This window comes from Sylvia atricapilla, chromosome 2 (assembly GCF_009819655.1).
Source record: "Sylvia atricapilla isolate bSylAtr1 chromosome 2, bSylAtr1.pri, whole genome shotgun sequence".
In the NCBI taxonomy this organism is placed as follows: Eukaryota; Metazoa; Chordata; class Aves; order Passeriformes; family Sylviidae; genus Sylvia; species Sylvia atricapilla.
This window is the reverse complement of record NC_089141.1, coordinates 23,997,970-24,101,098: the sequence shown is the minus strand read 5'-3', so window position 1 is coordinate 24,101,098 and position 103,129 is coordinate 23,997,970. Positions and strand designations below refer to the sequence as shown.

Sequence of the window (103,129 nt, the reverse complement as noted above, 5' to 3'; positions counted from 1 at the left end):
CCCCCGGCGTGCTGCTGCTCCCCGCGGTATTCGCAGCCGCCTTCCGCAGAGCCCTGAGGCCTCGGCCTGCCGCCTCCATCTTGTGCCGCCTGCGGGAGCGCGGTGCTGGCGCCGGGATGTGGCTGCGCTTTGAGCACGACAGGGCAGCAGCGAGGCCAGGAAAGGAAGGACGTGTATTTTTGCTTTCCAGCAGCTGCTGCTGGACTTTTTTCATGTGATGCTCCCCGGGATCCTCTCGCTTAGCGCTTAGGAAATCTGGTGTAGCAGTTACAGCTGGGGACAGGATTCAAGCCTGGATACTCTTATTCTTGGCGTTGCTTGTTGTCACTTCGGACTTCCACAGCTATAACGTGGTGCAAGCGAGTCCAGAGCAGGGCAAGGAAGCTGATGAAGGGTTTGGAGCCCAAGTCCTACGAAGAGTGGCTGAGGGTGCTGGGATTGTTTAGCCTGGGGAAAAGGAGGCTCAGTGACCTTATCTCTCTCTAGAATTCCCTGAAAGGAAGATATAGCCAGGTGGAGGTTGACCTCTTCTCCCAGGGAAGCAGTGACAAGACAAGAGGACACAGTCTTAAGATGTACCAGGGGAGGTTTCGATTGGACATTAGGAGGAACTGGACACTGGGATGGAGTGCCTGGGGAGATGGTGGCATCACCGTCTTTGGAGGTGTTTAAGGAAAGACTGGATGTGGCACTCAGGGCCATGGTCTGTTTGACACGGTGGTGTTTGGTCATAGGTTGAACTCAGTGATCTCAGAGGTCTTTTCCAACCTGATTGCTTCTCTGGTTTTGTGAAAATAGGCTTGGTATGTACTGCCCAGAGAGGCCCCAGGTTTGTTTTTTTTTTCATCTGTAGTGCATCTCAAGTGGCCTGTAGAAAGCATTACAAATAAACATCATGCTTTGCAAAACATTGCTGTTTCCTCAAGGAAGAGGCTGTCCTTTTCTCTAAGAAACAAAGTTTAGCTTCTTCATGCTAAATGTTAAAACCAGAAAGGGCTAATGCTTTTGTGAACATAAGGAGATTTGCAGGCAATGCTGCCTTGGAACAGGACATAAAAAAGCAGAGCAAATGGGCTCGCTCCTCTGTCTATAATCTTGAAGCAAGTCCCTTATGTTAGTTATTTTGTGTATAAAACTGTATATCAAAGGGTTATTCACATCTTGTCAAGTCTGACATAAAATACCGGCCCCTCAGTACCTCATTATAGGAGAGCAACTTTAGGACTGTAGTTCCAAATTGCTTGCCTCTGTGAATTTACTTGTAGACAATTCAACTTTGAATGCTGGTTTTACTTTCTTAAAGGCCCATCACTTGCCTGCAGCAACAACTTCTTTGGGTTAGTGGGTCAACTGAAGATGTGTCTGAACTAGGAAATGCTGTCACAGCTTTGTTTCTGACAGACATCATCGACATCTGTACATCTGTAGGATATGACTTCCCACAGTGGATTGATCCATGCCCTAAAGATACCCAGCAGGCTGTAAAGACCCTCATTTTACTGAAGAGCTTTACAATGTGATACCTTATAATTATTGATGTGGCAACAAAAGCCACTTTTTAAGAGACTTTTGTGGCATTTCTCATGATCAAATTCAGTTTTCCTTTCTTGTATCTTATTCCATTAAAGCTCCATGATTTCCATGCTGAAATTTTTCCATGCTGAATATCTGCCTTGGGGTAATGAGGTGTGTAAACTGTACTTTGGCCAAAAAATTATTCTTTGTTGACTCCACCCTCTGATATTTTTCCACTTTAAGGTTTTCAGAGATGACTAAATACATGTGGCCTGGACTTCTTTTTTTCTTATGTGGAATGGATCCAGATGGAAAACAAGTTGAGAAGGAACAATGGAATAACTAAACGAGTTCTTGAGAGTACTACAAGAGGCCCAGGCATAGCCTGACAGATAAGTATCCTCTGGAGTCATGTATGACCAAAAATGTGCAGTCCCACTATTAACTTTAACTGCATTAAATTGGACTAAATGTGAGATGTTGCCACATTTTTCTTTGTTCACCATGACCTGCCTGGCCCTGATCTGTCGAGTGCTGGCACCTGAAAGACTATGCAGGGAACCAATTCTGGAGACTGATGTGGCTGAAAACTAACTTGTCAAAAAATAAAAGATAAAAGTTTCAGATCACTGCGTAGCTGCCTGAAGACTGGTATTCACTCATGGGAGGTGACAAGTATATGTGGCTGAGTGAAAAAGCTCAAGGTTCAGGTTTATGGAAGTTGCTTTGATTAGAGTGTGTGTGTGGGTAAAATATTGGCTAATTTTTAACTATATTTCTAAGAAATCTCTGTGAACGACAGGTATAAACAGTGGAAAAGTGGACAACCTTACAAGTGCTAAAAGTTGTGTTGATTAGTACTATATCGAGTGTTCTTTGCGTGAAATCTCCATATTCTTGTAGACCTGAAGCTGTGTGAGGCCTGGCTAGGGCCCCTAGCACACTGTCGTGTGCTGTGGAATGCACTGTGAAGGCAAAGTGGTGAGGTTTGTTCTGAATGGATCTTGTTTGTTTGTTTGTTTTTAAATATACACAACACATTTCCAAATAAAAATATCCCAAAATACACAATACTCTAGGGAAATATTTGATCTCAGGCATTAAACTTCGGCAATCTATGATCAGTACTTTGGAAAAGGGACTCAAACCTTATCTGGTAGGTTGATCTGTATGTCAAGGACAAATCTTGTTGCTCTGGTGAAAGTGAGCTGCAGTCAACTAAACTGTAAGCAATCTAAAAAGATTCTGATTTCCTACCAAGAAACCTTGACTGATGAACTTTCTGCTTAGATCTGCGGGCCATAGTGTTGAGTTTTGGTTTTTGGTGTTTCTTTATTTTTCATTACTATCTTTTCCAGAACAAGACTCTGTTGGTGAGCTGGGGTGTTGTCTGTCTGGATTTTTTTTTAATAGCCACTTGGCTGTAGGGCATACCAGGTGCTCGGATGTATGAGTCCACACCCTTGAGAGTTACTGCACAGTGTCTAAGTGGATTAACTTTGCATGTTGCAAAATGGCAGAAAAGTGTGGTAGTTTAGCTGCCTGTGATAAAGGCTGAGCCAAATTAATTTTACCTCACATTAACCTTGAGATAAGATGGTGTAATTTGCTGCAAGATGAATTACTGCTATTCTGTTGATGGACTTGTTAAGCTGTGATGACTTGCTGATGTGTTTGAACTGTAAAATCAGATGGAGGAAGTAGAAAATCTAGCAGGGTAGGATTAGGCACTGCTTGAGAGCAGAGCAGTACCTGAACAAAGATGGATTGGACATGAATGTGTGATTTTAAAGGAGAAACTTGGCTGGCTGAGCAAAGAAAAAATAGCAGAAGAGTGGAGTGGTAGAGAACCAATGTGGCACGGGGAGAGACAGGGTAAGCAGCCAGTAGAGCAGAACTGAAGAGGTTTGGACAAGTGTTGGAGTCCAGGGCATTCGTTTGGGTGCCCTGAAAGGCCACAGACCTCAGCAGAGAGGTTTGGGATCCGTACAGGGAGGGGTCTTGGATCTGTACAGGGGGGTCTTGGAGCTGTACAGGAGGGTAATAAACCCTGGCACAGAGCCCAGGAGGATACTGCCTTTGACTTCAGTCCATGGGAATGGCTTCCAACATTGAGAGAAGAATTACAAACCACAAAGAGATGAAAACAGTAGTTTAGTTTAGTGTAGGATGAAAACTTTTGTAGTTTTGAGTTTTTAGAATGTATGTACATGGGGGACAAGATGGAGGATTTGGGATGGTGCCTTTGGTTCTTCCTTCTTCTCCCCTGGCCTCCATCTTCTGGTGACGATGGCACAAAGTAGTTTAAGGGGATTGGGTCAGAGTAGAGTTGACCCTTTAGTATAGGTGATCGGTATTGGAACATTACTGTAAACAAGCCATACGTGGTTTTCTGTATAAAGAGGCGGCGATGTCCCACTGCTGGAGGAGTCACCTCATGTCCTCGCTGCTGTTCAGATCTCGGCTGAGAACATTGTAAGATATGAAATAATAAACAACACGAGAAATTGAGAAAACAAGACCTTGAAGACTCCGCTTCTTTCGTGCGACCTGGCTCAAGGTTTTCAGAGGCAAAAACTTAGCCTCTTAATCTCTTAACTTCTTAGCCACCCTAATCTCGGGCACAGAGAAAATGGGAGACCTTGGTGAGGAGCTAAAAAAGTGAGGAAGGGTGTGGAATGGTAGGATTAGGGAGGATAAAGCAAAGAAGTTGATCTAAACAGATGATGGGTCTAGTCTGTTTTCCTTCTGTCCTTCAAAGCCTGAGAGGAAACTGGGTTTCTTGAATGTGACTTTAAGCCTGCAATCCATGACAATCTGTGAAAGCCCTGGAAAGATGTCATCCATCTGGCTTTAAGTTTCATTTGATAGATGGTCATCTTCTGCTCTTAGCAGTGGTCAAATGACGCCACTGTTATGGTGCTGGATGCCTCTGATACTTTGTGACAACTTTTTCTAGTTATTAACAACAACAAAAAAATCTAAGCTACAGGCAACAAAGTTCTAGCCTTAAAAGCACTGTTGAGGCTTTGATACCCGGAAGTTCGAAAGGTAACCTATTTAAAATAGGTAACCATTAGTGTGCCGTTTCCCATTTTTGCCACAGGATGTCACAATTCCTCCATGTATGGTCCTGCCCATCACAGACTAACCTGGCTACCACCAGTTCAGCTCTTGCCGCCAAGTGTGAACTGATGTAAAACGGATTTGGACCGATCCAAGGTAATGCGTTGGATGGATTCCTGTTTGTTCCCTGTCCGTCCCAAACAATTTACACTCTGTGTATAATAAACATCTTTTCCAGGTGTGTGATTCAAAAGGAAAGCAGCAGCACAAGGCTGCAGTCAATGTCATTGCTAGGTTTTTAATCCAGAAGAAGGGAGACTTCCTTCCAGCCAGCAAAAAGGAGGAGGAAGCAGAGGTAAGTTTCAAAAAGATGTGAGGAGACAGATGCTGTGAAATCAACTGCTTTGTGGATTGAGATCTTGTCCCTGTGTTGACCTTTGGCTATAGTAAGGCATGGTAACCACTGTGGAATACCTCCCTTGTAACTTGTGACATCTTTTGTAAAAATGGCCTTGGAGTTTCACTAAGGTGAAGTCTGTGGTTAATTCATGCTGTTTTTACTAAGAGCTGTGCTAAGAGAGGCATCTTCTCATATGACAGCTGAAATGGAAAAAAATAGATGAAAGTGTTTTTAGGAGACCTGTTCTCTCTTGCCTTCTTTTTCTTAGTATGACTGTGGGCACATTTCCTGTAATAAAAGCAGTATATAGATGAGGATAGCCTAAAAAGTCAAAGGAAGTAAAGTGGTAGTACTTTGTGATCACAGTTAAAGAATTCACTTCAAAGCCTGCTAAAAGACTTCTGTAATGATTTTGATTAGCACTTAAAAACATTTTAAAAAGAAGGAGGAATTAAGGACGTTTTCAGCCTATGGTTCAAACTGTGACAAACCCCAAAATTTACCAATAATTCAGGCATCATCTGCCTCATATATTTCACTTGGATTGGGTCATCTTCTTAAATGATGATTCCTAAAGAACAGAGCTAACATTTGGATGATTTGTAGGGCTGTAGTCAGGCATGTTATCTTGCCTCAAGAGGAAAAGGATCTTAGATTGAACTCCTTAGGGAACTAACAAATTCCTAATGTTCTCACTCCTCTCATGTAATATTCAGAGGAATAAATGCCAATACCATTGTGTTAGCTTGCAGGTTTCCAGTTTCAGTGTGTTAAGACACTTTTCTGGGGACTGAATTTTCATGCTTTCCTGATCTGAAGCGAGCATTAGAAACTCCTGATTTTCTGTGACTATTTTAGCCACTTCCTTCACAGAAATTAATTATCTGGACAGAATGCTGCAGAGATTAATTTTAGCTTATTATGACACAATATAATTCTTCCATATATCACACTCTTATTTACTGTTAAACAATTAGTGTAACATAATCTTAATACAATCTATTAAAGTTTTCAGCATTTTCTTATCATCTTTCAATTGCAATCCACCAGATGAAGATCAGGTGAGGGCTAGCACACATCAAGGGGTCCAAGGGTTCAGGACTACCAGGGATAAAAAGATGAGGAAGCATTGACAGGACACTGGAGCCATTGGAAGAAAAAAGCAAGAATTGGATGGGGTCTCAACAGAGCCCTTTCAAGCACTGGTGAAGGATGTAGAAGTATCACTTCCCTCATGTCAGAGAAGACAGCCTGCATTCTCTTCAGTCATAAAAATTCCGCAATCTTTCCCCTCTGTCTTTGCCTGCACCCACACAGTCCTTCTCACATCACTTCCCAGTCTCACATGGTACATGAGACTGAACCAAACAGAATCTAGAGCACATCATCATTGTCTTGACACACCAACTGTGAGAACATGATAAGAACTCAGCCTCTAGCTTGTTGATCTGGAAACATCCTCACTTAGATGCTAAGTCTTTGTATACATGCACCCCTAGGAGAGAACCAGACCTTGAAGAATCCATTCTCATTTTAAATAAGGGGCTAGAGCAGGTAATGCCAGACCATACAGGAAGCAGGGAGTAAAATGTAGAGTTATACACAGTAAGCACCAACCTAAGACAGTGCTTAGATAAAATACTGCGCAGCATATTGAAATTCAGGGCAAAATAGTCAGGATGTGGGCTTGAGCTGAGCGTTTAGATGAAATTTTCTGCCATGTAGATGACATATGTTCCCATGGCACTTTTAAAAATATCATTGTACTGAAATGAAGGAAGATGTCAATGTAAGTAGGCTCTCTTGAGAATCCCTCTACCTGCATATGGAGATGTCCTAATGCTTCTTAAAATCTGATCATTAAGCACTTGATAATCAAGTCCCATTGATTTTAGTGGGAACCAGGATTCTAAAGATCCCCGGGAAGAAGATCGGCACAAACAAAAGCAGAAGAAAAAAAGTGCAAATTAATTAGGTGTTAAAAGCTGAAATCTAGAATGTCCACTGATGTGAAAGAAATGGCTTCAGAGTGACTGAGCTCTGTACATTATCTAGTAACTTGGTGAACAACAGCTGTGGGGATTCTGAATGGATTCAGAAGGTGTGTGATGTTGTAGGCTCTTTTATAAGCAGCTTGCAGCACTGCACAGAATATATCTTGATGCAATATTTAAAAGAAGTGAGGTGCTGGAATGTGAGTACACAGAGGTATGCAGATGCAGTCAGTGACATCTCAAATATGGAATGACTCATGTATTTGTAAATACTAATAATTCCTTCCAGGCTTCCAGTTAGGTCCTGCATTTCACTGAGAATGTTAAACCATTTTCTGTAGTGGAGCTTCACATTTCATAAAATATGATCATGAGAGACTTGAATAGACTCAAAGAAGTTTGCCACTGACACAGGCATCAAAATGGCATGCCATCAAAATTGTTAAATAAAATTGCTAATAGCAGCAACACTTACAGGAAGGAAGAGGACTAATGGAATGTGTGCAGTGGAAAAGAAGTGGGCCTACACTTCTGCTGCTTCTCAATTGACTGACAGCTTAACACCATTCATGAGAGTTGCAGAAACACTGCCTGGTTTGCAGCAGAACTGATCAAGGTTGGAAGTTTGTATTATGGAGGATTTTACGGCACTATAGTGAGATTTTTTTTCTTCAGTACACAGGCTCCTGGACTTGGGTTCTTGAGCTCTGAATGAGGTTTCCTGTGATGTACAAGCACAGACCTTAGGCAGGATTTGTTTTTTGTGGGGTGACTAATTGGAGACACGTGCATGTAGTGCTTTCTATTAACAGTGGCTCAGCTGTCCGATTCTGGTCAGTTCTGACAATTCATACAGGTCTTTTTGCAGAAGTTTAAATATCTTGCTCTTTCAAGTCATGAGAACTGGGAATGGAAGAGGTTTCCTCTTTGGAAAAATCTTTATAGGCCAGTGTCTCAGGTAACTCTGCAATACTGGGGAAGAAATTCCCCATGGGTGACTAACGTGTATCTGCTTCATTAAAACCTGTGCTGTTTTTTTTTTTTTCTGATTTTTACCTGAAAACAGTGAGTCTGACTGCAGTGTAGGGATAGTCTTTCTCAGATTCATGTATTTTGGAGAATTAATGAGACTACTTCCCAAATGCAGGTTAAAAATTTTTAAGTTACTAAGTGTAGAGACTATCAGAAAACAGACAGTTGTCGTCTTCTGTCATGCTCTTTTGTTGTGTTCGTAACACATGCAGCCACTGGAGTGCAAACACCCGTCCTTCCCAAGAGTCTGTGCGATGGGGTTTATTCCAAAGTGTTCAGATTTTCATGGGTGTTCCCTCCACAAAGGGAACAGCTGCTCAGTCACCCCAGCAAGCACTGAAAAAAGCCTGACCAGCCTTTAAATGCACATTGAACATCAGCTGCTGCATATCTGCATTGTGGAAAAGCTGCCATATGTCTTGTGCCTAAAGGCTCATAGTTCCTGCTTCTAACATATGTGAGGCAGGCAGGTTATTTTGTGGCACAGTACAAAACACCAGCTTCCTTCTTTTGCCTCATTACCAGAGAGACTGCACACAACTCACTTATTTGGTTTTTGCAGTGTTACATGCATGGTGAATTCCTGATCTTTACTAATGTGTTTGGATATGCTTTCAATGGACAGTGACAATGAGGGACATAGTATGAAAGTGATGATAGTCCTAATCCTAGCACAAACTGGTGGGAGATGTGCAGAAACCAATTTGAGAAAGGCATTAATCAGTACCTTTTAAGTATTGAATGTCTGAGATGCTGTGGGCCGAGTCTTGCTGTTAGAGACAGCAGTTCTGGTTTTAAACTGGAAAGTGACTTCATTCTTTCCAACTATCTTCCACCTCCAGGCTGATGCTCTGAAGATTGGTCTGTATTTCTGGCAAGATATGATCTGTTGCAGTGCTGGCTTTGTAGAGCATTCAAGAGACACAAAAGCCTTTAAAGTAATCTTGATTCTGCTCTTTCATAAGGGCTCTTGTGATTCTGCCCCTTTTAAGGGCTTGCTTGCCAGTATGCAAGGACACTTTCTCCATACTAACTTCCAAGGTGGTCTCCCAGGAAGGGGATGGTTCAGTCCTGTGGCACAGAATCCTTGTGTACAGAATTCATGCTGTAGTTCTGAAACATGAGGATTTGCCTCTTCAGTCTGGGAAGGGACTGGGTGCACTACTTCTTGAGGTGATATCTGCCCAGTGTTCGAACCCCTTGCCTTCACCTAAAGGTGGAATTTGAAGCTTAGAGGGAGTGTAAATAATCACCTTAGAGTCTCTTCCATTGTACTAGACTGGAGCACAAGTCCTATCCCAGCATTCATTCTCTCTCTGGTCCCACTGCTGAGTGATAGGATTTGGTAGTTGCAGGTCTGCAATGCTTATCAGAAAGAGAAACTCTGTCCTGTTCTTGGGCAGTTGATGTAAGAGGCAACAGGGTCCTGACAAGACCTCTTGCTCAGAGCTTTGAAATCCTTTCTTTTCACATTATCTAAGCATTGACACAAAACATGAACAACTTCTTTGACAATTAAAGAAGGGCTGGGCTGCTGGAGTATTGACTGTCTTGGGTTTATACTCAGTCAAAACCAAAAATACTTCTTTAGACTATACTGAACAAGTTTCTTTTTTCAAGATGATAAAGTGGTTCCCAGAATAGGCACTGCAGGGAAAATATCAAAATACCTTCAGCTTAGTTTCATTACACAAAATTTCCATAGCTTAATTTACCTTTTATTATGTATATCACAAATGTAAAAAATCTGGAAAACCCCAGAGTACCCCACACTGTTACTTTCAACTGACATTGATAAGGGCTTACCCAACCTAAGAGTAACAATCAATGTAAAAACATTTCTGAGGGTCCTTGAAAAATCTGTCCATTGGAGGCAAGTACATATTTTTTTGGACAACCATTCTTTTAGTGGGTGAAACTGAAGACACAAGAAGCCAACAGCAATGACTGCAGTGCTGCCGTGATGTCTGCACATTATGAGCCACTGCTATATGTTCTTCAATTCTGATAAAGGGCTGTACAGGGGAAATAATTTGGAAACCCATGACAACTGGGCAGTCTCCTTATTTCACCCATTAGTCCTCTAAATAAAGAGCTGTAAATGTCCAGTGCCACCTGCAGTTCTTGTAATCTCACTTGTGGCACCAGGCTGCCAAATGATATGGCAGCTTGAAGGAGGGTCTTTTCTCAATATATCTTTCAGAGACTGAGATTTTCAGTGGATCTTTTTTCCTGGGTACTTGTTCTGACAATTTTCTCACAGTCTCATCTCAGTAGCCTGCCCTTAGCTATTCCTCCTTGACTGGTAGATAAATCTGTTCATCTGACACATAGCTCTCTAACATAATTCTTCTGCCACTGTCAGCAGCCAGAGGACAAATAGAAAACAGAAATCACTGAGTTAACAATCAATTCTTATGCACAATGCAATGTCAGAAGAGAAATGGCTGTGGTCCCCCCTCTGCATTGTACTCCAAATTGGTGCAATCTGTATCAAAGTGTGTTAACCATGCTTTAATGCCTATTCTCTTCTTTCTCCTCCCTTCCAGCCTCTGCCCTTTCATCCCACCAACAAATGATTCCTTCTTCTGGGACAATTCTGTTACAAACTCTTATCATGCAGGGAGCATGGCCAAAATAGCTGTGCTCCTCCTTAATCTATCTGGAAGGCTGCTAGAGTGGAATGCTGCTTCCAGAGATGTTTACTCTTCAGAGGCCATACCTTTGTGCAGACCCATCTGAAGTCATCTCTCAAGATGACTAAACTTTAACCTCCCTCTGCCCTTGGTATTCCATAACTTGGGCGAGAGTATAAAAGGTACTTTGTTTTGTGTCTTCCTGGTCTCTACAGACCAAATCAATGTCTTTCAAACTTTCTTTTTAATATAAAAAAAAAAAAAAAAAAAAAAAGCTAAATAAAAGATACAATTCAACTGCAAACTTGAGAAACCCTCCTGGAGGTTTTATTGCAATCTTTCCCTCAGAGTTTGTGTTGCTATCAACAGCTCTATTTAGGTCTTTGGAAAGTGGCCAGCAGATAAAGCTTTAGGAAGAAAAGACAAAGCTATTAATTTTAAAGGAAAACATGCTTAGTATGTTTAACAAACAAGGCACTGCTTTGGAGAACTGATTTGTGCCTTTGAGAAATGTTTCGATCTCGGTTTTTATCTTGCAGCATGTTTGTGTGAATTTGGGAAAGTCATATTTTGGTCAACAAGTGCAATCTGTACATGTCCCATATCATCACACCTGGCTGCATGGCCTCACAAAGCACGTGTGCTGAACCAGGAGGCTGCATGAGTGCAGGTCACCTGAACAACCTTGCCAGAGAAATGGCACAGTGGGGAACAGGCTGCTGAGCAGAGAGCCATGGATAGTTCAATAGGTGGCTGATTAGATGAGTGAATGAGTGTTACATGACACTTTCTGCTCCTCCTTGTTCTTGTCAGTGTTCCTATGATTTCAGATCCCCTCAGTACACGATATAAACTACCAGTTCTTTTTTGACTCTTGCAACACCCCACTAAAAGGCACAGCAGCTGCATCCCAGTGGGCATATTTATCTTTTCCCTTGGCAAGGTTTCAGCAGTGTCACATCCACTGCTGTCCTGCCCTTCCCTCATTACCTGTGTGGGGTATCCCTTTGGTCTGCAGAGTGCCTGCCAGTCTAGTATGCGTAAGTATCATGCTGGAGTCCTCAGGGCTGGTGGCAAACACAAAAGTAGCACTGGGAGGTGACAGACTATGGCCTAAGAGTCAAACTGTGGCTTGTATGTGGCAGAGGTCTAAAAGACAGAAGTGGCTACGGATGCCTTAGTTTGGGACAGACTACAAAGGAAAAGCAAGCTCTGTGTCTTCTCCCTTATTGCTCATGCTGTTGTCCACAAAAGTCAGATTCATTACCTGGTGTGCAACAACCCACACATTAATTACACACTCAAGAGACCACTGATTATTTATTTTAGAGTTGTGCAAGCCTGGGTGTTCTGTGGTATTCCACAGACCAAGCACACCAACTACCACAGCTTTTTACTATTTACACATTTTAGCAAACAAAGGAATTTGTGTTCATTGGCTACAAGTGACATAGTTCCCTTATAAATTAGTACTCTATGTTCCATTGGTTAACGATCTTCTCACTTTTCGTACTAAATAGTCTGCATGCTCAGTCTTCTACTCGAGTCAGTGCATTTCTGGGGCCAGTGGCACATGAGTTAGTCACCATCTCCCCCTACCAGACTTAACTTTTACCCAGCTGGAGCTATTCTAACACAATTGCCGAGTTGGCTTTATTACTTTCTTCCTTATCTTGGAGTTTTGCCAGATGTCTTTGTGGCCTGTAAATTCTGCATTTTCTGCAGTGTCAGTGCACATCCTTCTTTCCAAGATTTGTTACTCTCCCCCCAGGTCTGAGATCACTGAAGCATATAAAGCATGGACAGCACTTGGAGCTTGTTAGTTGCTCTCTCTTTCACAGACTAAATATCCCTTCTTGTTGCTTAGGCTTGAAAGGATAAAAGATCAAGCATCAAGCATAAAAGATCAAGCATCCTTTTGCAGCAATGCCAAGGGCTGGGCCGCTGCCATGAAACCGCGACGTTAAATGTTCCAGTGATGGTGACTGTATCCCTGTAGCCACCCCACAAAGAACTGAATCCTCTGTTTTCCCCACCGGCGGAGTAGGAAGAAAGAGGTTCAGGTGGCTGGCAACAGCTCGCAGCGCTGTGAGGGCCGAGGCGTCCCTTGCTGCTCTCGCTGAGTGCGGCGGGTGCCAGCGGCCTGAGGGCGCCATGTCTCCCGCCCGCTCCCTCCCTCCCCGTGCGGCCCGGTCAGTATCGCCGGGAAATGTCCCTTTCTGCCCGCCGCCGAGGGGCTCCGGGCAGGAAGGGGCGGGAGAGGGAAGGAGGAGGGAGGCTCGGCACCTTCCCCTCCCAGCAGGCCGCGGGCCGGGAAGGGGCGGGAGAGCCTTCCCGAGCCTTCCCGGAACCGGCCGCGCTCACTCGGCCGCCGCCGGCCCGTCCTCCCCGCGGGCCGAGGGCACCGGCAGCTGCCCGCCATGTCCTCGGTGGCCGCCGCCAGCTGCGACGGCAAGGAGGCAGGGCAGGCGGGGGAGGCGAAGAAGCCGCTGAAGCCCTGCTGCGCCTGCCCCGAGACCAAGAAGGCGCGGGACGCCTGGTAGGGACCGGCCCCGAGCTCCCGCCGCGCCCGGGCGCTGCCCTTTCCCCGGATTCCCTCCCGCTCCTCCCTGCCGGGAGCCGCCAGCGTGCGCCGCGGGTTTGGGAGCTCTCCGCATCCCAGGCGGACGGTGCTGGAGCGCCCGGGGGAGGAGGGAGAGGAAACTGTCTTAAAAGGATAATGGATGAGGTTAAAACCTCATAGCCCGTGTTTAAAACAGGTTTCAAAGATCAGCTTTTAATGCTGCTTGTAAATCCTCACTGTTGTTGATTGAAGTGACACCTACCAGCCGGTGATAGCTTCTTTATTGTTCGCCGGAGTATAAATTATGTTCCCTTTTAAATAAAACAAAATGCTCTGGTTTTTTGAGTCTCAGAGGATGATATTTCCCAGAGAAGTTCAAAATTTGACAGTGACCTGTATAGCTGCATTGGTAATTATAGGCTTAGTCATGATCATTGGACCTGTATAACAGTATTGAAGTGCACCCTCAAAACAGAACTCCTTTGTCTTTAAAAAACTTTAATCTGATGACCAAATTTTTTTTTTTTTTTTTTTTTTTAATCTTGCTGGTGGTATAGATGGTGTTTGGTAAGTGACATAATACTGAACGCTGTTTTTGCTAAATTTAGGGGAGCACGTCTGATTACATGGTCGAGTGAGGGTGAATCCAGGACCCCCTAAGAAAGGGTGGTAGGATGGAAGTTACTGATCAGATGGAGTTGCCCTGGGCAGCCAGGGGACATATCCATGCTCATAGTAATAAAACCTAAGAAGAAAACTAAATAGCTCCATCATTCAGTGAAAAAGCAAGCCTGAACTGCTTTTGCGGTATATATGACATACCAACAATGAGAGGCTCTTATTTGAATTGATGATTAACAGTAAAAGTTACCATATATGGTGAATAATTTTTTTCAACAATAGCTGGGTAGGTGTTGTGTTGTGTTTTGATTTTTGCTTCAGGGTCCTTAAATTGCAACTGAGGTTGGACTCAAATATCATTTACTGATTAATCTATTCCGTATTGGTCTCTTACTGGAGAAATTTTGTTGCTTCCCTACTGAATAATTTGAAACTGGCAAGCTCAGCATAACTTGATGATGTGACAGCCTTGTGTTGTATAACAAATCCCCTTCCGGACTTGCCTAGAATAGACTCTGGCCTGTTAATAGGAAGTTCTGTTATGCCTGTTGTCAGAGTTTTAGGTGCACAGTTGCAGACTTGTGTAACTTTTGGGGATAGTTTTATACTCTCCAAAACAGCACTACCCTGGACAATACAGGAAAAAAAAAATAAATCACTGGATCCTACTAGGGATTTTTAATTGTCCCCAAGTTTGCCAGTTCTGTTTCTTTGACTGAAAATAAGTGAACATTTTATTGCTGAAGCCTGGAAATCTTTTTTTTTTTTTTTTCAGCATTATTGAGAAGGGAGAAGAAAATTGTGGGCACCTAATTGAAGCTCACAAAGAGTGTATGAGAGCTCTGGGCTTCAAGATATGAGTGAGATGAGCAGGACTGAGTGGGGTGAGTACAGCCTTCAGGACCTCTGCCTCTGAAGTGCCCTGGCACCTCAGCTGGTGCCCCTGGAAGGCCCAGAGTACTGTTCATGATGGTGTTGCCCTTATGAGAGAGTAGGGAGAGCAATCCTCCTTGACATTACAGCCATCGTTGCTGTCCTTTGAGGATGGTGAAGCCCTTGGCCTCTGTGAGTCACTCTTCAGCAATAGAGAATGGTGCTGCCTCTGTTGTCTTCTAAAAGATCCAAACCTCAGTTTAGATTCCTGGTGCTAGGGCACATGGGAGTTAGTTTTTGTGGGTTTGTGCTGGGATTTTTTTGTTGCTTGTTGAACTGTTGCTCAGTATCCAGTAGAAATCTGTGTTTTGTGAAGCTATGTTTCCTTTCTCTTCTAGATGATGTCTTTGGCGTGACTGTATTCTGGAAAGCTGCAAAATAAATTAATTCTGCAAGATCTTCAAAGAAAAAATATAAACAAAGAATCTATTTATAAAGAATCTTTAAGAGTATGCATCACATCTTAGCTTTTCCACTGTTTGCTCTTGACCACTGCTATAGAAAATATATTTTTTCCTCTTAATAAAAGCCTGAAAATGAACCATGCTCCTGGCTTCTGTTTCTTTTTAAGTAGAGAAATGACAGTGCCCTCCTTACTGAAAACAGTCTGCTGCAAGAATGAGAGAATGAGAAAAGCCTGCCTAATCATTAACATAGGAGCACTGATTACTGTGGTGGTGTGGTTGAAGGGAGTATACTTTGGTGGGTTTTCCCACTGATGCAAATTGTGAAATCCTTGCTAGTATCATTGACTCTTGCAGCTTTCAGCAGTCATGCTGGAGCTTGTAGTGCTGTTCATGGCAGTAGCTGTAACTATGTTTGTACGAAGATGACCTCAGTCTTAGGAAATGAGCTTCCTTAGAGTCAAAACTGTATTTGGTTTTCCTATGTTCTAGTTCTTCTGACGGTTTTTGAATGCCGTTACCCGAGCTTCATTCTTTATAATGAAATTTAGGGACTTCCCATCTCAAACTTGCTTGAACCAGTAGTTCTTCAAGGGAAAGGGAGCAGAGCAAGTCACTTCCTCTGTCACTGTCAGTGCAAGAGACTTGTATGTACAGGCTACTTGCCTGAAAGTAAAGCTTTTCTAATGCTGAGTTTTTGTTGTGTTGGTCTTGTGCTATGCATGCATGGGCTTTTGTTTTCTGGCTTTTTGCACTCATATGAGATGATAGTGGGAGGGTGGTTGTTGCTTTTGATTCCTTCTTACGGTCTAGAGAAACATTAGGTGCAGTTTCTGGTTTGTTACAGGTGGGGCTTTTCTGGCTTCATACTATGTAATTGTGACTCTAATGTTACTCTTCCTGTGGTGAGATGACTTTCCTGAAGATGGTATTGCTAATTACTTTTTTTATGGTGAGTTTTCTCTTCTGAAACTAAAGATAAAAAAATCTGTGCTTTGCAAAATCTGTGCTTTGTCTTGATTTTTCTCCTGGCATTGATCCTGTGGGAGGGGTAGGTGCAGTCATGATTGTTTCTCTGCCTGCTGGGCCCTGCATATCCTGATCTAGCAATGGCTTTTGTCTGTGAACATTAAGCATGTGACACTTGGTGCTGCCTCTGCTGAGACCCACAAGTTGCGTGAGGGTTTAGACTCTTCCTCTGGGAATGTTTTCTCAAGGTCCTGTCTTGAGAGTTGTGTCTATGCTCAGAGTAGGGATGCAGGTGTGGCTCTGGCAGAAAGCAGTCAAAGCTGTCTGTGGCACTTGTACCTTTTGAGGAGCAGGACCTGGTGCTCTTCTTGGTGTTTATGACTGTCTTGAGGTAGAAACTTCATTAAGGTAATTTCTTGTTGAACCATTGTGTGTCAGAGCATGAACTGAAGAGAATGCTAAAAGGTAGATGAGCACCAGCTTTGCGGTAGCGTGGTCTGGGCAATGTGGAAATGGTGCCACAGAGCAGGGCAGGGGGTGCCCAAGTGAGTGGAGTGCTGTTTATAACAGGCCAAGAAAAGAAAACATACTTCTTCACAGTTTTACACAAATTCTATTCACTTTAAAATTGGGATGTTTAGACCTCCATGAGGATAAAAGCATGGCAAGTACTTTAGAAAGTTTTTGGAAATGAGTGGGATGCTCATGTACCTGTGTGCAACAGCTACAGAAAGGATACTGGACAACCCTATACTTTAAGCAACAATGGAAGAACCTTGTAGTCAAATCAAATTCCTTGCTGAGTGGCTTAATTTCTTACTCTGGTATTCATGTGGAGTGGATTCAGGGCTTTATTCCGGGAGTGGAAGTTTCTGTGTTAACGCTTACTGACAGCGTTGGTGACAAGACACTACCCTGCACAGGATGGTATGTACCTTGAGGGTGTGAAACATGGCAGTAGCAGGAAACTTGACTAACTACAGAACAGCACAGCTAGATACAGTACCTGCCATCTTTGAACCTTTGTAATTCACTGTGAGCTTGTCTGGAGTGGGCTTGAGACCTTCCCCAAAAGTTGTAAACCAAATGTGTGTATTTTGTAGCTGCAGGGTTTATTCCTGTATAAGTAACGGTTTTGCAGACTAATGCCAGCAATTCACTATATAATAAATCAAAAAAGAGGTGGTTGATTATGCCCTCTCTAACTTCAAGCCACCAAGGTCTTAGTGTCCTCAACACAGGTGATTGAACTAGTTTTCATCTAGCTTATGGCATCAGTAGTGAACCTGTTGAGTTCCTAAGGGCTGGGCAAAATAACCAGTCATTCAGCTGCTGTGAGATTTGGGACTGATAATCTCTGTGTTATGTGGCTTTCAAGGACAGAGGATTTATTTGCCAAACATAGTGCAGGCAGTACCTGCATTACATCATCACATGCAGCTAAATATTAAATGCTACCGGTTGAGTTCATTTTAAGTGGGGAAATCAGTGAAGTACCTGTTCCCATGCTGCCTGTTTCAGTGCTGAAAAGCTTGACATGTCTGTTTTTCTTCTACACAAACACATTTGGTAGTAAAACTTTACTTTCAGGGAAGGGTTTTAATGCTGCTCAGCTGCTTTCTATGAACTTGCCATCATCCTTCCAAATCGTTTTCCGCTTTAGTATGTCCCTTTCCCATTGAATCAGTATTGGCATTTCATCTTGGATGAACCAGCAACCCTGTATGAAGGGCACTTAATCTAATCCAAAGCAAGGCATGAAAAATAAAATGTCTCTTTGGTAATATGAGGAGTTTTTTATTTTTGCTGGGTGGAAAACTGAAAGTGCTGTGAAAATTATCTGTATGGCCATGGTACTGTCAAGGGAGAAAGGAAGATTTAATCTTGGTGGTTCAGTCACTTTATAAATCTTCCTTTTAGAAATTTGAATCTGAAAACACTGAGTTAATCTCTAGTGTGTGCTTTGAGATCTACCTTTGAAAGTGCTCTGTCATTCTCTCTACAATGTCACATTGGGGCCCAGCCGAAAAGTTGTGTAGTTTCCAATGAGAGCTTTGTGCTGTTATTGCTGTGGGTTGAAAGTTTCTTGTCTGCCTTTCACAGAGAAATCACCACAGGTCATCCTCACCCATGGTGCTGGTTTCAGCATCACTGCAACAACCACTTGTTATGTTCTGAAAGATGTCAGCTGAAGGACTTTCTTTGTCCTGATGAGTCATTAACAGTGTGTTTATTTTTCACTCAGGAATTTACCTAACTGAAGAATGAAATTATTAACTTCCTTTTTTTTCCACTTTCTTTGATATTCCTGCAAAAGGGTTTTGGTAGTATGAAAAGGTAGGAGAAATTGCAGTGGTGCTTCTCAGGATGCTTCCTCTAATGCAGTTCTATGTTTCTATACATAGCAGTTTAGTTTTGTCTCATAGGTCTTATGTAAAGTATCGTTCTCTTAAGTGTTCACAATCTCCCCAAACTCCCCATTTTATCAGATGTCAGCCTATTTTGGAGAGAAGGCTTGTTACGGATTTTTTGCAGAGCCCTAAATGTAGACAAGTTGTCGGGACCATACAGTGAGTGGTATGAAAAACAGAACCTGGATCCCAAGATTTTTATTGTGGTGCTTTAGCTATAAGATCATCTGTCCTGCTTTGCAGAGAGGGCCAAGAGAAAGTTCTTAATTTCCCCATAGCTCTTGCAGATGAGTGTTGTTCTGCTTCATTAGCTAGGATTTATTTCTTCACTTAGTTATGAGGCCTCTGAAGAACAGGTTCCCTTTTTCACATTACTGTGAACAGAAAGCATCTTTCTGAATGGACTGTACTCACTCTGTGCAAAGCTTAATTTGTCATCTTTCCTTCCTGAAGTGAATAAAATTAAGAGACTCCTAGTTGTTCAAGTGTTGAAAGTTTGGTTACTGTTACTTATTACTGTTGAGTGCACTAGTATCCATAGCAACTTGCATGCCCCTTACCTTCCCTCGAAAGTTTGTATCCCAGACCCCAGTTTCTTACCCCTTGTATTGTACACCCCTTGCCCTCTGCTGCTCCTCCCACCTGCCCTCTGCCTGCTCCAGTTCCTGTTCCCTGCCAGTGCCCGGCCTGCCCATCAAACTGCTGTTGCCACCCTTATGGAAAACCCAAGGACTCCCATGAAGCTCCGCTCCAAGAGGAAGTGGAGTTGCTGGCAAAATGGTCCAAAAGCTGCAACCCAACACAAAATCCAAATAAAAGAAAGACACTACAATACTGAGAGGACCCTCAGCTACCGGAGGACTGATTCTGCCTTCTCGCCATGACCACAGGAGAACTGAGCAAGGGTGATGACCCTAGACCAGAGGTGCCAAATTGAGTTCCAGAGAACACCAGTGAGGGCAAACTCCCGGCTCTGCAGCGGCTCTGCAGCAACGAGGGCAGTGGCAGGACCGACTTGGACCTCCTCCTCGGTGGAGCAGCAGTGGTGTAGGCCATCTCTTGAGCTTCCCCTTCTTAAATAAAGGCATTTAAGGAGTTAATATCATCTCCTGCCCTGGTCATTTCTAACACTTCCCACGTGTCAACCTGTCAGGATGGCTCTTAGAAGCCATGCAGCACTGTATTGCCCGTGGCCTCATCATTGCAGAGACAAGATTGTACTGGCCAAGACCACTGTGAATTCTTTAAGGTTGCCATAAAGCATTGGTGCAGCCTTGCCCGGGAGACTGTCTTATTCCAGAGCACTGTTAGTTAGGGGAGACGATTAGTGTGTCCTTAACTGAATGGTGCCAATGGGAATGGTATGTTAGGCAGGGCAGCTGCAAGCTCGGCCTGAAACACAACCGACCATCCTTGAAACCCTATCCCTACCCCACTGACCCATGCAGGCTGACTTCATACTGTGTTGGGAGACCACGTGGGCTGCGTCAATGCCTGAAATGTAACTGCATCCTGGCAGTGGGGCAGATCCGGCCTGTGTGACTGATAATGTGTTACTTGAAGCAGGGGAGGAATTGCATTTATGCATGTTTTGTGTAGCTGACCATGGAGGACTGACCTCAAAGGCTCCCTCTTGTGCCTGTGTCCTGGGTTACCTGAGTGGGAAGTGTTGGCTGTCCTCTCTGGGCTAAATGAAGGTCTGGGGCAGGTTCTAAGTGGCTATTAAAAGAAATGAGAATGTGAGATGCTGTTTCTCAAGGGTGCTTCCCAACAGAGCCTGTAATCCCTCAACTAGGATTTCCCCACAAAATGTGCTTCCAAGCGTTACACACTGACAAAGGTTTTGGCAGGATAGTCTCATCTTCATGACAGATGAAACTGCATGCCAGAGGCTTGTTTGCTCTAGTTTTATCCCTTGCATTCACAGTTCTCTGGCTGTGCAAAACTTTTCCTAGTGCCCCTTGATCTAAAACACCCCAGAAGAGGGAGCTCCCCGGACTAAGGGGAGGCTGTAATGGACCTGGAAAGTATTAATGAAGAGCCAGCCTCTCTTCTTTTGCTAAGTCCCTGCCACAGTTAGGAGCCGCAGTGGGAAAAGGGGGTGACCTTTTTCCTTTTTTTCTGCTGGGTGAAAGTCACTCTCTCTCAGGAGCACAGAGCAGTGGAGAGCCTGATGTGTGGCTGGAGCTGGCGGCGATAAGCTGGTTGTTTTCCCTTCTCCTTTCCCCTCCTCGAGCTGCGCTGGGCTTATCTGGCAGCCTGAGTTATGTTAAGTAGCGGGTGCATGCTTGCTCTCTGTTCTCCTCGCTGCTTTTGCTCCTTGGATTTCAATTCCAAACATGGTTATCCATTTGGGGTCTCTCTCCGTTCCGCTGCCAAGAGATACACATTCCACACTCAACACCAGCTCCCTCTGCTGCTCTCTCACGGTCGCTATTCCATTTGCCGCAGCGCAGGCGAGACAGGCAGTGCAAGGAGAGCTCTGTCCTGTCTGTGAGTTTTCCAGCTAATGGCCTCGACTCTTTTTTTGACTGAGCTCTTTTGGCCTCACGTTTGCCAGCTTCTTTTCTCACTGTTGTGGCTAAGAAGGGGGCCAGCGGACGCTTTGTGAGCCACAAAGAGGAGAAGCGAACACTTTTGGAATTTGGCATTCGGCAGCACTTTCTTAGCATGTTGCTCTGAAGCACTGCTGTGGGACCAGACAGTGCTCAAGAGGAAGAGGAGGAGGAACAGCCATCCAGCAGCTCTGGTTTCCAACCTCTGCAGCGCCCTTTGTGTATGACAATTCATTTTGAGCGCAGGACGGCTGGGGAGGGTGGGGAGTGGGGCAGGATGAGCGCTAACAGCCCCTCTTGGGACCAGGCTCTTCTCCGGCCTCCGGTGTGTGATGCCTGGAAGGAGATTATGGAGGAAGCAGCCTACCAGCTGGCCAGCTGCATTGTCCTCCTGGGTTACATGGGGGGAAGTGGCATCTTTGGGTCCCTCTATATCTTTGGCCTCCTGGCCCCAGGCTACTTCTGCTATGCTCTGTGGGGCTGGCTGAGCGCTTGTGGGCTGGATATCTTCATCTGGAACATGCTGCTGGTCCTCGCCTGCTTGCTTCAGCTGGCTCACCTGGCTTACCGGCTCCGCAGAAACACCATCCCAGAAGAGTTTGACCTCCTCTACAAGACCATGTACCTGCCCTTGCAGGTGCCCCTGGAAGTCTACAAAGAAATCGTGAAGTGCTGTGAAGAGCAGGTCCAGTCACTAGGCAGAGACCAGAATTATGCCGTGCAGGGCAAGACGCCCATTGACCGCCTCTCGTTGCTGCTGTCTGGCAGGTAAAGGCTCCCCCATTTCTTAACAAAGTCTGACAGCAAACCACTGTGCCTTATTTTTGTATTATCAGTCTGTGTAGAAACTGGGGTGAGGATTGTTTCCTTCCCCTGAAAAGGATCTGAGATATGCATTGGTTTGTTGGGAAAGGGGGAAATTTGCTTTTTGGGGCGTTAGTTTTGTTTTGTTTTTCTAACTTAAGAGCATTTCAGGAAAGGGTTTGCAGACTCAATCTCTGAGCAATGAAGTGGCCAGCTCAGCCTTACCTGTGATACTTTTGATGACTCCTTACCCCTTTGTCTGTCATTTTGAAGTGATCTTATTTCTGATGGGGGCAGATCAGCTGTGAGAATGTGTTTCTCAAGACAGGAAAGCAGTGTGTCTGGACCTGTGGTCTCGGGGAATACCAGGCACATCTCTGTGATGTGAACTGCTGTATGCTGAGTGTGCTGAGGCCTCAGTTCACTTGCTCTCCCTGACCAGCAGTGTTCAGGGAGAAGTTCCAGTTCTCAATACCCCAACCCTCAGAGCTTTGACATTTTTCACTTTGAGCATCATTTCATCAAAAGAGAGAGTATTCTCCTGTGGTGGATCCTGCCTAATCAGGTGTCTTTCTTTCCCTGTGCTGTCAAGCATTTGTGATATTCCTTCTTCTGGACCACCAAGGAGAACCTCAGGAACCTCTAGACAGTTGCACTGGAGATTTGATTGAATGAACTGTGCTGATCAAATGCTGGCATTTGTTCACCTGAGATCCTGTGGCATGCCTTTAGCAGCATATCCACTTAACGATTTGCAAAATCCAGATGCATACAAATAGCAATAGTGTTGGCTTCCAGTCTGCTGCCAGGAACTTGGCACTAATGTTATGTAAGAATGGGAAAGGAAGAAGATCTCTAAGTAAGAGCAGTGCTGAGCTGTAGGAGGTGTGTCTCACAAGGATTTTCCTTTGGGAATACAAAGCGTCACCTGGGTCCTCCTGTTTTACTGCAGTGGCCAATCCTCTCTGGTGAGGGAGTGTGCAAAGAAGAATGGCTGACCTTCCTGGTTTTTGGTGTTGGTCCCTCTCCTAAGATGTGATAAGAGCATCCTGGGTCCACCAGTATGTTGAATGGCAAAGCACTGGAGGGAAATTTGGGATGTGTGTTTGCAGCAGTGCTTCTGCTTACCAAGCACCTCTGGTGAGCAGCTGGCTCTGAAGTTTACTGTATCAGCAAATAATATTGATGGGGAAGCCTTTGCTGTCTTGACCTGCACGGGATGATGTGATGCTACTCTGTGGGCATGAAAGTGCTGCAACAGACAGTAAGATGGTGATGGTGGGTAGTTGCTAGGCTCTCTTTTGCAGTGGGAAGTATGCTTCTTAGCTGGTAAAGGATGCTCCATGGAGATGGGAATGGATTTGCATTTCTTAGAACTCACTCTGTTGCTTTGTGAGGTCCTTGCTGACCCAGCAGAGCATTGCTGTTATGGTGCTCTCTCTTAAACTGAGTAAGTGGGGTCTTGGAAATGCAGCATATGCCTGGCTCAGGAAATGTGCCTCACAATCCCTGACCCTTCCAGGCAGCACTGCCAGCTGATTAGAAGCCAAAGGTGAACAGAGTCTTGTAATTCTTGAAGGCAAGAACTGCCTTTGTGCATCATACAGCAGGGATGCATGGTGACAGGAAAGCAAGAGGCCCCAAGCTGGGTGATGCAGAGCTATGAATAGAACTCCAGAGTGCCCTGACATTGTACTTGCTTCAAGCCTGTGCAGGTCCTTCTCTATTCCCAAAGCAGAGCTGAGTGCACACAGAGTGATTTGACCTTGACCCTGGCAGGCAGTTGTAGCAAAAGGAGATGAAAGAGATACTTAGAAGGCCAAGAGAAAATGAGCAGTAATGTGCAGGTTCCTCACAGATCCTCACAGATGATCTGTGACGAACCATGGGCAGTGGGATTTTGGGGGATCCTGAGCATAATGACTTCTCAGTACCAAGACTGGGTATTGCCCTCGTGCAATCCTGGAGACCGGAGCAAGATACAAGTACAAAGAGACACAGGCTGGCTTAGAAGTACCTAGAAAGCCGCAGCAGTCCTGTGGGCTGAGAAGTCCTGGGTTACGACCAAGCACTGCACTTATGAGGGCTGTCTTTGTAGCAAGAAACAGACAACAGATGGAATATGGGGAAGTGGCAGCAAATAGTTTACCACAGAGAAAGGAGAGAGAGCCTCATCACTAAAGCACCTGCAGCTGTCCCAAGAGGGTACCAGACAAGTGTGAGACAAGTATTTCTTTCCTCCCTGATGGGACACAGTGTTTGAGCTATCAGGTTTGTGTGTGTTTTGTGGCCTAAGCCTGTCTGCCTCACCTGTCCTCTGCAGGATCCGAGTGTGCCAGGACGGACAATTCCTTCATTATGTCTTTCCATACCAGTTCCTGGACTCTCCGGAATGGGAGTCGCTGCGACCCTCTGAGGAAGGAACCTTCCAGGTAATCCCAGCTCAGCTTCGCTCCTTGGTGCTTTGTTGCATGTCTGAGAAGGGGGTAGAGAGGCCTCATTGTGCCATTCAAAGCTGACCAGGAATATTTTCCTCCCCTTCTTGGTGGTTTAGCCAGCACAAGATTGTGTGATCAACTTTAACCTGTTTTTCTACCTTGTTCTGAAGATCTCAGGGCATGCTCCTACTGCCTGCCAATAGCAAGGAGGGTGGAGCATGGTGCTCCTTCCAGTTTCAGGGAATTGGGGTGTCAGATTGCCAGCTCTCTTCCCTTATGGTGCTCTCTAGTACCTGTACTGATGTATTTGCCCTGCATGCTGCTAGCAGAGTGCATTGTTCTAGCATCAGGATGGCAGACGTGGCAATATGCAGCAGTGATGTAAATCCATAAACATCCTGTTCCTCACAGAAGTTTCTGAGGGTCATGTGTTTTGGGTGGAGAAGCAGAAAGGATGATTCACACCCGAATATGGTTCTTTCTGAGCAGAAGGATCCCCTGCTGAGAGGCCAGACCAATTCCCATTTGCAGTAACTGAAGGGATTTTGGCCTTGCTGTCAACACTCCACAGTGTCTCTTTGGCTTTCCTTCTGGAGAAAATTATTTAAGCCTACATCCCCCTGTATTTAACTCACATCCCAGGATGGCCTGATACCTGTCAGGATGTCAATCCTGATTATGTCAGGGCATATTAGGAGGGATACAAGCTAATCCCTTGGGAGCATGGGAGGGTCAGAGGGAACGATGCTTTCTCATGAGGGTAGCCCCGAACAGACTTGGTTAAAGCAGGGTAGCTCTCCAAATCTTCTTTCCAAGGGTCTGAATTTGGCTCATGTAAGAAAGAGTCATGGTGACTGCTCCTGAAAACAGTGCCATCACCTGTGATTATGGTTGCAGGAGATAGCTGTCTATGTGACTGTGGCACAGGGCTACAGAGTGTGAGCAGAAATAGGGATGTCGGACAAAGGTACTGAAGTAGAAAAGGCAACAACAGCATGGCTGTGCTGAGGCTGGTGGTATCTCATGTTTTGCACAGTCTTCAATCTGGCAGCAGACTGCTCCTAGCTCCTGGGCTGTATTTGCCCAAGAATCCAGCAGGGAGAGTGATGGCTGTCCAGGGCTACAGGCAGGGAAATGGCTGACTGCAATGGCTGACTGCAGGCATGCAACCTGCAAAGACATCCACAGCATTTTCTGAGCTGATTTCCATGGAACTGAATGTTCATAGGCCTCCTGAGGTCTTTATCTGTGGTGCTTGAGACATCTTGGGAGCAGGCTGGTGCCAGCTGCACCAGCCCTGCCAGAACCACACTCTGGCACCTCTCCTGCTCTGCAAGACAGGGCTGGTCAGTAAGGTCAACTGTGCCTGGCATCAGGAAGGGGAGGTAGAGCCCTAGGTAGGGAAGGCCATATGGTGGAAATGCCTAAATCCCATATGTGCTTATGGAGGAGCATGAAGAAATAGCAGCTGTGTGAGACCAGCAGTCATCAGGTGCCACTTGACCCATCCATGTACCTGGAAGGACCTTACTCTTGGTGGCCATGCTTAGTCATGGTGATGTGCTGCTTTTGGCAACTGTTTAACCCACTAGTCCCTCTCACCTGAGCAGTTAATAAATCTCTGTAGCTTATCTCAACCTTATTCCTAGCAACACAATAATTTGGTTTAAAAACTGCATGTTGAACTCTGGGTCTTTGCTGGAGGAGGGCATGGAAGGTTTTTCTTGCCTGAGGTTTTTCTTGCCCCATGGCTCTCTGGATTGAACAATTGCAATTCTGAGTCCACTGAAAAATGGCAGAAGCATGACTTAGTCTACGAGAATAGTTGGTTTCCTTGAGCTTTCTGCTTTGGCTGTCTGCTTTCCACAGGACTTTTGGGTTCCAATGCCTGAAGGAGTTTGGTTTCAGGGCTGGCACTTTCCCCCAGAAGGCTGAATTACAGGCTCTTGCTGATGCCGGAGCACTCGTGTCAGGGGAGATTCAAGAGTGAAATCTGTGTTGCTGTCCTGGTTTGGTGGCAGGTTTGCTTATTGTATCTCAATCCCTCACAAGAAGGAATCACTTCTGATGACTGTGCCAGAAGTTGATGAGGAAAATGAGATTCCAGTTATTTCAATTTCCGTGTGACCCTTCTTTTTGCTTGCCTGGCCTGGGAAAGTTCTCAGGTTTTATCTCCTATATTTCTTTCATCAGACAGCTGTTTGCAGGGCAATGGCATTAAATATCAAACCCAAGGACACACACATGCAGCCAAGCCATGTTCAGCTTCCCAGTGGCCCTCTGCCATGGCGGCTGACCAAGGAGACCCCTGGGCAAAGAGTGAAAGGGAGCCCCCAGGATATTTTGGCTCCGGCACTTGTTCGCATGCCAGTGTCTCCATTACACTCGGATGTTCTTCTGTGGCCCAGGGCACTTTGACCATTCCTGCATTTCTTGTCTTTATTATTATTTATTATTTATTATAATATACACTTACATACCATATAATGTTGTTGACTGAAATTGTTTTTGTCGTACACCTAGGGGGAAAACGTCTCTCTTTGCATTGGCAAAACCAGAAGGAAAATGAAACATTCTCTAAATTCAATCCAATAAACCCTCATGAGTTTTCTACATATACACAAACACAATCAAACTTTCTTTTTTTCCTCTCTCACTGAGCTGTGCTGCAATGTCATTCAAGGCTATTCAGCCCTCTAGAATCCAGCAGAACAGCTAAGACAGGATATCCCTCAGGTGCAGGATGACCAGGCAAGCCTTTCAGGTGGCCCTTCCAACCCTCAGGGACTTCTTGGAGCAGGGCCTGTGGGGCTGTGCAATGCAGCAGCAGAATGGGTCAGCAGCCTCCCCCAGGACTACTCACTGGCAACTTGGACTGACTGGGTATGCAAAATATCCCCGTCTGTTGCATTTCTATGGAGGGATAGGGGTGCTGTGCTGCCCTGTTCCTTTCAGCTACATCCCTCAGATGTCAATAGGGAGCATCATCTGAAAGCAATGATGTGAATTGTAGTCATCCATGTGGCTGGGTCAAATGAGGACATGCTACTATTTGCATAGGAAAATGGCATCTTTGCCTCCTTAGGGAGAGGAAACAGCAGCAGGTAAGGATTTATCCAGTCATTCACCCAGGACAATCTGGTTCTCCAGCCCCACCATCTCCAGGGAGAATAGGATTCAAAGGGACTGAGGGCATTCCCTGGAGTGAAGCTCGTGGCTCCAAGGTGGGTGGCCCCGCCCAGGGAACGGGACTTACTCCACTCACTCCCTGCTCCACAGGTCACGCTGACAGCCGAGACCGATTGCAGCTACATCACCTGGCCGAGGAAGAAGCTGTATCTCCTCCTGAGGAAGGACCGCTACATCGCCCGGCTCTTCTCCTCCCACCTGGGCTACGACATCTCGGAGAAGCTCTACTCCCTCAACGAGAAGCTCTTCGCCAAGTTTGGCCTTCGCTTCGACATCCGCTTGCCCAGCCTGTACCACGTCCTTGGGCCAGCCTCCTCCGAGGGGGAGTCGGAGGACTGTGAGGAGCTGTCCCCTGGCTCTGGCCGGGCCAGCGCCTCTGAGCCACCGCCGCAGCCACCGCCACCGGCTCCGCGCCCCCGGGCATCCCGGCCCGACAGTGACCTGCTGGGTGAGGACTCCACCAGTCTTGTCTTGGAAGATTTTGCTGAGTTGCCGGGGTCTTTTATGGACTATGTGAGCGAAGGGGAGTATATGAAGTGAGGGCACTCCTGGCACGGGCACACCTCACCCTGTGTGGGACCCTCGCGTAAGTACCCACTTGCAGAGCAAGTCGTTCCTGTGATGCATCTGCCTGGACAGAGCGCTGGCCCCATTTGCCGTGGGTTTGCACCTCTGCAGTGGGTTTTGGCCTGCTGCCCAAGGAACCCCCAGAAGGTGGGCTCAAGCTCTGTGGTTTTCCTAAGGAAATGCAGCAGGGCAGAGGCTTGACTCCAGACACCAGCTGTGCTGTGGGGTAGAAGGGCCAGTAACCTAGCCATAGAAAGCTCTTCCCTGCCCAGTTCTCTCCCCATCCCTGAAGAGGGGGAGAAACACTGAAATGCTCTCCAGGCTGGCAGGTGGTACACGAGTGGTGAAAGAGAGCTGTGCCAGGAGATACTCCAGTATTGAGCTGAGCAAGAGCTTTGCAGGTGAGGGAGCCCACATCCTAGGAGATGCCAACAGGACTAGAAAGAGCTCCAGGATTTATAGCAGACTGGTGGCAAGGAGTTGCTATAAACCCTGCAAGTGCTCAGTCTGGGCAGGCAGACAAAGCTCAGAGTCCTTCCTCTCCCTGCCCACCACAGCTCATCCCAGCATTTGATCTGTCCTCCATGTTTCTGCTGAGTTTCATCTCTTCCAGATCAGTAAGGTGTTGAAAAGTCTGCCCTGGGTGGTATAGGTCTCACCTCCAGTCACCCTGGGTGGACTGACAGGTTAAATATTGTTTTAAGATACCCCAAACTCTGCTTTCCAGTGAGTGGGAATGAGATGCTCTTTTCCAAAATGCCAGCTTCTTACCCTATAAGGGAAAACATTCTTGTGCCTAGTGGCTGTTGTGGCAGAGGAACAATGCAGGCAAAAAGAAATAGATGGGAGAGTGGCTTGTGCTTGAAATCCAGATCCAAGTGGCCAAGAGAGAAATTTCATCCTGAGCTACTTTTAGCTAGCCACTGCATGTCAGCTGCTACACACCAGCTGCAGACCCCAAAATGTGCATTCCTGCTGCCGCCCACAATAATCCAGCTGCCAGGCACCAAGCTTGGGACTGGGATTTCTGTCCTAGAAGTGACCCCTGCATGTGTCTCAGTTGGGTCTGCACAGCAGGGAGGAAGTTGCAAGGCTGGGTGCAGCTGGGTGGCTGTCTTCCATCAGGCAGCCTTGAACACAGAGCAACACTGCACCCTGCTCTTCTCTGTGCCTGCTTGGGTCTACTTCTAGCTGTGCTGTGGACTCAGTGGCAGGGAGCATTGGCTCCTGGCATGAGCCCTAACAAGTCTGCAGTATTCTTCCTATTATCTGGGATATGACAAATACGGCCAGGGAAAGAACAAGTGTATTTGGTTTTGGCTGAATCAGATCAAGTTAGCAAGAGCTTTGATTAGGGTTTTGTTGTTGGGGTTGTTTGTTTGGTTTTGTGTAGTTGGTTGTTTTCTTTTTTTAAGGAGGCACAGAGAGAAAAAAAGTAAATCCACATTTGTCTTAGGAATGTGAAGCCCCTGGTTTTGCTCATAGGCTGCTGGAGATATGAATTTGCAGCTTTTTCAGTCCTTACTTGGAGAGGCAGGAACATTGAATCACTTCTGAAACATCCATCCTTCTAGCTGTTGGAGTGTCTGTGAAAACATGCAATCACAAGTGAATGCAAGTAGTGTTGTGAACATGGCAAAGTCACTTTGCCTGTGCTTTGATTCTATTTTGCCTTCTCAGAAGGAGGATATCCATTCTCAGATAACTGGTAGAATTCTCCTGGCTGTTCAAGCTCAATAAAACCAGCATTTCAAATGCAATTTAAAACAGAAGGAGGAAAGTAAAATTGTAGCTTTTTTTGAAAAATTTCCACCCATTTTTGGCAGCGAGGCAATACTGTGAACATACACACAAGAAGGGTGTGTGTGTTGGGCAAAACTTTGCTACACAGCAAAAGGCTATTCTTTCTTTCACACAGTCCTGTTGTGAGCTGGAAGCTTTTGTCTTTCTAGATCTTGTGACTGAGACAGTATCAAGGAGTGCTGCAACTGGCAGTGGAGACGTGCAATAAAAGCAGAGATGTTTAGAGGCTTGTATTTGAGGTGGGAGAGGAAGATGATCTTTCTGGTCTGTCAGTCTGGAGACAATTGACAGCGTGGTATTTGTTTTTTAAGGTAATTAGACAAGGAATCAAAAGCTCTGTTTAGTGTGTTCATAACGGTGGAAGGAGAGCTTCCCCATTACCCTACTTGGCACTTGTGTGTCCCAACCACATCACATCACACATCACATCCCAGCAACACAACAGCAGTTCTCACACCTGGACAACGTGACAACATTCCACGGCGACTTGAGTGCCTCACCACAAAAACTAATGATACAGAGGGGCTCAGGTTTTCCCTCTGTCCAAACATTTGTCACAGCTCAGCAAATAATCCACGCAGGTCTACCATGGCTCAGGTAAAGCACTTTCATAACTTTTTCGTACATCTGTAGTAAACAGGGAAATCCCCTGCAGTGTCGTTGTTCAAAGTAAGTCCCTGAAGTCAGAGGTCCCCTGGGGCTTTCCCCTGGTCTGCACTCTCATCTCCTTCCCCGGGTAATTCCCAATGTGGGTAATCACTTTGCAGCTCTCTGAACTCCCCCTGCTGAAATGCTTCAGAGGGTCACTTTCCTTTTCCTTTTCTGTCACTACAACAGGCACCTTGCAACACTACAGTTCAGGAGGGCAATTCCTGAATGCCCAAAGTGCTACAAAGGTCATACACAAGAAAATATTCATGGAAGATATGTTGGCCTACTATTCATGTCATCTAGTTCCTTGAAAGCATTTCTAGTCTGCTTATGAGTGAAATGGACTGTGATATCCCACTGATGAGCACATTCTTTCTCTAAGGAGGATGCTGCCTGTTTGATGGAGGCAGGTTCAAGGGTTCTGTTCAGTACTTACTTTAGCAGTGTACTGCTGTATAGCTCAGTGCTCCAGAGGAAATTAAGCTTTATTCCTTGCATGGAAATTTAAGCAACCAAGAACAACCATCTTTTTCTCCTATTCATATAGCATTTCTTCTAGTTTTTTGCTATCAAGTGCTTACAGGAAGTGTAGCTGTTGCTACCTGTTTTTTTAGTTACATCTTGGGCTGCCTTTCTATATGGTGGGGGAAATGAATGGATGGGTGCTTGATGGTCTGCAGCTTGGTCTCTAAGTTAGTAGTTAACGTTTTGTACCTGCTTTGAGAGCAAAAGGAAAGGAGCTGTGGGCTTTGTGTAACCAATATCACAGAAGGCACTTTGGGAGGGTTTGTTTTTGCCATCTCAGAATGGGTGCATAACCCTGTTTCCTGATTTATCAGTTTTTGAAGAATTACACAGTTTTGCATGCTCATTTAGGAGGGGAGGGGAGAAGAGCAGGTAATGGTCGGCTCCATGAGGTTTGTGTCTTGGAAAAGTTTGAAAGTATGATAGTAATGGTGTGCTCTCTTTCTCTCTCTCTCCCCTCCCCCTGCCCCTTCCCTCACCCCCTTTTCCTCCCTTTTCCACTGTGTTCCTTCTGCAGCCTCTGAAAACCATCTCCAGAGTTCTCACCCTCTCTGCAAAGGACGAGCCCCTCTGGCTCCCACTCAGACCCCCGAACTCTAGGGAACAACAGGCTGTTTTGATCCCAAAGCTCCTCCAAGGGAGCAGATGCTCACACAGGTTTTTGACCAGAGACACTCTTTAGCATGCAGAGACGTCTGCCTACACTCAGGAGCACATGAAGCACATGCTTAAGACTGCAGTGTGACACTCCAGCCCCTCCCACCCCATGGCTGTTCACCAGAGCTGCCTTCCCCAGCGTGCTTCCATGGTTTGTTTTCTAGTCCTGCCTCTCTGAGGTTGTCAGCAGCTCTGTCACCAAAGTGCACCAATCTCATGCAAGCAATACCAGCCTGCTTGCAGAATCTGTGTTCCCTTTGGTTCAATGATTCCCATTAAAGTCAGAGATGAAACTGCTTGTGTTTCAGAATTTGAAGAGGGAGAAAGCAGCTGGAGGGAGGGAGGATTTGAAGAAGGGAGACCACTTGAGGTGATCTCAAGGCACAGAGTGGATAGGGTGAGGGGAAATGGGCCACCTGACAGCTTTGGTAAAGGGCTTGCAAAGGAGAGTCTGATGATATGCATCTCACTGGGCATGCACTCTAGTGAGACCACAACTTACTTTGCCAGGAGTTAGGATTTCTCATTTATGATGAGCACAACTTCTCAAAGAAGCTGATGAAAAAAGACTTCTGGTTGGTTGTTTGCACTGATTCTTGAACTAAGAAAGAGAAGGAATTGAGATTGGGAACGGGTGTAGGCAAGAACCCTTTCTTCTCTGTAGTTAAGGGGGTGTGACCTCAGAGTGCACAAACATCAAATGAAAAAAGGAATGGATATAAAACATCTGTGAAGAGAGTAGCCATTGATAGGAAGGACAATGCCTTAATGAAAATAGTGTAGAGATGGAAAGCCTCTTCCAAGTTCAGCTGCAACTGGATTTGTCTCATGAGCTTCCCCAGCCATTTCCTCAGTCAAGGAATTGGAAGTACCTGTGGAGGAATCCTCTGTCTGGCAGAGCCTGGTGCAGTCAAGTTGAGCAATGCCTCTCCAGGGCAGGTATTCAGGGAAAGTGCAAAGAATGTTGGTTCTTCTGTTAGCACAGGGAAGGGTGTGCCCTTCAGTGCCTCTGGGGCATGTTGGGGCACAGCCATTCTGCCTGTGGGTCTGGCTTTGTGACAGACCTGGGCTGCTGGAGGCAGCCCCACCTGCCCTGCCCTGCTCACACAGGGGCTGTGGCCCAGTGTTTGGCCTGTCTTACAAGTCTCAGCTTGGCAAAACCTGTGCTCTTGGGATCTGGCACTCTCGCTGAGGGTCTCTGGAATGCTGGGTATGTGGGATCTGTCATGTACAGCTCCTTGCACTGCTCACCTTTGCTCCCACACCAGAGCTCCACACCAGGAGAATGGGGCTGCCCCAGGCCTGGGAATCATCCTGCTCATGGTCATTTCCATGTCAGTACATTGGTGCTTCAGCCTGACCCCACTGCCTTTCACAGCTCAGAAATGTCTGCAGCAGATTGACACGAGAGCTGTGGGTGTCCCTTCTGCAAAGGGACTGAAATGCACAGTGAAACTGTGCTGAGGTACTTTATACACCTGCCTGGAGCAGTGGACAGGCTGGGCAGAATTACACACTGCCCTTCACAGGTGCCTGCTGAGTTTATAATCCAGTCTCCAAAAAGAAGCTCCCAAGAAACTCTTCAATCATAGTGCCAGCTAACATGGATCTCTCTCAGGTTGTCAGAGTCCAGCTGTGTCCCCCTCCCAAGGGTGTGTTGGAGATGGTGTTTGTCAGCTGTCCTTCCAAACAGCCATAAAGCAGGGCCCAAAATCTCAGATGTGAACTGAAAGCAGGAGCTAATCCTGCTGTGGAGACACTAGACAGGGTCCACACTAGACAGGAGCAGGAGTGACAGCTCATGGCAAATGACTTGAGACAACTCTTCATGGCAAGAATGCTTTTAGCATGTCCCTCACTCCTGATCATGGAATTCCTGGTGCACTTTTCTGTCACTCATCGAAGCCAGTACAGGGAAGCAGAGAAAATGGTCAACAGAAGATGTGATTTGTGAGTAGAAATTATGAAACGCTTGTCATCTCTTTAATTTGCATGGTGTGGAAAAGGTGTGGGTGTGTTGTTTTTGTGGTCATGCATCCCACTGTAATCTTTCACCAATTATTTCCAGACTTGGCTGTGCTGAGTTCCTGGGACTAATTTGTTTTAGGTGGCCCTGTGGCTGCAATGCTCCATTCTCCTACTATCTTCTATTCTGGGCAGATGGTGAAAGCAGTGCAAAATTGGATGTGAGAGCTCTGTGCTGCTCCTGGTATCTGCTTCACTTCATCTGAGCTTCAGAGAGAATTATGTGCTTGAAATTAATATTTCAGCTGCTCTGAAAGCAGCTTGTAGATGGATCTAGTGGGTTTCCCATTGGAGTTCTGGCTAAGAATGACTCCTTCCTGTGCCAAACTTGGACCACACCTTTCCCCTTTCTGAGTAAAAATAATACCTCTCACCTTTAATATGAAGATTTCAGGACAGTTTAACATAAAACACTAATGAATTATACTAATACTTGCATCATGAAAATAGTGATATGATCTACTCCTTCTTTCATACAGATTCAAACCATGAGATTGAATGACTTTCCTGTCTCACTTTGAGACCTGGGTACAGAACCTGTGAGACAAAAGTGTCAATCCAGTCTTTTAACTGGAAGATTTTGCTGTAACCAGTTAGCCTTGTATTTGTCAATCTGCCACACACTTCTTTTCCTTGATATCTTGCCCCTAATGCAGGCAGTAAAAAACCCACCCAGTTTTATGGTGAAAGTGTCATCTGGGAGCAGAGAGCAGCAATAGGTTTAAGACTCCATTCTGGTTCTGTGTATCCTGAAGGCAGAGCTAGGCACAAGCCGTAGACAGGTCATAGGAGATGTCTGTTTTGCTGGGGAGGGTGAGGTTCTTGGGCAGACATGACGTTGTCCTGCTGTGGGAAGAGCACAGAGAAGTCAGGCTGGGCATTGGCAGGTGGAGGTTGCTATCCTAACACAGAAGCAAGCAAAGTGCTGGACCTCGCACTGCTTTGCAAGGGACAGTAAATGAGGTGCTGTGCCCTGGCTGGGATGAACTGGCTGGAAGGGCACGTATGGGCTTGTGTCCTTCACCTTTCCCTTGACCTCACCAGCACAGTGACAGGAGCTCAGTTGTGAGCCTGTGCAACTCTACAGCCTTCTATCTGTATCAAAGCCAAGTCCAGTGCTTCCAGGGGTGCAGGCCAGCACCTCTTTCAGCCAATGTGCCTTGCTGTCCCATTCATAAGTGATAAAAACACATCGCATCCATCCCAGCTCTGGAGTGCAAAACATGCTAGTAAGGAATAGCCCTTGTATTCAAGGGAGTACCTGGTATTTATACAGGAATGCCTTTTTTTTCTTCCCCTCTCTGGGACTACTGGATATATTTTTACTTCAGCCAGAACTTCAGCCTCCTTACTGTCCATCAAAACAGAATTTGAACCTGCTTTGATGTATCCACTGGCTTGCTTCAGCCTTGACCTAGCATTTAAGAAGCAATGAAGATGGAGAGTTTAATGTGCCAGTGTAGAACCAGCTCTTTTGTCCTGCCTGCAAGAACTTTGGATCTACAAAACTCCAGTCAAGAATATTGTATTATGGAGAAGACAATTATCTCTCTCAGGATGAGAAGGACTTGGCTGCTTTTACTCCAGGAAAGGTAACTTTGGCTGAAGGTATATACTCTACCATGTCTCACCTAGAAAATGCCAAAATGGTTGTCTGTAACCTTAGTGTTTTATAAACCTTGCTGTATAAGACACAGAAATATATTATTGGTCTTCTGTTGTCTCATCCTGAAAAACATTCACATGTCATGTTTTAGATGGGGGCCCATAGTAGACAGGGGAAGATGGAGAGGGCAAGCAAGGACAAAGGAATAAATTCTAGTTAGTACAAGCTTTTGCCATGGTTTGGGACTTAACTATCTTCCAGGTGATGTGAGTCACAGCCCTATTTCTTCCATGGCACAACACTTTTATCCTGGGGGAAGAATTTTAGAAAACTCCTAGAAAACTACCTTTGTAGCTTTTCTCTTTCACAAATACAAAATGAGTTACATAGGGACACAGAGGTGATGGCAAAAAGACCTCTTTATGTGTTTCCCTAAATAGGAAGTAAAATGCATTGCTTCAAACCACAGGCTTCATCGATAGGCTCAGTGCATCCCTGCAGGACATTCCTGAGGCTTACCTGCTAGTGAGAGGCAGTGGTGCTACACAGAACTTGCCAACAACAAATGGCTCATCCTTGCTCCAAAAATGATTCTTGGGGATATACTTCAGGGTCACACTGTTTATCTGGCAGAGGGGAACTCGGTGGGCCAGCAGATGTTTGCCTGTCTCCTCGTCCTTAGGTCTGCAAGGCAGGATGAGAGATGGGAGGGATGTGTTCAGTCAACCTGCAGATACAGTCCATGTGCAATCCATGGAAACACTGGAGGAATCTGCAGTATGATTGTGAAGCCCTCGTGTAATAAAATTGAATTAGAAGACTCATCTGTCAGAACAAGGCATTGCATGAACGTCCTACAGGCTGTCTTTCCACGTTTTATCTCTGTATTCAGGAATATTTCTGAATAAATATCCTTCCTTCCATCACCAGCTCTTCTTACTGTTGCATATTGATTGAAACACTGCTCAGCTTGCCACAGAGAGGTAAGTAGTAGATAAGTCAACATCTATGAAATGGTGAATGGCATGGATGAGGATCCGTTGTTCATAATTTCTTCCAGTACACAAACTGGGGTCCTCAAAGAAAGCTAAGAGGTGGCAGGCTCAAAAAGAATGCACACTGCACAGAGTACCACTGCTTTCAAGCTGTGAAAATCCTTGCTTTGGGATGTTGTGAATACCAGGAAGTTTACATAACTATGAGTCAAGGGAGGGGGACTGGGCAGGTTTGTGGAATACAAAAGCTAGTAAGGATAAAGATCTCATCTTTGGCTCTGAAATGTAACTTGACACAGGGAAACTCTTTGGGGAAGTACTGCTACATGCTTACACAGATATTTTTTTCTACTCTTCTCTAGCTACTTGCTTTTGATCATGTTGAAGGTGGGATGCTTGGACAGAGGGACCTTTGTCCATCTCTATGCCCTTAGCCAGGCAATGTGAACTGAGAAATGACAGAGGTTTGATAATGAGCCAATGACCAGAGCCCAGTGAGTTGTGTGCCACAGATCTGTGCTGCCCAGGTATTTTAAGTCCCTTCTATGGAGTCCATCCAGTGGGCCTTACAGTTAATCTAGTTGGCACCTCCTAAAGCTTGGGGATCATGGATTTCCTTGTGCTCATGAAGAATGATATATGTTCAGCTCACTTGGCATGGTCCCAGAACCACCTGTGTCTGTTTGGTCAGAAACATGATGGCAGGGAAAGGGGAGAGGTGACAAAAGGGTCAGGAAGACCCTACAATTCTGCTAATCAAAGTAACTCTCGGGCATGTGGTGGCCAGCAGCACTCACAGCAGCCAACACACACCAGCACACCCAGTCCCTCCCTTAGACTGCAGCTGTAGGTGCTGGGTTTTGTGTGTCTGTGTCTGGCTTGAAGCTGCTAAAAATAAGAAGCATGGCAAAATTGTGGTTATAAAAGTGAATAATGGATAGCAAATGGAGGCCATCTCTCTATGGCATATTGTCCATGGACAGAGGAATGCAGTACAGCTAACCATATCAAAAGAGCCACTCCTGGCACTGACACTTGGTCCAATCCTGCACAACCTTTGGATGGATTTAAAAGACTTGGCTGGCTTCAGAGGTAGGTTTTCTTGGATATGGGGGATGATGTCAAGGGATGTGTAAGCAGACAGCAGTGCAGCTGGGAAGAGTCCTGTGTAACAAACTCTTCTCTAGTCAGGCCCATGTCAGCTACTGAAGCTTGGGGACGTGTCTCTTGGGGCATTCTGAGCAACGTGTGGGGAGGAGTGAGAGTGGAATGGGTATTTGGGAGAGGAGATGAGAAGGGCAGTGTGAGGCAAGACACAACCATGTCAGTCCTTTGCTGAAGGTCTGAGACTAGCTGAACACTCCCAAGTAAGTGCCTCTGCACTTCTGGGAAACTGCAGGATGATATACATGACAGATCATCTGAGATAAGTCACTGATCGATCAGTGTCTGAACTGTGATGTGAGGATCTATGTTTAGATGCCCATTTGATACTCTGAGCTTGACTGCACTGAGGGGCTGAGCTTTGCCTAGAACAAATTTGCCCTTTGCTACTAGTGGGAAATAAAAGGGATATTTTCAATTTGATACTTTCAAATCTGTAGGTTTATTGCTCTAAGCAAATTTTTCAGTTTAGCCTTGTGCTTCTAAGAAAGGCATTTAAAAGAAAGCCAGCTGCTGTTCTCCCCTGCCGGGCATCTCTGGATAGGTTACCCTGCTCTAACTGCACTGTCTCATTAAAACCGGAGGGTACAGCAAAGCCTCGGGATTGCCTGCCTGGCTCACTTCCCCGGGCAGCCTTTCCCTCTAGCGCTCACATGCCTCCTGCTGGACTCCCACCAAACCTAGTGTCCAACAACTGCCGATGGAAGGGCTGCACGAGTCCTGCTCTGACCTGGCTGTTACTGTTTCTTCCCTCCTGCATATGTGGAAAAGGCAGATTCCAAACCAGGAGGAGTTGAACAGACCGAGCTCCACCAGGCTGGAGTACAAACCCAAATTGTGGTGCCTGGCTGGAAATCCGTGACCAACCCATCTGTGTCACCCTGGAGAGTACCCTAGGGTGTGGCTTCCCCTTCCCCATTTCTCCCCCCTGCCTCCTGGTGCCCATGACTGAATCATCAACACGATTAGCTGAGGTCACAGTATTTTTGCCTAGCAGTAAGGACTGTGTAGGAGCCAGCACTGGAATCCCTGTGATCCCAGGAGAGCTGGCTAGGACTCTTTAGCAGGCTGCTTTCCTGCTCTCTGAGGAAGCCAGCAGCATGTACTAGCCTCGTGGTTCCCAGTCCAGAGCAATGGATGAGGAGTAGGAAGAAGTGAGGAAGGCTCTGGGGAACTTGTGGTGGGGAAATCCCCAGGTGGCAAGAACTGTGAAAGCTGTGGAGTCTGATCTTTTAATTCAGACATGGTCTGGCAGAGGGTAGTGCTTTCAAGAGGAATCTTTCTGTCTACACAGTGGGTCTTGGTCCCCTGCCCCTTGCTTTTGCCCGCAATGGGAGTGAGAGCATTACTGCAACAAGCTACTAACACGTTTCTAATTATGCTGAGGTGCACTTGTCTCCTCTTTGGCACTGCTGTCCTCTTGGGCATCAAGAGAAATATCTAAGCCACCAAGTGCATCTGCCTGGAGCCTCTAGTGGATTGGGGTCTTGCTGTAAGCCACTCCTGCCTGCCAGAGCAGGGCTAATAACTGTCTGACAGTGATTGCAGTTTGAAGTGGCGCCAGGTCAGGGTATGGTGTGGAAAAGGAGCCAGCGTAGCCACACAAAAGGATGTAAATCTGGGGCTCCCAGGGTGTTCCTACTCTTTTGTGCACTTGGGAAAGACATGGACCCAGTCAGGGTTACTGAGTAATGGTAACACATGCTTGATTCTTGAGGGCATTTAAGGAAAATGTGGAGGGACTCAAGAAACAGGTGGTTAATCACTCAGGGAAATACACCGTTTTTATGCTTTTCCTGGACTAGGATAAACATCTTTACTCATGGAGACTGGAAGAAACAGGTCAGAAGCATGCACTGTCACTCACATGGTGATCTTTGCTGTGTCCTTGGTGCCGTTGCTGCTGAAACTGATCTCAATGCTGGTGACTCTGTTTCTTCTCTTCAGCAAGTGGAACTCAACCAGGCTGTGGTAGACTGAGCAGGAAGCAAAGAATGTGGGAGTGAGGACATGTGCAAGCTGCAGGACCTACCCATGACAAAAGAGGGGTTCTAGCACTCATTCCCTGGCCCTACCAGCAGAAAAGATTAAACAGACATGAGAAACAATCAAGTCTCTGTGCTATGTGAGGCACAGGGGGCATGTCTGTATAGCCCCAGTGTAAACAGACAGGCATTTTCAATCCCTTTTACTTCAGCCCTGAAACCATATGGCTATGTTAGTTCAGGGCTGTGCCCACAGTAACAAATCTGTTGGAAATGGCTTTATGGAGGAGATGATCAGGGTTATTGCTCTTCAGTGGTGTGTCTCAGACCCCATGGCCCACAGCAGCTGACTCTGCTGGGGTAGTGTGCTGTAACTACCTGGGCTCCTCAAAGGATCTACTTCCTTGGTCAACACTCTTCTGGCTCCTTTTTCTCTCATGCTACTTACCACAGAATGGGGGTGAAGGACTGGTCATTAAAAAAACTTTCACTTCCTGAGGCAGCCTGCTCATGTTGACCCCTGCCTGCTCCAGCAGACCTGTGGGAGGAAAGGAAGTCAGTGCAGGGAAAGCCATGATGACAGAACAGAAATATAATAAGTCACCTCCTTTCACCCTGCCTGACTCCCCTATCTTGGCGAACAGGTCCCTTTCTGACACCAGTGCAAATCAGAGCGAGTACAAGTTTGTGGTGTCTATTTGACAGGTTAACATTCCCTCAGGAAACCTCCTCTGGCTACCCCAGGTAATTATCACCAGAGACCCTCTTGGTGGCTTTCTTTTCATTGCTCTGCTAACAAACTGTGCTTTCAGTTGCATCTGTGCAAAATGAGCAGAACTAAAGACTACCAAGTCAGGAAACTTGGTGCAGATGTAAATGACAGTGCAAACACAGGGGAAATTGAATTCCTTGGTCAAATGAGGAAACCACCATAACTCGTGGGCTGCATCATTGAATAGCTGGCAAAATGGTTTGGTGTGATGGGGAACAGGTGGCTGATCTGAGAGAACCTATACCAAAAAAGGCCTCACTTTGTGTTCCTCTGGTACCATACTGCAAATAGCAGCAGAGGGCACTTCCTCTCCTCATGCTACAGCCCAGTTTCAGAAGCCTAAAAGAGGCACCTATTACCTTCTCCCAGTCATCATCTGGACCCATGCATCTCTGGGGTGACCATGGCAGAAAAATGTGAAAAGGAGGTGACTCAGCAACAGTGAGTGGTGTAGAAGAATAGGACTTCAGGGTTGAGCTAAAATTTTGAGCTGCTACTCTCAACAAGACATTTTTTTGAGCTGATTGCCTATTGATTCTTGCAGGTGATTCTTGAAATTCTCTTTCAACACATATCTGGGCCCTAGGAAATGTTCAAAGATCAGAAATGTTCAAGATTTTGCTGTTCTACCTTGGGCAATATATGAACTTTTATAATGTGTCTATAGAAGCCTGGAAATGAAACAGCTTGCCACTCTTCCCAGAAACAGATCCAAAGCAAATCCTGCTCAGAGAATTCTGGACTGCATCCTGTGCTCTGCACTGATACCATCAGGAGTGTACTGTCATCTGCTCCAGGCAGGTCTCGTGCTGGTACTGTACCTATCCTGGGACAGGAGGACAGGAAGGGTTCTGCACAGTCCAGGCAACGACCATTTAGAAAATCTTGATGACTTGCACAGGGGAACCCCACGATGGGACAGGGATGGTTCAAGGCACTGATGTAGAGATGTACTGCCCGCACGTGATCACAGATCAGGAAGTTATAGCCTGCAAGGAAAAAATCAACCAGAGAAAAGCAACCATGAGCCTTCCTATCAGCTTCAGGCTTTTTGCTCATTCCCAAGGAACTGGGAGTGAAGGATCACTCTTACTGCAGTGATCACTGTCCCATTAATAACATTTTGCAGGGCATTTCTGTGTCTACAAGCCCAGATCCCACTGCAAGAAAACTTCTGCAGGAAGTTAGAAGTGTATCGATTTCTCAGGCTGAGTCCCTTAGAAGAGAGGCACCACAGGGCTGTCATGTTCCTGTCAGTGTCCCATCAGTCAGGCCATCAATCAAGCTCTCTGTAAGGGGGTGCAGCAGCTTTGACTTTCACCTGCACTGAAACCCCAGCTATGGGAAATGAGGTACCATAGGTATCCCAGGTAAGCTGACCCTCAACGCAACTGAGTCATACAGACCATATTTGAATGTTAATGAGTTCACACTGTTTACTGTGGGAAGTCCTCTTCTCTAGAAGAGAAGGACAGTAATTGTCTGAACTGTCTCTCTAAGTAGACACAACTTCCAGCATGAAAACAAAGAGCAGCCTTTGTTAGTGCTACCTAAGAGCCTTTCTAGCATTTTATCTCTGCTGAAGCTAGAGTTTTGTGTCACAGAGAAGCATCACCAAAATCGCATCTCTTGACAGTGGTGCTGCCAAGACACTTGATCTGTATGTGATTTTAATTTCACTTGCTTCTCGTACTGCTGACAAAAGAGGTGGGCTGTGAATGTGTTTGTCTTGCTTTGCTGACTGCCCTGGCTGTAGCAAGAGCTGCTTGCCAAGCAGCATTTTCACAGTCTGCTCAATGGCCATGAAAGCTCTTTGCTTGGCCAGAGAGTGTCCTTACCTGCAGAGATGAATCTGGGGCATCCTGGCTGATCTTTGCCTCCATTGACAAAATAATCGATGTGGCCTACAGGAATCCGGATGCCAAAATCTGAAAGGAGGGGAAATGCCACTTCATTCTCAGGCTTGGCTCTTCTGTAGGCTTTTTCCTACATGTTCATGACAGGTCCCAGTAACTGGTTGAGTATTAGTAGTACTGGAACCATCCCTAATGCTGGAGACATCAAGGTCAGATTTCCTGCTTCTACATGTGCAGGTTTGATGCATGGAGCAGAAAATGCTCTGGGCCCTGCCATCAAAATGTCTGGAAACTGTGTCTTAACCACCACCTGAGTGACTCTAGTTCTTGATTCTACGGAAAGGAGAACTAAACTGACTAATGTGGGATTATGAAGGATAATTGAGAATTGTGTTGGCAGAGGTTTCCCTGAGGCAAAAGGTGTGACTCAAAGGCACCACATTATTCTTTAGCAATGTGCTTTTGTAGATCCTTGGTGCTTTTAGAGAAGTCACTCTGTTGTTGCACCAGCTGTTGGTTTGACTCTCTTACCTTCCGACAGCACTCTCAGTGGCACCTTTCTTACATGAGGTGGGAAAAAAACCAAAAGTGAAACTAGACCTATAAATTCCCTTCACGCAGTAAATGTCCTGCCAAGCTGGTTCTGCATAAACTCACTCTGCTGCAGCAATCTCTGCCTGTCTGTTGTTTGAAGTACTCTGGGGTATGAATTCATCATCAAAGCCTTTCTTAACAAGAAACCTACTCAGAGTGAACTCAAACTCATGGTAGTCTGGCAAAAAGGGACAATGGCCTATAGACCCCTTAGCTGTAAGGATGTCAGGAGGAACAGAAGTCCAGGCTGAGGAAGAGGGAAGCCAGCTTACTGTCAGCATCAGTATGAATGGCTTCCACGAAGAGGGCATCCCCAGGATCCAGGCGTTCCTCGGGGCTGGCTCTGGTGTACTTAGGGCCTGCAGGATCCAGGGCTGTAACGAAATCAGACACCCTTAATAAGTACTCTTTAGACCCTCTCTTTCTTATTTCTGGACCAGTTATTTTATCTAAAACCTTAGTGCTAGGCAGAAATAATGAATTAGTCCCAGGTTTCAGCAATTAAGCTCCACAATAGTTTCTGCCAGCGCCAACTTCCACCACAGCTTCCATGCATTGTCCTCGCTGTCCCACAACCTTTTAGCAGTGTTTTAACTCAAGGTTCCAGGCTGTAAGGCCATGACTGGACTTTAAATAGCTCTGACAGAGTGGGTGCACAGCGTCTCTTAGAGTTTTGGTGAAAGACAATCCAACTTTTCAATGCCTTCCCAAATTGTACTGTCGTGTGTATTAGCACTATAGTCTGAGAAATATCACTGGAGATCAGCAGTTAGGTGGTGAATTCAGCACCCCAGGCATTAACCAACTCAGGAGTTACAGAAGTTTCATACTACCTAACAGTTTTAAAACAGAGGCTTCTGAGCGTTTTCCCCACAGCCCTTTCCCCCTTTTCCCTTTCTTTTGGGAGTGGGGGGGAATTGATGTTGGAAAGGTGCTGTCAGAATCGAGGAAGAAGCGCATAAGCTTGGATCCAGTGAGCCCTTATGATATTCAAAGAGCACTCCGAATGACTCCCCTTTCTTGCTCTTTCATTCTCTCTCTTGCAGGGCAGGTGAGGCCCCCAGGCTCGGTGTGATGATACCTGTTATCCGTCCCAGGCGGCCGCCGTGGAAGTGCCCCACCAGGCCCCCGACGTGTGCTCCGAGGCTTATCCCAATGATGTGGATAGATGTCCCTGAGACTCCCAGGGCCTGCAAGGTGACAATTACACAAATCATTGTTTCTACTGGAGCAGAAAGGTGAAATGCCCTGTCCCAGCCCACACAGAAGCTCTATAACTCTCCTAATGTAGGATTGCTTTTGAGGTGTACATTGGAAAACTAAATACTTAAGGAAATGATGGGTATTGATTGCCCTTTCTGTTTTTCAGTCTTTCTTCAGGTCCACAGATGCAAACCCAGCCCTAAGCAGGTTGGTCAGCACTGCAAACATTTCATGGAGAGTTTACATGTAGCTGGTGAACACAAGGATTCATCACCCTGGTTGCAGAAGTCTTGTTCAACTGTGCTTTGCATGAACAGAATGGGACACATCTAGGGATTTCCACATACTGGGAAGTATATCTGAAGCCAAGAGCAAATATAATATAGCCTCAAATCTCACTCCCTCCAGTTTCCTGGACAAAATTTGTCATCAGAAGAAGAAGACTGTCCAGTGAATATGGATCTGAGAAAACCCAAGGCAGGCTTTCAGTTTGATCTGAACTGGAGAGGCAGCTGACAACTGTGTTTTTTTTCCAGAAAATGTCAAAACTCAAAAGGATGAAGAAAAATGGTAGCATGCTCAAGCCTGGATTGAAGGAGGGGAAAAGAAATAATCTGAAATAAAAATCCACTTGTCCAACTCGTGGATACAGCAGGTTGGGAGCAGCTCCCTGTCCATGCTCCCTGCACTGGAAATGCACAGTAGCTTACCAGGAGCTTGCTGATGAACTGTGAGACGGCAAGGGCCAGCTGTGTGACATTTTCCACTGCAGAGGTATAGGCTCCTGTAGACCCATAAACCCAGTCCACTGCGATCACATTCACCCGGCTGCTGTGCAGTATGGCTTGGACAAGCCCTTCGATCCAGGAAGGTTTGGTACCCAAAGCCCTGTAGACTCACCAGAGACAAGGATGTTAGGTGTTCCCCAAGCAGGGCATGTGCCACCGTGTTGTTCACTGCTGCTGGAGCTTCACATGGCTCAGAGGAGGCTGCCAGACAGTGGCTGAAAATTATTTTTGTGCCAGACACCCACACCTGGAAACTTTTCTGTGGTGGTGTAATAAAACTTTCAAGAATGCTCTGATTCAGGAGAGAACCAGATGTTTTGATGACTGATATAACATTTGCAAGGCTCAAGCTGAGATCTTTCTCTGTGGTGATTCATTTCGCCACCACAGAGCCCGTCTGGAGTAAGTGAAGTGACTGAGAACACCTGGATCCTTCTCTGCAGGAAGTCCTTGGCCAGATCACCTGGCTTTTCACTGCTACATTTTCTCATCTCTCATTTCACCATCTCTAGACAATTTAAAATAGACACTATACCAAAGAATTCCAGGAAAACAAAGGAGGCTCTGTTCTACCCAGTTTCTCTAATGCCACCTGGTGAAGAGTGTGATATCTCACTTGAAGACAACAGATGGTTTTCTGAGAAGACCCTGCAACATCTGCTGTGGTCTCATCCTGGTTTTCTATGCACTTTCTATTCAGGCTTTTGCACTTCAAAATAAATAATATTATAGGGTCACGCCTGGCTGAAAAATGGCACAGAAGCTTGCAGAATGATGGCAATTAAAAAATAAACAAACCCGGCTCCAATCCCAACACTTTCAAGAATAGAAGGACAATCTGTCTGCCATTCTAAATGGCTCATTTATCCAGGCTATTTGGCATGAAATCCAAGAACACAATTTAAAGGGACAAGAATCTTAAATGACTTCTTAACTAAAAATGTTGGAAAAAGGAAAGAAATAGAAAGATGTGAAGGAAGAGAGAGAGATAAAGAGAGAAGAAAGGGAGGGAGGGAAAGGAAAGGAAAGGAAAGGAAAGGAAAGGAAAGGAAAGGAAAGGAAAGGAAAGGAAAGGAAAGGAAAGGAAAGGAAAGGAAAGGAAAGGAAAGGAAAGGAAAGGAAAGGAAAGGAAAGGAAAGGAAAGGAAAGGAAAGGAAAGGAAAGGAAAGGAAAGGAAAGGAAAGGAAAGGAAAGGAAAGGAAAGGAAAGGAAAGGAAAGGAAAGGAAAGGAAAGGAAAGGAAAGGAAAGGAAAGGAAAGGAAAGGAAAGGAAAGGAAAGGAAAAGGAAAGGAAAGGAAAGGAAGGGAAGAGAAGAAAGAAAGAAAGAAAGAAAGAAAGAAAGAAAGAAAGAAAGAAAGAAAGAAAGGTAGAGAGAAGGAAGAAAAAGAAAGAAAGAAAGAAAGAAAGAAAGAAAGAAAGAAAGAAAGAAAGAAAGAAAAAGAAAGAAAGAAAGAAAGAGAAAGAAAGAAAAAGAAAGAAAGAAAGAAAAAGAAATTCATTTTAATTTCTAGGTTTTTTTAGGCTCTAAAGGGTGTGAAGCACACACAAGAAAAGGCAACTGGTCACAAACTGGAGGACTTCAAGTTGTCCTGTAATGGGGGATATCAGCAACATTTTCCATCATTGGCCTCCCAGAAAATTCCTGGGTCCAGTTTGGGGATGAGAACCCCAGTCTGTTCTTAGCAGTTGTTTTGCATGCAGTCACTCTGCTGGGGAGATAAGATAAGAAGGTCACACAAGCAGGAGCATGCCAGCCCACCGACTGCTTGGGAATTCCCCAGCAGTGTTTAATTTACCAGTGAAAACTTGGTCACAGTGCTCTTCTTTCTCTCACCTGAAGCCATGGATGATGATTTTGGTTTCCAGGCTGTTGTTGAAGCTGTAGTTCTTGATGTCATCATCAGCTGAAATCAGCTCTCCACAGCTGGGGCTCGAGGAGGTGAACAGAAGAAATTGGACCTTAAGCTTGCTGCCCCGTAGGATATTGGCTCTCTGGAAGTCATTGCAGTGATGTCCTGAGAGTCTGTCTGTATTCCCTGCACAAGAGGGTGGGAGTGGCACACTTAGTCTGTGCCCATGCAACGGGAAAAAAAATCCCTCATTCTAATTTATTAGGAAAATGAAGGTAGCAATTTCACTTCTATTGATAAAGATTAAAAGTATAGAGCATAAATTAAAATGGGACAATGCTGGAAACTTTACCCAACTGATAAAGCTGTTTCTGTCCTTTGCTGGATTTCTAGCTCTGGGAAAGTAACCATGAATGTCATACCAGCTTTGACTTCTGAGTGTTGTTTTACCATGAGGTGAGTGATATTTTGCTGGGTTTTTTGGCAAACTGGCCACCTACATCAGCTACTAAGTACATTTATGAGGTGGCTGTTAGATCTTTAAAAAAATGGTTGCTGACAGGTAGTCACCACTGAATGATGGGTATATTTCTGTTCAAATTCTGGTAGGCTTAGTAGAAGGTAAAAATCTAACTGACAATTGCATCAAAACTCCAGAAATAAGTATAAGAATGCTGATGATAAAATATGAGAATGCTGATGAAAAAGCATGTTAATGATAGTTTCACAATTGATTCATTTACTGGATGAAAATGCTTTATGAGAAGGGAATGGTTGCTGACTTTGACCTAGGAAGGCACTTTGACCTAGACAGAAAAAAATAAACATCCAACCCGTAGCTAGTAAAACATCTAGGCAAATTTAGGCTAGAAAGCAAGCACAAAAGTTCAGCAGTGTGTGTCACTAGCAGTGTTACTTTAAGAGCTGGCGTGGTGACATCCTGCTGTAATGAAAATACACGCACCTTCCCTTTCTGGGCTGGAGGAAGTGAAACCACCTTGAATCTGACATATGATAAAATAATTATTCATTTATGTATTTTTCAATCAAACAACCAGCTTCCCAATTTCCCTCAGAAGATACTTTGCGCCAGCTATACAAAACATGGCCTATGGGTCAGCACAAAGGGGTGAGATTCAAAATTCAGATTCCCCTAGAAGGATGGGACTATCCATTACTGTTGTTTATTTCGGTCTTCCTGTGCACTGACAAGGAAGAAAGAGATAGTTTTAGAGATCAGCTTGGAAAAAATGTAGGTCATGAGCCAGTCCAGGTAGCAAAAGTGGGTCCAGTGCCAGCACAGTGAGTGTCAGAAATGGCATAAGATGAAGGAATCATCAGTAAAGGCAAGGCAGGAGATGCACTGCAGTGAAGCTGCAGACGATGTGGGACTTAGATATGATCACTATGGCAGTCTCGTTGGCTGTACAATTAAAGAAAGAAATCGAATTTTGGCAGTTGTTTATTTTCTCTCAGCTACTGCAGATCACACTTGCTGAGCTTTTGAAGCAGGAGATGCCACTGCCAGAGCCAAGCGATCTCTTTTCTGCGTCCTTACACAGAAGGGTAAACCTGAATCATTCTTGTAAGTCAGGTTAATAGAATTAAATCACTGAGAGTGATTGAATCAAAGCACAAGAAAAGAAAGGACCATTCTTGCACTACATTTTTTGCCCCCACACCTACCAAGATTATTGCAAGGACCTCTTGACATACAGCTTGTTTAGGGAGAATTGAATTCAGATCCTCCTCTGTAAAACCTTAAAACCCTTGCCAGGCACTCATGTTTTTCTTACCTGTTTGTGCTGAGCTGGGCAGCAAGAGGACAGCAAGAACAACGAGCAGCTTTCTCGTCGGATTTTCAACCATCTTCCTGTTCATCCAGTTCAAGTATAAGGATTATACAGGGGAAAACCAGCTGTAGTTAATGATCAGCTTGACTCTGTAATGATCAATCAGCCTGTGCACTTTTGGGAAAATGACCAAATTTGGATTTTGAGCAACTATGTCTGCTCTTATTTAACCATTAGTCAAAATTTGAAGCAGAGGTTTCACTGACTTTTTGGTTAAAGGAGATGGTGATCTTCCTTTCCTCCCTTCCTCCCTTTCCTCAAGGGAAACTTCTCACTTCAGAAGTCAGCCACTGAAACCTATCCCAGCAAGCGATAGAGTTACAGTGCTTTATCCTTGTTACCCAGACCTTTCTGCCAAATTCTGACTAGGGATGCTGGTTTATCACAAGGCTTCACAGTAAGTCCCTGCCAGGAAGATTCATATCAGCCTTGCATCTTATTTTCCTACTGCATTGCTCTCTTTCCTGTATTTCTACTTTTGGTCAGATACCTGTAACAGCCTAAATAAGGAAAACAGTGGATTACATCTGAAAAGTGAGGGGAAAGGCAGGCTAAAATGTGACTGGTGGTCATATCACCATAACATGCCCAAACTACATTTTTTAGGATGGGGGCACCCTTCAGTAATGCACCAGCATCATAAGCATGAAAATGCTTCAAAAAGACCTTTGAATAAAAAACTTTACTGCTTTGATGTATGCAGATGGAGAAGAGTAAGTGCACAACCAAACATGTAACATGACATTCATGATGTGGAGGTACCATATCCCTGGCTGAGATGGGCTTTCAGGTAAGGACACACCTGTATCCTCTGGGTTGGTCCATCGTGATAGACAAGGCAGCTTTACCCTTGGCTATGCTAAATAGCAGGAAGGGTAACAACCAAAGTAAAGTTCCCTGTCCAGGTACTAATCTACAGTGGCTTAGTTGAACAACAAAATGAAGAAATTTCTTTAGTTTGATCAGGAAGATGACCAAAGATGTTTCTAAAAGCATCAGACATTACTTTTCTTTAGAACTATTGGTGATAACAGCAATTTCCTTACCTCAGTTTGTTCCAGCTGAAGGCTTTGGGGCTGTTTTAGGCAGAAGATGGTTTTATTTCCAAGTCTTCTGAGGTAATTTTCTCCAGTTTTCAGTGAAAAGTTAGGCAGCCTCAGCTGCCTGGCCTGGAGGACTATTGAAGCTCCACCCCAGCTGCATCCTCCCAGAGATACGTACAGAGATACCTTCTGGCCCTGAAGCTCTTGCCTCCAGGATCAAGCTGGTTTATTGTCAGAGAAGCAGGTCCTCAGTGTCTCACAAATACGTGGTTGAGTTTGTCAACTCAATCAGTTTTCCAAGACTGAAAACTGCAATGCCAACAGCCAGGTCCTGGCTTCCAGACCACTCTTTGTCTTTCCATCCCCAGTACCAGATTCATCCTACTTTATCTTACATTTCTCAGATTGTAAGACAAAGCCTGTGCACTCCAACAGGCCCATTCCTTCTTTTCCAAGTCCTATGGAAACTTTGAAACACCGTGTAATATAAAGCAGGCACCAGTACTACAGCCCTAGAATTAAACAAATCTTTGGTCAAGATGGGCAGATCTGGTTTTATTTTGCGTATTTGCAGAGCTGTTAAACAACGTCCTGGCATTTAAAAATTCTGCAAATGCACAAAACTGGTGTTTTTTTAAAAAGAAATGTCTTAATGAAATTGAAAATTCTGTTTCCTGAGCAGTATTTTTTTCTGAATTCTCAGATTTAGTAATTCCTGGATTTTTTTTTTTTTTATTATTATTATTTATCATAGCAGCACACTTTGGTGACTCTTTATGCAAACAGCAAAAGCCACTCAAGTTACTCTGCTTACAATGCTCTTACTAGTAAAACCATTTTGGTATGAAGGGTTTTCTTTTCATTGCTTGTGAACTGTAATTACAGAGTAATTACAGTTATATTAATTCAGAAACTTAATGCCAGTCATTTTGCTTTCCAATGAGAGTCATTATAATTGCAATGGGAGCACTGTTGCAAAGACTTTCAAACCGCTTTAGATTACCTTTAAAAGTCCCTTGCAACGCACAATCATGAAGCAGTGTGATTTGCTTGAGAATGTCAGGGATAGTGGAAGCAAACAAACTTGACTTTATACACAAATTCCTTTAATTAAAAAGAAAATTTTAAAAATGTGCTGTCTGCACATTCAAGCAAGTGCTGAAACTGCCCAACTCAGCTGAAAGTGTCGAGTCCCCACCCACGAAGCAACAGCTGGCAGAGATGTATAAGCACTGCAAATACCCAATGGTCAAATGGAAATCTGATCACAGGAAAATTCAGTTAGCCTGGAAAACTAATTTTTGATACTGGAAAAAATGCACCAGACCCTGGGGGAAGCCAAGTCCAAGCTAAGCAAACGATGACTTCTCCCTGTGGCCTTTGCACTCAAAGAAGGGCATGAAATACACTCAGAGCTTAGTTCACTGTTCATTAAGTTCTGGATTCCCTCTAATGCTGGAATGCTTGGTCACAGAGCTCCTGTATTTTCTGTCATTTGCCTGAGAAGTAGAAACCAGGGGTCTGCATTAAGCATGTAGACTCCTGCGTATTGTTCCCAGGACTGACAGAAGAAGTGGGATTAGTTCTTATCTCAACAAGAAGCAATTTCAAAGTGTGTTCCAGCAATGACAGAGCAGGAAGTAAACATTAAAGTTTGTCTTGGCAACTGAAGAAGGGAAAACATGGGCAAATCAGCTTGGGTGGTCTGTCAGGAAAGGAGGAAAACCAGCCACCTGAGCCTTTTTGGAGTACTTTATGGATCTTCCACCTAGCATGCCTGTATAACTATGTATAAGGCAGAATGCATCCTTACCAGGTATTACAAAGCAGAGGAGCCTAGGTGAGGGCACCAACCTACAGGTTCAAGTTTCTCTTTCAGCTTCTCTGACATGTGAAGCCCTAATCATCTTCTACATGGAGCAGCTCAGTAGGAAGAACAGAGGCCTGCCTTAAATGCATGTGGGTGACCTCCTGTGCTTTCTTCCACCCTAAAATAACCTGTTTCAAAGTGAAACTGTCTGCTTCAGGTTTCTCTCTGAAATATTTCATGACCTACAGGAAAGTTGTAGTGTGCAAGCAACCTCCCTGCAACATGATTCAATTCAAAGCCTCTGATGTCTTGGGAGGACATTTTATCTGACAAGAGGATGAGTCAGAAGCAGAGAACATGTGCTGCTGCCAAGAGAGTGCTGCAGGAAGATGGCCATGTTGCATTTCTGGTGTAAACACTGTGACTTGGAGCTTTTACAGGGTAGGGGGCTCCCTTTGACACTTGTCGAAGATTAAGAACAGAGGGGGAAAGGTAACCAAGAGACAGAAAGCCTCCATGTGGGTTTCTGTCACTGAGCAAAAGGAATTTATGGGGTTGGCCTGTCTCCATTTGTAAGTTACATGTCATGACATTCCAACACAGCTATGGAGAAAGGATCAGTGTTATTTTGTTTACGTAAGAACTGAATGAGACAGCATTACTCAGTTCAAGATGCAGCGTCATTCCGGCTCATGCTTCAGCGATGAGTTAAAGGAGCTTACAGTAACTCTAAGAAGGAGAAGGAAAAAGATCCCTCAGTATTTACTCTGGAAGGACCTCTGCTTAGAGATATCCATGGCTGCCGATTTATTTATTTTTTTTTTCTGATTCTGTGGTGTGAAGTGCAAAGCTGAGGTGTCTCAAAGGGGTGTGTACAGTCTGACACAGCTGCTCATCAGCAAGTGGAGGCCTCAAGAGTACTGACTGAGAGATAAAGCTGTGGTGAGAGCATCCCTCGCAGCACTGTGCTGTGCTGGTGTTCCTCAGGACAGACAGACAAGCTGAGCATGTCTGAGCAGGTCTGAGCTGAGCACGCTTTGAGGCTGTAGGGTCTGCACCTGGACTCTTCTCAGCCAGGGTATGGCACTGGGAATGGGATGCAGGTGAAGGAGCTGAAGCATCCACACGGCATCTCACTGCCGTGAGAGGAAAGCTGACTCACAGCCGTCACAGGAATATTTGTCAGAGTACAAATTTTTCAATAGCTGCTGAGTACTTACATTTTCCAAACTGTAGTGGAGTTTTCCCTCTCTTCCTCAAAGACACTTAGTAGTGTTAAGAGGCCAGTCATTCATGAAACAGAATCTAAGTGTGTTTGAGTTTTGTGAATGGGCTTCTGAGCAGCTGGTGTCAAAGAAAACCCCTAGAAGTCAGGAGTGGTTTCTGTTGTATTTCTTTTCCTTCACTCAGCCCCAGAGATCTTGGGTGGAACGGGAGAGCGTGGCCAGGCTTAGCCTTGAGCCCAGCCCTCAAAAGGAGATATTTCCAGGTGTCCCTCGAAGGCAACAGCAGACATTTTCGGGAGCACGAGTGTCAAACACCAGCTCCAGGGAGTATGAGGAGCCGGAGGTGCCCCTGCCCACGGCAGAGTGGTTGGAACTGACCCAAACTATTCCGTCATCATTTTCTGAGGTGGTGGGCTGTGTGACGCCTGCTGAAATTCGTTCTTCACCTAACCCGCGCGGCTGCCACTCCACACGAAATTGATTTACTTTCAGGTTTTCAATTATCGGAGTTGATCCTCCCCGACATAACACCACAACTTCTTTCGCCGGCGCTTCTTGGAGCCGTCCCCCGGGAACCGCAGCCCCCCTCGGCGGCACCTCCCGGCACTCAGGGCGCCGTATGGCATCCGCCACCGCACAGGGCACGGGGGGCGGGCTGCGCGGCGGAGCCCCTTTCCCCCCGCGGCCCGGGCCCCCAGAGGAAGCGCCCACGGGCCTTTGTGACGAGCGGATCCGCCGGTAGGTGCGGATGTCAGAACGGGGCGGGCTCTGCCGCCGCCGAGTTTTGCTTTCCCCGCGAGCAGCGAGCGCCACAGCAGCGATGTGGCTGCGGGCTTCGCTCTGGTGCCTTACGCCGCTCCTGGGTAAGCTGTGAGGGCCTTGGGGACCCTCCCCGGCTCCTTCGCTATTCTCCCTCTCCCTCGGTGTCTCGGTGCGGCCCGGGGCAGCCTCGGCCGCCGCCGCCCGGGCATTGGGCGGGTTCTGCTCCGGGGATCGGGGGCAGGCGGGCGCGGCGGGCATTTGGGAGCTGCGGGCGGTTCCCAGGTGCCCGGGAGCTGCCCCAGGGGCCGCCATCCCCTCCGGAGCCCGGCGACAGTGGGCGGCAGCGGCTCCCTGCGCCGGGCGGATGGCCCCGGTCACCCCCTGTCCCGCCCGCGGCCGGCGGGCACAGCCGGGCGGCTGCCTCCCTTCCGCACCTCGGACTGGAGCTGCGTATGAGCCATCGGCACTCCGGAGCTCCCCATCCCATTCTCATTTCAGACATGTCCTACGGGGGAGCCTGCGGTGGGCATGGGTGGGATTGTTGTGATAGCCGCGCACGGGGGGCTGATTCCTGCCCCGAAGTTTAGCCGGCAGTGAGAGGCACTAGGGCAGCCTCCTCCTTGTCCCATCGGTGTGCAACCTTATTCTTCCGTGTTCTGAGGTGTTATGGAAGTCAAGGAAACCAGCTTTTACTGTAGGAGCATTCTCGTCATCCCTAAACGTGGAAGTGCTGTTTATTTTGTATTCTGTGTTCGTTCTTGCTCGCGGACAGAACGTCGAAGTTCTCAATCGTTTTGTGCTTGTTTGGGTGGGGTTTTGTGTTGTGTTTTTTTTTTTTTTTTTTTTTTTTTTTTTTAGCAGTTGGGTTTATTAGGTTTAATTTTTGTTGTTGGTTGGTTTTGCTTTGTTGTTTTGGGGGGTTTTATTGGTGTTGGGTTTTTGTGTGTGTTTTTTGTTTTGGTTTGGGGTTTTGTTTTTTTTTTTTTGGTTGAAGTTAATTATTGCTGTTGACGGCTGTTGAAATGCTAATCAAAGGACTTCTTAATCCAAATGCCACCGCTGTGCATTAGGAGCAAAATCCTTACATGCAGAGCCCTTGCACTGAGCTGTGAACATGAGAAGTATAAACAAAATCTATTCATTTTTGAAATTGAAGATGGATGTACAAACTTTCTTCTTGTCATCAGAGTGAGCTGCTATTGCTAGGTGAGCCAAAAAGCATGATTTAATCTATGAAGACCTTTTCATTCCTCTAGTCTAAGGGATTTGTTCTGACTTTGGGTTTTGGGGGTTTTTTTGTTTTTTTTTTTTTTTTTTTTTTTGGGAATTTCCTGCATGTGCCTAAAATAGGAGCTATTGTATCCTCCTGCTAAAAAAAGGAACTTCTTTTCTGCTGAGAGTTTAGAGCAACTCCCTGTGATTTTCTCCTCATACTATTCCAGAGCTCTTCAGCTTACTTTAATTTCTATGGAGAGATCCTGTTCTGTAAGAAAGAGTTGTGGTCAAGGTGTGCAGGTAGGACTAGCGGAGAAGCCAGGACACTGCACACCTGCTTGAGTCTGCCCACGTTAAGCCTTATTTGCAATTTATCTCACCTGCAGGGCTTTTGCTGAGTTCCAAATGAGTGTGACTAATGCATGATTAATTGAGTATCTTCTCTGTAACTTTTTCTGTGAGTCCACGCACTTTGTTACCTTGCATTATGTAAGTTGTCATGCAGCTGCTATTCTGCAGGTCTCAGGCCATCTGCTACAGACTTACCTAGAAAAAAAAAAAGATTCCAGGTTCCAAAGAGCATACAATTGAAGGGAAGGGTGATGATGTTTGGACAGCTGGAGAGAGTAATTGTGGCCGCAAGTATCATAATGTCCTTCTTTAATGGGAAACTTAGCTAGTTCTGTTGTCTTCTCTGCAAAACTTTGATTCTGAACTGGTTGATGAGGGCAGGAGACAGGGAACACAAACACTTTACTGTTGTTCAGTAAACTAAATAGGCATGGTTTCACACCATGTTTTTGTTTGTATGCTTACGTTTTTGCTGTTATGTGTGTGTTGACTACGTGTAAATATTTCATGTAAATTTTAACAAGACAAAATAATCTATCATCTCTCAACGTGAAAATCAAGACCCTGAAAATCAGACTGATCTGCCCAAGGGCAGAAGTAAATCAGTAGCAGTTCAACTTGGCATGCAAGTTCTTAGCCTTGCAAACACCTGTTTTAAACACACCCAGATGCTGTTGGTAGATCCTCATCCTTTGTCAGGCTTCTCCTCCAGAATCCTTTCTCCATCCAAATCCAAAGCACTGCACTTATCCCAGTCATGTTGCTGAATGTCTGAAGTAGGAGAGAAGATGTCCTTCTTCATTCCCCTGTGGAAGCCAGAAGTTGCAGTGTAGCTCTGGTGTTTTCAGAATTCCTACTCACCACATAGGGATTCCTGCTTTCACAATGTCAGGCCAAGTCAGTTTTTTATCTGATGAAACCTTAGACTTATCAATTACAGCACAAAGCCCTACCTCAAGGCTATGGAAGGACTTTGATTTTAGACCTACCAAGAGCATGCTCCTTCAGTTGTTGGAAGTTCAAGACAAAACTCTGTTCAGATTTGGGATCCTGGATGTTGTGTGTGGGTGGAAAGAAAGTCAATGTGGTATCTGTGGTGTAGTTCAGTGAAGCAGCCCGCACAGAGATCTTTGCATCCTCCCTGTGGAGGAGGGGAATAAATAATACTGCACCAACAGGGGGATCACAGTGCAAGCCACTCCTGTGGGGATGCAGTTATGTTGCACTGCAGATGGCAGCCAAACTTCTACTTGCTTTAGCTGCATCAGGATCCTGCCCCAAAAGCAAAGGGGATATGGGAAGTAAACTGGAGATGTGAACTAGAGCAGCTAGAAGCATTCTGCATCTGTAGTAAGGCTCATTGAAAGCCACAGAACTCTTTCAGTGTTCTGAGCATCAACTCTTTTTTATGCAATGTTACTGCTTTCTAGTTCTTGCATATTTAGATGGATTCCTTAATGCCATTTTCGTTGTATGTTTGCATTAACGGTTGCTTTGCTTCTCAATTTAACTTCTTTATAAAAACTGAGTTAAACTGAGAAAACCTGGTTCACCTAAAGAAGAAGTTGCCATCTCCAGTACTGAGCATAGACTGACAACGTGAGAGCTGATAAAAGTGATTTTTCTTTCAGACTTCTTCTGAGAGCAACCAGCATAGAAACCAAACTTCCCTCAATGTGGCTTCTTGTGTCTGCGTCGTTAGACAGTTCAACAAGTTTGGGCTGGCTTTTTTTTTTTTTTTTTTTTTATTATTAGTTTAAAATTTCCTCTCTTTTTTTTTTCTTTGTACACACAAATATATGCTCCTTTTTACATTTTTATTAATCAGAAATGCTCTGGAATTGGTCAGGGTTTCTCGGGTGTCTTTCCGCTCCATGAAAGGTGTCATACGAACTACATCATAAGGCATTGTGATGAATGGAGGAAAACCTAGACTCCTAACAAATTCAGGTTGTTTGTGGAATGTAGCTATTTTGTGTGTGTTGCTACTAGAAATGTCAAACACTATTTTAAATAGTATAAGTGGAAAAATCAGTTATCAGCACTGCAAAGCTGACACCTGGTTGTGTTGTCCTGTCCCCTTACTCTTGAATCTTCCTGGATAAAGAGAAAGTTATAAATTCCTCACAGAGGAAAAAAAAAATTAACCAAACCTCTGTCCTCTGATTAAAAATTCTTGATAAGGGCTGAGGTTGGCATGTCATATTAAAACCAAAATGAAGCAATATTTTTGCCATTGCTATTTAACACTACTAGGATGAACACAGTGAAAGTTTTTCTGATAGTTTCTTGCCTTAATATAATTAATGATCTTAAACTTTTGAAAGGCAAGATTATTTATTTCTGGATTCACAGACTTCTTTGATCCTGAGTGTGTTAAAGGTGTTCATAAAAAAAAAAAAAAAAAAAAAAAAAAAGAGGCTGGGTTTAGGTTTGTTTATTTTTGATTTTTTCCTTACTGGTCCTCCTTTCTGTTTACAGCCTCAGGAGAGCCAGTTGTCTGTGTTCAGGATAGTGTGACTGTGAGCTGGCTGGGTGATACAGGGTTTGTAAGAGACAGAGGTTGTAATTTGGGGTCTGCTTAAGCTGGTGTTGCCACAGGTCAAGAACAGTTCCTGTTTATGGCATCAGTTTGTGCCATCCTTTGTAAGCAGAACTGCAAAGATGATCTGGCTAAAAATGAACCTGATTGAAGAAAAGAGTTACTGAGACAGATATTTTCTCAGTGCTGTTGTTGGAAGAGCCTTACATGAAGACTGTGGTTATGCAGCATAGGAAGTGCTGCTGTCAGGATGCTGGGAATAAGTGACCAGAGGATTTGGAATCATAGAATGGTTTGGGTTGGAGGAGACCTTAATGATCATCCAGTTCCAACCCTCTGCCATGGGCAGGGACACCTTCCACTAGACCAGATTGCTCAGAGCCCCATCCAGACTGCCCTTGAACACAGCCAGGGATGGGGCATCCATTCTCTGGGCAACCTGTTCCGGTGTCTCTGGACTGCTTTCAGACTGCTGCTTTTTTTCATAGCTCAGGGCAGGCTTAAATGCAAGTCAGTTCTGTCCCTAAGCAAAGCCTAGGGACTGTAAATAATCAATAATCTGCAGGACACAATGACCCTCTGTAATACTTTACCACTGCTTCAAGTGATGATTCCCAGTCCTCTCCCTGTTCCAGTGCCCAACCATCCTTTGGGTGAAGAACCTTTTTCTAATATCCATCCTAAATTTCCCCTGACACAACTTCAGCCCATTTCCTTGGGTCCTGTCACTGGTCACCAGAGAGATCAGTGTCTGTCCCTCCTCTGTGCTCTTACCCTTGTTCTTCCTCATTTCCCTCACTTCTGCTCCATTCCGTGCACGAGCACTGGTGTTCCCACAGTGAGTCACATTTGGGAATTACAGGCCTTCCTTCTGTGTTTTTTTGTTTGTTTGTTTGTTTTGTTTTGTTTTTTGTTTTATGTTTTTTGGTTTTTGTTTGTTTTGGTTTGGTTTGGTTTTGTGTGTGTGTGTGTGTGTGTGTTTTGGTTTGGTTTGGTTTGGTTTTTTTGTTTTGTTGTTGTTGTTGTTTCTTTAGTTGGAGTGTGGTTGTGTGTCAAGTACAGCGTGTCAGCGGATTGCCCTGTCTGCATGCCTATTCCACTGCGGTAATGGGCAGACAAAAAAAGGGAGAAGGAGGAATAGGCAAGTCATCCCCATGCTTTTGGTCACCAGCATAGTTTAAAAATGACTGGATAGCCTCTACATGGGAATGCTGCCTGTTGTTGGGCCCTTGGCAAGGGATATGACTGAAAGTATGGATTTTGTGGGACCCAGGCCTGTTGGTAGGTGCCACCCTTGGGTCCTGCCTTTGCTGATGTATAGAGCTCTGTAGATGCAGCTCTGTATTGCCCAGGGGAGCAACACACACATCTGTGAAGGTGCTGCAGTATGCAGGAGAACGCCTCTGCTTTGGATGTTACATGTAGGATTGGCATTCATTCCTGCACAAATCTGAATTTATCTTGCAAGAGCCTGGGCTGCTGCTACATCTTATTGTCATCTGTGTTCTTTCTCTGTGGGCTGTAGCTTTTGCCCATACTTTTACACCATGGGTCTCAGTGCTTTCTTTCTAGAGTTTAGGAAGTGGGTTGTGTTTGTGGCCTGTGGAGGAATTAACAAAACTTATTGGTAAATATTCTCACAGTCCTTCTGGACTGAACACTGATTTCAGGTTTTTCTGCAGCTGGTGGTTTTGACAGTTAGGAAGGAACAAAATTGTCTGCTGGTTACAGCTCATTGGGGAATTCAGAATTTTAAAAAAGCTGAAGAGAGGGGTAGTTTGGAAGTTACAAATAAAAGAAAGAAAAAGAAAAATCTTCTCTTTAAAAAGCCCTACTCCTGAAGCAAATAGTTCCTTGCCATAAACTAATTAGTAAGGACTTTTCCACCCAGTTTCAGCAGATAGAATGATGTCTTAATGGTAATAGGAGAACCTAGCTGCTGCCTGTAGAGACCTAATATATACCTCTGTGCATTTCAAGTAAGTATTTGAGACCAAAAATATTAATGATAGCATTAAAAATAAAGAGGGTCTAGCTTACAGATGTTCTCCAAAATAAGTAGGTTTTATGTCAGCTCCAGGAAAAATAGTGAAGAAGGTCAAACCGGGTAGACAAATACAGTAATGAAGCATTTATTGCTGGTAAATTAAGTATTAAGTTCTACTTAGTCTTATGGAACATGGATACCTTTAGCATGCCAAAATGTTGAAAGAGAATTAGTCTGGGGAGTATTAAAACTTGAGTACAGTACTGAGTTGTGTGGGTCTGGCTGCTGGAGAAGTGGGAGCAGAAGATGATGTAGACAAGGTGAGGTGGTGGGTTTGCAGAAGAGGCTCTGCCCAATGTTGGCTCCTCTTTACCTGTGCCACTTTGAGCATGGGATTTGACTGGAAGGAGAGAACACAAAGACTTGGCGTAAGAAGGAATTTGGAGTGAGTTTCAGGAGGTACAGGAGAAGGTGGTCTGGTGGTTTGTGTAGAGGCTACTGGAGGCCTTAGCACAGCACTATTTTGTTGTGTGAACTTCATCTTGGAATAATAAACTACAATAAGAAGAGAGGGAGAAAGCAGTGAAATGAAAAAAAAGGCACTTCTAGCTTTCCAAAAAGACTGCGTGAGAGTGTTTGGTTGTCATTTCTCCCTCTTTGCTCACCACTGTGAAATGGGAAATATGTTTCCATATAAAATGAAGTAGAAAAGATGGGGAAGGGTTTCTTAGGAATTTAAAAAACATGATGACACATGCTTTTTCCAGAAGCTCTAAGATGTGTGGTTATGACCTTATGCAACATTTCTGTATAATTTCTTTGAAAAAAGGAAGCTGATGTCACTGACTGGGAGACTTCTTCAAAATATCGCTAGACCAGTGAAGCAGGGAAATAAAGCCAGAAATTGGATGTTTTAAGGTGGGAGGAAGTGGCTGTTATCCTTGAGGAATAACCTTTTCCTTGTCCTACTATTGGACCTGCCAGCAAGAAGAGAGTGTGCTGAAGACCACAGTGCCTCCCTGTGCCATGTAAAACCCATGGAGAGAAAATGTGGGTTTTTCTCAGCTCTGCATTTCTTCAGTCTCACTCCTGGGCTTGAAGAAGCAACAATTTTGCTCTCATAACTCCAGTCTAGCACGTACTGAAAAGAGACCTACTGAAAGACAGTAAAGACATGGAGCATTTACCTGGATCAACACCCAAGTGTAGGAAGTTATAAATGGTTGGGTGAGTGTAGGAGATGGCTAGCTGCGAGAGGTCACATAAACAATCTGCAGCTAGATAGCAACAGGATGCTGGTCAGCCCTTACCTTTATAGTCAGAGACTGTGTCCTTGAAGGTGCTTCTGGATTGTATCAAATGTGTAGCAGAAGCCATTGGAATGCAGAGGTGGGATTTAGTTTTGTACTTCTTCATTTAACCAATAGTATGCTTACTTTTAGTTTTATGCATGAGCTTATTAGGTGTGCTATAAATTCTGTAAACGCTTCTAAATAAACTGAGTCTTGTTGATCAATCGTATTGATTGCGGCATTTCTCCCGCTGACCACGACAGGTGAGCAGTGGTGACTGTCCTTGCTCATGTTCTTAGTGCCCAGCAAACAGCTGCTGTCCTTGCTCAAGGCTCTTGTCAACAGCCACTGTGGTTTGGCTTATGCTGGCGTCAAGCCGCCACAGCCTGGTTGTGTCTGAGCCAAAGCTACCAAAAGGTAGAATTTCACCGTGGGAAGAGCAGGGAGTTTTTCTCCATGCTAGGAATACCGTAGGTTCTTAGGCAGTGAAGGTTGACTTCTTGAAGAATATGAGTTCCTGGGAACTGTCTTTATGAAACAAAGGTCTCTAACAAGACTCCAGGCTTTGTCAGATCAAAATAGTGTTCCACCCTACCCAGCATCTTGCAATCTCGTGGTGTCCAGACACAAAGTCTGGAGTTTCTGAGTTATTTTCTTCTGGAAATCGTTAATTGACATAGGTGGAAAGAGATGCTCAAGTAAAATACTTAAATCTGCCTGAATGGAGTAGAGAACAAAGAAAGCAGGTAGGTTGTGTTGACAAGATGTGGGAGTTGATAGCTTACCCTCATTACTTCTCCAATTCCTGTGCCTGGAAGAGGTGACCATGTAAGTGCAGACAAGAAATTGCAATTCCAGTGGCACGAGAAGAGTGCTTTCGTGGGTAAATTGCAAACAGATTGGATATTCCATAAAAAGTAAGGCGTGGAGAAGACATGTGTGTGCAGTTCTCTGGCCAAGCACAAAGAAGTGCATTTTTATTGCTTGTGTTCATTGTCCTGCCAGAGAAAGTCTGTGTTTCTATGGTGGGGCAGAACAGCTGACAATTATTGTCCTTTGCCAGTGGGAAAGGAAAGGCCAGCTGACCTTCTGTTTCTCAGGATATAGGAATTGGTGATGTCATTTAGGAATAAATAAAAAAGGATAAAACCCAGAATACAAGTTGGAACCAGTTGTCTTGAGGAGTAGGCATCTGAAATATTTGTTTCACCATGCACAGCTACTGTTCAAAGGGATGTTTTACATGGTGCAGATTGGGAATCCTGCCTTAATGAGAGACCTCATTTGTATCTTAACGGTGCCCTTCCTTCAATGTATAAGTAAAAAGTTACCAGCTACTGTGGACCAAAATCAATTCCTAAATGTAAATGTCACTTGAAGTCGATACCAAAGTGTTTTTGGCTATGTTCCTGTCTGCCATGGCAGTAATCCTGCAATTGTTTTAGAGCCATTTGGAGCTATTTGGAAGTGCAAGGTGATTGCTGAAGACTGAAGCAGAGACAGAGAGATGCTGGTGGTTTAAAGGCTGTTTCCTCTTCACCACAGCAGGATTTTGTCTGTCAGATCAGTAGGGTTTTCTTTTTTACAAATGTAGCTGCTTTTAATGAAAATTAGGGAAAATCTCTTATGTATATTCTGTTGTGGTTTATTTATTTATATTGAATGCCTGGGCACTTTAAGCAGAATGTAATTGACTCAAAACTGAGAGCAGTGAAGGTTTCTGAACAGCTTCATTTTTGCTAACAGCTCTGCCAGATCTCAGAGGATGGGATGCTGTTTCACATATATTGGCTGTGAAATAAACTTGCTTAAGTGACGTTTCAAAGGAAATCCCTACTATCCCAATGACTTCAGAGCAGGTGCTTTGAACTCAGTAGCAGTTTTGCATCAGACGTGTGCTTTTTACTAATGTAAATATTCATACTGGAAAAACTGCAGTTTCTTTGGTCAGCAGGAACTTCAGTCTGGGCGTTCTGCAACAAGATGCTGAAACAGATTTTGGTGGTGACAATTCCCCATTTGATACTTTTCACCAGATCATGGGGAGGAGGCCTAATTCAAATGAACAGAGGGAAAGTACTGAGGATAGAGGGGCTTAGGATAGGGTAGATCATTGGGGCAATTATTCTGCCTGGGACCAGAATGTGGAAACTGTATTTCGTTGCTGTGCCTGTCATACAGTTGTGCTGACAGCTGGGTTTGGGTAATTCTTAACTGATGTGTACGTTAGTTGGCTACTTTGTGATGTGCTTCTAACCTAAATCTGAATGTATATGACATTACAGACGGCATTAGTCAAGCAGTGTTTTATAAAACAATTGCTGAAGTAACTTTTTCTTTTTTTCTCCCCCCTATAGCACACATCTACTGTAAGGAGGTAATTGGCCTTGCAGGAGAAAATTTTACTTTTCCAGTACAAATAGATAAAAAAATAATGGAAACTGTCTGGAAGAAAAGCAAGAATAAAGTGGCTGAATGGGAAGAGCAAAGCATACCGACATATTTTGGTCCTCTCCGCAACAGGAGTGTACTTCTGGAGGATGGATCCTTGACTATAGTTAACCTGCAGAAGGATGATGCTGGCCCATATGAGTTACAGTACCGGGATTCTGTGGAAGATCACTACTTAGACTTTGTACTTGTTGTGTTAGGTAAGTACTGGAAGAATTGCATAAAGAATGTGAACCACTATTCACTTTAAAATGTCTAGAAAGGGCATTGTATATTTGTAAGGAAACTGAGGGGGCTGTTCTTTGTCTCTGTTTTTAAGTTGCTTGGGCACTTTTAACAAATTTTCAAAGGTGGCATCTCACTTGTGTGCCCATCATTACTCACCTTGGGATGAGTTTGAGAACGTGTGTAGATGGCACACTGCACTTTCAGGGAGAAAACCAAACTTTTTGAGCAAGCTGACCAGGTAATCCCAGGGAATAGATACAATTAAAGATATTCCTGCAGGCGTATTATACATGCCTGAATATCTGTGGCATCATCCTGTGCAGATCTACTCAGCCTCACTAGTAGTCTTTGGGAAATATATGTCACCAGTGTGTCTATTAGTCCTATGGACAGTGAACCACGAGGACTCTTGGGCTGGGCCAGGGAGAACCACGAACAGGTGGTTTACAGGTCGCTTTCAGAAACACATTTCTCTCTAATGCATGTGTGCACACACCCCACAGTTTTGTCTGTGCACTCTCTTGCTGCTTTTGTTGCTCCAGCCCTTGTCCTGTGCTGAAATTCTATATAGTTTATCACTAAAGTAACACAGAATGTTTTCTCTCCTTCTAGATTCCCTTCCAGAACCTAAAATCAGTTGCAATGCCAGCGATGGTGAACTTGTATTAAACTGTATAGCATATTTCCAGAGGTCTCTGAATTATGTTTGGAAGCTGAGTAATGATCCACATAGTCATCCAAACCAAGTGCTTTCCATCCCTTTGAAGAATGTTGATACTACCGCCAACGCTACATGTACCATAAAATTTTCACAAACAGAAAGGAGCTCTGAAATCTCTTTGATTCAATGTCTTCCAGAGGAAAAAGGTAATAAATGTGTCATGTTGCAAACACAGGTCTGAGAGGTTTGTTTGGGAAACAGCACAGCCTTTGTAAGATTTCTCCTGACTTCCCAGGAAATTAAATTTAAAGAGTAAAAAGGATCAGAAGTGATTTGTTTGCTAAAAGTGTGTGTAAAAATTGTGGAAAGTATGAGGATGACAGTTTGATCCATCTGGAAAGATACTTTTCGCAGGGATCTCCACAGAATAAAACTTTAGCTGTGACTTGATTGAGTAATAATAAAGATTAGAAGGTCATAAAAAATCTTTTCTGAACCTTCTGGCCTTATGTAATTAATGCTAACAACTTGTTCTCTTTGTACTGCTCTCCATGAATTGGAGTGAAACTATTCAGCCATTCCAAGTGAGTCATCTAGCAGCCATAAGATAAAATAATTTCTCATCTACCATGTGCATGAGTCAATGAGCATAGTTCTCTCCTCCTTCACAGTGACGTATTAAATAAAAAAGAGAGTTTTCTTCCTGTTGCTTATTGCTTTGGGACAGCCTTTAGCTTGAGTCTTGCATTTTTAGGGTTTTTATAAACACAGAGTGAGAATATGTTTGGAACCATTTGGTTTGTAGGGTGCATAAGGCAGTCCCTAACTGACAAAATTTCTCATTTCTGTGCAAAAGTAATTGTCATGGTGTACTAGTATAGAATTCTTCCTTTAAGGGAGAAACTTGTTAGAAATGAGGTACGTGGTGGGTTGGCCTTGGCTGGCTGCCAGGTGACCTTCGGGCTGATCTGTCATTCCCCTTCCTCTGTGGGGCAGGGAGGAGAAAATGTGACAAAAGCTTCATGGGTTGGGGTGAGGACAGAGAGAGGTCATTCTGCCATTACTGTCACAGGCTAAACAGACTTGACTTTGGGAAAATGAGTTTAATTTATTACCAGTCAAAATCAGAGCAGGATAGTGAGAAACAAGAGCAAATCTAAAACACCTCCCTGAAACCCTTCCTTTCTTCCCAGCCTCAGCTTCGCTCCTGATGTCATTACCTGGTCTCCCTGGGCAGCGCAGGGGGATGGGGAATGGGGCTTGCAGTCAGCTCATTGCATGTTGTCCTTCCTCCTCAGGGGCAGGACTCCTCACACTCTCCCCTGAGCCATGTGGGGTTCCTCCCACAGGAGATTCCATGAACTTCTCCAACATGAGTCCTTCCCACTTGCCACAGCTCTCCATGAACTGCTCCAGTGCAGGTTCCCCACAGGGTCTCAAGTCCTGCCAGCAAACCTGCTCCAGTGTGGGCTCCTCTCTCCAGGGGCCACAGGCCCTGCCAGGAGGCTGCTCCAGTGTGGGATTCCCATGGGGTCACAGCCTACTTTGGGCATCCACCTGTTCTGATGTGATGTCCTCCATGGGCTGCAGGGGAATCTTTGCTCCAGCAGCTGCGCCTCCTTCTGCACTGGCCTTGGTGTCTGTTGGGCAGATTCTCTCACATATTGTCACTCCCCTCGCACCCTTGCTGTCATTGTCCAGCAGTTTTTACCCTTTCTCAGAAGTGTTATCCCAGAGACACTACCACAGTCACCGATGGGCTCTGCTGAAATGGAAGCAGCTTCTGGCGTCTTCTCACAGAAAGCATCAAAACCTTGCAGTTGCAAAACCGGTACAAGATACTTGCTGAAATTTCATTTGTTTGAAATCTGACTCAGCCTTTCATAGGCCAAGAACTGGAATAGCCATTGCCTTTCAAGTGGTGATGTGCCTTCTCTGAAATTAGGTACTTGACATATAACTGTCAGGGAGATGGCTTAGGGTTTTGCTAATAACTGGCTCTGGTGCATTAATTTATTGAGGTTACTTTTTTAAAAAAAATACAAAGCATATTTGGGGCTGTATCTCTACTGAGCTAGTGTATCATACAGTTGCTTTTTAACTAACCAGTCTTTGTTTTTTGAATTTTTTTTTTAAAGGAGATAGTTCTTCCGAACGAAACAGAAGTGGTCTTATTGGAGCCATTATTGCAGTTATTATCCTAGTAGCAATCGTAGGATTCCTAGTGTTCAGGAAAGGTATGTATAACACTTCCTCACTCAGCTTTAGGTACTTCCAGATTATTCTCATCTAAGGTTCTGTGGAATGTATGAAAATTTCTGACCGTCAAGTGTTTTGTAAAAACAGTAGAAGAAATAAATCCAATTTAGGACTAAATGAATTTTAGGACTAAAAGTGAATATATTTGAAGGAAATAATGTAGTGAACTTTTTGCATTCTGGCCCTGGGCTCTGAGTCCTGGGAAACACTGCAGTTTGCATTTGCATAGTTCTCCTTCAGATGGGTGTTTGATTTACAGTGTTTCTACTTACCAAGTATTTGTAGTCTCTCCCATTCCTACCTGAGTGTTTTTTCACAGCTTTTTAGAGAGCATTATGAAGCTGCCCTGAAGATGCCCTGGAGATCACATTTACTGTTGGGACAAGCTTATACCAGATCTGAGTATCATATGCTGAGTCTAATCAACTCATTGTGGTCAACTGATAAATGGCACCTTCTGTGCTTCCTGGCAGCTTGTATTGCCATCATCTTGGAGTTCTGTATTTGTTTTTCGATCCATTCCTACACTGAATTCAAGTATCTTTTTTGTAAATCTGACAGTTTAATTAGAAATAGTAGTTATAGGCTATCACCGTGTATCTTTTTCTGCCACATTTTTGGATTTCTGTGTTAAATTCCCTTCTGATTTAAAAAAGATGGGCTCACTATCTTTTTTATTTGTGTTGGAGAGAGTCCCAAACAGGGACATTTCTTCATCCTATGAATGCTCTGCATGGAAGATTCATGTTGACTTCAAGATGGGGTCACCACTTGGAGGTGGCTGCAGGGTGAAGAGTACTGGATGCATCTCACATCTGGGAAGGACTAACTGATGATATTCTGATCAGGACATAAATAGATACATAATGCATGCGAACCTTTTGCTTTCCTGCTGATTGTCCATTTAGTTTCTGTTGGCATGGAGTCATAAAATAAACTAGGTGGGAAGGCATCTCTGGACGTTTCATCAACTTGCTGCTCAAAGCATGACCAACTTCAAAGCTAGATCAGGTTGCTTAAGGCCTTGTCCAGTCAAATGTTGAATAGTTCCAGGGGTGGGAATTTCCCAGCCTCTTTCAGCACGTGTTTAAGTGCTAAATCACTCTTGTAAGGGAGGATATTCTCCTTATTTCTGTTGGGGATTGCCCTTTGGCAGCTGGTAGCCATTGACTCCTGGTTTTTCGTTCTGTACTTCTGAGAGGGGTTTCCTTTGTTATCTGTAGCTAGTTGTAGGCTGCAGTTAGCCATCATCCTCTTGTCCTGATTCTTGAGGCTGAACAACCCAGTTCTCTCAAAATCTCATTGCACAGCTCCTGCCCCTAGACATCTTGGACATTTGTTGGACTAACTTCAGAAAGACGATATTTTTACATTAACTGGGAGACTAAAACTAGAGAGAGTACTCCATATGTGGTGTCCCAAATACTGAAGAGAGAGGAGGAATTGTGTTGATGGCTGACTTCACTTCTGCTAACACAGACCCGTATTTGTAAGCCTTCTACTGCAAGGGCAAATTTTTCTGTGTAATGTTGAGCTTGTTGATGCTTTCAGGTTCTTTCCTGCAGAACTGTTTCCTAGCCAGGCAGAGCCCAGCCTGTAGTGATCCATGAGGGAACTTAAGAGATTCAGGACTTTGTTTGCCTTTGAATATCCCATCTTTCCTGCCAGCATGTTTCTCCAGGTTGTTGAAGTCAGTTTGAGTGGCAGCCCTGCTTTCCATCATGTCCCCTACTCTCCCCAGTTTGATGTCATCTGCAAACTTTCTGAAAGGGCCTTCTGTGTCCTTGTTCATATTGGTAATGTTAAACAACACTGTTCTTGGTGTTAACACACAAAGAATGTCACTCAGAACTGACCATTTAGAATCAAAACAATTCAGTTACTTCCCTTGAAACAATGAGGGTTTGAACATGCAAGAAAATAAACATGTTATACCTTGGTAGGATAAGCATTGCACAGTATAATCAAACAGCAGAAGTTGGCTGTTTAAATTTAAATACAAGACATATAGTCAGAATTTGCTAAGCTCCATCTTAGATTTGATTAGATGTATTCTGACTTGCTGTCTGAGGAGACCCATTCTGTTGATCTCTCAGTGACTGTCTTTCTCTTAAAACAGTATTTCATTCTTTGTTCTTTCTCCAAATCAAGTATTCAGTTGCATGTTCTCAGTGAAGTGTATTTTTTTTTTTTTTTTGGTTTAGGGGTTGGAGAGGGGAATGGAATGGATGGAGGCTGTCAACAAGTTTCCAAAGGCACAAAACCTTATTTCTGAGTAATTTCTCCAGATATTCTATTTGTTTCTGTGCAGGTAATAATTGTGGAACAGGAAGGGCTGCTCAGAATAACAGTCCAGGGAATGGCTCAGGTAAGAGAGTGTCACAAATGTGTGCAAATCAGACTGCTGCTTGGTCTGTGCATGTCAGTTTTTATTCTGTGTCAGTATAGTCTTTCCTTGGAGAGGTAAAGGAGCAAGTTTTCTTTGAGTGTAGTTATTTTTTCCAGGTCATTAATACATACTTTCTAAAACAAATAAATTTCTTTCTAGGAGAACAGGAACAGCTTTTCCCTGGGAACAGCCAACAGCAGCCTAACTCAGAGGGAGGTAAGAAACTTGTATTGGGTGTTAATGTTTCTAAACACCTGCTCTTGGTTGGAGCAGGGAGTCTGATTTGCTCTTTCCTTTTTTGCAGAGTCTGAGTTTTTGAGTTGGTTTTCAAAGTGTGCATGTGCAGACTCAAAATCTCAGCTGAGATTTTGGATGATTATAGGGACCTGCACCTAGTGAATGTGTTAGTGGGGCTGGCAAAGTTACTGACAGTGAATGGCCTGAGATTTTCCTGGTCAACAGCTGTCTTTGGAGGTGAATTATCTTTCTAACACTGGAGAATTGGGGCTGGCCTCAGGATGAGGGCTGGAAAAGTGCACACTGTAGGACAATCTGTCATTCCTCTCTTCCTGTCCAGATCCCTGCCTGGCCTTCTGCTGTCCCTTTTAATTTGCATTGAGGAGTTTCTTTTGTTTTGTTTTAGGAAGTGGGGTGTTGTTGGTTGTTTCTTTGGTTGTGGATTTTTTGTTTTGTTTTTCCTTAGTGTTTTGTTCGAGTTTGTTTTGGGTTTTTTTAACTTCCTTAATTTGCAGCCAAATTGCACTGTTTTCTGGTGTTGTTTTTTTTTGTTGTTGTTGTTGTTGTTGTTGTTTTTTTTTTTTTTTTTTTTTTTTTAATCTGCTTTAGGATTTTTCTAGTCAAGATTCTTTAAGGTCTCCAAAGAGGAAGGGTTTAAAGTTACAGTGTTGGTGCAACACAAAGATGAAGTAGAGAAAGTAGATGCAGATTCTCTTCTCAGTTATCTCTGGCTTTTTATGACAGATCTGTGCAGCTTTACCAATAGATCTACATCAGCAAGACTTTTGTGAAGTTGTAGGCATAAATATAAACAGTATTGGTCATGGTCTGGGACCTTAAGTGGTTGCTGGAGGGAAGTTGAAGTCGAAATTAATTGTGAATCCTTAAAGTGGCATAACATAGTGGTTCTCAGGAATATCTGTTTAAAGTGTTACAATGTCACTTCAAGGCTGAGTTGCATGTTTTGCAGACTATTGTGCTACCTCTATACACGTTTTTAGAAAAGGATTTCTTTTTTCTTGCAGCTGCATGTTCACGCACTGTTCATTGTGAGGATGAAGAGCCTGAAGCAGGTAACAAGTGAGATGGAGCCCTAAAACAGAGGAACATGAAGGGGAAAAGTAATTTTGCACGTGGCCTTTTATAGTCCAAGCCATATTAGCATGTTCTCAGTACAGAGTTTACCATTCCCCTGTTGGCCTAGAAAAACCTGTTGCCTTAGGAACGGTAAATGTTGATGGATAGATCACTAGAAGAGAAATCAGAAAGACTTGGGGACTGTGGTTGGTAAACAGCACAGCGCAAACACCTTCTTGGGGCTTCACTTTCCCTCTTGATATGATGAGAATGGTGCTGCTTTTGCTGGGTTTGCAAACCATTTTAGTGTCTGTGGGAAAAAGAACTAAGTATGGAGGAAAGATAAGAGCCTCAGCACACCAATTTAGAGATGGGACGCTTACCAGCATGCAAAATTCATATTTGGGAGATACTTCATCCAGAAATGTGCTTTTCTAAGGAACAAAACCTGCTGTATCTTTCACTTGCTTTATGCTTTAGGGAAGTCTTTTGACTGCATTCATCAGACAGTTAAAACAAAGCTCCCGTTTTGTTTCCTTAGTCCAGTCAATGTAAATTTCAAGGAAGTTCTGGGACCTGTATTTTTTCTAGAAGTTCTTTTAACTCCAGAGGGCTAGAAATTGAACATTACTGTTCAACTCAAGAAAAAAAGTCAGTTTTTTCCTCAGTCTGTTGCATTAGTGATTCATTCACTCATTACCTCATTCAACATTTACCACAAATAAATGGGTTAGAAAAGGCAGAAGTCTTTCCTGTAAAGGAAAAAAAAATCACCAATGATGACAATAAGGAAAAGGAAACTCAGAAAAATTAAGAAGCCTCATTCTTCCTGCATGTATTGTAATGGATATAGAACAGCTTTCTTTCATCTGATTTCATCTGATGAAATAGGGATTGTGTAGCTGATGGTGAAGCTGTGGTGCACTGTGGGATTGTGTTATCACTTGTGTAACAATTTTTCATATACATAGACATAGTTATATAGGAAAAGGAGGCTTATTTTATGCCTGTCTTAAAGTAGAAAGGAGGGAAAGCACACAGTTCAGGAAAGAAAGGAATCAGGTCCGTAGATAAAGGTTGTCAGTTTGGACATGAGATGCAGAAAATGAAATCCTTTATTTTGTTGCAGAATAGAATAGAAACATCAGGAAGGGGAGTCAGTGCGCCTCTGTGCAGTGCACCCAGCAGCGCCTGGGGAACAGGCAGTCCCTGCTCTATGGATGGGAAACAGTAGGCAAGGCTATGATATTCTCTGAAATGTGTGTACAAAGCAGTTTCAAGTAGGGCTTTTGCTGCTAGCACGGCAGTACTTGCAGAGGAGAAGAAGTACTGTGCAGAGGAGAAGAACAGAGCAGTGCCTGTGCTGGGGAGGGGCAGAAGCAATGGAGTGTGCTCCTGAGGGACTGCACTTGTTCTCTGATCTCTTTCCAGACAGAGCATTGAATGAGGATGACGGTGCCCTGAAAGACAAGCAGATAGTTAAGAATGGTGTAAATCAGGGAGGTAAGTGCCTGTTCTATGGAGCAGTCAGTGCTACTGACCCATAGGCAGACTGGCCATGATCCCTTCATAGAATCATAGAATCTGGTGCGTTGGAAGGGACACATCAGGATTGACTCCAGCCCCTGGCCTGCAAATGACACCCCAATAACCACACAATATCCCAGAGAATGTTGTTCAAATGCTTCTTGAACTCTGTCAGGCTTGGTACTGTGACCACTTTCCTGGGGAGTGGTGGTGTGAGAGAGTGTGTGAGGGGTTGTGAAGACAGTGCAGAGTCAGGAATGGAGGAGAGAAGGGAGATGTTGGATGGTGATCCCATGGGAGTGGGGCATGTTGGTCAGCATTACTGTTGTTGCCAAACAAATGTCCCAAATCTCAATCAGATTATTCTTGATCCATGTGGGGCAGAGAGGAAGAGTGTTGTGAAGTCCAGGACTGTCTGAGTATTGCCTTTGTCCTTGCAGAAGTGACCCAGGATGCAGAAGGTGAAAATGAGGAACACTTAAACAACTCTTCCAGCTGAACTAAAGAAGGTATGTGAGGGTGAAGCTTTCTGTCTTGGGAGAGTGTGCTGACTGACACACAGGGTGACTGTGAATAATTTTCCTTTCTTGGAGAAAAAAAAAAAGGAAAAAAGTCATTTTGACTGTCATACAGTCCTTCCTTGAATGATGTAACTGCGGGTATCTCATACTAGTATCTGCATTTTGTATTGTAGGTGAGTGGTCACCAAACTGTTTGTGATTGTCTACCACATCAGGAAAATACTTTGAACATACACACCCCATTTATGTACATTTATAAGTTATATACAATTATTACCATACTGACATATTACATACATTATAAAACCTGCACAAAATAAAAATCAAAATATTATAATGATGAAGTAAGTAATATTTTTATTTTGTAAGTTATATTACTGGTGCAAAAATACCTTTTTCCTGCACCACAATGGATTGCCTTGTGCACACCCACTTTGCACATAATAATCCAGTGCAGATGATCCATTTAAGCATTTTCAAAATGCACAGCAGTGTGAAAGCAAGTGACACCTTACTGTTGCAGAGGTTTTTGTTCTGCTAAATTTGATACTTCTGTTGAATTACCAGCCAAGCAATCACATCTCGAAATTCTGGTATTTGCTGAAGACAGTGTTGAAAAGAGAGGTGAAAAAAATCTCCAAATGTGAGGAAACATGGATGAATGGGAGGGCAGGAGGGAGTTAGGACTGAGTATAAAAAACCTGACTCTCTGATGGAGACAAAACTGCTGATGAACCCCTCATGAAACCAGGAAACAGACTTGGAACAGGCTTTGTAGCCACAGAGGAAGCTGGGGTGTGTCGTAATAACTGAGTCAGATCCTGTTTGTTAACAATGAATAATACTGAAAGCCAAATTAAGTAAAACTCAGTGTATTTTTCCTGGTCCGTGTGACGCGCTGCTTTGCTGGGTTAACTGTGCTCCTGCACCACCCTTAAATGTTTAGCATCTGAAACTGGTCTGTTGTTATGTCATGCTGAGGTACCAGATGCAGCTGTGCTTGCTTTGGTGCTGTTTGCAAACAATGTGAGAACAGAACATTTTGTGCGTTTGGGGGGTGAAACCTGATGCTTATCCCTGAAGCTGTAAAGTGACAGAACCCTGTCTCATAATCAGACCCTCTCACTGCACAGACAAGAGGAAATAGCACACAAATGTGCACACACACACACACACGCTCGCGCGCGCGACTGGCTTTTTGATCATGCTCTTTAGTATCATCACTAAGGTAAAACATTAACCTGCTTGCATTTTAAACACACAAATAAAAATACTTCAGGCCTATCCAGGGACTCTGTGAGAGCTAGACTAGGGACAACTTTCTTTTTCTCATTGTGTACAGAGTTGAGTACCATATAGCACCATATGCTGCTCTCCTAGACTGTCTCCTGACATCTTGTCCTAGGTTGGAGTGATGCTGAGCTAGAGATTAGTGGAAGGGATGGGTAGTGCTATCAAAATAGGAGCAAAGACCAAAGAGCATGGTGCCCTGGCACATCCAGGTGGCTCCCTTTATGGAATTGCTATGTGTGCAACAAGCTGGAAACACCAATGTAAGTGGGCTTGTGTGTGCTTTGTTGGAAATCAGCCTAGTTAGAGGCTGTTGTGTGTTGCATGTGATGAGTCAGGCTAGACATGTAGTCTTGAACTTCCTGCACAGTAACTTCCCTTTGCCTTCAGTCTCCTGGCTTCTCAAATAAGAGCTGGATTTTCAATCCTCAAAACAGAAAACTCCAAGAGCAGCTGGCATGATTGTGTGGAAGAAACAGCAGCAGCAACACATGCATGTGTGATGCACAGCTGATCTTGAGATTATAGACATAAAACATATGAATAGAAGTGGTGTCTTAATTGGCTGATTATATGATCCAAAGTCATGGAGTCAGAACAACTTCACAGGTTACCCACTGCTTAGCAGGTGGCTGGCAGTAAGTAATAAATGTTCTAAACCTGGTCCAGCTGCAGAGGAATGTGCCTAATCATAAACAGATAATTTGGGGAAAATGTTTAGTGGCTGTCAGGTACCATTGGTCATGTACCTGCTCTGACAGGATTGTTATGAGTCATGTGACAGTGTCTTGGTATATCTTCCCAACACCTCATTAATATTTAAAGCTTGCAGTATTCTCATAGTAGCTAATTCAATTTCCAGAAGAAAAGACAGTAATTTACCTGTGTGCTTTTTTTATTCTTTTGTTTCAGATCTTAAAGGATGAGCAAATAATTGTTTTGTTGCCTGAACAAATACGAAAGAGAAGCAGTAGAATTCAGTGATGAAGAAGGTGCTACATTTTCCCTTGAAGGGCTTCCACAAGCAATGAAGTTGTCAGAGATTCATCAAGAAGAACTTTCAAGACAGGCTGAACTGTTTCTGGTGCCTATTTTTCTTTCCTCAGGAAAGACGGCCTCATTTTCTAGTGCTACCATTGAAGACAAATAGGCCAACCCATGGACAAAATATTTTGAAGTGTTTTGTATATGGTTTTAACAAATGGTGCTGTACTATCACACCAGAGCTTCTTTGTAGTTGATATTCAGAGATTTACAAAGTTTTATGTATTTGCAGGAATGTGAACAAATCAAAAACTGATCAGCTTTCTATGAACTTTTTTATCAGTGCCTTTTTACAGTCAGAAAAAACTTCATCTTTTGGCAGGCCCAGATGGGTGGAAGTTTGGATTTTCCAGTCTTGATTCTAGACAATACTATGTCCCAGAGTTGGCAGATGCCTGGCAAACTGATCATCTCCTGACAGTGGTTAATTCTGTGATAAAACTTCACTTCAGCTTGATGTTGCACTGGAAGAAAGCTACTGTTGACAGCAGGTTTAGGCTCTTCTTAAAGCTTTGTATATTTTTTTAACTTTTAGGACTTTTCTTTTTAAGCCTTAGCTCTTCATATTTTTCTAAGAATGTCAGCTCACTTCTACTCGTTTCTAGGAAATAACTGTATGTTTTAAAATTGTTTGAGACTAGAACAAAAACTTGAAAACTGAGGTCTTTTATATAATGAAGCTCAAAAAGAATCAAAAGCAAAAACACCATGCCTTAATATTTTCAGAACGTCAAGCTATGGAGTGTTTTTCATTATGCTTACATGGTGATTGTTCATGGAAGTTGAAAGACAATTTAGTTGATTTTGAACTTATTTTGTGTAAAGGACCATGAAGGTTTGACACTGGTAGCCAAAGATAAGGAGCTTCAGCTTTCCCCTTCTTTCAGCTTATGCCCTTTCTACTCCCACAGTTTCTTCTGCTATTTGCAGCTATTTGCACTACTACCTGAATGTACAGCTTGTACACTGTACAAAAGTTCAGAAAGTTCACTTTTGATAGCAGTAAACCTTTTATCTCTATTGCTGTCTGTAAATATTTATAATTTATTTAAAAAATACTCAGGATGTAAAAAATGTTGCCATCTCTTTTTGTAACATATACATGCAACTTTTTTTAAAAGTTCTTACTAACTGATTTCCAAAATAACCTTAACCCAAACTGGTGTCTTTTATATGGGTTTTTTGTTTGTTTGTTGTTTTGGGGTGGGTAAGAGTGTATTGTGAGTCAGCATTCCTGACCCAAGTGTCCTCTGTTCCACTTTCAATGAAATTATCAGGGTAATGCTGTCTGCTTCTCAATAACTAACTAACAAGTCTTCACAGAAAGATATCCTTTGTCATGGTTATTGTGGTAAAAGTAAACCTGTAGCTCATTTGCCTGCTTGGACAGTGTCTTACTTTCTGTTATTAATGTGAGAAATAACAGTAAAAAAAATGATTGGTGGAACTGGCTGAAATTGCTCTCAGAAACTATAGCACTTTGTATAATGGTCTCCATTCATCCCATGCAATTTAATACTAAACAACACAGAGAGGTCTCATGTAGTGTGGTTTTGAGAATTCTTTGACACCTGGTATAACTGACGTTGTTTCCAAAGCAAGAAGCAACAGCCTTCAAAAATAGTAAGCAGTTGTGGTTTATTCACCACAGTTGCTGGAAGTCTTCAAAATAGTTTGTGGAATTTTGTAGGTTGGTCGGAAGTACAAAAACCCATTTACATGGCAGGCTGACATAAGAGCAAGAACTACAGGCTCTACAGTCTCACTGCAGGCTTTCACCTTTTTACCATGCACAGTTTCTTCTGTGCATGAGAAATTTCTGGTAGAAGTGCAAACCACAGTTTCCAAAGTAACAGTGAAGCTCTTTTTTTATCGGTATTTTTTCCTATAAGGATGTGAAGTCAGACATTTGGGAGAATAAATTCATCTGACTTCCTGCTGGTTTTGGTGACAGCATTTGAGTGCCATTCCCTATGTCCTTCTCTTCAAATGACTCCTCAGTAGCTAAAGAAGAATAAACTTCTTTTTCTATGAAAAGCTTGTGTCCAATCTTACTTTGCAGTGAGAGGAAAAATAGGCTGTTTTCAATAGCAGACAGTAGAAGCTTGCTCAAAATGCAGTTATTTTTGACCTGTGAACAACTTGAATCCAGGAAATGCTGACTGTATTCCAGGAAGTGAGCCTGCCCTCCAACATCCCTGGTGCTGGTCGCAAGACCTGTTTTTGCTAATAAGCAAACTCACAGTGAGTAGAAGCTGCTGCTAAGTACTTGTGCTCAAAAGACACAGCCTGGTTGATTCCTTGGTCCTGACTCTCCTTGCTTTATACTAGCTTTAACCTATGAAAACAGTGCCTACAGGAGGTGTTGCTCCTAATTAATTCCAGAAGAAATGAGATCAGAGCTCGATACCTGCTGTAGAGCTGAAAGCGTGGATTTTGGTAACACACAGTTGTGTGGGCAGCTTTGTGTGGTGCTGACATGGCCAGCTTTCAGATGTCTGCAAACACACTCTGCTGGATCTCCCTGTGCTGGTTGAAGAGTTGCATCTTCCGTGCATTAGCGTTGGCTGTGCAACTGTTGGGAGCAATCTCTAACAGATTCCGGTGTGAAAGCAGTCCTGCGAGTTGAGACAGCCTTCATCAGTGCCTAAGAGCTAGCTTCATATGGGCTACACAAGCAGAGGTGAGAGGACTGGCTTCCAGGAGCAGGACTGCAGCAAAAGCTCAGGAGAGCAGGGACACCAGCAGGCAGTGTGGTTGCCTTATGAGCAGACCTGTATCTGTGCTTTAAAACCAGGGACTGATTGTGCCTGGCAGACTGCAAGGAGGTCACACACACCCTGTGTGGTATCCTGCTGCTGGAACACAGGTTTGCAATCCTCTTCAAGCAGTAGCAGTGTAATTTAGGGACACCCAAAGCAAAAGGGTGAGGTGAGTGTGTCTGCTCGACCATCTCTGCCTGCAGTTTGAACTGTGGGGCAGGTACAAGCACATCAAACATTCCTAGGGACCCTAATGAACAGGTAGCAAAATTCTGAGGAACTTTGCCTTAGGGAATTTGCCTGAGGAACTTCACCCTCAAGGGAATTTTCCTCCTTAAAAGGTGGTGAGTAGGGTTGATTGTGGGATATCATGTTGGCCAGTGTGGCTTAACAAGTGCAGTCATGGGAGAAATCAGTGTATCCTGTGCTCAAGGGCACATTTAAGTTTCTAATCTCTGAAGTTTTATATGACCCAAATATAAAACTTGGGTAAAATGCAGCTGCTTCTTCATCTCTGGATATCTGAGGATAGGCTTGAGGGTCACAAAGGTCATCAATTTTTTCTAGCAGCTGTGCCTCTCTACCTAGTAAAAAGATCATTCCTAGCCTTATAAATTGCAAGTTTCTTTCCCATTTAGAATGTGTTTTCCTCTTCTATCATATCCAGTTGTATTTGTTTACCATTCCTTTTCACTGGGTGCACTTCAACTATGGAGTTTGGATCCTTTTTTACTTCCTGGGGAAGAGAGGGGAGAAGAGAGTGTAGAGTTGGACCAGGAAGATGGAACATAAGGGAATGGAACAATCAGTGATTGGTAGGGGTAAGTGCAAAAAAGGTCCAGAAATTGTGTGCAGAGTCCTGCAAAACAGTCTATTTTAGGGCTACAAAGATAAATTAATCCCAGAATAACCTTTTGAAATGCTGGCCTTATACTGCAGTAAGCTGTGTAATAGAGGAGCCATGCCTTTCCGCTGATATCAGCATTTTCCTGTAGGTCTGGTTGAGAATTACATTTTCAGATGTTTCACTTCCAGCTCCAAATTCTCCAAATTTAAGTCAATTTTAAGCTAAACACAACAAATAATTTAACTAAACTAATCACCTTGTCTCTCATTTGAGACAGAGGGTTGTCTCAGAGAGACAGCACTTGAAAAAGAAGCAAGAAGCTTTAAGTGCCAGAATGGCAGCCTGGAGCTCTGTGTGTCTGGGTGACATAGCTCTGCTGGGGCAGGACTTAGACCCAGCAGTGGAGGAAATTATTCCCAGCTTCCCTCTGCTGTGTGGAATGTGAAGCTTCCCAAGGAATGCCATTGATTCAGTGGGAGAGAAAAAGGTCCCTTGAGATTCATCACCTATAGATTAGCTGCTTTGCATTAAGAGCTGTAGGAGGCAGGTTGTTGCCCACTTAATGGGCATGTGGTGAGTGTGGGGATGATTTCCCATCCATGTGGGATGGTTTCCCATCTATGTGGGATGGTTTGTTGTAGATGTTTTCAAGGGCAAATATAGTTGGTTTTTTTCCTAGAGAAATTAGAAATTGGTGAAGACATTCAATATTTTAACTTATCTTTAGGACATCTGAAAGAGGGGCCTGGACCCCTGGCCTTGGGGAAATGATCTCACCAATATCATTAGGATTTAGGGTAATGCAAAGTCAGCAGGCAGGATGGGCCAAAGCTTGGATTTAATAAGAAAACTATAAGGAGCTGGCTGTGGGACTTTGAGGTTGAAGGCCTTTGTGACTGAGCTCAGGGATGCTGCAGATCACATCTCCCTTTACGTCTACTCTGAAGTGTGCCAGGGTGCTGAGAAAAGTGACACTGAATTCCAGTGGTGTGAACCTGATTGGTTCCTATGGCAAACCTAGCAGGGAAAAAGGTCATGGGGAAAAATACCTAATTTGGGATCACTGTTATATGATCTCCAATAAGTAAATGCAGCCAGACTACAGTTCTCAGGCTCCATCATGGCTCTGAATCATGAGTGTTTTTAAATTAAATATGGAAGTCCTCTGATTAAATATGAAAGTCCTCTGGTCAACTCTGGAATATATTAACCAGAACTCATAACACGCTTTTTCTAATCACTACAGTATCACAGTGGTAACATGCATATGGTGATTTGGAACATTGTAATCACTAGTAATGTGCTCCACATTAGTAATTATTTCTCATCGGGTTGTTTTTCAGTTCTGTCTTTCTGAAACCAAATAAATTAGGACAGAAATTCACTGAAATGGCAAAGTCAGACACTGAAAGACTAGAGATTGCTGAATTCAGTATTTTCTGCAGACTTCCTTTATTCCCCCAGTTCTGAAAATAGACTTTTATTTTGGGCAGATTCCTGTTGTTGGTAGAAAAAATACCTGCTTCAACATTTCATTTGATTTTTTTGCATTAACTTTGTGCAACCCACAGGCCTTTGTGCATAACCCAAAACGTACATTTAAGTAATTCATTTTCTTTCAGACGTTTTTGAGTTATAATGTTCACATCATAGCATCTGACCATTTCCCAAGCTGTAGTGGATGTGATGAGAGGGTCTTCTGAGACAGTAGGACAGCTGAAATCTGTGCTGTGCCAGTCCAACACAGAGATTTGGCCAGAGTTTACCTTAAATACATATTCAGCTGAATGTTTTGGTTTATGTACAGCATGGGGAAGCTCAAAGAGATGTACTGATAACATCCAGTTCTTCAGAAAGGCATTTAGCAGCCTCACTGTTATTTTTGCCTGCCCACTTACCTCCCACCTATGTCTGCCCTGCTCATGTTGAGGATGTAAAATGTCAAACTGACAGCTCAAGTGCAGCAAAACAGCAAACAAATGTGTCTAATGGGAAATCTCTACCTGAGGCTGCCCCACCTGCCACCAGTGGTAAAACATAGTCTGAGAGAGAATTTTCTGTACTCTTTTAGACTCTGGAAGACCCACGAAGATGGATGCAACCCTCTGCCTTTGCCAGTCTTAGCCATTTTAAATTCCTGCCTTAGGGCTGGAGCTCTGTGTCTGCGTGTTTGTGTGTGTGTGTAGAAGTATGTGTCATTACCTAGAAGAACTGTAGGCTTTGGGGGACAAAATTCCAACCTTCTGATAGAACTCTACTTTCCCTCGTAGTATAAGTTCAGGAATGACAAGATACACTACCTATTTTCTTTTGTTCATATCTAAATTGTCTCCAGATCCTCAGGCTGAAGATGAATTCGAGTTTAATACCTTGTTATACATGTGTGGTGGTGGCATAAGAGTTCTACATTATATCTCAAGAGATAATTACTTTGTAATTTCATCTTTTTTGTATTTTTCTATTTGTAAGCATGCAAGATGCAAGACACTGCCTCTGTGATCAGAGCTGTTTCTCGCATTTATTTTTTTTTTTTGCCTAGCATGTCATAAGGACAGTAAAAGAGCAGTGGCTTTGGCAGCTGTTTAACCCAGCCTGCACAAGTGGCATTGTTGCCATTTTGAGCATGTTTCTGTATGGCAAAGGTATGTAAAATATGAGACTTTTCAAAAGCCCTAAGTGATGTGAAGTGCCTTATGTTCTCAGCATCCAACATCAAACAGGTTAAGGGTGTTTTTGGGATGACGCTGTTGAGAAGCTGAACTTTTACAGGGAATTGCATTATCAAGACAACATCAGTTACACCAAAATAATAAAGTCATCAATTACCTTGTGATTGGCTTGAAAATCACAAAAACTTAATGAGTAAAGACAAGAAACAGTGTGGGGCTGGAGATCTGGTACAAGTAAATACCAGACTTATTCACAAAATTAGGAGAGCTTGTTTGCAATAGAACTCGGTATGGCAGGATTCTGGCAGAAGCACAGCAGAGCTAGACACACACCTCTTCCTGAGAAATGTTTTCCTGAACTTGACTGCAACTCTGTCCACTGTGGAAATATTTCCAAGTGCTTCTGATATGACTGGCCAGCAGGCACCGCTCTAAGATCAGCAATTGCTTGGCTGCTGTGGCATTTGACAAAGCTCATCACAATCCCTTCCAGTTTCCTTTTATGGGGGAATGGTGTCCTTATAGCTCAAGGCACCAGTTTGGAGTGTATTTACCTGCATCCTGACCCAGGGAAGGGGTTGCCACAAGATTCACACTTGGTTACTGCAGGCAGTTCTTGACTTCTCCTGCGTTTCAGGATACCTAGAGATAGCGATGAAGCATTGCTGGCAGGTTGTTGGACAGGAGGGAGGTAATTTTAACAGGTGATTATTTAATGCTCTGTGCTTGGAGGTTTCTGGAGGAGTTACCTGCGAAGAACTGAGGAAAGCTTTCTGCTTTCCTGAGGAAAGGCTTCTGCTTACTGAATTGGATTTTAGCCCTTGAAGTACTCGGTGGCTTGCAACCAAATGCCCTTGTGCAAACGTGGTCTGTGCCCTCCTCAGCCACATCTAGTCAGGACCTGTTCAACTGCACTTCTTTCAATACAGCTGCAACACCCCCTGCCCCTGTGTGTCCCCCTCTTCTGCCCCTCACTGCCCTTCCCTCCATCCTCTGGTCATCCAGGTTTTGATCCCAGGATTTTAAAGCAGTGCAAAGCCTGAATATTGCAGACTTGCTCCAATTAAACCTCCCAGCCACAGAGGTAGTTTAAACAGGTACAGCTGGAACTGACTGAATTTTTCATTTACTGCCTTCTGGGCTTAGACCAGAACAGGGTCCTGCTGCCTCCCTGGAATAGGCAGGGGAGGCAGCTGTAGGAAGAGGGCAGAGAAGGGACAGCTTTGTCACCATCTGAGTGACCTTTCTGCTTTTTGGACTGAAGTGGGACCATTTCCTCTGTGTGCTGACATTTGCTCCAGCCCTGTCCTTCTGTCGCTTTCTTCGTCTCCGCTTCACTTTGTAATTGCCTTTTGTTTTACTGGTTTACTCCACCCATCCCCATGCTCCTTCCCTTCAACATCTCCTCTCCAGGGATTCCTCTGCGTGAATCTGGCCAACACAGGAGTCAGAGAAGGGACAGCCCTTGCTCTGCTTTTATTACCCAGTTCTCCTCATCCCTGTGTGTTGGGTCTGTCTTCTTGGATATCTCAGGCCATTTAAGGCTTCTGTTTGAGAAGGGGAAAAAAAAAAAAGGTATGAGGATTCCTTTCTTTTCTCCTCTTCCTCTTGCTCTGCAGATCTCCTGGGGTACTCAGAGTTTGACCTCTGTGGATTCTCACACCCTGGCTGGAGCTGCAGGAAAATCAACTCTTGAATAGCACATAATTTCTTACTGATATTTTGTGCGTCATTTTGTTACTGTGTTTATGCAGTTGTTGCTTGCAAACAGCACGTTGTGACTTTGGCTCGATGTCCTCTCCCCTCTCCTCTTCTCCACCCCATTCTTGCCCTCTTGTCTTTCTTTGGTCCTAGTTTTTGTCATGGTCTAAACAGACTGGAGACTTCTAGGCTCCAGAAGACCTGCATTTCTAATGTAAGAAAATAAGTGGAAAAGCACTTCATCTTTTTCCATTCGACTGAAATCCTACAGGCTCCTTAATCTATTACAAAGTCACATAAAGGGCATAGCTTGTATTTCTGTTTCTTTAGTGGTCATCTTCAAGGGGACTGAGAGGTGGAGCAAACATAATCCAGTTGATAAATCAAGAAACCAAGAGATAGGATTCCTGATTTCTGCTCTAGGAAATCTTTTGCCACTTGTTGGCTGTCTCACTCAGAGCTTGTAAATTATTTTTTTTTTTTGTCAAAGTTTACCTAGCTGTTAAAGAGTAGCTGTTGCACTTGCCTGCAGGAGGTGATTATGGAAAAGGCAACATTTCCCTTAACGGCTGAGCTGCAGTCGATTTAATTTGCAGTTTGTTATGAAATGGTAGGTATTGTTTTACCTCTCTTCATCCCCAGGCTGGGAGAACGGGCACAGAGAGTTCCAGAGATAAATGGTGAGCTAAATAATTACAGGCCTGGCTCCCAGGGATGGTTTGAGGATTAATGGCTGTTTGTACAGCACTTCAAGGTCCTTAGCTGAAATCTGCTTTGAACTCCGGGGCATTTCAGGCTGCAGGTGGTGGGTACCCCCAGGCTCTGGCAGAGGCCAGTACTCAGAGTATATCAGGCCTTTTGAAGCAGACATGCAGCTCCAAGGGATGTGGCTGGCCAGCCTCATAGCTGAGGGGTTTTTTTAGATCTGGGAAATGCTCCTATGTGGAATGGGAAGGTGACAGGCAGGACCAGTCCCTTCAGACTCATTTCTTTTAAGCAGATGAGGCCGCTTGAAATAGAGACTAGAGGATAAACACATCCAGTGAATGCTTCTCTAGCCATCTCACTGGTCTCTCTGTTGAGTAGCATTGTCCCAGCTGGTGAGAAGAAGACAGTGCTCAGCTGTCATGGACAGAAGAAGCAAACAGCTTGAGTTGCCTTCTGATGCCAGCCAGAGCTTCCTTGCTCTTTTCTCCTCAGGAGCTCATGGGCAACCTTCAGAGGTTTGCATTAAGCCAGAACACTGCATTTCAAGCCTTTGGGGCTAATATTCCACGAATGACCATGAACTTCTCTAGGCTGTGACATTTTCTGTCATTATCACAAATGAGGAGACTTTTCCCTCGGGTGCCTGCAAAGTGTTGGAGGGCGAGCCTGGCTTTTACAGCCCAAGAAGGGAGTGCTGAGAGCATTGTTTTCTAATCTTGCAGTGGAGATTATCAAAGGGGAGGCTGTACAGCTTGCACTTGTCTGACTACAGAAGCAGCCATCAGGGGCCAGGCACTTGGGGAAAGTTCTCCCTAGCCTATGGGAGGAGCACATGCGTTTGGGAAGGTCCTTGAGTGGCTGCAGGAGGGAAGAATCTCTCCCTGGGTCTCAGGACTCCCTCAGGGTGGTGCAGGGAGTTCATGGCCCTAAGCAGCAGCTGGTGGTGCTGTGTGACAAGGCTCACAAGGTACAGGGACTGTCAGGGGACTGACTGGTCCCTGCAGTGACCATGGGGAAATGGGACAGGACATGTTATGGCTGGGGAGTCTGCACTGAACAGTTGCAATGAGTCCATCCCAAATCCTTTGCTACTCATCTCATAATGTGGGGGAAGGAAGAACAGCTCATCTTATGTAGTCAGGGACCTCACCAGTATCATTATTGTCCATCTAGTTGTGGAGAATATGCTGGGGAACAGATATGTCATCTGGTCTTCGTCAACCCTTTTTTTAATTTTATTTTCTCTTATGAAGCATTGAGTCCTGGTCACAGGCAATGCAGATAAAAGTGTACATTCCCACCACCCCTGCCTCTGCAGAGCAGCACGCTGGAGAGGAATGAAGTGCCATGGGAATACTACACATTATTTTATTATGAAGACAGTGGGAGGATGGAGGAGGAACACAAGGAAAACACTATGGCAAGACCACACAGACAGTGCTTACATCGGGGAGAACAAGCCCAAAGGGACTCCAAGAGACAAATAGACAGGAGAAGAGAAAGAAAGATGAAAACAGGAGACAGAGCAAGACAGGCAAGGAACAGCAGAGCCACCTTCTTCCAGTCTATCCAGGGAGTGGCAGGAGCAGACCTGGGGCTCTTCATCTGTGAAAAAAACAGTCTTCTGCACACCATTCTCCCATTTTCCTGAAATCTCTGCTTTTGCTTCTCCAGGCAACCATTAATCTAATATTAAGCCCCTTAACCTCTCTAATTGTTCCCTTTCAGTGTCAGCTGGTTTCCTATTAACCTTTCAATCTCTCAGTAATGCAGTTACTTCTGACTCCAGCCAGACCCAGCTCTAAAGCTTTACCTCCGGCAGTGAATTTTCCAAGCTTTCACTTTTTTTTTTTTCTCTTTCTTTTCGGTAATGATTATTACTGCTGTTAAGGAGCCAGTTTGAACCAGCCTCTAAGTGCACGAGGCTGAACCAGTTGGAGTCTATAAATAGCCCTTCGCTAACCTTGTACCTTATTTCATTAGGTTGATTGGCTTCCCTCCCTGCACTTCATTGCACCTCTATATCTCTCTCTCCTCTCCATTATTGATGCTGGTTCTTTTGTTACTATCCAAGACACCTGCTTGTTGATAGCAGAGTGGATCAGCATTAGGTTTTCCCCTCCTGAACAACATAGTGCTGTTGTGGAGAAACGCTTCTAGAGTTTCATGACAGAGGGAAGGCAGAGGGTGAGGCAGGTCTGAGACAGCAAGTCAGAAAGGGTTTGTGCTGTGTAATAGGAAAATTGTGTGGCTCAGCACCAGTCCCAGGGACACAATTTGCCACCCACAGGCTGGTAGGTTCCTTCTGTGACACGCAACGTGATTATTCTTGAGTGCAGTCTCTTGTGTGAACCTCACTGTGCTATATCAAAGCCCAGGAATGTGCCCAAGGACAAATGGTGCTGCAGTTCAAATCAAGCAGATGTACGGATCCCAGAACTGTCTGCTGTACCTGAGACCAGTCCTTTGGCCATGCTGACATCATTTGTCAGTATACTGCTGCTGCTTGACCCTGCAACCTGGCAGAGCATAGGTTAGTTATTTCTCTGACCATCATCATGTCTCAGCTCAAAAGCATTTTCATGCTGGCTCTCCTCTAACTCACCTGCTTCTTTTAGTGCTAATAAAGTTCCTGAGCTCTGCTCAGCCCTGGTGCTTCTCTCTACAAACTCTTTTTTCTCTCTTTTTTTTTTTCCTTTTTTTTTTTTTTTTTTGGTAAAATCCAGTGAATGTTTGCACCAAAGACTGAATTAAGCAATTGCATAAGATGACCAGAAATCTCTGGGGCCAGTGTAAATCACAGCTCAGCTTCACAAGTCTGTGTCTGAGTAGCACTTGCAAACTGCTCGTGTGCAGTGATGCAGTGGGGCAGAGCATCTCACAGTGCTTCACAAGTACTGGGGGTGCTACTGCAGGAGCATAACAGGTTTTGTTTGGTGGATTCAGCAACAGCCATGGTTTCTACAGGTGGGGAAGCACCACCCCAATGCAGAAGAGCTAGGATCCAGGATCCAGTCCATTTTGCTCCCTGAAGAAAGGCAAGTTCTTTCCCTGTGAAGCCTCCTTTTTCCCCAGTGAGACACATTTAGAGGAAACTTTGCTAATCTGTGCTTAGGCTGACGTTTACAGCCTTTTGCTTCAGCTCAGAAGAAGGATTTGTGTGTCTAAAAGCTCTTCTGTTTTTTCTAGCTGTATCATTTGTCTAACACCAGCTGTTACCTTTCCCTGAGAGTCCTGCCTCAAAGTCAACAGCAACTTACCAAAATAATAGGAGCTATTCTCTTCTGCTCTCTGTACAGCTCTGTGTGTTCCTACTTGTTCACTTACTGCTATTCCTTGTTGTTGGAAAGGCAGATTCTGGCAGCAACAAGCCTTTGTCTTATTTTCTGGCAAACAACCTCAGTCTGCAGCAAGGCAGGAAAGGCAAACAGTGAAGAAATGAGAGCTGGTAAAACTGGGCTTAGAGGAGAAGGTTAACTTCTGGTGGCTTCTTTTTTTTTGAGTTTGATGGGGAAAAGGTTTCGTAAAGGCATTACATGTGTGGAAAACAGACACCCTCCATCCCCTCCAGAGCAGCTGGCAGCTGGCATTCACACCTGTTTAATAATACAGGTTCTCCAGCATGGCTGCGCGCTCACTTTCCATTGTCCACAACATCCTTGTCTTCATGTTTATCCTTCTAAATTCCCATGCCTTGCCTTTGCTCCTGTGTCTCTTAGGTAGGCAGATCTCAGCAGGCTAAAGGAGCTGTCAGAGCCCCTTTAAGACTTCCTGGTCCACCTGCCCTTCACGGAAGGTCCCGGGAAAGTCAAAGCCAGGGGAAAGGCCATTTGACCTGGGGATGGGCGTGCTGCCCTCCTGCAGTGGGCACTGTGCTGTCCCTGGGAAAGGGGAGCACGGCTCAGCTGAGCCAGCGAAGCCTGGCAGGATGTGTGGCTGCAGAGGGACATCTCTCTGTCCCGCCTGCTGAAAAACCTGCCTGTCAGTGAAGGTGATGCAGAGTCCTGAGGAGCAGAACACATGTTCAAAGGGGAAGCTGATGGCAGAGGTAATGCCCGTCACAGAGCTACCCCTGCTTTTTTGATCTGTATTATGACAGGTGAGTGGTATCAGACCCATTGTTAGCTACAATCCATTTGCCCATTTTTCCTGGTTTCTATGGCCAGTCCCATCTATTCCCTGTCCCTTGGGAAGCTTCCTAAATATTTGTCCCAGTGATCAATCATATGACCCCATTGTAGCAATGTGATACAGCTTTAGCTGTGCTAATCAGCTTAGCTGGGCCCCTGACCCCTGTCATCTTATTTTAGGAGAAAACTTTACACAGTGCCTGGTAAGGGCTGTTCAGTCCAGAGGATTTAAATCCAAAGTGAGAAATAGCAACACAGACTTTTGCTTTTTTATTTTGTAGCCAGAATTCACTTTGCCATTATTTTGATTTGTCTTTCTCTGGGAGGAGTTGAGCTTTAAATAATACACCAAGAGTGCAATTTCATGATAAAATACTTGACTCTTGACTGTTAACAAAAAAGCACCCCAAATAGTAAATGTTGAGTGCTTTGGCTGAAGCACTTAAGAGATGTTCAGTCATCCAAATGGACTAAGACACCAAATCCCTTCCCTCTTTTCTCCTCCCAACTTTAAATGAGGCCCTTAAAAGCAAAATGGGCTCTAGAGAATAGTGTCTGGAGCAGGGAACTGAAAATATGTGCCTTGAACCTCAGGGGGTTTTGTGGGGAAGATATCAGAGGACAGATGGACCTAAAGATAAATATATTCTTGGAGTGTTTTTTTCCCTCCACAGAGATATATCTCAACTACAAAGCAGCAGCAGAAGTCAGAGGTGAATTAGCAGCCAAGAGCAGCCAAGATCCCAGCTCTTCAACTGCTCCTACTGGTGGGAGCAAATGCGCTGAAAGCCAAGCCTCTTTCCAATGCTCCAGGAGTGCAGCACAAGCCCTAGAGACATTATATGAAAATATGGACTACATCATATCTGTAGGAACTTGTTTTATTAGAGACACGAGTACTAACAACCTTCTCTGCATAATCTCTGGAGGGAACAGATTGGCTTTGTAAGTGAGAGACAGATGAGGACAAACTATATGTGGATAAAAGAACAACTGGAAATATGTTGTGTAAGAGGAGGCTCTGGCAGAAACTGAGCACTTTTCAAAGCCTGAGAACTCCTACCAGGGGTAATTTCTGTCATCAGCCCTAATGGTGAACATCCCATGGGCTGCCAGGGTAGGGAATGTCTCCAGACCCGCCTGAAGGCTTTCCCAGTCCAGCTGCTGCAACAGCCTCCTCTCCCAAGTTTCTGAAGCACCATCTAGATGCAAGAAGAGGATCTTCCGACTCCTGTTTGCCACATCTTCAGCCCTTCCCCCACCTTACGAAGCATGTCTTGGAGTGAGTTCACTGTCCTGCTTTCTCAGCAGGTGAAAATATCTTCCTTTTTAGCATCCCAGGGAAGACATGGCAACTGCTGAGGTGTAATAGCAGACTTTGAACATCCTCAAGGTTTTTGAACTTGCATTGTCCTCTTGACACCCGTGACTTGAATATAGTCTGGAACTGATTAACTTGACTGCTTCATTCTCTGGAAGGGAATGTTCTTAATGCAGTTAAATATTTACTTATCAATGTGCACAGACCAGGCATTACAGAAGCCTTAGTGACATTTGCATTTTTTGCCCATAAACTGAAAAAGGAGCATCGTCTATTATTTCAGTGCTGCCACTTCCATCCATCCTGGTAGTCCTGCCATGTCCTGTTCAACCTAGCTGTCTTATTAGCTTCAGCAATATTCCTAAACCATGGGAGATGTAGCCCGCACCATCGAGAGGCCATTGCACATCCAAAATATTCCTTGGTTCCAAAGTACATCCTCGGAGAACAACATGAATCCTGTTTGTGAAAATGGTGTGTCTCTAGCCCTTGCAAGCACCTTTGCATGCCATTGCTTGGAGAGGGGCTGAGCTCTCCCCTACCCCTTCACTGGCAGAAGGACTTTTATGATAGAAATAATTTCTATCTTAGGCAGCACCACAGTGAAGTGGTAAAACTGGGAAAATCTGAAGCATTGGTAGGGACTTTTAGGAATACTGGGGTATTTCCATCTTCCTTCCAGTTCCTACCTGCTGTAAATGCTGGGGTGGGTACCTCTGACATGCCAATATACCCAGGAGGGGCATATCACCCTTCTCTGCTGCTGCCCAGTATCAAACTGCTCCATCCTGACCATGGCAGGCCAGAGAGAGCTGTTTGCCAGCACCAGGACTGGGTCTGGTCCCCAGGATACCAGCAGGTTGGCACTGCTGGATCTGTGCAGGGAGTGAGGAGAAGCTGGGAAGTGTTTTGGCTCTGCTCAGGGCTGAGTAAACAGAGCAGCTTTTGCAGTCCCTGACCACACTGGTGACGCAATGATGTCCCTGTTGCTCCTGCTGGCAGGGGGAGTCTCCCATTTCCCCTGGCTCAGGCAGAGACTCATATTTATTTTTTTTTTCCCACCCCTTTGGCACCCGACAGTTAAGTCACCATTTTTGTCACCAATGACAGCAACCAAAAAATAATACTACTGTACTCAGTTAATCCATAGGAAAATCCCACATCGGCACACAAAAGGTGGAGACGGGGCTCGCGCATGTTCCCCTAAGGGCCTTAGGCAATGGAAATTTTCTCAAGCTCCATTCATTAACGGAATAGATGAACAGTTATGTAAGGTCACATGAGGGAAGTGGTTGGTCTTTGGTCAATGAAAGAGTTAGTCACACATCATTGAGCTGGATGGCCCTGGGAGGAATTGTGGAGCCACCCTTTTGCATGTTCAAGGACTGAAGAGGGAGAACTTTAGCTACGATTCCTTACTACGCCCTGAGCTTGGGCACCACCTTTACAGACCTGGCATTGCAGGAGGCATGTGGTGCTGCTAAGCAAAAAAGCAGTTGAGGTCTGTTGAGTTCCTCCAAACTTTCCTCTTCCCAAATCACTCAACCCTCCTCTGAAGGAATTAAGCCACCACCTGACGATCTTGGGGTGCCAAATGTGCAATTGTGCATCCCCCCCGCCAGTCTGTTCTTGAGGTACTCAGAGGGTAAGTAAAAGAACCTGATACAATTCAGCAGTCACAGGGGACATAAAATCTGTATTAGGGTTCTCAGGAACCACTAGAACATTACTAGGACATTCAGCTGGGGGAGGATTTTTAAGAATCTCTTCTGTCCATGACTGAAGTGGTTTGGAATTTTCTCTCCCTCTTTGAACCAAGGATGATGCCATCATACAGAATTCCTGTGGGACTGACTGTAGGAGAGGAGATGCACTGACTGGCATCCACTTCTCACAAGCTCTCATCCTTGTCCCAGGCAGCCCAGTTGAGAGCCCTCCAGTCCTCTGAATCTGAGTTACCTTCACCCTTGGCTCCTCTTAGCTTCTGCTCTGGGGCTTGCAGATCTGTTTTTAAGACAAGGATGTCTTGCAGACAAACCAAACCAGCTTTGTTTGCTCATTTGCTCTAATCCCTGGATGTTGAGTGACCAGCTTCAACCTGCTAGCGTACTTTCACCTTGCAGCCAATGTCTTGAAGGTCATTTCAGACCACTGGAGAGGCAGGGTGACAAAGCTTGGCTGGCAGCCTCCACAGGACATGGAGCAGCAGTCACCTGGCACCAGCTATCAGCAGGACTCACGGCCTGATGAGTGCAGAGGGCAGAGGAGACCTGCAAAGGAAACTCATGTCGGGCAGGTGGGGACAATGTCAGGTTGTACCTGAACCATGATCTGATGCCTAAGGGCTGATAATAAGTCGTAATTGTGTAAACCAAAGTGCCTCCCACATTTGCTGAGTGCTGAGGTGGTGAAACCCTGTGAGGAGGACACCTTCACCCATCTGAGAGGGGCTGCGGCGTAGATCCGGCCCTCAGTAAAAGCCCAGCTGTCTCCCTGAGCAGGTGGTTTCCAGGAAGAGCCACATTCCTGACTGTGAAGAGCTGAAAGGACCATGTATGGGATATGCCTTAAAATAGACAGAGATATAGGAACAGAATTCAGGTCCCAGGCAATGTGGACTTGATGGCATCTCAGGCGTTTGGTCAGGAAGGGAAGTGCTGCTAAAACTACAGCTGCCTCAGCCTTGACTGCAAGTGTCTCTGATAACCTTAGGGTTATTTTCACTCAAGGAAGGGATTTTTGGTTGGGTTTTTTTTTCAGCCAAATTCCATTCTACTTTATTGTTTTCTTCTTTTCCAAAAGCCGAGCTGAGCAGGAAATAGATTTCCCCTTTCCCAAAGGTTGGAGATATGTGGAAAGAGGTTTATCTCATATTTGAGAAAAATTTGAAATCTCTAACCTTTCAAATAATTGATGTTTTGCTAGGGGAAAGGAAGCCCTTTCTAAAATATTTTCCTTCAGTAAAATGGTCTTTTTAGAACAATTTTACAGTATTTAGCCTTCTGGTTTTTAACAACTAAGTATTGCATATCTGTAGTGAATTTTTTTTTTTCTTTAAAAAAATACCTAAGTGTTATGATACCTAGAAAAGGGATTCCCTCAGCAGTATTTCAAGGTGACAAGTTCTTTGAAAACATCTTTTCTCCAAAAATAATCTGATTCTGAGCAACTGGCAATAAATTTGAGAAAAGTTTGGTGAAAACTTTCCAGGAAATTCTCCTGAAGCATGTATCTTTTCTCTGTAAAGAATTTCCTGGCCATTTGCAAACCAAGCAGTGATGGGTTGAAAGACAGAGCTTCTTGATGGCAGCTGGAAAACGCAGTGAGATGAATTTTGGCTTCCACTCACTCTTGCTGCATAGTTTGGTTTTGTTCTTTGAAATAGTCGCTATATGTTCCCCATTGAAAAAATTCACCGCAGTATCAGTTGTTTTGGTACAATCCTCTGAGCCTGCAGAGTTCTGTGAGCTGTTGGGACAGCACACTTCAGGTAAGAAGACCCCAGAACTGCTCAGGGCACGACATCAGTGAGCAGAAGGAGAAATGGGTTTTTCCTTTCTTGCCCACCTGCTGCTTTGCTTTCTCACTGACTGCCTTGCAGCATCTGCTGGAACGCGTAGCACCCGGAGACCGTGTGAGTTAATTATTAAACAAAATGGAGTCATTATGGCCTGTGCCACTGCTGTTCCTCACATTAATGTGCTGCACAGTAGAAAAACGATCCCGTGCAATGAGAACAAAGAAACCTTTTCAGGATGAGCACATTTTCCTCTGCTGGAGAGCTGCTCTCACTTCACCTCCCTGGAAGAGTGATGCATTTAGTCTCCATAAAGGTGGGGGGGCTTTGGAAAGACAGATGAAAGTGATACAGAGCCTCAGGGCACTGATTTCCATGAATAATCTTCCCAGCTGTTAGCCTAGGTCTGGAGCCGTTTCCTTTCAGAAAATACATTTCTACTAGCAACATTTCAGGGTCCGGAAGGAAATATTTACAAGTTACCTTTGGCATTTCAAGGCTAGCACAATTTCCACGGAGCTTCCCTTGAACTTCTAGATAAAATATTAACTCCTGGACGAGGTGCAGAGGCCCTGGCAGGCTGTCAACCAGCAACACAATTAAGGAGACAGTCTCTGGTGAGATAGCATCCAGTACTTTAAAAAGCATCGGTAATTAGTTTCACTGTGATTAGTTTGACTGACACACAGGAAAAAATGAAGACTTACAGGTGAGATTCCCAGATGCCAGCCACCCAGGAAAACAGCCAGTCATCTCAGCCCTGGGAGGGGATAGAATAGACCCAGTCTGTGTGAAGCCTTCTGGTGTGCAGCCTTTCTGAAGCCTTTTCTCTCACACACAGGGGAAAGGGCTGCTCAGCCTGGCAGACATGGGGGGGCCATGAAGGGCATCTGCTGTGGTAAAAAGGGTGCATGGGCTGAGACCCCAGCAGATGGAGATCCACTGGCTGAGGGGTAGGAGCTGAGATACTGGCAGGGGATGGGTCAGGCTGTGGGACTCAGGTGTATTTTAGATGTTTGGCTTGTGTCCATAATGTCCAGGAACCATGTAGAGACAGATGCCCAAGTCTCTGCCTTTCATCACTCAGTATAATGGCCCTGTGGAGGCAGAGCACTATGGCTGGAAGAAAATAGATAGGCAACAGTGGCTGTTTCCTTGGGGATTTAATTCCTGAGGATCTGTGCTCCCAGCACTCCTGCAGGCAGCCTGTGTACTTGATGCAGGCATTTTGCTGTCCCTGTTTTCACTGGCCAGTGCCAAGATGAGTTGGTCCTTTGCTGCCCTCTCAAAGGGGGCACAGGTTTTGGAAGGAGTCCCTCTGCTTTGCCACATGCTGTAATAGCAGGGAAAGAGAAACACAGAGGTCATGTGGCCTAGGCAAAGCCAAAAAGTGAAGGGACAGGCAGGGCTGGCCATAGCAGCCAGGACTCCTGCCTCCTGGGAGGCAGGCACTGGCTTATAATACTACTTCTCTGAATGTTATTTAAAGGGACAACACAGAGCACACGCCTGCTCCTGCTGGGCTCAGTCAGTTTTGTTTGTGGTGCCTCTTGCTTTTCTTCAGGAGTTTACCTTGGCTCTTTCCCTACTGCTTTACTGGCACCCTGTGAAAGGACTGCAGTGACCCTTGTCCCCTGGATGCAAGAAGGAGTGCTGGGATAGATTGAGGAGTCAAGAAATGTGCATGCTCCAGGGCTAGCTAGCTGTGTTTTGCAGGCCTGCTGATGCCCAGCCATAGCTGGATGTGAGGCATGTGAAGAGTGCCTGTCCCAGCCCCGGTCATGTGTCACACACCACAGCAGTGCTGTGGTCACCTCCCTCACCCGTGACCCCAGGGGCTGCACACACCTGCCCAGCCTGCCCTGGAACCTCTTGGCTGTGAGGTTGGGCTTTGTCCCCTGAGTGCTGCTGGCTGTCTCTGCATTCCTGACGTATCCCTTTGACGAGGCACCTGCTCACACCCCCCAGGATCACCCAGCCAAACACTGCCTTTGCTTCAGGGCTGCAGGTGCTGCAGTAACCTGCAAAGAACGTTCAGCTAAGGGAAAGGAAAGCTGGTGACCAAAGGACACCTGGCACTCCAGGGCTGTGTGGTCCATTTGATCACCAGCTCTCCTTCACTCTGCTCCCCATCCCCTGCTCCAGACAGCATCACAGAGAGATGGTATGAAGGGGCCTATATCTGCAAAGACTGGGGAAGACCTGGGCATGAATAAAAGGCACAGCTGAAAGTCTGGCCTCCTTCAGGCTCACCACACTCTTTCATTCCTTCCTGAAGCAAGCAAGGGCACATCCTTCCACAGGGAGTGGGGGCTAAGCCCACCTCCTTCCCTGTGCTCTGAGTTGGCTGGATGTGAAATAGCTCCAGTTCAGGGGAGACATAGCTGCAAAAGACCTGAGACTGATTTGAAACCTACCTCTTGGTATCTGTAGTCCACCTGCCTTCCCCTTCTGTATGTTTACTGCTGGAATGAGTCTTACAGGAGCTTTCCTCTTTTTCCTCTCTGCCTCTGAGCAGGTCAGAGGCCATGTGTCATCAACTGGTTCTGGACAAGAGCTAACTGCAAAATGTGTTGAATGAATGCTAGCCCTCTATTTCCAAAAGTGCCTGACTCAAGGAGCTGCAAGCACACACAGCAAAATCCTCTCTAGTGCCTTCTCCATTGGGCTTTCTTGAGGGCTCACATGATTGAAGGTATGAGAGCAATCTGGTGGTCCCTAGGTCATTCTGTACTGGTTGCCAGTGAGCCCCTGAGCTGTGTCTCTCCCCAGCCTCCCTGTTTGTTAGAGTCTTGGTCTAACCTTTGCAGAGGAACAGGCACCCACCTGTAACCAGGCATCCTTTTTTGCCTGCTTAGAACCAGAACCTTGCAGCTCAGTGCTTTGTGGACTCTCAGCAGCTCCACTACATGATGGCCAAAAGACATGCAAGCAGCTTCCCAGAACAGCTCTGTGTAAAATATTCAGCATCCTGGCAGGAGCAGGGTGTCTCCAGTACATGTCACATCACTTAGGTTCAGCTTAGCTCTAAGTCAGTGTTTACAGGTGGATTATTTTTAAGTAGAAATGCAAGTGAATCTAGTTCATCGATAGGTTCAAGTTCTAAAGAAAATACACAAAGGTTATGCAGAATTAGGATTACACTCTGCAGAGAGAAGTTCCTTCAGTGCTCAGTATCTTGGCTAGCTCATGAGGCTGACTTGTCTATGCCCTACATCAGGACTAAAGTGTTGAGAAAAGTCCTAGAACTTCATCTTTCCTGCCTCTGATGGTAAAGGTGACTGAGGAGACAGCAGGATATGGAATCTGGGCAGTCAGCACCTTCTTTCTCCTAAGAGGGACCAACTTTCTTTAGTTTCCCTCTGTAAACCTTAGCTTCCTCAGCTATTGTGGTGGGAAAACACATGGAACTAAGTAATTTTGTCTTCTCTCCTTCCCAAAGAACCTTTATTTATTGTTTCTACTTTACACCTTGATTTCAAGATGTGATCCTGGATTCGGATGTTTAAGTGTTTTCCCATGCCTGCAGCCTCCCTGTAACCATACAAGCCAGAGATTAGGAGATACGTATCACAGCAGGAGATCTGGCACAGTGTGTGTCTTTTTTCCTCTACTTGGAAAGAACAGGGACAAATATTAGTTTGAGATGAAAGAAAACGTCTTCACTTTGTTAGGAACAGGGCACTGATAATGGCTCTGCCTCACATGCTTGGCTAGCCTTGTGCCATACCGTGGGAGGCTGCCAAACTCGAGTTCAGCTGATCCCTTGCTATCTGCAAGGGAAGGCAGAGCCAATGCCCACTCAACGGGACTTTGTCCTCCTGATGGCAGGCGGCTTATGAAACGTCAGCCTTTGCGTGTGCTGGCATGGCAGGAAGGCTCTGGCCCTCACAATAGCAGCCTTCTCCGTGGGCTCAGCTGGGAGAGGCTCACACGGAGTTAAACCTGCGCTTAGAGCACTTTTCAGCAAGATCCCATCAGTTACTGGCAGAGCCCGAGGCGATGGCTTCAGGCTGGATGCACTTTCCACAGCACGAGTATGTGAACAACAGTGTGTGCCTGCACATATATGAGCTGATACTCGAACGTGTGTTCTGTACATGTAGGCTAAAACCCAGGGGCTTTCCGAGCCGTTAACGATCACCCAGCACATTTCATGTCACTGTCCTTTGAACGGGGCACTGGGGAAGGCTGGCCTTGTCCGACCGTGCCATCCAGACACTGCGCCTTGGGCTGCTGCTATCGCAGCGCTCCCTGTGCTGCTGCCACAGACCTGTTTGCAGGGAGCACCTCTTTGCCAAAGCCCTTAATTCTCTCCTGTTCAGAGATGCTTTCAAACTGTGAGAAAATACTGTTCTGGCTTCTGTAATCCTTTCAAAGGGTGAGTTAACTGTTCCCTTGATGCCTTCATGTTTGGATCTGCTGCAGGCAGGACTAGAACCACGCTCTGAGCACAAGTTGGCCCCATGGCTATTTATAAGTAAGGGTTAATAAGGAGGTGGGGCTCTGAAGAGTTTTGTCCTGCTCCTTACAAGGTCTGAGCTGGGACACCCACCTCTGAGCTTCATTTGCACTAGCTGCTCGCAGAGGGAGCTCTGCCTTCAACCTGATTTGAGAGAGCCGGACAGGGTGCTTGGGAGAGCTCTCTCTGTTTAGTAGGAAAATAATTCGTTGGCGTGACTGTGGTTTCCCCAGCAATCTGCCCTTTTGTTGGAAATAAAACTAGCTGACAGGGGCAAGGGGAAATGTTTGTTCAGTTTGAGATCAGAGGCTCTTGTTTTGAAAGCTCGGTTTTATCCTCAGTCCCAACTTCTCTCCATACACCATTAATCACTTGTCTGGGAACAGAGAGTTTGAACTGTCTCCAGAGCTATACAAGCAGATTTGGTGGCTGTCAGTAGTACTCTGTAAATAAGTACCAGCAGGCAACTGTGTAAGTAAACAGCTTCTTTGGGAGCACCAGAGCCTTTCTCCACAGTTTACGTAGTGCAGCGGAAGGGCTCTGTTAGCTTTTGCAGGGACAGCCTAAGCACCACACACCAGGCAGGGCCAATCTGCAACTTCCAATTGACACTTCTACCACCCGCTTAGCCGCAGCTCAGAAAGAGCAGGATTTGTATCAGGAAGCCGGGAAACCAGCTGTGTCGCAGAAGCAGCTGTGCCATGACATCATCTTTGTCCCTTGGTGTGTATGTGTTTCAACACAGGCTTTAATTACACAAGTGTGAACTCACCTTGCCTACGGGGCCAGCATTCTTACAAAATGGGTTGTGTCTGCCAGAGGAAAGGCACGGTTTTAGGATGAATGAGTAGGGACAAATTCTATTTTAATAGAGTAGGCAGGCTTCTACAAAAAGGCATTCTGGTGCAACTGAGAGTAATATATGTTCTGAGACCTTGACAACTGTTTAAAGCATTCCCCCTAGAAAATATTTTTATGACCATCTACATGGAAGATTTCAGAATTTCTTTTGTGCGGGTGAAATGTGAAGAAAATGAATGTGTTTTCCCTTAAAAGTGTTCATTTCCATTAAAAGGCTCTTTTTTTCTGCCTAGTAATACCTGTTGTGTTGTGGGTTTTTTCCAGCTGTACAATACTACCCAGCCCTCAGGGGCCCGATGCTATTGGACAAGACTCAAATTATTGAACCACCAAGGATATAAATAAATGCTGCTAAATGGCTTAGCTCAATGGCCTTTGCCCTTCCTGGGGGATGGAGCTCATCTTCCATCAATATGATTAGCGGAGGAGATTGTGTATTGATTAATTGTCCAGACTCATTTCTCATTAGCTGGCAGCAGCCTGTGATGCGTGACCTTTTCCACCGAAGGCAGAGCAGCGCATTTTACTCCCTAGTGGTTGGGTGCCCAAATCCTTCATGCTCTCCAAGGTCCACGCTTTGATAGCCCTCATGGAGGGCAAACAACCCCACATCCTCCTCCAGGAGGCCTCTGGGGGACAGCTGAAGCTTCTTGGTGGGTAATGAGGGGAACACACTCTGCTCCTCCCTTGCCTCTCTAGGCAAAAGCATCCCTAGCGCACGGAACGTGGTGAAAGAGAAGCACAAAAAGCATCCCGGAGTGCAGGTGCGCTGGGCGGTGCGCACACCGCTCACCCGTGGGACCCTGCGTTGCTGAGCAGGTTTAATCACCCCGTGTGGGCATTGTCTGTGAAACCGGCGTTTTCCTGCCAGCGCTGGAGCGCAGTCAGCTGGGCGTTGCTGCTTTCCCAGGGAGGAACTCGCAGTCCCACGGGCGAGGGAGTGCTGGTGCAGCTGCATGGGGCCCCAGCGCTTCCAGCACAGCGTGTCCCCAGGTCTCCAGCTTCCAGAGCTGGCACCTCGCACTGCCTATTGTGTGCGCGGCCGGGGTTTCAGCACCGATGTTGTTAACCTGTTCCCGAGCTGCGCAACAACACCCGGGCACCGCCGCTGCCTTTGGACGGAAATTGCTTTTTCCCAGCTGAGCCTGGCTCTGGGTCAAGTGGGATAAGGAGCTGGAATTCACAAGCTCTATTCCTGTTGCTGCCATGCAGCATGACCTTGAGCAAGGCCGGTGGGAGGCAAAGGGAGATGGTCCCGTGACAACAATGTCCCTCCCTGTGCTGTGACAATTTGCTCCTCGGCCCAGCAAGAGGGAGCATCATATCACTCACCTTAGGCAACCTAAGGCACCCTATCTGTCTGGGATGAAATCTTTGTGGAGGAAACACACATTTTCCACCTAAGGAATGCTACCCAATGGTGCTGTGCCAAAGAGTGCTGTACCCAAGCTGTGGGCAGGACTGTGGTTCGCATGAGAGGCTCAAACACTTGGGTGACAGTGCTGAAGACATGTCCATCATTTCTGCCTCCACCTGTATTGTCTAAGGCAGCACAGTTAGGCTGAGATATCTACAGTCGAGGCACATTTTCTGAGCTCCCCACCATCTCATGTGGTGCCAAGGGGCAGGCAACAGGTGTCTGGAGCTGGCTTCTGTCAGCAACAAGATGGAGGTTATTTAACCTCTGTCCCTGTGATGTACGATCTGCCTGCCTCCTGGAGAAATGAGAGTCTTAATTCAAACTTGTAATTGCCGCCTTGAAGTAAAGGCTGTTGTATGTTCAGGCCTTGTGCTGCTGCAGCCTGCTTTGCTGCTTTAAATCAGCAGGCCACTTCAGAGCTGGGATCTGGGTAAATCGAAATTATTTTTGGGATATAATAATTTGCTTATATGCTGCTGAAACCTCTGATCTCTTTTTGGGATTTCAGATTTTCAATATGGAGGGGAATGCACTCACATCATCCCTACCATAACTTTTGAGCAAACAGAGCAGAGTTTTTCAGGCACATGCAAGTCCTTCCCTGCAACTGCTTCAATTGGAGTTCAAGGAAAAGCTTCTGGAATAACAAAATGAAGGAGAAAAGCAGAACCTTGAAGGAAATGAAAAGAAGAGATGGGGATGGGTTGAGGTCAGATGACAGGGAAGCATGAGTCCATAAACCTGGAAAGAAGAAGAGGCTGCAGGAAACACTGCTAAAAGCAATGGGAAGAGACAAAACAAAGCTATAGAGACCAGCAGGAGCACCAGGGAAAATAGGTCTATATGAGTGGGAATAGTTTAAGACAAATCCTGTTACAAAGGGGATCTGGAGTGGAAAAGGCATTTGTCAGGAGAAGAGAATAACCCAGAAAAGAATAATTCCTTTCGTGTTGAGACAAACAAGGGAGCTAGATTCCCACTGAAATGGGAGAAGGATGACTGCAGATACTGTTCAAAGCACTTTACATACCTCAGTGAACCATGTCCTAAGAGAAGAAGGGCAAAGCCATGGCCCAGACATTACAGATTCTTTGGGAACTCCTGCCAGCAGTGTGTTTTCTCTTTGAAGTCATCCAGAGAAAGAAGACCCTGCTTGGCAGCTGGACTGTGCATGTGGAAGAACACAGACACCTGAGACAGGCTTTAGACTAAGGCAAAAGGAGGAGGGCTTGGGATTTTGTCTGGGCTTTTTAGATGGGACTTATGTGGTTTCCATCCTGGCTTTTGATGTTTAGTTGAAGGAAGAGCATAGATATTAAGATACAGTGATGACTAAAAGAACCTATGAGAGCAGGAGTGTAATACTAATTTGAGCAGGAAACCAATACTCTATCCAAGATTATATAACCAATGTATGTGGGGAAACTAGGAGAAATAATGGAAGTGCCTGAATGCTGAGACAAGGATCTCATAAGCAATATGCAGACCATGTATGCCAGGGCTTTCAGGGGCTGGATGGACAGCTGGCATGGCTGGACCTCTGAGACTGAAAGTTTTGTGCTGCTCAGAGGAGCAAAGACCAGTGGAGCATGTGGTAGTAGTGACTGCATGATATTGCTGAGTATGAAGGGGAAAGCAGGAGCAGACGTGATAAAACAGAGTTTGTCTGGATTCAAATCACCTTGAGAAAAGAGAGCTGTAGTTCTGCTGTGTTATCCAAGGTTGTGTCTGGATATTAATGATGGTCTCTTATGTTTTCAGAATGATATGCAGAACCAGGGATTGCCGTTATTACAAGTTTTAACTTCATACGTGGAGAAAAAAGTGCTACTAACATAGGCTGGGCCTTGGATTTCTCCGATGCGCTGCCTGACATTCCTTCACCAAAGAAGCAGCAAAATAACCACAGCTGCTGTTGTGTTTGACCTGGTCTTGACAGCCAGTGAGACATTGCAGAACAATGTGGAAGAAGATAACTTTTAACCTTGACTGTGCCCAGGCTGATTCTGTTTCAATTAAATGGAAGAGTAAATATAGTGGGGCCACAGCTAAGATTTTTCAGCCTCCAAACACTAATGGTCAGAGAAGTTATAAGACTGAAGTGATGAAGCAATTTGAGTTAAAATTCTGAAGTATTTGTATGTGGAAGGCATTCAGGCTCACTGTGGCAACAGCTAACTTTCTTTCCCAAACAAAGAGCAGGGGAGACTGTATAGAAAATGTGGCTGACTGGGGGAAAAAAAATTCCTCAGTGAAAAAATGGGAGTGGTTAGCAAAGAAATCTACATTGCAGAGGTCACAAAGTTTAGAGAAAAGGACACGTCAGTCAGCAGAAATCCAGGTGAGATATACCTGGCAGAGTTGTTGAATGAAGTTCTTTGTAGAGGTAAAAAAACAGGCAAGGCATCAGACCTCTGTGCAGTGCAGATAAGATCAAAGCATGCTTCAGAAACCACAAGTTTTGTTTCATATTGCTGAAAAGATGGTGCAGAAGAAGGGTATTACAAGTTGATGGTTAAAAGTTTCTGGAAACACAAACAATCTCATCAGAGGTCAAGTCAAAATTTGTAAGGTTTGTTCAGATCAGAAAGTTCCTGGAGACCATCAAGTGATAAATCCAGTAGCACTGATATACAATCAGCCTGTGCAGATGGAGGTTGGATGGGGACCAGACAGTTGCCTAGTACCAACAATTTTACCTAAACTTAATTAAGGAACAAAATAAGGGAGGTAGTTACTTACAAACCCAAGAGCTTGGAACAGCTTTTCTTTTTATCCTAGAACAAAAGAGGAATAATGAAAGACATAGAAGTGCACAGACACAGAGACAAAATTCAATGTGGCTGTATGAAAGGTATTTTTTATTATTTTTATATTTGGATAGGAGAATAAATAATTTTTAGAACACTGATTATGTGGTATATGAAAGATATCTGGGTTTCACAGAGGGTGTCTGGGAAGTTGTGAAAGCAGAGGAGTGCAGGGATACACCCTTGAACTCAAAAGAGGGTAACAAATTGCTTAATGAAGAGATCCTGAAACATAAAGCTGTGGACAATTGCTAATGAAATTCCTTAGGGACTGGTTTTGGCACCAGCTAATCTCGTATCTTCACTGATGACCTTGGATAAAAAATGTAAATGTTAGCTGAAGAGACAAAGCAAAGAAGCATTGCTTATACAGAGAAAGGGAAAAATACCTTCCAAAAGAGCTGGAAAAGGAGAGAGAAATTCTAACAAGTGGAAAGAATGGCACTAGGGTGATCTGGACAACAAGAGAGGTGATGGTAGAAGTCTAGACGGTCTTTGCTTTTTTTAGCCTAGCAAAAGGAATGTTAAGAGGGCATATGATTGCTGCCTATTAATACATCAGATGGGTAAATCCCAATGAAAGGGAACTTCTATTTCAGCTAAAAGGGTGAAGAGTACTGGCATGAGAACATATATGCATCACCTGCTTAAAATAGAGGCTAGATACTAAGAGGTCATTTGAACCACAATAACAAAGAAGCTTCCTTCTACCGTATGTAAACTGTTTTCAGATATATGCCATAAAAAACAGCCCTGGAGACAAGCTCTCTCTCTCTCTCTCCCTCGAACAATCTCAAACAAGCTTAAGCCTTTCCCTCTTCTCTGTTGTGGGAAATGTTAGCTAAGCCAAGCTGTAGGCAACTCGTAATTCCTGCTGCAGGTCAGTCCCTGCCTCCTCTCCAAACATCACGGATTCAAGGTCATGGTTTTTGGCCCAGCTTCACATGAGCTATGAAGTACAGTCCCTGGTCTCATTGCTCCCCGGATTTGAATGCATAGGTGGCTCCTGTTAGCATACAGAAGAAGCTTCTGTGCTGACTTTCCCAAAAATGTGCATATTTGACACATCTTTCACTGTGCACTCCCTGATACAGGTGGCGATGTTACCACAGCTCCTCCAGACAGTATTACACAGGGTAAAGGAAATAAACACATACGGGTTAAGCAGGATGTCTTACACCCCTAAACACCTTTTGTCTTCCTTTTTCATTTTTCTCCTGAACTTACACTACCTATACATGGAGTCAGTTGGCTCATCCCTACTGTCAAAAAACAACACCAGAGGAGAATCTGAGCTGCTTTTCTGGGCTGCTTGTGGAGCCCTCAAGACAGAGTTCTGTTGCCTGGCATCAGAAAAAGGCCCTAAGGGAAAAGTGAGCTCCCAGGAACCGTAAGGATAGAGAACATTGGTCACAAGCCCTTGTTGAGACTGATGTGCTCAACTCCACCTGTTTAGCTTCCACTTAGAAATATTCTTCTTTTGTTCTAGGAACTGCTCCTTGTGGTTGTGCTAGTTAGTACAAACATGACCTGGAAACACAACTTCCAGAAAAAGATTTGGAATCACTTGACTGCAGGCATCTCC

The 103,129-nt window shown here is 44.8% G+C and overlaps 4 protein-coding genes across 5 annotated transcripts; 3 read left to right on the top strand and 1 right to left on the bottom strand.

Annotated features, from left to right (window-relative positions):
* The first annotated feature begins 12,966 nt into the window (after nt 1-12,966).
* Nucleotides 12,967-15,301, top strand: COX17 (cytochrome c oxidase copper chaperone COX17). Its single transcript, XM_066341002.1, has 3 exons — nt 12,967-13,182; nt 14,603-14,711; nt 15,099-15,301. Exons 1-2 carry the CDS (start codon nt 13,064-13,066, stop codon nt 14,685-14,687), a joined length of 204 nt encoding a protein of 67 aa, XP_066197099.1. The 5' UTR covers nt 12,967-13,063; the 3' UTR covers nt 14,688-14,711; nt 15,099-15,301.
* A 5,606-nt stretch (nt 15,302-20,907) lies between these two features.
* Nucleotides 20,908-32,028, top strand: POPDC2 (popeye domain containing 2). 2 transcript variants are annotated; one of them, XM_066341000.1, is made up of 4 exons: nt 20,908-21,867; nt 24,227-24,335; nt 27,621-28,116; nt 31,594-31,684. In XM_066341000.1, the coding sequence occupies exons 1-3, from the start codon at nt 21,323-21,325 to the stop codon at nt 28,068-28,070; spliced, it is 1,104 nt and encodes a 367-aa protein (XP_066197097.1). In that variant the 5' UTR covers nt 20,908-21,322; the 3' UTR covers nt 28,071-28,116; nt 31,594-31,684. The 2 variants fall into 2 exon arrangements, with proteins under 2 accessions (XP_066197097.1, XP_066197098.1); XM_066341001.1 differs by having other exon boundaries at nt 20,914-21,867; nt 27,621-27,978; nt 31,594-32,028.
* Nucleotides 32,029-33,694: 1,666 nt separating this feature from the next.
* PLA1A (phospholipase A1 member A) lies at nt 33,695-48,466 on the bottom strand. The gene is made up of 11 exons (XM_066340999.1): nt 48,368-48,466; nt 46,556-46,757; nt 44,644-44,821; nt 43,812-43,920; nt 43,003-43,104; nt 42,119-42,208; nt 41,102-41,269; nt 39,957-40,046; nt 39,391-39,499; nt 35,884-36,048; nt 33,695-34,604 (listed from the first exon to the last, which is right to left on the bottom strand). The coding sequence occupies exons 1-11, from the start codon at nt 48,450-48,452 to the stop codon at nt 34,520-34,522; spliced, it is 1,383 nt and encodes a 460-aa protein (XP_066197096.1). The 5' UTR covers nt 48,453-48,466; the 3' UTR covers nt 33,695-34,519.
* A 4,814-nt stretch (nt 48,467-53,280) lies between these two features.
* Nucleotides 53,281-76,373, top strand: CD58 (CD58 molecule). The gene is made up of 10 exons (XM_066340998.1): nt 53,281-53,366; nt 63,010-63,303; nt 63,944-64,198; nt 66,131-66,229; nt 68,563-68,619; nt 68,800-68,856; nt 69,903-69,950; nt 71,386-71,457; nt 71,922-71,990; nt 74,205-76,373. The coding sequence occupies exons 1-9, from the start codon at nt 53,324-53,326 to the stop codon at nt 71,978-71,980; spliced, it is 984 nt and encodes a 327-aa protein (XP_066197095.1). The 5' UTR covers nt 53,281-53,323; the 3' UTR covers nt 71,981-71,990; nt 74,205-76,373.
* The last annotated feature ends 26,756 nt before the right edge of the window (nt 76,374-103,129 follow it).

Excerpts from the sequence above, each read along its gene's own strand:
- POPDC2 (XM_066341000.1), top strand. The coding sequence starts at position 21,323 with ATGACAATTCATTTTGAGCGCAGGACGGCTGGGGAGGGTGGGGAGTGG. Across the intron at positions 21,868-24,226 it reads TCGTTGCTGCTGTCTGGCAG|GATCCGAGTGTGCCAGGACG; the intron begins GTAAAGGCTCCC and ends TGTCCTCTGCAG. Across the intron at positions 24,336-27,620 it reads CTGAGGAAGGAACCTTCCAG|GTCACGCTGACAGCCGAGAC; the intron begins GTAATCCCAGCT and ends CCTGCTCCACAG.
- COX17 (XM_066341002.1), top strand. The coding sequence starts at position 13,064 with ATGTCCTCGGTGGCCGCCGCCAGCTGCGACGGCAAGGAGGCAGGGCAG. Across the intron at positions 13,183-14,602 it reads AAGAAGGCGCGGGACGCCTG|CATTATTGAGAAGGGAGAAG; the intron begins GTAGGGACCGGC and ends TTTTTTTTTCAG.
- CD58 (XM_066340998.1), top strand. The coding sequence starts at position 53,324 with ATGTGGCTGCGGGCTTCGCTCTGGTGCCTTACGCCGCTCCTGG. Across the intron at positions 63,304-63,943 it reads CTTTGTACTTGTTGTGTTAG|ATTCCCTTCCAGAACCTAAA; the intron begins GTAAGTACTGGA and ends CTCTCCTTCTAG. Across the intron at positions 64,199-66,130 it reads ATGTCTTCCAGAGGAAAAAG|GAGATAGTTCTTCCGAACGA; the intron begins GTAATAAATGTG and ends TTTTTTTTAAAG.
- PLA1A (XM_066340999.1), bottom strand. The coding sequence starts at position 48,452 with ATGAACAGGAAGATGGTTGAAAATCCGACGAGAAAGCTGCTCGTTGTT. Across the intron at positions 41,270-42,118 it reads CCCCAGATTCATCTCTGCAG|GCTATAACTTCCTGATCTGT; the intron begins GTAAGGACACTC and ends TTTTCCTTGCAG. Across the intron at positions 40,047-41,101 it reads GTCCTCCTGTCCCAGGATAG|GTCTGCTGGAGCAGGCAGGG; the intron begins GTACAGTACCAG and ends TTCCTCCCACAG.